A 114838-nucleotide genomic window follows, 5' to 3' on the forward strand; every position below is an offset into this window, starting at 1 on the left:
TATTGAAAGGCCTGTATTCTGTGGATGCGGAGAGGATTTTTCCTATAGTGGGGGAGTTTAGAACCAGAGGGCACAGTATCAGAATACAAGGATGTCTCCTTAGAACAGAAATGAGGGCACAGCCTCAAAATACGTCCCTTTGGAATAGAGACAAGGGAGAATTTCTTATCAGAAAGTGGTGAATCTGTGGAATTCATTGCTACAGATGGCTTTGGAAGCCAAATCAATGGGTATTTTTGAAGGAGAAGTTGATTGGTTCTTGATCAAATGTTATGGGGAGATGCACTCAAACCACAGTTCTGCACGGCAGCGTGCTTCCATGCTTGAAGCTTGCTGACCGGCTGCATTTCAATATGCCCTGGTTCGGCCTGGTCAAGTGCCTTCAGGGCTTTGCATAGCCCTGCGGAGATGAACTCTCACTGGTGTCATGAACTGAAGCATAACAGGAGCCAGAACATTGAAGAGAATCAGAGCAGCTGTCAGAGGGCTCTGCACTCGGTAATTAATCAATCGCTCCGTCTCTTGATGGTGAGGGAGAGTTTGCTGCCGATTCTTGAGTCAAAGAACTCAAAAAATAAAGCAATGCTTCAGGCAGAATGCGACATTGAAATCGCGACTGTTGTCTCCTCTCGCTGTGGAAGGAGTGATATCTGTCTCTCCCTTGTTCGTCAGAGAGGGTGCCTGTGGGATGTTGAAATGCTAAAGTGAACACATAGGTTTTGATAAACTGTACATCATGGTCTCTCCTTGGGGGCTTTGCCATTGCTTCCTTTGTGTGTGGAGGGGATTTATGCTAGAATAAGTGTGTACTTTATGCAAGAATGAGTGGTGGGATAGTTCTTGATACTGCTTCTGCGTGGCGGGGGGACAGGGCTTTGGTGTTCCTATGTTTTTTCTGTCATTCATTCTTTGGGAATTAGAGAATGTCTGCAGAGAGTAAGAATTTCCGGTTGTATATAGTATACGCTCCCTGATATTACAGTAAATGGAACCATTGAATGAGGACCAGAGGGACGGTAAATCAGCCATGATTGATTGGCAGAGCAGATTCATTGGGCTAAATAGCCTAATTGTGTCCCTATCCTCTAGGCTCACAAATGAAATCACTGACCACGTTGCCTTTCTCTTCAGTAAATACAGATGAGAACTATGTATTTCAGTCCACATCCCCTGGGCCCAAAGACTGGTTGACACTTTGGTACCTAATACTGGGTGTTTACAGGTCTGTTTGCTCACTGCACAGTGTGAAGGGTTTTATGGGTCTATGTCCTTGTGTTGAAGAACTTGGTGTTGTACATTCTTTACCCTTGTAGTGCACGACTGACTGTTTCTGTACAGTGTAGTGTGGAATGTTTTCATTGATTCCTGTCAATTGTTGCTTTGTATGGCATTCACACTTGTAACTGAAGTGTGGCCCAGGAAGGACAGACATGAGTCTATCCATTCTGAAACCAGGGTTGAATCGATCTTCATCTGGCATCTCGTCCAAAGACGTTCCAAGATGGGTAGCCCTGAGTTGGCATCACCTGATAGTCCTTGAAGCATGCCAGCCTCCACACATCAACATGTTGATCCAGGTCATGCAGGATTCCTGACATTACTAATGTTCAAAGATGCATTTATTATCAAAGTATACAACTCTGAAATTCTTCTTCTCCAGGGAGCATGAAACCACGAAGAAACGAAAGGCAGCACAATCACCAACCCCCCAAGTCCCCCCTTCCCAAACAAAAAAATGAACAAAAACAGAACAGGCACATGAACACCCAAATCCCTTCCCTGCACAAAAAAAAAAGAAAAAGATCAGGCGAGAAACACAGAATATAAAAAACTATAAGACGAAAGCAAAAATCTACTGTCAAAGTCCACATCCAGAACACAGAAAACCTGGGCAACACTCTCTGGCAGAGTGGCAGGCTCTCACCTCTCCAATCCAGCGTAATCAAAAGCCAGGCAGCCAGCGCTAACCCTTCACAATCACAAAGAATGGGCAAGAAAGTGGCAAATGAAATATAACATTTTAAAATGCATGGTCATTCACTTTGATAGTAGAAATAAATGTGCAAACTATTTTATAAATGGGGAAAAATCCCAAAATTCTGAGATGCAAAGGGACTTGGGAGGCCTTGTGCAGAACACCCTAAAGGTTAACTTGCAAGTTGAGTCAGTGGTGAGGAAGGCAAAGCCATGTTAGCTTTCATTTCAAGAGGTTTAGCATACAAGAGAAGGATGTGATGCTGAGGCTTTATAAGGCACTGGTGAAGCCTCACCTTGAGTATTGTGAACAGTTTTGGGCTCCTCATCTAAGAAAAGATGTGCTGTCATTGGAGAGGGTTCAGAGGAGGTTCACAAAGATGATTCTGGGAATGAAAGGGTTATCATACAAAGACTGCTTGATAGCTCTGGGTCTTTGTTCGCTGAAATTTAAAAGGATTCGGTGGGGATCTCATTGAAATCTTTCAAATGTTGAAAGGCCTAAATAGAGTAGATGTGGAAAGGGAGTTGTCCATGGTGAGGTGTTTAGGACAAGAGGGCACAGCCTTAGGACAGAGGAGTGTCCATCTAAAACAGAGATGCGGAGAAATTTCTTCAGCCAGAGGGTGGTGAATTTGTGGAATTTTACCATAGGCATCTATAGACCAGGTCATTTGTGTATTTAAAACAGATATTGATAGGTTCTTGATTGGAACTGGCATCAAAGGTTAGGGGAGAATGCCAAGCAGTGGCACTAAGGAGGGGAGAAAAGGATCAGCCATGATTGAATGGCATAGCAGACTCAATGGGCCAAATGGCCTAATTCTGCTCCTGTGTCTTATGGTCTAATATGCAAATACCCTGAGCTGAACCAGGAAAGAACACGTGACAATTTAAAAAAGAAATAATATTTGTTTACAGTTGTTTGTCACTTTGTAAAGCACAGTTCTGTGGGTGTGCAGGCGATTGTGTGACTGAAATAAAAACATGGAACAGTACAGCACAGGAATCAGCCATTCAGCCCACAATGTTGTGCCAAAAGCATATCAAAAAATACTCAATCCCTCTTACCTGCGCTAAATCCATATCCCTCTACCTTCCTTACCTCCGTGTGCCTATCCAAACAGCCTCTAATGTATTTGTCTGTACCACCATATCAGGCAGCACATGCCAGGCATCCCCAATTCTCTGAGTAAGTAACTTATCCCTCACATCCTCTTTGAACCTAGCCCCTCTCACCTTCAATGTGTGCCCTCTAGTATTAGACATTTCAGCTCTGAGGAACAGATACTCTCTGTCTGCTCTATCTATGCCTCGCATAATCTTGAAAACCTCCGTCAGATCTCCCTCGACCTACAGCGCTGCAAAGAAAACAACTGTTTATCCAGCCTCCTGTGATAACGCATTCCCTCTCAATCAGGCAGTGTCCTGGTAAACAACTTCTGCACCCTTTCCAAAGCCTTCTTATACTGTGGTGACCAGAACTGTATGCAATACTCCAGATGTGGTCTATAATGTTGCAACATAACTTCTTGCCTCCAGCTCGAATCAGACCCTTCAACCACTACTCTGTCTTCTATGGGCAAGTCATTTCTAAATCCAAACAGCCAATTCACTGCGGAATCCAATGCATCTTAATCTTCCAGATTAGCCTCCCATCAGGGATTTAGTCAAACGCCTTCCTAAAATCCATGTACACAACATCCACTGCTCTACCGTCATTAATCTCTCTCGTCACCTTGTTATAAAACTTATTCAAGTTGGTAAGGCAGGACCTGACATGCTCAAAGCCATGCTGGCTCTCCCAAATTAGGCCATGGGTTTCTAAATGCTCATATATCCCGTCAGTAAGAATTTTCCTACAACTGATAATAGACTCACCAATCTATAGGTCCCAGGATTTTCTTCTGTTCCCTTCTTAAATAAAGGTACATTAGCCATTTACAAAATCCCCTGGGACTTCAGCTGTGCCCTGACAGGACATGAAGGCAAATCCTGAAAATGCTGGAAATAATCACCAGACATAGCGTGTTCTGTGAGTGTTTCAGCTTTTTTAATTTTTGTTTTAGATTTCCAATATTTGTATTTTTTGATGTTCAGATTTCTACAACTGGTTGTAATAAAGATCTATGTCCTTACAGTACAGTGCTGATGATGTTTATTGCTCAGAGTTACAGTGTAATACTGGGATTATCCAGCTCTGGGCCATCATATATAACCATATAACAATTACAGCACGGAAACAGGCCATCTCAGCCCTTCTAGTCCGTGCTGAATACTTACTCTCACCTAGTCCCACTGACCCGCACTCAGGCCATAACCGTCCATTCCTTTCCTGTCCATATACCTATCCAATTTTACTTTAAATGACAATACTGAACCTGCCTCTATCACTTCTACTGGAAGCTCATTCCACACAGCTACCACTCTCTGAGTAAAGAAATTCCCCCTCGTGTTACCCTTAAACTTCTGCCCCCTAACTCTCAACTCATGTCCTTTTGTTTGAATCTCCCCACTCTCAATGGAAAAAGCATATCCACGTCAACTCTATCTATCCCCCTAATAATTTTAAATACCTCTATCAAGTCCCCCCTCAACCTTCAAAGAATAAAGACCTAACTTGTTCAATCTTTCTCTGTAACTTAGGTGCTGAAACCCAGGTAACATTCTAGTAAATCTTATCTGTACTCTCTCTATTTTGTTGACATCTTTCCTATAATTCAGTGACCAGAACTGTACACAATACTCCAAATTCGGCCTTACCAATGCCTTGTACAGTTTTAACATTACATCCCAACTCCTATACTCAATGCTCTGATTTATAAAGGCTAACATACCAAAAGCTTTCTTTACCACCCTACCCACATGAGATTCCACCTTCAGGGGACTATGCACCATTATTCCTAGATCACTCTGTTCTACTGCATTCTTCAATGCCCTACCATTTATCATGTATGTCTTATTTGGATTATTCCTACCAAAATGTAGCACCTCACACTTATCAGCATTAAACTCCATCTGACATCTTTCAGCCCACTCTTCTAACTGGCCTAAATCTCTCTGCAAACTTTGAAAACCTACTTCATTATCCACACGCCACCTATCTTAGTATCATCTGAATACTTACTAATTCAATTTACCACCCCATCATCCAGATCATTAATGTATATGACAAACAACATTGGACCCAGTAGAGATCCCTGAGGCACACCACTAGTCACCGGCCTCCAAACTGACAAACACTTATCCACCTCTACTCTCTGGCATCTCCCATCCAGCCACTGTTGAATCCATTTTACTACTTCAATATTAATACCTAATGATTGAACCTTCCTAACTAACCTTCCGTGCGGAACCTTGTCAAAGACCTTACTGGCCCATATAGACAACATCCACTGCTTTACCCTCATCAACTTTCCACAAAACCTCTTCAAAATATTCAATAAGATTTGTCAAACATGACCTTCCATGCACAAATCCATGTTGACTGTTCCTAATCAGACCCTGTCTATACAGGTAATTATATATACCATCTCTAAGAATACTTTCCATTAATTTACCCACCACTGACGTCAAACTGACAGGCCTATAATTGCTAGGTTTACTCTTAGCACCCTTTTTAAACAATGGAACCACATGAGTAATATGCCAATCCTCCGGCACCATCCCCGTTTCTAATGATATTTGAAATATTTCTGTCAGAGCCCCTTCTATTTCTACACTAACCTCCCTCAAAGTCCTAGGGAGTATCCTGTCAGGACCCGGAGATTTATCCACTTTTATATTCCTTAAAAGCACCAGTACTTCATCCTTTTTAATCGTCATAGTTTCCATAACTTTCCTACTCATTTCCCTTACCTTACACAATTCTCCCCCATCTCTTTCGGTTCCACACATAGCTGTCCACTCTGATTCTCTAAGGGACCAATTTTATCCCTCACTATCCTTTTGCTATTAATATAACCGTGGAAACCCTTCAGATTTATTTTCACCTTACTTGCCAAATCAACCTTATATCTTCTTTTAGCTTTTCTAATTTCTTTCTTAAGATTCTTCTTACATTCTTTATATTCCTCGAGTACCTCATTTACTCCATGCTGCCTATATTTATTGTAGATATCTCTCTTTTTCCTAACCAAGTTTCCAATATCCCTTGAAAACCATGGCTCTCTCAAACTTTTAACCTTTTCTTTCAACCTAACAGGAACATAAAGATTCTGTACCCTCAAAATTTCACCTTTAAACGACAGCCATTTCTCTATTACATCCTTCCCATAAAACAAATTGTCCCAATCCACTCCTTCTAAATAATTTTGCATTGCCTCAAAGTTAGCCTTTCTCCAATCAAAAATCTCAACCCTGGGTCCAGTCCTATCCTTCTCCATAATTATATTGAAACTAATGGCATTGTGATCACTGGACCCGAAGTGCTCCCCAACACATACCTCCGTCACCTGACCTATTTAATTTCCTAACGGAAGATCCAACACTGCCCCTTCTCTAGTTGGTTCCTCTATGTATTGCTGCAAAAAACTATCCTGCACACATTTTACAAACTCCAAACCATCCATCCCTTTTACAGTATGGGCTTCTCAGTCTATGTGTGGAAAATTAAAATCTCCCTCAATCACAACCTTGTGCTTACTACAAATATCTGCTATCTCCTTGCAAATTTGCTGCTCCAATTCTCGCTCCCCATTAGGTGGTCTATACTACATCCCTATAAGTGTTACTACACCTTTCCCATTCTGCAATTCCATCCAAATAGTCTCCCTAGACGAGCCCTCTAATCTATCCTGCCAGAGCACCGCTGTAATATTTTCTCTGACAAGCAACACAACACCTCCGCCTCTTGTTTCTCCAATTCTATCACACCTGAAGCAACGAAATCCAGGAATATTTAGTTGCCAATCACACCCCTCCTGCAACCATGTTTCACTAATAGCTACAACATCATATTTCCAGGTATCAATCCATGCTCTAAGCTCATCCACCTTTCTTACAATGCTCCTAGCATTAAAATAAATACATTTAAGAAATTCTCCACCTCTACCTCTCTGTTTATCTCTAACAGTACAAAGAACTTTACTGTCTTATTTTTCTTCCTTCTCCCATACATCTGTTCCTACACTCTGGTTCCCCTCCCCCTTCATATCTAGTTTAAATCCACTGGAGCCTCTCAAGCAAACCTAATCAGTGTTTTGTTTTCTTAAATGTCTGTCCTTGAATTAGAGAGTGGCATGTTGTACTGGTCTGTGTCCTCACTGGCCGGTGCTGTGCTTAGAATACAGTGCCAGTATTTTTACGGAAGTTTGTCCTTATTACACAAACAGAAATTGTCCATTCTGCACTTTAAACATGGGTGGGAGGTCATTTCAACATCTCCCTGACAACATGATTCAGGAAAGTCACTCCACTCTTTTCTAAACCCTAAAGGACTTGGATCTGATTTCTCTGGAATTTTATAATAGGACAACTCTCTCATCCCTGGAACTGTCCAGTTGAATCCATTTAAGTGATCTGTTCTTCAGTATGGGGACCAGAACTATCCCCTGTACTCCAGTGTGACCTCAACAATTCCCTGTAAAACACAACAATAATTCCCTATATCTAATCTCCAACCCACTTTCATAAAGACCAATATGCCATTTCCTGCTCAGTACACAAGATTAAATTCCATCTGCTATTCCTCTGCCTGGTAGTCCAGATGATAAAGATCATGTGTCTAAGACTATCCTCCTCACTGTCTTCACATCTGCAGATTTTTGTGTCATTTGTAAACTTGCTGATCACACCAACTATATTAACATCCAAGTTGTTGATGTCTACCACAAACAGAAAGGGTCTTAGCACCGATCCGTGGGACACACCACTGGCCACAGACTACCAACTCACCACCACTACCCTCTGCTTCCCATAAGCCAAGCTGATTTTAGATCCGGTTTGCCACCTCACCCCACTGATGGGCTCTGACTGTTTGGACCAGACTCCCATGCCTGAAATGCTAACGTCCTCATTGGAGTGTATGTAAACAACACTGCCCTCATCAATATACTTATTTTCCACTTCAAAACTTTAGTGTGTGGGGTACCAGATTCAGTGGGCACCACAGGAGAGCCGTAGGTCTGGTACAGACAGCTTGTCCAGTGTGACGAATACAGGCCTGTGGTGAAAGCCCATCAGTGTCAGTAACTCCCTTTAGAGGAGCGAATCTGCCGTCCTTTCGCCAGCCTCAGTGTGACTCCAGGTCACAGTGGCGTGACGGACTCTTCTGTCCTCTGAAAGTCACTCCAGGAGGACTGGAGATCGGGAGATGTTGGTATCCCTGCTGGCGATGCCCACACACTGGGAAAAGAATAAAACCATTCCCAGGAAGGTCTGGTGCAGAGTAAGGCCAGTCAGGCCACACGGGACAACACTGGTTATTCAGACCCATCCCCACCGTCGCCTCACAGCCATGTATATGTTCAGACTTGCCGTATGTGGATCAGAATGTGGTCTCTCGGCGGGTTGTGTTTGGCTTCAGCCAGCCACCGTGATTGCTCCCTTCAATCAATCAAAAATTTAGATGAAGGTAAAATTTCCTTATCTCCATGTTGTACATAGTTTGGTCATTTTACTTTGAACAGTACTTTGCACGCATGAAAAAGTATTCAGGGTTGCATGTGGTGAGACGGATGTGCTCTGATAATAAATTTTACTTTGAGCATTAACTATTTTATAAGTGGATCGGGATCATGTGATCCTATTCACAAACTTATAGATGTACATAAAATTTAGTTTCGTACTGTTATATAAAATTACTTTCATCTTGGCGGGCTTTACAAATTTCAGAATTTTTGTGGTCTGGCAGTTAGTTTTAGAGCTCGTCTTGTTGCCCGTTCATTGGTGAAAATGGGCGCTCTCTGATCGGGCATTTCCTTTTAGAATTAGGAAATCCCTAATCAGTTTAGGCAACTTACCGCCAATCAAGCACCGCTCTGCAGTCAACCAAGAGGGTAGGGCGACTGCGAAAAAAAAAATTCGGGACTGGGGCGGAGGCCGAGTTCAGAGAGAGCGGTCTACGTGCAGATAAATGTTCTAATTTTCAGGGGAGGAAAAGCGCTTTAGATTCAGAGTGTAAGACGCTACGACTGACGCAAATCGGAAACACCCGGAGTCACCCCAGTCTGTATCAGCCCTTTCCGCAGACATTATGAGTGGCTCTGAAAAGAGCCTTAGCTTTTTTTAAACAAACACTTCATCTCTTTATTTGCCCTTGGGGTTGGCGGGTCCGCCGGATTTCTTGGGCAAAAGCACGGCCTGGATATTGGGCAGTACCCCGCCCTGAGCGATGGTCACCCCTCCCAGCAGCTTGTTGAGCTCCTCGTCGTTGCGGACGGCCAGCTGCAGGTGTCTGGGGATGATGCGGGTCTTCTTGTTGTCTCGGGCCGCGTTGCCGGCCAGCTCCAGAACTTCAGCCGTCAGATACTCGAGTACAGCAGCCAGATAGACTGGGGCTCCGGCACCCACCCGTTCAGCATAATTACCCTTTCTCAGGAGCCTATGAACTCGGCCCACCGGGAACTGCAGTCCGGCCCGGGACGAGCGAGACTTGGGCTTGCTCTTAGCCTTACCACCGGTTTTCCCTCGTCCACTCATTTTCACACACTCGTAAACAGAAAATGAGAAAATCGTTCCGCATTCGCCGTTTTTATAGTTTCTGGGGGATTGCGGAAGGGCACTTACGATTGGTGCTGCAGCACTTTCTCCAATTGGTGATTTGGAAAAACCCAATCAGCAAGCTTTCTAATTCTCTAATGATCAGACGGCAGAGAGAGAAGCACGGAAAATAACCGTCACTAAACAAAAGGACCTGAGATTTGAAAAGCCCGCCAAGGGGGAAAAAAATTAAACTGTAGTCCAAAAAAAAGCAGTTAGCAATATCTGAGCGAGCATAGACTGCCCACATGACCAGTCCTGTTCTGTCCGCACGGAAAGTGAATTAATTATATCATAACTCTCTGGGAATGTATCCCCCTTTGTGAAAACACATCACATCATGGAAGGGTCTCTTCACAAACCATGGTGGAAGCACAGAAACAGCGATATGAGAGTTAATTTATTCTCATACAGATTCAGGGTACTTAGCAAACAGTATAGTGGAGTAATTGAGAGGCATTACTTCATAACTCGAATACAAACAACAGCAAACACAAAAATCCTATTCGACTTCATTCATTATCACCGAAAGTTTCACTGGGACAAGTGTTTGAAAATGGACACCAACTAATAGAGAGGAAATATCAGCAGGTTGTGGGACGACTAATTGTCATCAACAAAACTCTGATAAACGTAATCTCCTAAGACAGAAATATTGAAGCAGTTGCAGAAAAGTATTGTTGAAATATTAAGATAAATCTTTCTTTGAAAGATAGAGCCTTTTGGGGTTTCAGCATCCTTTGGCGATATACTTGGAGCTGGTGTATTGTTCACCTTCTTTGTCCCTTCAAACACGGTGCTGTAGTCTTTGCCAGTCTGCTACAGTATCCAGAACTCCAGAAATCTTGGTATCATCCACAAATTTACTAACCTGCCCTTCTACATTTCATGCAGGCCATTTATATACATCACAAACAGCCAAGGTTACAGCACAGATCCCTGCAGACCTCCACTAATTACAGACCTCCAGCTCGAATAGGTCCCTTCAACCATTACCCTCTGTCTTCTAGTGGCAAGCCAATTCTGATTCCAAACAGACAATTCGGAGCAGATCCCATGCATCTTAATCTTCTGGATTCATCTCCCATGAGGGAATTCGTCAACGCCAATGTCCGTGTAGATAGATAGATAGATAGATACTTTATTCATCCCCATGGGGAAATTCAACTTTTTTCCAATGTCCCATACACTTGTTGTAGCAAAACTAATTACATACAATACTTAACTCAGTAAAAAAAATATGATATGCATCTAAATCACTATCTCAAAAAGCATTAATAATAGCTTTTAAAAAGTTCTTAAGTCCTGGCGGTAGAATTGTAAAGCCTAATGGCATTGGGGAGTATTGACCTCTTCATCCTGTCTGAGGAGCATTGCATCGATAGTAACCTGTCGCGGAAACTGCTTCTCTGTCTCTGGATGGTGCTATGTAGAGGATGTTCAGAGTTATCCATAATTGACCGTAGCCTACTCAGCGCCCTTCGCTCAGCTACCGATGTTAAATTCTCCAGTACTTTGCCCACGACAGAGCCCGCCTTCCTTACCAGCTTATTAAGACGTGAGGCGTCCCTCTTCTTAATGCTTCCTCCCCAACACGCCACCACAAAGAAGAGGGCGCTCTCCACAACTGACCTATAGAACATCTTCAGCATCTCACTACAGACATTGAATGACGCCAACCTTCTTAGGAAGTACAGTCGACTCTGTGCCTTCCTGCACAAGGCATCTGTGTTGGCAGTCCAGTCTAGCTTCTCGTCTAACTGTACTCCCAGATACTTGTAGGTCTTAACCTGCTCCACACATTCTCCATTAATGATCACTGGCTCTATATGAGGCCTAGATCTCCTAAGGTCCACCACCATCTACCAATGCCCTACCAATGCCTTGTACAATTTTAATATTACATCCCAACTCCTATACTCAATGCTCTGATTTATAAAGGCCAGCATACCAAAAGCTTTCTTCACTACCCTACCCACTTGAGATTCCACCTTCAGGGAACTATGCACCATTATTCCTAGATCACTCTGTTCTACGGCATTCTTCAATGCCCTACCATTTACTATGTATGTCCTATTTTGATTATTCCTACCAAAATGTAACACCTCACACTTATCAGCATTAAACTCCATCCGCCATCTTTCAGCCCACTCTTCTAACTGGCCTAAATCTCTGCAAGCTTTGAAAACCTACTTCATGTACACCATGTACACAATATCTACTGCCTTACCCTCATCAATCTCTCTTGTTACCTAGTCAAACTCAGTCAAGTTGGTAAACCACGAACTGACATGCTCAGAGCAATGTTGGCTCTCCCCAACTAGACCATATAACCATATAACAATTACATCACAGAAACAAGCCATCTCAGCCCTTCTAGTCTGCGCTGAATTCTAACTCTCACCCAGTCCCACTGACCTGCACTCAGTCCATAACTCTCCATTCCTTTCCTGTCCATATACCTATCCAATTTTACTTTAAATGTTAATATCAAACCTGCCTCTACCACTTCTACTGGAAGCTCGTTCCACACAGCTACCACTCTCTAAGTAAAGAAATTCCCCCTCGTGTTACCCTTAAATTTTTGCCCCCTAACTCTCAACTCATGTCCTCTTGTTTGAATCTCCCCTACTCTCAATGTAAAAAGCATGTCCACGTCAACTCTATCTATGCCTGTCATAATTTTAAGTACCTCTATCAAGTCCACCCTCAACCTTCTATGCTCCAAAGAATAAAGATTTAATTTGTTCAACCTTTCTCTGTGACTGAGGTGCTGAAACCCAGGTAACATTCTAGTAAATCCTCTCTGTACTCTCTCCCTATTTTGTTGACATCTTTCCCATAATTCGGTGATCAGGACTGTACACAATACTCCAAATTTGGCCCTACCAATGCCTTATACAATTTTAATATTACATCCCAACTCCTATACTCAATGCTCTGATTTATAAAGGCCAGCATACCAAAAGCTTTCTTCACTACCCTACCCACATGAGATTCCACCTTCAGGGAACTATGCACCATTATTCCTAGATCACTCTGTTCTACTGCATTCTTCAATGCCCTACCATTTACCATGTATGTCCTATTTTGATTATTCCTACCAAAATGTAACACCTCACACTTATCAGCATTAAACTCCATCTGCCATCTTTCAGCCCACTCTTCTAACTGGCCTAAATCTCTCTGCAAGCTTTGAAAACCTACTTCATTATCCACAACACCACCTATCTTAGTATCATCTGAATACTTACTAATTCAATTTACCACCCCATCATCCAGATCATTAATGTATATGACAAACACTTATCCACCATTACTCTCTGGCATCTCCCATCCAGCCACTGTTGAATCCATTTTACTACTTCAATATTAATACCTAATAATTGAACCTTCCTAACTAACCTTCCATGCGGAAACTTGTCAAAGGCCTTACTGGTCCATATAGACAACATCCACTGATTTACCCTTGTCAACTTTCCTAGCCATGGGTTCCAAATGTTCATATATATCCTATCCCTAAGAGGTTTCTCCAGCAATTTTCCAACAACTGAAGTGAGACTCGTCAGTCTATAGTTCCCAGGATTTTCTCATTCCCTTCTTAAATGGAGGTATAACATTAGACCCTCACCAGTCCTTCAGGATCTCACCTGTGTCAAGACAAGACATGAAAATAATCCTGGAAATGCTGGAAATAATTACCAGATGTACTGTGTTATGTTAGTTTTTCAGAATTTTTAATTTTTGTTTTAGATTTTCAGTATTTGTCAATTTTTTTAAATGTTCACGTTTCTACAACTGGTTATAGTAAAGATCTATGTCCTTCAGTATGATGCTGATGATGTTTATCCAACACCAACTGCATTAAAATCCAAGTTGTTGATGTCTACCAGAAACCGAAAGGATCCTAGCCCCAATCGATGTGACACACCACACCACTGGTCACAAACGTAGGGTGAGAAGAACAACTCTCCACCACTACCCTGTGCCTCCCATAAGCCAAGCTGCTTTTAGATCCAGTTTGCACTTCACTTTGTATCTCATGGGTTCTGATCGTTTGGACCAGACTCACATGCCTGAAATGCAAAGGCCTCAAAGAAGTCTATGTAAACAACACTGCCCTCATCAGCACACTGTACTTACTTTCAACTTCAAAACATTTAGTGTGTGGGGTCCCAAATGCAGTCGGCACCACAGCGAGTACCTACATTGGAATAAACAATTAGTCCACTGTGGTCAGTACTACATGTGGTGTAAACCCATCCGAGTCAGTAATACACTCTAGGGGAGGAAATCTGCCGTCCTTTCGCCAGCCTCTGTGCAACTCCAGGCACAGTGGTGTGACAGACCCTTCTCTGCCCTCTGAACGTCTGGGGATTGGCAGACATTGGTATCCGTGCTGGCAATGCCCACACACCTTGAAAGAATTAAACCTATCCCAAGAAAGTCTGGCACAGAGTAAGGCCTTTCAGCCCACACGGGATAACACAGGTTGTTCAGATCATCGCCTCACACCCATGTAGGTTCAGACTTGCCGTGTGTAGATCAGAATTTAGTTGTAATTAACTCGGTCTGAGATCTACAATTCCAAGATCCTCAGTTCCAAGAAGAAATTAAATGATTCTCAGCGGCAGCTTATTTCGCCTTCGCTTCCACCGGCGGTGCCGGAGTCTGGGCGGGTTGAGACTGGCAACAGCCAGACACTGTAATTGCTCCTTTCATTCTTCTATTCAAAACGTTAGATAAATGTAATAATTTTCATACGTCCAAACAAACCAATGACAAACTTGTTATCCTGAATCCTTCATTAGCATAGGGTGGAGCCACATTGCCGATTTAATCCGCACTCCGAGTGAGTTCCGCATTTTCTGGGTCGGTAACTGAGTGAAGAAATGCCTGAAACCAAAGCTCCGAAGAAAGGCGCCAAGAAAGCCGTGTCCAAGGCCAAGGGCACCAAGAAGCGCAGGAGGTCGAGGAGGGAGACTTACTCCATCTACGTCTACAAGGTGATGAAGCAGGTTCACCCCGACACCGGCATCTCCTCCAAGGCCATGAGCGTCATGAACTCGTTCGTGAACGATATTTTCGAGCGCATCGCGCGCGAGGCTTCCCGCCTGGCCCATTACAACAAGCGGTCGACCATCACCTCTCGGGAGATCCAGACCGCCGTGCGCCTGCTGCTGCCCGGGGAGCTGGCCAAGCACGCCGTGTCGGAAGGGACAAAGGCGGTCACCAAGTACACCAGCTCCAAGTGAAGCTCTATCAACTACTGACTAAACAAACCGAAAACAACGGCTCTTTTAAGAGCCACTCACTCCATCGCTTAAAGAGTAGCTCCAATATTTCAGCAGTGATTACTAACTAACCTTTCCTTGCAGATTTTCAGTTTAGAAATAATTATTATTTATAGCAATCAAGGTTTGCGATCCGTATGTCCGTTTTAATCCTGGACTCGCTCTCACTACCCTGTGTACTGTCACCGAGCATTTTCCCCTTTTGTTATCGGCTTGTTTCCGTCTTCAGACACGCACACACACAACTACGGTATACATGAAGATTTTTGCTCTTACTGGTGCGGCTTATCACCAACAGTTCCCTGTGCTGGAACAGTCCTGAGTCTTATTTGTATTTGTGATTCAGTGTAAGGTTCACGGTTTTTTTTACATCGCAGTCTCGGCCTCGACGCAGTTTGTGAACAGCGAACCATCCATAACCTGATGCGTTTTAAATTAAAATAAAATCCTGTCATGTTCTATGATTCCATATTTGTACGGATCGATAATCTAAATGAAACTTGTCACTCTCGTATGGGAACACTGTACTAACTTTCGGCGACTCTGCGAATTCATTATTTGTGTATTTTTTTTGGTTATTTGCCCGATTTCTACTGTTTTGCACATTGGGTGTGGTCAGTCTTTGTTGGGTGGTTGATGTGCCTTTGTTTTGTGGGTTCCTGCGAGAAGAATTTCAAGGTTGTGTATAGTGGACATATTTTGATAATTTTACTTTGAAACATCTCTTTCCTGCGGCGAAGTTCAGGGTTGTAAGTGGTGACACGGGTGTGCTCTGATAATAAATTTTACTTTAAACAGTAAACTAAATTCACCCAGTCTGTATTGTAATTGGATCAGGATCGTGGGGTCCTTCTCACAAACATATGTACATAAAAATTAATGTTCGAACTGTTATATGCAGTTAGTTTCCTCCTGGCTGACTTCACAAATTTCACAATTTTAGTGGTCTGGCCTTTAGTTTTGGCGCTTCTCCTGTTGCCTGTTCATTGGCGATTAAGAACGCTCTCTAATCGGGCATTTCCTCTCAGAATTGGGAAATCCCTAATGAGATTAGGCAATTTACCGCCAATCAAGCACCGCTCTGCAGTCATCCAGAAGCAAAAAAAAAATTAATTTTCGGTAAAATACGGGACGAGGACGGAGGCCAGGTTCAGAGAGCGCGCTCTGTCTGAAGATTAATATTATTTTCAGGGGAGGAAAAGCGCTTCAGACTGAGAGTTTAATAAGCTACGATTGACGCGCAGATGGAAAACAGCCGGAATCTCCCCTGTCTGTATCAGCCCTTTTCGTAGACAATATGGATGGGTGGCTCTGAAAAGAGGCTTTGGGTCTTCTAACTGACGTTTCACTTGTTTATTTGCCCTTGGGGTTGGCGGGTCCGCCGGATTTCTTGGGCAAAAGCACGGCCTGGATATTGGGCAGTACCCCGCCCTGAGCGATGGTCACCCCTCCCAGCAGTTTGTTGAGCTCCTCGTCGTTGCGGACGGCCAGCTGCAGGTGTCTGGGGATGATGCGGGTCTTCTTGTTGTCTCGGGCCGCGTTGCCGGCCAACTCGAGGATTTCAGCCGTCAGATACTCGAGTACAGCAGCCAGATAGACTGGGGCTCCGGCACCCACCCGTTCAGCATAATTACCCTTTCTCAGGTGCCTGTGAACACGGCCCACCGGGAACTGCAGTCCGGCCCGGGACGAGCGAGACTTGGGCTTGTTCTTAGCCTTACCACCAGTTTTCCCTCGTCCACTCATTTTCACACACTCGTAAACAGAGAATGAAAAAATTGTTCCGATTTCGCCATTTTTATAGTTTCTGGGGGATTGTGGAAGGGCACTTACGATTGGTGCTGCAGCACTTTCTCCAATTGGTGATTTGGAAAAACCCAATCAGCGAGTTGTCCAATTCTCCAATGATCAGACGGCAGCGAGAAAAGTGTGGAAAATGACTGTCAGTACCTAAAAGGACCTGAAATTTGAAAAGCCCGCCAAGGGAAAAAAAATTAAACTGTAGTCCAAAAAAAAGCTGTCAGCAATATCTGAGCGAGCATAGACTGCCCACATGACCAGTCCTGTTCTGTCGGCATGGAAAGTGAATTAATTATATCATAACTGTCTCTGTTAATGTATCCTTTATGAAAACACATCACATCATCGAAGGGTCTCTTTACAAACTATGGTGGAAGCACAGAAACAGCGATATGACAGTTAATTTATTCTCATACAGATTCAGGGCACTTAGGAAACAGTATAGTGGAGTAATTGAGAGGCATTACTTCATAACTCGAATACAAACAACAGCAAACACAAAAATCCAAAAATCCCAAAAGTTTCACTGGGACAAGTGTTTGAAAATGGAGACCAACTAATGGAGAGGAAGGGGAAGTTCAGTGTTAGTCCAGTGTGCAGGAACACTAGAATTTCAGCAGGTAGTGGGACGACTAATTGTCATCATCAAAATTCTGATAAACGTTATCTCCTAAGACAGAAATATTGAAGCAGTTGCAGAAAAGTATTGTTGAAATATTAAGATAAATCTTTCTTGGAAAGATAGAGCCTTTTGGGGTTTCAGCATCCTTTGGCGATATACTTGGAGCTGGTGTACTTGTTCACCTTCTTTGTCCCTTCAAACACGGTGCTGTAGTCTTTGCCAGTCTGCTACAGTATCCAGAACTCCAGCAATCTTGGTATCATCCATAAATTTACGAACCCGCCCTTCTACATTTCACACAGACCATTTATATACATCACAAACAGCAGAGGTCACAGCACAGATCACTGCAGACCTCCACTATTTACAGACCTCCAGCTCGAATAGGTCCCTTCCACCATGACCTACTGTCTTCTAGTGGCAAGCCAATTCTGATTCCAAACAGACAATTTGCGGCAGATCCCATGCATCCTAATCTTCTAGATTCATCTCCCATGAGGGAATTCGTCAAATGCCAATGTCCGTGTACACAATATGAGCCTTACCCTCATCAATCTCTCCTGTTGCCTTGTCAAACTCAGTCAAGTCGGTAAAATACGAACTGACATGCTCAAAGCAATGTTGGCTCTCCCAACTAGGCCATGGGTTTCCAAATGATCATATATCCTATCCCTAAGAGACTTCTCCAGCAATTTTCCAAAAACTAAAGTGAGACTCATCAGTCTATAGTACCCAGGATTTTCTCTTGTTCCCTTCTTAAATGTTGGTACAACATTGGACACTCACCAGTCCTTCAGGGTCTCACCTGTTTCTAGAGAAGACATGAAGATAATCCTGGAAACGCTGGAAATAATTACCAGATGTAGCGTGTTCTGTTAGTGTTTCAGGATTTTCTATTTTTGTTTTAGATTTTCAGTATTTGTCGATGTTTTTAATGTTCACGTTTCTACAACTGGTTGTAGTAAAGATCTATGCCCTGCAGTACGATGCTGAAGATGTTTATCAGACAGAGTTACAGTGTAATACTGGGATTGCCCAGCTCTGGGCCATCAGTGGTCTTTTTTCTTAAATCCCCAACCTGGTATTAAAGGGTGGAGTGTTGTATTGATTTGTGTCCTCACTGGCCGGTCCTGTGTTCTGGCAGCTCAGTGTACTTGGAATACAGTGCCAGTGTCTTAACAGAAGTGTGTCCTTACTTAACAAACTAAGATTGTCCATTCTGAACTCTAAACGTGGGTGGGATGTGATACGAGGGAATATATGGCCACAAGAGACCATTTGACACATCTAGTAGGTGCTATCACCTTGTACAACACTCTCATCAGTCCTGTGCCCCACTCACTCCTAACCACTCTGCAGGTCATTTCCCCTGAAGGACCCCTGCAGACAGAGTCCCAATGAGAACCACACTCAGAGGAATTCAAGACAACAGGAGCAGGAGTTCCCACCTGGCACCTCACCCCTTTCCCACTACACAATGTGATCATGGATCTGCCCCAGGCCTCAGCTCCTCTTCTATGCCAGTTGCGCATCACCCTCATATCCCTGGTCTTTCCAAATTGTATCTCCCTCCTTGACCAAGGCTCCAAGAAGGTTCTATTCCGTGTCCAAGGTTCCGAGGAGGATCCAGTCCGTGACCAAGTCCAAGTCGTAGCCTAGGCCCTAAGTCCTGGTCTCGTCCAGGGCTAGTGTCCATGTCCAGCTATGCCTCTCCCCGCTTCTGCTTTGCTCTCCCTCGACCTAGGCTCTGTGTTCCTGCTCTCCCTCGATCAAGACCAAGTCTGAGCATCAAGTTCTTGACCAAGTCTGAGCTTCATGTCTTCGTCCAGCCCTGGAGTCCTGCGTCCTACCCCACGTCCAGTTCTGTTGCCTTGCCACGTCCAGTCCTCGCCTAGATCCGGAGTCTGAGCCCGTGTCAAGACCCAGGTTCCGGGTCCCTGTCCAGTCTCTGGCTCGGATTCCTTGCCCAGGTGCCCAGTTCCTAGTTCCTCGTCAAGGTCCCACTTTCCTGTCCATGTCAGGTCCTAGCCCATGCCCTGTCTCCTAGTCTTGTCCAGTGCCTGTGTCTTGTCCAGAGTCGTTTCTTCGCCACTTCCCTTGCTTTCTTGATACACCTAGTCCTCTCCCGAGCACTTCAGTGTCTGTGTCTTGCATTTGGGTCCATTCCCAACGTCCTCCTTATGACAATAATATGATTAGGAGTAGCCAGCATGGATTGGTCAAGGGCAGGTCGTGCCTTCAGAGCCTGATTGAATTTTTTCAGGATGTGTCTAAACACATTGATGAAGGAAGAGCAGTAGATGTAGTGTATATGGATTTCAGCAAGGCATTTGATAAGGTACCCCACTCAAAGCTTATTAAGGAAGTAAGGAGGCGTGGGATCCAAGGGGACATTGCTTTGTGGATCCAGAACTTTCTTGCCCACGAAAGGCAAAGAGTGGTTGTAGACGTGTCATATTCTGCCTGGAGTTTGGTCCCCAGTGGAGTGCCTCAGGGATCTGTTCTGGCACCCTTGCTCTTCGTGATTTTTATAAATGACCTGGACGAGTAAGTGGAGGGACGGGGTAGTGATTTTGCTGATGACACAAAGGTTGGAGGTGTTGTGGATAGTGTGGAGGGCTGTCAGAGATTACAGCGGGACATTGATAGGATGCAAAACTGGGCTGACAAGAGTCAGATGGAGCTCAACCCAGATGAGCGTGAAGTGGTTCATTTTGGTCGGACAAATATGATGGCAGAATATAGTATTAACGGTAAGACTCTTGATAGTGTGGGGGATTGGGGGGGGGGTCTTGGGGTCCGAGTCCATAGGACGCTCAAAGCAGCTGCGCAGATAGACACTCTGTTTAAGAATCGATACGGTTTATTGGCCTTCATCAATCGTGGAATTGAATTTAGGAGCCGAGAGGTAATGTTGCATCTATATGGGACCCTGGTCAGATCCCACTTGGAGTACTGTGCTCAGTTCTGGTCGCCTCACTACGGGAACGATGTGGAAGCCATAGCAAGGGTGCAGAGGAGATTTACAAGGATGTTGCCTGGATTGGGGAGCATGCCTTGTGAGAATAGGTTGAGTGAATTCGGCCTTTTCTCCTTGGAGTGAAGGAGGATGAGAGGTGACCTGATAGAGGTGTACAGGGTGATGAGAGGCATTGATCGTGTGGATAGTCAGAGACTTTTTCCCAGGGCTGAAATGGTTGCTGCCACAAGAGGACATAGGTTTAGGGTGCTGGGGAGAAGGTACAGAGGAGATGTCAGGGGCAAGTTTTTTTACTCAGAGTGGTGAGAGCGTGGAATGGGCTGCCGGTAACGGTGATGAGGCGGATACGATAGGGTCTTTTAAGAGGCTTTTAGATAGGTACATGGAGCTTAGTAAAATAGAGGTCTATATATTAACCTAGTAATTTCCGAGGTAGGGACATGTTCGACACAACTTTGTGGGCCGAAGGGCCTGTATTGTGCTGTACGTTTTCTATGTTTCTAATACCCTTTAGGGGAGGAAATCTGCCGTCCTTTCGACAGCCTCAGTGCAACTCCAGACACAGTGGTGTGACAGACCCTTCTCTGCCCTCTGAAATGGGTTAGAAAGTCACTCCAGAAGGACTGCGGATTGGGATACATTGCTGGCAATGCCCACACATCTTGAAAGAATTAAACCAATCCCAGGAAAGTCTGGCACAGAGTAAGGCCTTTCAGCCCACACGGGATAACACAGGTTGTTCAGATCATCGCCTCACACCCATGTAGGTTCAGACTTGCCGTGTGTAGATCAGAATTTAGTTGTAATTAACTCTGTCTGAGATCTACAATTCCAAGATCCTCAGTTCCAAGAAGAAATTAAATGATTCTCAGCGGCAGCTTATTTCGCCTTCGCTTCCACCGGCGGTGCCGGAGTCTGGGCGGGTTGAGACTGGCAACAGCCAGACACCGTAATTGCTCCCTTCATTCTTCTATTCAAAACGTTAGATAAATGTAATAATTTTCATACGTCCAAACAAACCAATGACAAACTTGTTATCCTGAATCCTTCATTAGCATAGGGTGGAGCCACATTGCCGATTTAATCCGCACTCCGAGTGAGTTCCGCATTTTCTGGGTCGGTAACTGAGTGAAGAAATGCCTGAAACCAAAGCTCCGAAGAAAGGCGCCAAGAAAGCCGTGTCCAAGGCCAAGGGCACCAAGAAGCGCAGGAGGTCGAGGAGGGAGACTTACTCCATCTACGTCTACAAAGTGATGAAGCAGGTTCATCCCGACACCGGCATCTCCGCCAAGGCCATGAGCGTCATGAACTCGTTCGTGAACGATATTTTCGAGCGCATCGCGCGCGAGGCTTCCCGCCTGGCCCATTACAACAAGCGGTCGACCATCACCTCTCGGGAGATCCAGACCGCCGTGCGCTTGCTGCTGCCCGGGGAGCTGGCCAAGCACGCCGTGTCGGAAGGGACAAAGGCGGTCACCAAGTACACCAGCTCCAAGTGAAGCTCTATCAACTACTGACTAAACAAACCGAAAACAACGGCTCTTTTAAGAGCCACTCACTCCATCGCTGAAAGAGTTGCTCCAATATTTCAGCAGTGATTACTAACTAACCTTTCCTTGCAGATTTTCAGTTTAGAAATAATTATTATTTATAGCGATCAAGGTTTGCGATCCGTATGTCCGTTTTAATCCCGGACTCGCTCTCACTACCCTGTGTACTGTCACCGAGCATTTTCCCCTTTTGTTATCGGCTTGTTTCCGTCTTCAGACATGCACACACACAACTACACACAAAGTGCATCGTTGTGAGGCAGAAACTTGCTGTTACTGATTCGCTTTATCACCAACAGTTCCCAGTGCTGGAACTGTCCTGCGTCTTATTTGTACTTGTGATTCAGTATAGGTTCACGGTTTTTTCACATTGCAGTCTCGCCCTCCATCGTAACTTATGAAATGCGAACCGTCCATAGCCGGATGCGTTTCAAATTAAAACAGAATCCTGTCATGTTCTGATTCCGTATTTGTACCGATCGGTGATTAAAATGAAAATTAAATTCACAGTCACTCTCATATCGGAATACTGACTTTCGGCGTTCCTGCTGCTGAATGTACTTGTAATTAATGTGAATTAATTGCTTGTTTGTGTTGTTTGGGGGTTATTAACCCGATTCGTCGTCTTTTGCGCATTGGTTGAAGTCAGTCTTTGTTGGGTAGTTTATGTGCCTTTGTTTTGTGGGTTCCTGAAAGAAGAATTTCAAGACTGTGTATAGTGTACATAATTTGGTAACTTTACTTTGAAACATTACTTTGCTCTCAGGAAAGTGAAGTTCCGGGTTGAAAGTTGTAACACGGGTGTACTCTGATAATAAATTTTACTTTGAACTGTAAACCGCATTCACACAGTATATTATAACTGGATCAGGATCATGGTGACTTTCTCACAGGCATATGTACATAACAGTCCGAACATAAACTTTTATATAAAGTTATTTTCCTCCTGACTGACTTAACAAATTTCACAATTTTATTTGTTTTTAAATTATTTGCGCGATTTATCCTCTTGCACATTGGTTGGTCATCCGTCTTTCAGTATGGTTTCTGGTGCATTCAATTGTCTTTGTTTTGCGGGTTTCTGCAAGAAGAATGTCAAGGCTGTACATTGTCTACACAGTTTGATCATTTTACTTTGATCATTAAACTTTATTCGCGCAGTCTATTATAAACAGATCAGGATCATGTGGCCCCATTCACAAACCGTATAATATAAATACACACAAACTTTCGGACGGTTCTATAAAATTATCTTTCTCTTCGCGGACGTTACAACTTTCACAATTTTAGTGGTCTGGCCGTTAGTTTTGGCGCTTCTCCTATTGCCTCTTCATTGGCGATTAAGAACGCTCTCTAATCGGGCATTTCCGGAAAACTGGGACAGAGAAATGAGATTAGGTAATTTACCGCCAATCAAGCACCGCTCTGCAGTCATCCAGAAGCAAAAAAATATTAATTTTCGGTAACATACGGGACGAGGGCGGAGGCCAGGTTCAGAGCGCCCGCTCTGTCTGCAGATTAATATTATTTTCAGGGGAGGATAAGCGCTTCAGACTGAGTGTGTAATAATCTAGGATTGACGCGCAGATGGAAAACAGTCGGAGTCACCCCAGTCTGTATCAGCCCTTTTCTTAGACAATATGGCTGGCTCTGAAAAGAGCCTTTGGGTCTTTTAACTGACATTTCACTTGTTTATTTGCCCTTGGGGTTGGTGGGTCCGCCGGATTTCTTGGGCAAAAGCACGGCCTGGATATTGGGCAGTACCCCGCCCTGAGCGATGGTCACCCCTCCCAGCAGTTTGTTGAGCTCCTCGTCGTTGCGGACGGCCAGCTGCAGGTGTCTGGGGATGATGCGGGTCTTCTTGTTGTCTCGGGCCGCGTTGCCGGCCAACTCCAGAACTTCAGCCGTCAGATACTCGAGTACAGCAGCCAGATAGACTGGGGCTCCGGCACCCACCCGTTCAGCATAATTACCCTTTCTCAGGTGCCTGTGAACACGGCCCACAGGGAACTGCAGTCCGGCCCGGGACGAGCGAGACTTGGGCTTGCTCTTAGCCTTACCACCGGTTTTCCCTCGTCCACTCATTTTCACACACTTGTAAACAGAGAATGAAAAAATTGTTCCGATTTCGTCGTTTTTATAGTTTCTGGGGGATTGTGGAAGGGCACTTACGATTGGTGCTGCAGCACTTTCTCCAATTGGTGATTTGGAAAAACCCAATCAGCGCGTTGTCCAATTCTCCAATGATCAGTCGGCAGCGAGAAAAGTGTGGAAAATGACTGTCAGTACCTAAAAGGACCTGAAATTTGAAAAGCCCGCCAAGGGAAAAAAAATTAAACTGTAGTCCAAAAAAAAGCTGTCAGCAATATCTGAGCGAGCATAGACTGCCCACATGACCAGTCCTGTTCTGTCCGCACGGAAAGTGAATTAATTATATCATAACTGTCTCTGTGAATGTATCCTTCTTTATGAAAACACATCACATCATCGAAGGGTCTCTTCACAAACTATGGTGGAATCACAGAAACAGAGACATGACAGTTAATTTGTTCTCATACAGATTCAGGGCACTTAGGAAACAGTATAGTGGAGTAATTGAGAGGCATTACTTCATAACTCGAATACAAACAACAGCAAACACAAAAATCCTATTCGACTTCATTCATTGTCACCGAAAAGTTTCACTGGGACAAGTGTTTGAAAATGTAGACCTTTCTTGGAATCTTTCTTGGAAAGATAGAGCCTTTTGGGGTTTCAGCATCCTTTGGCGATATACTTGGAGCTGGTGTATTGTTCACCTTCTTTGTCCCTTCAAACACGGTGCTGTAGTCTTTGCCAGACTGGTACAGTATCCAGAACTCCAGCAATCTTGGTATCATCCACAAATTTACTAACCCGCCCTTCTACATTTTACACAGGCCATTTATATACATCACAAGCAGCAGAGGTCACAGCACAGATCCCGGCAGACCTCCACTATTTACAGACCTCCAGCTCGAATAGGTCCCTTCAACTGTGACCCTCTGTCTTCTAGTGGCAAGCCAATTCTGATTCCAAACAGACGATTTGCGGCAGATCCCATGCATCTTAATCTTCTGGATTCATCTCCCATGAGGGAATTCGTCAAACATGGACTATGTCCATGTACACAATATCTACTGCCTTACCCTCATCAGTCTCTCTTGTGACCTAGTCAAACTCTGTTAGTTGGTAAAATACAGCCTGACATGCTCAAAGCAATGTTGGCTCTCCCCAACTAGACCATGAGTTTCCAAATGTTCATATATGCTATCCCTAAGAGGCTTCTCCAGCAATTTTCCAAAAACTGAAGTGAGACTTATCAGTTTATAGTTCCTAAGATTTTCTCCTGTTCCCTGCTTAAATGTTGGTACAACATTGGACACACACCAGTCCTTCAGGGTCTCACCTGTTTCTAGAGAAGACATGAAGATAATCCTAGAAACGTTGGAAATAATTGCCAGATGTAGCGTGTTCTGTTAGTGTTTCAGGATTTTCTATTTTTGTTTTAGATTTTCAGTATTTGTCGATTTTTTTAATGTTCACGTTTCTACAACTGGTTGTAGTAAAGATCTATGTCCTACAGTACGATGCTGAAGATGTTTATCAGACAGAGTTACAGTGTAATACTGGGATTGCCCAGCTCTGGGCCATCAGTGGTCTTTTTTCTTAAATCCCCAACCTGGTATTAAAGAGTGGAGTGTTGCATTGGTCTGTGTCCTCACTGACCGGTCCTGTGTTCTGGCAGCTCAGTGTACTTGGAATACAGTGCCAGTGTCTTAACAGAAGTGTGTCCTTACTTAACAAACTAAGATTGTCCATTCTGAACTCTAAACGTGGGTGGGATGTGATACGAGGGAATATATGGCCACAAGAGACCATTTGACTCATCCAGTAGGTGCTATCACCTTGTACAACACTCTCATCAATCCTGTGCCCCACTCACTCCGAACCACTCTGCAGGTCATTTCCCCTGAAGGACTCCTGCAGACAGAGTCCCACATGAGAACCACACTCAGAGGAATTCAAGACAACAGGAGCAGGAGTTCCCACCTGGCACCTCACCCCTTTCTCACTACCCAATGTGATCATGGATCTGCCCCAGGCCTCAGCTCCTCTTCTATGGCAGTTGCACATCGCCCTCATATCCCTGGTCTTTCCAAATTGTATCTCCCTCCTCTTTAAATTACTCCAGTGATCCATCCTCCATGTTTTCCTCACCCTTTGCAAGACATTCCTGCAGATCAACTTTAAATGACCACTCCAGCTTCTCCCACTGGTAGAAACGTCACAACATCTCCCTGTCAACACCCTAAGGGACCTTGTGAGGCTCAAGAAAGTCACTCCTCATGTTTCTAAACCCTGAAGGACTTGGATCTGATTTCTTTGGAATTTTGTAATAAAACAACTCTCTCATCCCTGGAATTGTCCTGTTGAATCCATTGAGTGATCTGTTCTTCAGTGAGGGGACCAGAACTGTCCCCAGTCCTCCAGTGTGACCTCAAAAACTCCCTGTTAAACGAAACAATAATTCCCTATTTCTAATCTCCAAACCACCTTTAATAAAGACCAATGTACTATTTCCCTCTCACTAGACAAGGTTAAATTCCATCGCTATTCCTCTGCCTGGTGTCCAGATGATGAAGACCATGTCATGTCTAAGACAATCAACATCACTATTTTCACATCAGCAGATTTTTTTGTATCGTGCTGATCTCACCAACTACATTAACATCCAAGTTGTTGAAGTCTACCAGAAATAGAAAGGATCCTAGCCCCAATCGATGTGACACACCACGCCACTGTTCACAAACGTAGAGTGAGAAGAACAACTACCCTGTGCCTCCCATATGCCAAGCTGCTTTTAGACCCAGTTTGCACTTCACTTTGTATCTCATGGGTTCTGATCGTTTGGACCAGACTCGCATGCCTGAAATGCAAAGGCCTCAAAGAAGTCTATGTAAACAACACTGCCCTTATCAGCATACTGTACTTACTTTCAACTTCAAAACATTTAGTGTGTGGCGTCCCAAATGCAGTCGGCACCACAGCAGACTACCTATGTTGGAATAAACAGTTAGTCCATTGTTGTCAGTACTGGCCTGAGGTGAAAACCCATCAGGATCAAGAAGGCCGAGGGTAAATTGCTAATTTTTCGGAGCAAAGTGAGATTTTTAACACTCGGGTTAGAGAGGGGCGGGACTGCACAGGCGCATGACGTCAGCCAGTAAAGCACGAAAGTTTTAAAATGAAGATCGTTGTATCCAGCGGGCAACGGAGTGAGAGGCAGCAGAGTGGTAGGGCTTTGACTCAACGGGTTTAGACGGTAACGGGACAAGGCAAGGTAGGAAGTATGTGAGCGAGGCCAGTTTTCTGTGCTCAGTGTCAAATGTGGGGGGTCCTGGAATCTCCCAGCCTCCCGGACGGCCATGTCTGCACCAGCTCTTGAGCTGCAGCTCCTGAGGGACCGGGTTAGGGAACTGGGGATGCAGGTCGTTGACCTTCGCCTGGTCAGGGTAGCAAGGAGGTGATAGAGAGGAGTTATAGGCCGGTGGTCACACCGGGGTCACAGGAGACAGACAAGTCGTTTACTGTCCGGAGGGGGAAGGGAAAGATTCAGGTACTAGAGAGTATCCCTGTGGCTGTACCCCTTGACAATAAGTACTCCTGTTTTACTGTTGGGGGACAGCCTACCTGGGGGAAGCGGCAGTGGCCGTGCCTCTGGCACGGAGTCCGGCCCTGTGGCTCAGAAGGGTAGGGAAGGGACGAGGAAGGCAGTAGTGATAGGCGACTCTATAGTTAAGGGGTTAGACAGGCGATTCTGTGGATGCAGGAATGAATCTCGGATGGTAGTTTGCCTCCCTGGTGCCAGGGTCCGGGATTTTCGGATCGCGTCCAAAATATCCTGCCGTGGGAGGGTGAACAGTCAGAGGTCGTGGTACAAATTGTTACCAATTACATAGGTAGGAAAAGGGAAGAGGTCCTGAAAAAAGACTACAGGGAGGTTGGAAGGAAGTTGAAAAGCAGGACGGCAAATGTAGTCATCTCGGGATTACTGCCTGTGCCACGCGGCAGTGAGAATAGGAATACAATGAGGTGGAGGATAAATGCATGGCTGAAGGATCTGAGCAGGCGGCAGGGATTCAGATTTCTGGATCATTGGGAGCTCTTTTGGAGCAGGTGTGACCTGTACAAAAAGATGGGTTGTACTTGAATCCCAGGGGGACCAATATCCTGGCAGGGAGGTTTGCTAAGGCTAGTGGGGACAGTTTAAACTAGAATTGTTGGTGGTTGGGAATCGAACTGAAGAGACTGGGGAAGAAGAGGTTAGCTCACAAATAGAGACAGCTTGTAGACAGTGCGAGAAGGAGGATCGGCAGCTGATAGAGATAGATAATCTCAGACTAGAGGCTTGAGATTTGTCCATTTTAATGCAAGGAGTGTTGTGAACAAAGTGGATAAGAGAGTGTGGATCAGTACTTGGAGATATAATGTGGTGGCCATTACAGAGACTTGGAGGCCTCAGGGACAGGATTGGTTACATCAAGTGCCGGGCTTTAGATGGTTCATAAAGGACAGGGAGGGAGGCAAAAGAGATGGGGGCATGGCACTGTTGATCAGAGATAGTGTCATGGCTGCAGAAAATATGGACGCTATGGAAGAATTGTCTACAGAGTCTCTGTGGGTGGAGCTTAGGAACATGAAGGGGTCAATAAGTTTACTGGGTGCTTTTTGTAGGCCGCCCAATAGCAAAGGAGATATCGAAGAGCAGATACAGAAACAGATCCTGGGAAGCTGTAATAATAACAGTTGTCATGATGTGAGATTTTAATTTCCCAAATATCGATAGGCATCTCCCTAGAGCAAGGGGTTCAGATGGGGTGGAGTTTGTTAGGTGTGTTCAGGATGGTGTCTTGACACAGTATGTAGATAAGCCAACAAGACGAGATGCTGTACTTGATTTGGTATTGGGAAATGAACCTGGTCAGATGTCAGATCTCTCAGTGGGAGAGCATTTTGGAGATAGTCATCATAATTCTAACTCCTTTATCACAGCATTGGAGAGAGATAGGAACAGACAAGTTAGAAAAGCGTTTAATTGGAGTAAGGGGAATTATGACGCTATCTGGCAGGAAATTGGAGGCTTACATTGGAAACAGATTTTCTCAGGGAAAAGTATGGAAGAAATGTGGCAAATATTCAGAGGATATTTGTATAGAGTTCTGTATAGGTACTTTCCAATGAGACAGGGAAGTTATTGTAGGGTACAGGAATCGTAGTGTACAAAGGCTGTAATAGATATAATCAAGAAGAAAAGAAAAGCTTACAAAAGGCTCAGAGCTAGGAAATGTTAGAGATCTAGAAGATTATAAGGCTACTAGGAACGAGCTTAAGAAAGAAATTAGTAGAGCCAGAAGGGGCCATGAGAAGGCCTTGGCGAGCAGGATTAAGGAAAACCCCAAGGCATTCTACAGGTATGTGAAGAGCAAGAGGATAAGATGTGAAAGAATAGGACCTATCAAGTGTGACAGTGGGAAAGTGTGTATGGAACCGAAGGAAATAGCAGTGGTACTGAATGAATACTTCAGTATTCACTATGGAAAAGGATCTTAGTGATTGTAGTGATGACTTGCAGCAGACTGAAAAGCTTGAGCATGTAGATATTAAGAAAGAGGATGTGCTGGAGCATCTGGAAAGCATCAAGTTGGATAAGTCGCCGGGACCAGACGAAATGTACCCGAGGCTACGGTGGGAGGCGAGGAAGGAGATTGCTGAGCCTCTGGTGATGATCTTTGCGTCATCAATAGGGACAGGAGATGTTCCAGAGGATTGGAGGGTTGTGAATGTTGTTCCTTTATTCAAGTAAGGGAGTAGAGATAGCCCAGGAAATTATAGATCAGTGAGACTTATCTCAGTGGTTGGTAATTGATGGAGAAGATCCTGGGAGGCAGCATTTCTGAACATTTGGAGAGGTATAGTTATCATGGTCCGGTCCATAAAGACCGAGTTCTGGTTTACCGTCCGGACTATGTACTCCAGACTCCGGGTCTTCTGGCTGTCCCTTGTTTCATTTGGGGTTAAGCATAGGCACCTGATTCTCGTCTCGGGATGGGAATATAAGTGGCCCTGGGTTCCAGTGTAGGTGCTGGTTCGTCTCGTCGGTATCCTGTCCTCGCCTCTGTGGGGTAAGTCAGGCCGTTTTTGCTGTTACCCTACGGTAAGATCTGTCCCTTCCTGTCCTTGCCTCTGTTGGGTAAGTCAGCTGTCTTTGCCGTTACTCTGAAGCTGGACTGTTCCCTTCCTTCTCTCTGAATCCTTGCCGGCTACCCACGCCAGAAGCCTTGCCGGTTACTTCACCTGCGTCCTCGCCTGTACCGCCATCAAGTTCAGCCACAAGAGTGAGACCGGAGCCTTGCTATGCCACCAGAAGGAACTACTTATTGTTAAGCTTGGAACTGTCTTTGTGTCCCTGAGTTTATTGTCCTTGTATGAGTCCCGGTCCTATGTCCTGTACCCCGGAGGGGACCCGACACTGTGTAAAGACCTGGCCCTACATCCTGTTCCCAAGAAAGGGTCCTGGCTCTGTGTTCTATGTTCCTGTGCTCCAATCCTAGTCTCGGTGTTCCTGTGCTCAAGTCCAAGGCTCCGAGGAGGATCCAGTCCGAGACCAAGTCCAAGTCGTAGCCTAGGCCCTAAGTCCTGGTCTCGTCCAGGGCTAGTGTCCATGTCCAGCTATGCCTCTCCCCGCTTCTGCTTTGCTCTCCCTCGACCGAGGCTCTGTGTTCCTACTCTCCGTCCATCAAGACCAAGTCTGAGCATCACGTTCTCGACCAAGTCTGAGCTTCATGACTTCGTCCAGCCCTGGAGTCCTGCGTCCTACCCCACGTCCAGTTCTGTTGCCTTGCCACGTCCAGTCCTCGCCTAGATCCGGAGTCTGAGCTCGAGTCAAGACCCAGGTTCCGGGTCCCTGTCCAGTCTCTGGCTCGGATTCCTTGCCCAGGTGCCCAGGTGCCCAGTTCCTAGTTCCTCGTCAAGGTCCCACTTTCCTGTCCATGTCAGGTCCTATCCCATGCCCTGTCTCCTAGTCTTGTCCAGTGTCGTTTCTTCGCCACTTCCCTTGCTTTCTTGATACACCTAGTCCTCTCCCTAGTACTTCAGTGTCTGTGTCTTGCATTTGGGTCCATTCCCAACGCCCTCCTTATGACAATAATATGATTCGGAGTAGCCAGCATGGATTGGTCAAGGGCAGGTCGTGCCTTACGAGCCTGATTGAATTTTTTCAGGGTGTGACTGAACACATTGATGAAGGAAGAGCAGTAGATGTAGTGTATATGGATTTCAGCAAGGCATTTGATAAGGTACCCCACGCAAAGCTTATTAAGGAAGTAAGGAAGCATGGGATCCAAGGGGATATTGCTTTGTGGATCCAGAACTGGCTTGCCCACAGAAGGCAAAGAGTGGTTGTAGACGTGTCATATTCTGCCTGGGGTTTGGTCGCCAGTGGAGTGCCTCAGGGATCTGTTCTGGGACCCTTGCTCTTCGTGATTTTTATAAATGACCTGGACGAGTAAGTGGAGGGATGGGGTAGTAATTTTGCTGATGACACAAAGGTTGGAGGTGTTGTGGATAGTGTGGAGGGCTGTCAGAGATTACAGCGGGACATTGATAGGATGCAAAACTGGGCTGACAAGTGGCACATGGAGTTCAACCCAGATGAGAGTGAAGTGGTTCATTTTGGTCGGACAAATATGATGGCAGAATATAGTATTAACGTTAAGACTCTTGACAGTGTGGAGGATCGGGGGGTCTTGGGGTCCGAGTCCATAGGACGCTCAAAGCAGCTGCGCAGATCGACACTCTGGTTAAGAATCGATACGGTTTATTGGCCTTCATCAATCGTGGAATTGAATTTAGGAGCCGAGAGGTAACGTTGCATCTATATGGGACCCTGGTCAGATCCCACTTGGAGTACTGTGCTCAGTTCTGGTCGCCTCACTACGGGAAGGATGTGGAAGCCATAGCAAGGGTGCAGAGGAGATTTACAAGGATGTTGCCTGGATTGGGGAGCATGCCTTGTGAGAATAGGTTGTGTGAACTTGGTCTTTTCTCCTTGGAGTGAAGGAGGATGAGAGGTGACCTGATAGAGATGTACAGGGTGATGAGAGGCATTGATCGTGTGGATAGTCAGAGGCTTTCTCCCAGGGCTGAAATGGTTGCTGCCACAAGAGGACATAGGTTTAGGGTGCTGGGGAGAAGGTACAGAGGAGATGTCAGGGGCAAGTTTTTTACTCAGAGTGGTGAGAGCGTGGAATGGGCTGCCGGTAACGGTGATGAGGCGGATACGATAGGGTCTTTTAAGAGGCTTTTAGATAGGTACATGGAGCTTAGTAAAATAGAGCTCTATATGTTAGCCTAGTAATTTCCGAGGTTGGGACATGTTCGACACAACTATGTGGGCCGAAGGGCCAGTATTGTGCTGTACGTTTTCTATGTTTCTAATACCCTTTAGGGGAGGAAATCTGCCGTCCTTTCGACAGCATCAGTGCAACTCCAGGCACAGTGGTGTGACAGACCCTTCTCTGCCCTCTGAAATGGGTTAGAAAGTCACTCCAGAAGGACTGGGGATTGGGAGACATTGCTGGCAATGCCCACACATCTTGAAAGAATTAAACCAATCCCAGGAAAGTCTGGCACAGAGTAAGACCTTTCAGCCCACACGGGATAACACAGGTTGTTCAGATCATCGCCTCACACCCATGTAGGTTCAGACTTGCCGTGTGTAGATCAGAATTTAGTTGTAATTAACTCTGTCTGAGATCTACAATTCCAAGATCCTCAGTTCCAAGAAGAAATTAAATGATTCTCAGCGGCAGCTTATTTCGCCTTCGCTTCCACCGGCGGTGCCGGAGTCTGGGCGGGTTGAGACTGGCAACAGCCAGCCACCGTAATTGCTCCCTTCATTCGTCTATTCAAAACGTTAGATAAATGTAACAATTTTCATACGTCCAAACAAACCAATGACAAACTTGTTATCCTGAATCCTTCATTAGCATAGGGTGGAGCCACATTGCCGATTTAATCCGCACTCCGAGTGAGTTCCGCATTTTCTGGGTCGGTAACTGAGTGAAGAAATGCCTGAAACCAAAGCTCCGAAGAAAGGCGCCAAGAAAGCCGTGTCCAAGGCCAAGGGCACCAAGAAGCGCAGGAGGTCGAGGAGGGAGACTTACTCCATCTACGTCTACAAGGTGATGAAGCAGGTTCACCCCGACACCGGCATCTCCTCCAAGGCCATGAGCGTCATGAACTCGTTCGTGAACGATATTTTCGAGCGCATCGCGCGCGAGGCTTCCCGCCTGGCCCATTACAACAAGCGGTCGACCATCACCTCTCGGGAGATCCAGACCGCTGTGCGCCTGCTGCTGCCCGGGGAGCTGGCCAAGCACGCCGTGTCGGAAGGGACAAAGGCGGTCACCAAGTACACCAGCTCCAAGTGAAGCTCTATCAACTACTGACTAAACAAACCGAAAACAACGGCTCTTTTAAGAGCCACTCACTCCATCGCTGAAAGAGTTGCTCCAGTATTTCAGCAGTGATTACTAACTAACCTTTCCTTGCAGATTTTCAGTTTAGAAATAATTATTATTTATAGCGATCAAGGTTTGCGATCCGTATATCCGTTTTAATCCCGGACTCGCTCTCACTACCCAGTGTACTGTCACGGAGCTTTTTCCCCTTCTGTTGTCAGCTTGTTTCCATCTTCAGACATGCACACACACAACTACACACAAAGTGCATCGTTGTGAGGCAGATACTTGCTGTTACTGATTCGCTTTATCACCAACAGTTCCCTGTGCTGGAACTGTCCTGCGTCTTATTTGTACTTGTGATTCAGTATAGGTTCACGGTTTTTTCACATTGCAGTCTCGCCCTCCATCGTAACTTATGAAATGCGAACCGTCCATAGCCGGATGCGTTTCAAATTAAAACAGAATCCTGTCATGTTCTGATTGCGTATTTGTACCAATCGGTGATTTAAATGAAAATTGGATTCACAGTCACTCTCATATCGGAATACTAACTTTCGGCGATCCTGCTGCTGAATGTAATTGTAATTAATGTGAATTAATTGCTTGTTTGTGTTTTTTTAGGGTTATTAACCCGATTCGTCGTCTTTTGCGCATTGGTTGCAGTCAGTCGTGTTGGGTAGTTTATGTGCCTTTGTTTTGTGGGTTCCTGAAAGAAGAATTTCAAGACTGTGTATAGTGTACATAATTTGGTAACTTTACTTTGAAACATTACTTTGCTCTCAGGAAAGTGAAGTTCCGGGTTGAAAGTGGTAACACGGGTGTACTCTGATAATAAATTTTACTTTGAACTGTAAACCGAATTCACACAGTATATTATAACTGGATCAGGATCATGGTGTCTTTCTCACAGGCATATGTACATAACAGTCCGAACATAAACTTTTATATAAAGTTATTTTCCTCCTGACTGACTTTACAAATTTCACAATTTTATTTGTTTTTAAATTATTTGCGCGATTTATCCTCTTGCACATTGGTTGGTCATCCGTCTTTCAGTATGGTTTCTGGTGCATTCAATTGTCTTTGTTTTGCGGGTTTCTGCAAGAAGAATTTCAAGGCTGTACATTGTCTACACAGTTTGATAATTTTACTTTGAACATTAAACTTAATTCGCGCAGTCTATTATAAACGGATCAGGATCATGTGGCCCCATTCACAAACCGTATAATATAAATACACACAAACTTTCGGACGGTTCTATAAAATTATCTTTCTCTTCGCGGACGTTACAACTTTCACAATTTTAGTGGTCTGGCCGTTAGTTTTGGCGCTTCTCCTATTGCCTGTTCATTGGCGATTAAGAACGCTCTCTAATCGGGCATTTCCGGAGAACTGGGACTGAGAAATGAGATAAGGCAATTTACCGCCGATCAAGCACCGCTCTGCAGTCATCCAGAAGCAAAAAAATATTAATTTTCGGTAACATACGGGACGAGGGCGGAGGCCAGGTTCAGAGCGCGCGCTCTGTCTGCAGATTAATATTATTTTCAGGGGAGGATAAGCGCTTCAGACTGAGTGTGTAATAATCTAGGATTGACGCGCAGATGGAAAACAGCCGGAGTCACCCCAGTCTGTATCAGCCCTTTTCTTAGACAATATGGGTGGCTCTGAAAAGAGCCTTTGGGTATTTTAACTGACATTTCACTTGTTTATTTGCCCTTGGGGTTGGCGGGTCCGCCGGATTTCTTGGGCAAAAGCACGGCCTGGATATTTGGCAGTACCCCGCCCTGAGCGATGGTCACCCCTCCCAGCAGCTTGTTGAGCTCCTCGTCGTTGCGGACGGCCAGCTGCAGGTGTCTGGGGATGATGCGGGTCTTCTTGTTGTCTCGGGCCGCGTTGCCGGCCAACTCCAGAACTTCAGCCGTCAGATACTCGAGTACAGCAGCCAGATAGACTGGGGCTCCGGCACCCACCCGCTCAGCATAATTACCCTTTCTCAGGTGCCTGTGAACACGGCCCACCGGGAACTGCAGTCCGGCCCGGGACGAGCGAGACTTGGGCTTGCTCTTAGCCTTACCACCGGTTTTCCCTCGTCCACTCATTTTCACACACTCGTAAACAGAGAATGAAAAAATTGTTCCGATTTCGCCATTTCTATAGTTTCTGGGGGATTGTGGAAGGGCACTTACGATTGGTGCTGCAGCACTTTCTCCAACTGGTGATTTGGAAAAATCCAATCAGCGAGTTGTCCAATTCTCCAATGATCAGTTGGCAGCGAGAAATGTGTGGAAAATGACTGTCAGTACCTAAAAGGACCTGAAATTTGAAAAGCCCGCCAAGGGAAAAAAAATTAAACTGTAGTCCAAAAAAAAGCTGTCAGCAATATCTGAGCGAGCATAGACTGCCCACATGACCAGTCCTGTTCTGTCCGCACGGAAAGTGAATTAATTATATCATAACTGTCTCTGTGAATGTATCCTTCTTTATGAAAACACATCACATCATCGAAGGGTCTCTTCACAAACTATGGTTGAAGCACAGAAAGAGCGATATGAGGGTTAATTTATTCTCATACAGATTCAGGGCACTTAGCAAACAGTATAGTGGAGTAATTGAGAGGCATTACTTCATAACTCGAATACAAACAACAGCAAACACAAAAATCCTATTCGACTTCATTCATTGTCACCGAAAAGTTTCACTGGGACAAGTGTTTGAAAATGTAGACCTTTCTTGGAATCTTTCTTGGAAAGATAGAGCCTTTTGGGGTTTCAGCATCCTTTGGCGATATACTTGGAGCTGGTATAGTTGTTCACCTTCTTTGTCCCTTCAAACACGGTGCTGTAGTCTTTGCCAGTCTGCTACAGTATCCAGAGCTCCAGCAATCTTGGTATCATCCACAAATTTACTAACCCGCCCTTCTACATTTTACATAGGCCATTTATATACATCACAAACAGCAGAGGTCACAGCACAGATCCCGGCAGACCTCCACTATTTGCAGACCTCCAGCTCGAATAGCTGTCGAACAGCCCTTCAACTGTGACCCTCTGTCTTCTAGTGGCAAGCCAATTCTGATTCCAAACAGACGATTTGCGGCAGATCCCATGCATCTTAATCTTCTGGATTCATCTCCCATGAGGGAATTCGTCAAACATGGACTATGTCCATGTACACAATATCTACTGCCTTACCCTCATCAGTCTCTCTTGTGACCTAGTCAAACTCTGTTAGTTGGTAAAATACAGCCTGACATGCTCAAAGCAATGTTAGCTCTCCCCAACTAGACCATGAGTTTCCAAATGTTCATATATGCTATCCCTAAGAGGCTTCTCCAGCAATTTTCCAACAACTGAAGTGAGACTTATCAGTTTATAGTTCCTAAGATTTTCTCCTGTTCCCTGCTTAAATGTTGGTACAACATTGGACACACACCAGTCCTTCAGGGTCTCACCTGTTTCTAGAGAAGACATGAAGATAATCCTAGAAACGTTGGAAATAATTGCCAGATGTAGCGTGTTCTGTTAGTGTTTCAGGATTTTCTATTTTTGTTTTAGATTTTCAGTATTTGTCGATTTTTTTAATGTTCACGTTTCTACAACTGGTTGTAGTAAAGATCTATGTCCTACAGTACGATGCTGAAGATGTTTATCAGACAGAGTTACAGTGTAATACTGGGATTACCCAGATCTGGGTCATCAGTGGTCTTTTTCCTTAAATCCCCAACCTGGTATTAAAGAGTGGAGTGTTGTATTGGTCTGTGTCCTCACTGACCGGTCCTGTGTTCTGGCAGCTCAGTGTACTTGGAATACAGTGCCAGTGTCTTAACAGAAGTGTGTCCTTACTTAACAAACTAAGATTGTCCATTCTGAACTCTAAACGTGGGTGGGATATGATACGAGGGAATATATGGCCACAAGAGACCATTTGACTCATCCATTAGGTGCTATCACCTTGTACAACACTCTCATCAGTCCTGTGCCCCACTCACTCCTAACCACTCTGCAGGTCATTTCCCCTGAAGGACTCCTGCAGACAGAGTCCCACATGAGAACCACACTCAGAGGAATTCAAGACAACAGGAGCAGGAGTTCCCACCTGGCACCTCACCCCTTTCCCACTACCCAATGTGATCATGGATCTGCCCCAGGCCTCAGCTCCTCTTCTATGCCAGTTGCACATCACCCTCATATCCCTGGTCTTTCCAAATTGTATCTCCCTCCTCTTTAAATTCCTCCAGTGATCCATCCTCCAAGTTTTCCTCACCCTTTGCAAGACATTCCTGCACATCATCTTTAAGTGACCACTCCCTCACCTATGTCCCACCATTCCAGCTTCTCCCACTGGTGGAAACATCACAACATCTTCCTGTTAACACCCCTAAGGGACCTTGTGAGGTTCAAGAAAGTCACTCCTCATGTTTCTAAACCCTGAAGGACTTGCATCTGATTTCTTTGGAATTTTGTAATAAAACAACTCTCTCATCCCTGGAATTGTCCTGTTGAATCCATTGAGTGATCTGTTCTTCAGTGAGGGGACCAGAACTGTCCCCAGTCCTCCAGTGTGACCTCAACAACTCCCTGTAAAACGAAAAAAATAATTCTCTATTTCTAATCTCCAACCCACCTTTAATAAAGACCAATGTACTATTTCCCTCCCACTGGACAAGATTAAATTCCATCTGCCATTCCTCTGCCTGGTGGTCCAGATGATGAAGACCATGTCATGTCTAACACAATCCTCCTCACTATCTTCACATCAGCAGATTTTTTTGTATCGTGCTGATCTCACCAACTACATTAACATCCAAGTTGTTGAAGTCTACCAGAAACAGAAAGGATCCTAGCCCCAATCGATGTGACACACCACACCACTGGTCACAAACGTGGAGTGAGAAGAACAACTCTCCACCACTACCCTGTGCCTCCCATAAGCCAAGCTGCTTTTAGACCCAGTTTGCACTTCACTTTGTATCTCATGGGTTCTGATCGTTTGGACCAGACTCGCATGCCTGAAATGCAAAGGCCTCAAAGAAGTCTATGTAAACAACACTGTGTCAGGGTCCGGTCCGGAACCGCGTTCCGGGTTTTGATCCGGTCCGAGGGCTCCGGACTCCTGGTCCTGCAGTTGTCCCTCCCGTCACCCGTGATCTAGTTAGGACCCTCCTGGTTCAAGAAGGCACACCTGTAACTCTTTGAGCTGCCGGTGTTAATAAGGGGCCTTGGGACTGGGACCAGGCGGGTGATCGTTTTGTTCTGTTTCCCCGCCTGCTCCGAACTCGTCTCTGCATTCTGTTATCCCGCACGGGCTCAGACCTATTCTTCATCATGCTTCTCTGCCCGTTCCAGTACTGCCAGGTTGGTCCGCTCCCTCACCTTTCTTCCCATGCTCTGGTCCCGCTTCTCCGTTCGGTTCTGTGTTTCGCGCGGTCGCGCTGTCTGCCGGCCGTTTCCGAATTTCCCGTTGTCATGGCTGTTGTGTTGATCGACCTGGACCTATGCCCGTTCGTACCCCTTGCCCCTGTCGGGCACGTCTGGCCGACCCGCCGTGGCCTGGCGGAGGTTCTGCCTGTTCTTATCCCTTGCCTCCGTCGGGTGGATCCAGCCGACCCGCCGTGGCCCGGTGGGGTTTCTGCCCCGTCCTCGTCTTCCGCCCGAACTCTGGGATAGTGCCCCGCACCCGCCTAGGGGTTCGCGTCGTGCCCAGGCCTCCGGTGTTTCCGCCTGGGAGGCGTACCTACCCGGGATACATGCGGCCTGCCCATGGTGGGCTCTCGGCTAGCCTATCGCCACCTAGACCTGTCTGCCTGCCTGCCTGACTGAACCCCGGGAGCCTGCCTGCCTGCCTGAACCCTTGGGAACCCGCTCCGCTCTACCTGCTGACACTCGGGGACCTGCCCGCCTGAACCCCGGGAGACTGTCTACCTGAACTCGAACTTCGGGAGCCCGCTCCGCCCCCCCCCCCCCCCACCCCGCCCGCCTGAACCCCGGGGGCCGGTCCGGCCCGGCCCGCCTGCCCGACACTATCTACCTGAAGCCCAGCTCTACCCTTAAATGCCATGGCATCCCCATCCTGTCCTCCCCCTAGTACTTCAGTGCCTGCGTCCTGCGTTTGGGTCCATTCGGCCCCTCCTGACACACTGCCCTCATCAGCATACTGTACTTACTTTCAACTTCAAAACATTTAGTGTGTGGCGTCCCAAATGCAGTCGGCACCACAGCAGACTACCTATGTTGGAATAAATAGTTAGTCCATTGTTGTCAGTACTGACCTGAGGTGAAAACCCATCAGGATCAAGAAGGCCGAGGGTAAACTGCTAATTTTTCGGAGTAAAGTGAGATTTTAAACACTCGGGTTAAAGAGGGGCGAGACTGCGCAGGCGCATGACATCAGCCAGTAAAGCACGGAAGTTTTAAAATGAAGATCGCTGTATCCAGCGGGCAACGGAGTGAGAGGCAGCAGAGTGGTAGGGCTTTGGCTCAACGGGCTTAGGCGGTAATCGGACAAGGCAAGGTAGGAAGTATGTGTGTGAGGCCAGTTTTCTGTGCTCAGTGTCAGATGTGGGGGGTCCTGGAGTCTCCCAGCCTCCCGGACGGCCATGTCTGCACCAGGTCTTGAGCTGCAGCTCCTGAGGGATCCGAGTTAGGGAACTGGAGATGCAGCTTGATGACCTTCGCCTGGTCAGGGAGAGCAAGGAGATGATAGAGAGGAGTTATAGGCAGGTGGTCACATCGGGGCCACAGGAGACAGACAAGTCAGTTACAGTCCTGAGGGGAAAGGGAAAGAGTCAGGTACTAGAGAGTATCGCTGTGGCTGTACCCCTTGACAATAAGTGCTCCTGTTTAAGTACTGTTGGGGGGGGGGGGGGAGAGACAACCTACCTGGAGGAAACAACAGTGGTTATGCCTCTGGCACGGAGTCCGGCCCTGTGGCTCAGAAGGGTAGGGAAGAGACGAGGAAGGCAGTAGTGATAGGCGACTCTATAGTTAAGGGGTTAGACAGGCGATTCTGTGGATGCAGGAATGAATCTCGGATGGTAGTTTGCCTCCCTGGTGCCAGGGTCCGGGATTCTCGGATCGCGTCCAAAATATCCTGCCGTGGGAGGGTGAACAGCCAAAGGTTGTAGTACAAATTGTTACCAATTACATAGGTAGGAAAAGGGAAGAGGTCCTGAAGAAAGACTACAGGGAGTTTGGAAGGAAGTTGAAAAGCAGGACTGCAAAGCTAGTAATCTCGGGATTACTGTCAGTGCCATGCAACAGTGAGAATAGGAATAGATTGAGGTTGAGGATAAATGTGTGGCTGAGGGATTTGAGCAGGCGGCAGGGATTCAGTTTTCTGGATCATTGGGACGTCATTTGGAGCAGGTGTGACCTGTACAAAAAGGACGAGTTGCACTTGAATCTCAGGGGGACCAATATCCTGGCAGGGAGGTTTGCTAAAACTACTGGGAAGAGGTTAAACTAGAATTGTATGGGATCCGGACTGTAGAGACTGGGGAAGAGCAGGTTACTCACAAATAGAGAAAGCTTGTAGACAGTGCGAGAAGGAGGATAGGCAGGTGATAGTGAAAGGATGCGCTCAGACCAGAGGCTTGAGATGTGTCTATTTTAATGTAAGGAGTTTTGTGAACAAAGCGGATAAGAGAGTGTGGATCAGTACTTGGAGATATAATGGCCATTACAGAGACTTGGATGCCTCAGGGACAGGATTGGTTACAGCAAGTGCTGGGCTTTAGATGGTTCATAAAGGACAGGGAGGGAAGCAAATGAGATGGGGGCATGGCACTGTTGATCAGAGATAGTGTCATTGCTGCAGAAAATATGGACGCCATGGAAGAATTGACTACGGATTCTCTGTGGGTGGAGCTTAGGAACAGGAAGGGGTCAATAAGTTTACTGGGTGCTTTTTGTAGGCCGCCCAATAGCAAAGGAGATATCGAAGAGCAGATACAGAAACAGATCCTGGGAAGGTGTAATAATAACAGTTGTCATGATGGGAGATTTTAATTTCCCAAATATCGATTGGCATCTCCCTAGAGCAAGGGGTTCAGATGGGGTGGAGCTTGTTAGGTGTGTTCAGGATGGTGTCTTGACACAGTATGTAGATAAGCCTTCAAGACGAGGTGCTGTACTTGATTTGGTATTGGGAAATGAACCTGGTCAGATGTCAGATCTCTCAGTGAGAGAGCATTTTGGAGATAGTCATCATAATTCTATCTCCTTTATCACAGCATTGGAGAGAGATAGGAACAGACAAGTTAGAAAAGCGTTTAATTGGAGTAAGGGGAATTATGAGGCTATCAGGCAGGAAATTGGAGGCTTACATTGGAAACAGATGTTCTCAGGGAAAAGTATGGAAGAAATGTGGCAAATATTCAGAGGGTATTTGTATAGAGTTCTATATAGGTACTTTCCAATGAGACAGGGAAGTTATTGTAGGGTACAGGAATCGTAGTGTACAAAGGCTGTAATAGATATAATCAAGAAGAAAAGAAAAGCTTACAAAAGGCTCAGAGCTAGGAAATGTTAGAGATCTAGAAGATTATAAGGCTACTAGGAACGAGCTTAAGAAGGAAATTAGTAGAGCCAGAAGGGGCCATGAGAAGGCCTTGGCGAGCAGGATTAAGGAAAACCCCAAGGCATTCTACAAGTATGTGAAGAGCAAGAGGATAAGACGTGAAAGAATAGGACCTATCATGTGTGACAGTGGCAAAGTGTTTATGCAACCAGAGGAAATAGCAGAGGTACTTAATGAATACTTTACTTCAGTATTCACTATGGAAAAGGATCTTAGTGATTGTAGTGATGACTTGCAGCAGACTGAAAAGCTTGAGCATGTAGACATTAAGAAAGAGGATGTGCTGGAGCATTTGGAAAGCATCAAGTTGGATAAGTTGCCGGTACCAGACGAAATGTACCCGAGGCTACGGTGGGAGGCGAGGGAGGAGATTGCTGAGCCTTTGGTGATGATCTTTGCGTCATCAATGGGGACAGGAGAGGTTCCAGAGGATTGGAGGGTTGTGAATGTTGTTCCTTTATTCAAGTAAGGGAGTAGAGATAGCCCAGGAAATTATAGATCAGTGAGACTTATCTCAGTGGTTGGTAATTGATGGAGAAGATCCTGGGAGGCAGCATTTCTGAACATTTGGAGAGGTATAGTTATCATGGTCCGGTCCATAAAGACCGCGTTCTGGTTTACCGTCCAGACTATGTACTCCAGACTCCGGGTCTTCTGGCTGTCCCTTGTTTCATTTGGGGTTAAGGATAGGCACCTGATTCTCGTCTCGGGATGGGAATATAAGTGACCGTTGGTTCCAGTGTAGGTGCTGGTTCGTCTCGTCGGTATCCTGTCCTCGCCTCTGTGGGGTAAGTCAGGCCGTTTTTGCTGTTACCCTACGGTAGGATCTGTCCCTTCCTGTCCTTGCCTCTGTTGGGTAAGTCAGCTGTCTTTGCCGTTACTCTGAAGCTGGACTGTTCCCTTCCTTCTCTCTGAATCCTTGCCGGGTACCCACGCCAGAAGCCTTGCCGGTTACTTCACCTGCGTCCTCGCCTGTATCGCCATCAAGTTCAGCCACAAGAGTGAGACCGGAGCTTTGCCATGCCAACAGAAGGAACTATCTATTGTTAAGCTTGGAACTGTCTTTGTGTCCCTGAGTTTATTGTCCTTGTATGAGTCCCGGTCCTATGTCCTGTACCCCGGAGGGGTCCCGACTCTGTGTAAAGCCCTGGCCCTACATCCTGTTCCCAAGAAAGGGTCCTGGCTCTGTGTTCTATGTTCCTGTTCTCCAATCCTAGTCTCGGTGTTCCTGTGCTCAAGTCCAAGGCTCCGAGGAGGATCCAGTCCGAGACCAAGTCCAAGTCGTAGCCTAGGCCCTAAGTCCTGGTCTCGTCCAGGGCTAGTGTCCATGTCCAGCTATGCCTCTCCCCGCTTCTGCTTTGCTCTCCCTCGACCGAGGCTCTGTGTTCCTGCTCTCCGTCGATCAAGACCAAGTCTGAGCATCACGTTCTCGATCAAGTCTGAGCATCACGTTCTCGACCAAGTCTGAGTTTCATGTCCTCGTCCAGGTCTGAGCTTCATGTCTTTGTCCAGCCCTGGAGTCCTGCGTCCTACCCCACGTCCAGTTCTGTTGCCTTGCCACGTCCAGTCCTCGCCTAGATCCGGAGTCCGAGCCCGAGTCAAGACCCAGGTTCCGGGTCCCTGTCCAGTCTCTGGCTCGGATTCCTTGCCCAGGTGCCCAGTTCCTAGTTCCTCATCAAGGTCCCACTTTCCTGTCCATGTCAGGTCCTAGCCCATGCCCTGTCTCCTAGTCTTGTCCAGTGCCTGTGTCTTGTCCAGTGTCGTTTCTTCGCCACTTCCCTTGCTTTCTTGATACACCTAGTGCTCTCCCTAGCACTTCAGTGTCTGTGTCTTGCATTTGGGTCCATTCCCAATGCCCTCCTTATGACAATAATATGATTAGGAGTAGCCAGCATGGATTGGTCAAGGGCAGGTCGTGCCTTACGAGCCTGATTGAATTTTTTCAGGATGTGACTAAACACATTGATGAAGGAAGAGCAGTAGATGTAGTGTATATGGATTTCAGCAAGGCATTTCATAAGGTACCCCACGCAAAGCTTATTAAGGAAGTAAGGAAGCATGGGATCCAAAGGGACATTGCTTTGTGGATCCAGAACTGGCTTGCCCACAGAAGGCAAAGAGTGGTTGTAGACGTGTCATATTCTGCCTGGAGTTTGGTCGCCAGTGGAGTGCCTCGGGGATCTGTTCTGGGACCCTTGCTCTTCGTGATTTTTATAAATGACCTGGACGAGTAAGTGGAGGGATGGGGTAGTAATTTTGCTGATGACACAAAGGTTGGAGGTGTTGTGGATAGTGTGGAGGGCTGTCAGAGATTACAGCGGGACATTGATAGGATGCAAAACTGGGCTGACAAGTGGCACATGGAGCGCAACCCAGATGAGAGTGAAGTGGTTCATTTTGGTCGGACAAATATGATGGCAGAATATAGTATTAACGTTAAGACTCTTGACAGTGTGGAGGATCGGGGGGTCTTGGGGTCCGAGTCCATAGGACGCTCAAAGCAGCTGCGCAGATCGACACTCTGGTTAAGAATCGATAGGGTTTATTGGCCTTCATCAATCGTGGAATTGAATTTAGGAGCCGAGAGGTAATGTTGCATCTATATGGGACCCTGGTCAGATCCCACTTGGAGTACTGTGCTCAGTTCTGGTCGCCTCACTACGGGAAGGATGTGGAAGCCATAGCAAGGGTGCAGAGGAGATTTACAAGGATGTTGCCTGGATTGGGGAGCATGCCTTGTGAGAATAGGTTGTGTGAACTTGGCCTTTTCTCCTTGGAGTGAAGGAGGATGAGAGGTGACCTGATAGATGTGTACAGGGTGATGAGAGGCAATGATCGTGTGGATAGTCAGAGGCTTTTTCCCAGGGCTGAAATGGTTGCTGCCACAAGAGGACACAGGTTTAGGGTGCTGGGGAGAAGGTACAGAGGAGATGTCAGGGGCAAGTTTTTTTACTCAGTGGTGAGAGCGTGGAATGGGCTGCCGGTAACGGTGATGAGCCGGATACGATAGGGTCTTTTAAGAGGCTTTTAGATAGGTACATGGAGCTTAGTAAAATTGAGGTCTATATGTTAGCCTAGTAATTTCCGAGGTTGGGACATGTTCGACACAACTTTGTGGGCCGAAGGGCCTGTATTGTGCTGTACGTTTTCTATGTTTCTAATACCCTTTAGGGGAGGAAATCTGCCGTCCTTTCGACAGCATCAGTGCAACTCCAGGCACAGTGGTGTGACAGACCCTTCTCTGCCCTCTGAAATGGGTTAGAAAGTCACTCCAGAAGGACTGCGGATTGGGATACATTGCTGGCAATGCCCACACATCTTGAAAGAATTAAACCAATCCCAGGAAAGTCTGGCACAGAGTAAGGCCTTTCAGCCCACACGGGATAACACAGGTTGTTCAGATCATCCCCTCACACCCATGTAGGTTCAGACTTGCCGTGTGTAGATCAGAATTTAGTTGTAATTAACTCGGTCTGAGATCTACAATTCCAAGATCCTCAGTTCCAAGAAGAAATTAAATGATTCTCAGCGGCACCTTATTTCGCCTTCGCTTCCACCGGCGGTGCCGGATTCTGGGCGGGTTGAGACTGGCAACAGCCAGACACCGTAATTGCTCCCTTCATTCTTCTATTCAAAACGTTAGATAAATGTAATAATTTTCATACGTCCAAACAAACCAATGACAAACTTGTTATCCTGAATCCTTCATTAGCATAGGGTGGAGACACATTGCCGATTTAATCCGCACTCCGAGTGAGTTCCGCATTTTCTGGGTCGGTAACTGAGTGAAGAAATGCCTGAAACCAAAGCTCCGAAGAAAGGCGCCAAGAAAGCCGTGTCCAAGGCCAAGGGCACCAAGAAGCGCAGGAGGTCGAGGAGGGAGACTTACTCCATCTACGTCTACAAGGTGATGAAGCAGGTTCACCCCGACACCGGCATCTCCTCCAAGGCCATGAGCGTCATGAACTCGTTCGTGAACGATATTTTCGAGCGCATCGCGCGCGAGGCTTCCCGCCTGGCCCATTACAACAAGCGGTCGACCATCACCTCTCGGGAGATCCAGACCGCCGTGCGCCTGCTGCTGCCCGGGGAGCTGGCCAAGCACGCCGTGTCGGAAGGGACAAAGGCGGTCACCAAGTACACCAGCTCCAAGTGAAGCTCTATCAACTACTGACTAAACAAACCGAAAACAACGGCTCTTTTAAGAGCCACTCACTCCATCGCTGAAAGAGTTGCTCCAATATTTCAGCAGTGATTACTAACTAACCTTTCCTTGCAGATTTTCAGTTTAGAAATAATTATTATTTATAGCGATCAAGGTTTGCGATCGTATGCCCGTTTTAATCCCGGACTCGCTCTCACTACCCTGTGTACTGTCACCGAGCATTTTCCCCTTCTGTTGTCAGCTTGTTTCCGTCTTCAGACATTCACACACACAACTACACACAAAGTGCATCGTTGTGAGGCAGAAACTTGCTGTTACTGATTCGCTTTATCACCAACAGTTCCCTGTGCTGGAACTGTCCTGCGTCTTATTTGTACTTGTGATTCAGTATAGGTTCACGGTTTTTTTACATTGCAGTCTCGCCCTCCATCGTAACTTATGAAATGCGAACCGTCCATAGCCGGATGCGTTTCAAATTAAAACAGAATCCTGTCATGTTCAATGTTTGTATTGAGATGCTGAAGATGTTCTATAGGTCTGTTGTGGAGAGCGCCCTCTTCTTTGTGGTGGCGTGTTGGGGAGGCAGCATTAAGAAGAGGGACGCCTCACGTCTTAATAAGCTGGTAAGGAAGGCGGACTCTGTCGTGGGCAAAGTACTCAGGAGTATAACATCGGTAGCAGAGCGAAGGGCGCTGAGTAGGCTACGGTCAATTATGGAAAACCCTGAACATCCTCTACATAGCACCATCCAGAGACAGAGAAGCAGTTTCAGCGACAGGTTGTATCGATGCAATGCTCCTCAGACAGGATGAAGAGATCATTACTCCCCAATGCCATTCGGCTTTACAATTCAACCGCCAGGAGTAAGATATGTTAAAGTGCCGGGATTAGGACTGAATGTATTTAAGTAAACTACTTAAGAAATTTTTAAAAGCTATTATTAATGCTTTTTGAGAGGGTGATTTTAGATGCATATCATATTTTTACTGAGTTAAGTATTGTATGTAATTAGTTTTGCTACAATAAGTGTATGGGACATTGGGAAAAAATGTTGAATTTCCCCATGGGGATGAATAAAGTATCTATATATCTATGTTCTGATTCCGTATTTGTACCGATCGGTGATTAAAATGAAAATTAAATTCACAGTCACTCTCATATCGGAATACTGACTTTCGGCGATCCTGCTGCTGAATGTAATTGTAATTAATGTGAATTAATTGCTTGTTTGTGTTGTTTTGGGGTTATTAACCGATTCGCCGTCTTTTGCGCATTGGTTGCAGTCAGTAGTGTTGGGTAGTTTATGTGCCTTTGTTTTGTGGGTTCCTGAAAGAAGAATTTCAAGACTGTGTATAGTGTACATAATTTGGTAACTTTACTTTGAAACATTACTTTGCTCTCAGGAAAGTGAAGTTCCGGGTTGAAAGTGGTAACACAGGTGTACTCTGATAATAAATATTACTTTGAACTGTAAACCGCATTCACACAGTATATTATAACTGGATCAGGATCATGGTGTCTTTCTCACAGGCATATGTACATAACAGTCCGAACATAAACTTTTATATAAAGTTATTTTCCTCCTGACTGACTTTACAAATTTCACAATTTTATTTGTTTTTAAATTATTTGCGCGATTTATCCTCTTGCACATTGGTTGGTCATCGATCTTTCAGTATGGTTTCTGGTGCATTCAATTGTCTTTGTTTTGCGGGTTTCTGCAAGAAGAATTTCAAGGCTGTACATTGTCTACACAGTTTGATAACTTTACTTTGAACATTAAACTTAATTCGCGCAGTCTATTATAAACGGATCAGGATCATGTGGCCCCATTCACAAACCGTAAAATATAAATACACACAAACTTTCGGACGGTTCTATAAAATTATCTTACTCTTCGCGGACGTTACAACTTTCACAATTTTAGTGGTCTGGCCGTTAGTTTTGGCGCTTCTCCTATTGCCTGTTCATTGGCGATTAAGAACGCTCTCTAATCGGGCATTTCCGGAGAACTGGGACTGAGAAATGAGATTAGGCAATTTACCGCCAATCAAGCACCGCTCTGCAGTCATCCAGAAGCAAAAAAATATTAATTTTCGGTAACATACGGGACGAGGACGGAGGCCAGGTTCAGAGCGCGCGCTCTGTCTGCAGATTAATATTATTTTCAGGGGAGGATAAGCGTTTCAGACTGAGTGTGTAATAATCTAGGATTGACGCGCAGATGGAAAACAGCCGGAGTCACCCCAGTCTGTATCAGCCCTTTTCTTAGACAATATGGGTGGCTCTGAAAAGAGCCTTTGGGTCTTTTAACTGACATTTCACTTGTTTATTTGCCCTTGGGGTTGGTGGGTCCGCCGGTTTTCTTGGGCAAAAGCACGGCCTGGATATTGGGCAGTACCCCGCCCTGAGCGATGGTCACCCCTCCCAGCAGTTTGTTGAGCTCCTCGTCGTTGCGGACGGCCAGCTGCAGGTGTCTGGGGATGATGCGGGTCTTCTTGTTGTCTCGGGCCGCGTTGCCGGCCAACTCCAGAACTTCAGCCGTCAGATACTCGAGTACAGCAGCCAGATAGACTGGGGCTCCGGCACCCACCCGTTCAGCATAATTACCCTTTCTCAGGTGCCTGTGAACACGGCCCACAGGGAACTGCAGTCCGGCCCGGGACGAGCGAGACTTGGGCTTGCTCTTAGCCTTACCACCGGTTTTCCCTCGTCCGCTCATTTTCACACACTCGTAAACAGAGAATGAAAAAATTGTTCCGATTTCGTCATTTCTATAGTTTCTGGGGGATTGTGGAAGGGCACTTACGATTGGTGCTGCAGCACTTTCTCCAATTGGTGATTTGGAAAAACCCAATCAGCGAGTTGTCCAATTCTCCAATGATCAGACGGCAGCGAGAAAAGTGTGGAAAATGACTGTCAGTAGCTAAAAGGACATGAAATTTGAAAAGCCCGCCAAGGGAAAAAAAATTAAACTGTAGTCCAAAAGAAAGCTGTCAGCAATATCTGAGCGAGCATAGACTGCCCACATGACCAGTCCTGTTCTGTCTGCATGGAAAGTGAATTAATTATATCATAACTGTCTCTGTGAATGTATCTTTCTTTATGAAAACACATCACATCATCGAAGGGTCTCTTCACAAACTATGGTGGAAGCACAGAAAGAGCGATATGAGGGTTAATTTATTCTCATACAGATTCAGTGCACTTAGGAAACAGTATAGTGGAGTAATTGAGAGGCATTACTTCATAACTCGAATACAAACAACAGTAAACACAAAAATCCTATTCGACTTCATTCATTGTCACCGAAAAGTTTCACTGGGACAAGTGTTTGAAAATGTAGACCTTTCTTGGAATCTTTCTTGGAAAGATAGAGCCTTTTGGGGTTTCAGCATCCTTTGGCGATATACTTGGACCTGGTGTATTGTTCACCTTCTTTGTCCCTTCAAACACGGTGCTGTAGTCTTTGCCAGTCTGCTGCAGTATCCAGAACTCCAGCAATCTTGGTATCATCCACAAATTTACTAACCCGCCCTTCTACATTTTACACAGGCCATTTATATACATCACAAGCAGCAGAGGTCACAGCACAGATCCCGGCAGACCTCCACTATTTACAGACCTCCAGCTCGAATAGGTCCCTTCAACCGTGACCCTCTGTCTTCTAGTGGCAAGCCAATTCTGATTCCAAACAGACGATTTGTGGCAGATCCCATGCATCTTAATCTTCTGGATTCATCTCCCATGAGGGAATTCGTCAAACGCCTATGTCCATGTACACAATATCTACTGCCTTACCCTCATCAGTCTCTCTTGTGACCTAGTCAAACTCTGTTTCTTGGTAAAATACAGCCTGACATGCTCAAAGCAATGTTGGCTCTCCCCAACTAGACCATGAGTTTCCAAATGTTCATATATGCTATCCCTAAGAGGCTTCTCCAGCAATTTTCCAACAACTGAAGTGAGACTCATCAGTTTATAGTTCCAAGGATTTTCTCCTGTTCCCTTCTTAAATGTTGGTACAACATTGGACACTCACCAGTCCTTCAGGGTCTCACCTGTTTCTAGAGAAGACATGAAGATAATCCTAGAAACGCTAGAAATAATTGCCAGATGTAGCGTGTTCTGTTAGTGTTTCAGCATTTTCTATTTTTGTTTTAGATTTTCAGTATTTGTCGATTTTTTTTAATGTTCACGTTTCTACAACTGGTTGTAGTAAAGATCTATGTCCTACAGTACGATGCTGAAGATGTTTATCAGACAGAGTTACAGTGTAATACTGGGATTGCCCAGCTCTGGGCCATCAGTGGTCTTTTTTCTTAAATCCCCAACCTGGTATTAAAGAGTGGAGTGTTGCATTGGTCTGTGTCCACACTGACCGGTCCTGTGTTCTGGCAGCTCAGTGTACTTGGAATTCAGTGCAAGTGTCTTAACAGAAGTGTGTCCTTACTTAACAAACTAAGATTGTCCATTCCGAACTCTAAACGTGGGTGCGATGTGATACGAGGGAATATATGGCCACAAGAGACCATTTGACTCATCCATTAGGTGCTATCACCTTGTACAACACTCTCATCAGTCCTGTGCCCCACTCACTCCTAACCACTCTGCAGGTCATTTCCCCTGAAGGACTCCTGCAGACAGAGTCCCAATGAGAACCACACTCAGAGGAATTCAAGACAACAGGAGCAGGAGTTCCCACCTGGCACCTCACCCCTTTCCCACTACCCAATGTGATCATGAATCTGCCCCAGGCCTCAGCTCCTCTTCTATGCCAGTTGCACATCGCCCTCATATCCCTGGTCTTTCCAAATTGTATCTCCCTCCTCTTTAAATTCCTCCAGTGATCCATCCTCCAAGTTTTCCTCACCCTTTGCAAGACATTCCTGCACGTCAACTTTAAATGACCACTCCCTCACCTGTGTACCACCATTCCAGCTTCTCCCACTGGTGGAAACATCACAACATCTCCCTGTCAACACCCCTAAGGGACCTTGTGAGGTTCAAGAAAGTTTCTAAATGTTTCTAAACCCTGAAGGACTTGGATCTGATTTCTTTGGAATTTTGTAATAAAACAACTCTCTCATCCCTGGAATTGTCCTGTTGAATCCATTGAGTGATCTGTTCTTCAGTGAGGGGACCAGAACTGTCCCCAGTCCTCCAGTGTGACCTCAACAACTCCCTGTAAAACGAAAAAATAATTCTCAATTTCTAATCTCCAACCCACCTTTAATAAAGACCAATGTACTATTTCCCTCTCACTAGACAAGATTAAATTCCATCTGACATTCCTCTGCCTGGTGGTCCAGATGATGAAGACCATGTCATGTCTAAGACAATCCTCCTCACTATCTTCACATCAGCAGATATTTTTGTATCGTGCTGATCTCACCAACTACATTAACATCCAAGTTGTTGAAGTCTACCAGAAACAGAAAGGATCCTAGCCCCAATCGATGTGACACACCACACCACTGGTCACAAACGTAGAGTGAGAAGAACAACTACCCTGTGCCTCCCATATGCCAAGCTGCTTTTAGACCCAGTTTGCACTTCACTTTGTATCTCATGGGTTCTGATCGTTTGGACCAGACTCGCATGCCTGAAATGCAAAGGCCTCAAAGAAGTCTATGTAAACAACACTGCCCTCATCAGCATACTGTACTTACTTTTAACTTCAAAACATTTAGTGTGTGGCGTCCCAAATGCAGTCGGCACCACAGCAGACTACCTATGTTGGAATAAACAGTTAGTCCATTGTTGTCAGTACTGGCCTGAGGTGAAAACCCATCAGGATCAAGAAGGCCGAGGGTAAATTGCTAATTTTTCGGAGCAAAGAGAGATTTTTAACACTCGGGTTACAGAGGGGCGGGACTGCGCAGGCGCATGACGTCAGCCAGTAAAGCACGAAAGTTTTAAAATGAAGATCGCTGTATCCAGCGGGCAACGGAGTGAGAGGCAGCAGAGTGGTAGGGCTTTGGCTCAACGGGCTTAGGCGGTAACGGGACAAGGCAAGGTAGGAAGTATGTGAGCGAGGCCAGTTTTTTGTGCTCAGTGTCAAATGTGGGGGGTCCTGGAGTCTCCCAGCCTCCCGGACGGCCATGTCTGCACCAGGTCTTGAGCTGCAGCTCCTGAGGGACCGGGTTAGGGAACTGGGGATGCAGGTCGTTGACCTTCGCCTGGTCAGGGAAGCAAGGAGGTGATAGAGAGGAGTTATAGGCCGGTGGTCACACCGGGGTCACAGGAGACAGACAAGTCGTTTACTGTCCGGAGGGGGAAGGGAAAGATTCAGGTACTAAAGAGTATCCCTGTGGCTGTACCCCTTGACAATAAGTACTCCTGTTTTACTGTTGGGGGACAGCCTACCTGGGGGAAGCGGCAGTGGCCGTGCCTCTGGCACGGAGTCCGGCCCTGTGGCTCAGAAGGGTAGGGAAGGGACGAGGAAGGCAGTAGTGATAGGCGACTCTATAGTTAACGGGTTAGACAGGCGATTCTGTGGATGCAGGAATGAAACTCGGATGGTAGTTTGCCTCCCTGGTGCCAGGGTCCGGGATTTTCGGATCACGTCCAAAATATCTTGCCGTGGGAGGGTGAACAGCCAGAGGTCGTGGTACAAATTGTTACCAATTACATAGGTAGGAAAAGGGAAGCGGTCCTGAAAAAAGACTACAGGGAGGTTGGAAGGAAGTTGAAAAGCAGGACGGCAAATGTAGTCATCTCGGGATTACTGCCTGTGCCACGCGGCAGTGAGAATAGGAATACAATGAGGTGGAGGATAAATGCGTGGCTGAGGGATCTGAGCAGGCGGCAGGGATTCAGATTTCTGGATCATTGGGAGCTCTTTTGGAGCAGGTGTGACCTGTACAAAAAGGATGGGTTGTACTTGAATCCCAGGGGGACCAATATCCTGGCAGGGAGGTTTGCTAAGGCTAGTGGGGACAGTTTAAACTAGAATTGTTGGGGGTTGGGAACCGAACTGAAGAGACTGGGGAAGAAGAGGTTAGCTCACAAATAGAGACAGCTTGTAGACAGTGCGAGAAGGAGGATAGGCAGGTGATAGAGATAGATAATCTCAGACTAGAGGCTTGAGATTTGTCCATTTTAACGCAAGGAGTGTTGTGAACAAAGCGAATGAGCTTAGAGCGTGGATCAGTACTTGGAGATATGATGTGGTGGCCATTACAGAGACTTGGATGCCTCAGGGACAGGATTGGTTACTTCAAGTGCCGAGTTTTGGGTATTTCATAAAGGACAGGGAGGGAGGCAAAAGAGGTAGGGGCGTGGCACTGCTGATCAGAGATAGTGCCATGGCTGCAGAAAATGTGGACGCCATGGAAGGATTGTCTACGGGGTCTCTGTGGGTGGACCTTAGGAACAGGAAGGGGTCAATAAGTTTACTGGGTGCTTTTTGGAGGCTGCCCAGTAGCAACAGAGATATTGAGGAGCAGATACGGAAACAGTTCCTGGGAAGGTGTAATAACAACAGAGTTGTCATGATGGGAGATTTTAATTTCCCAAATATCAATTGGCATCTCCCTAGAGCAAGGGGTTCAGATGGGGTGGAGCTTGTTAGGTGTGTTCAGGAAGGTTTCTTGACACACTATGTAGATAAGCCTACAAGAGGAGAGGCTGTACTTGATTTGGTATTGGGAAATTAACCTGGTCAGGAGTCAAATCTCTCAGTGGTAGAGCATTTTGGAGATAGTGATCATAATTCTATCTCCTTTATAACAGCATTAGAGAGAGATAGGAACAGACAAGTTAGAAAAGCGTTTAATTGGAGTAAGGAGTATTATGAGGCTATCAGGCTGGAAATTGGAGGCTTACATTGGAAACATGTTCTCAGGGAAAAGTACGGAAGAAATGTGACAAATATTCAGGGGATATTTGTGTAGAGTTCTGTATAGGTACTTTCCAATGAGACAGGGAAGTTATTGTAGGGTACAGGAACCGTGGTGTACAAAAGCTGTAATAGATATAATCAAGGAGAAATGAAAAGCTTACAAATAGTTCAGGGAGCTAGTTAATGTTAGAGATCTAGAAGATTATAAGGCTACTAGGAACGAGCTTAAAAAGGAAATTAGTAGAGCCAGAAGGGGCCATGAGAAGGCCTCGGTGGGCAGAATTAAAGAAAACCCCAAGGCATTCTACAAGTATGTGAAGAGCAAGAGGATAAGACGTGAAAGAATAGGACCTATCAAGTGTGACAGTGGGAAAGTGTGTATGGAACCAGAGGAAATAGCAGAGGTACTTAATGAATACTTTACTTCAGTATTCACTATGGAAAAGGATCTTAGTGATTGTAGTGATGACTTGCAGCAGACTGAAAAGCTTGAGCATGTAGACATTAAGAAAGAGGATGTGCTGGAGCATTTGGAAAGCATCAAGTTGGATAAGTTGCCGGGACCAGACGAAATGTACCCGAGGCTATGGTGGGAGGCGAGGGAGGAGATTGCTGAGCCTCTGGTGATGATCTTTGCGTCATCAATGGGGACAGGAGAGGTTCCAGAGGATTGGAGGGTTGTGAATGTTGTTCCTTTATTCAAGTAAGGGAGTAGAGATAGCCCAGGAAATTATAGAACAGTGAGTCTTACCTCAGTGGTTGGTAATTGATGGAGAAGATCCTGAGAGGCAGGATTTATGAACATCTGGAGAGGTCTAATTGTCATGGTCCAGTCCGTGAAGACTGTGTTCTGGTTCATGGTCCGGTCCATGGAGTCCAGACTCTGGGTCTTCCGGCTGTCCCATGTTTCATTCGGGCTTAATCATAGGCACCTGATTCTCGTATTGGGACCTGGAATATAAGTGGCCCTGGGTTCGAGTTCAGGTGCTGGTTTTTCTTGTAGGTATCCTGTTCTTGCCCCTGTGGGGTAAGTCAGGCTAGTCTTGCTGTTAACCTATGGTGGGCTCTGTCCCTTCCTGTCCTTGTCTCCGTTGGGTAAGTCATTGCCGTTACTCTGAAGCTGGACTGTTCCCTTCCTTCTCTCTGAATCCTTGCTGGCTACCCACGCCTGAAGCCTTGCCGGTTACCTCACCTGCGTCCTTGCCTGTATCGCCGTCAAGTTCAGCAGCCGGAGTGAGACCAGAGCCTTGCCATGCCAACAGAAGGAACTATCTATCGGTAAGCTTGGAACTGTCTCTTTGTGTCCCTGTGTTTAGTGTCCATGTATGAGTCCAGCGCTATGTCCTGTCCCCAGGAGGGGTCCTGACTCTGTATAAAGCCCCGGCCCTACGTCCTGTTCCCAAGGAAGGACCCTGGCTCTGTGTTCTGGGTTCCTGTGCTCTAGTCCTAGTCTCAGTGTTCCTGTGCTCAAGTCCAAGGTTCTGAGGAGGTTCCAGTCCATGTCCAAGGTTCCAAGGAAGTTCCATTCCATGTCCAAGGCTCCAAGGAGGTTCTAGTCCATGACCAAGTCCAAGTCGTAGCCTAGGCCCTGACTCCTGGTCTCGTCCGGGGCTAGTGTCCATGTCCAGCTATGCCTCTCCACGCTTCTGCTTTGCTCTCCCTCGACCTAGGCTCTGAGTTCTTGCTCTCCCTCGACCTAGGCTCTGTGTTCCTGCTGTCCGTCGATCAAGACCAAGTCTGAGTTTCATGTCCTCGTCCAGGTCTGAGGTTCATGTCTTTGTCCAGCCCTGGAGTCCTGCGTCCTACCCCACGTCCAGTTCTGTTGCCTTGCCACGTCCAGTCCTCACCTAGATCCGGAGTCCGAGCCCGAGTCAAGACCCAGGTTCCGGGTCCCTGTCCAGTCTCTGGCTCGGATTCCTTGCCCAGCTGCCCAGTTCCTAGTTCCTCGTCAAGGTCCCACTTTCCTGTCCATGTCAGGTCCTAGCCCATGCCCTGTCTCCTAGTCTTGTCCAGTGTCGTTTCTTCGCCACTTCCCTTGCTTTCTTGATACACCTAGTCCTCTCCCTAGTACTTCAGTGTCTGTGTCTTGCATTTGGGTCCATTCCCAATGCCCTCCTTATGACAATAATATGATTAGGAGTAGCCAGCATGGATTGGTCAAGGGCGGGTCGTGCCTTATGAGCCTGATTGAATTTTTTCAGGATGTGACTAAACACATTGATGAAGGAAGAGCAGTAGATGTAGTGGATTTCAGCAAGGCAAGGCATTTCATAAGGTACCCCACGCAAACCTTATTAAGGAAGTAAGGAAGCATGGGATCCAAGGGGACATTGCTTTGTGGATCCAGAACTGGCTTGCCCACAGAAGGCAAAGAGTGGTTGTAGATGTGTCATATACTGCCTGGAGTTTGGTCACCAGTGGAGTGCCTCAGGGATCTGTTCTGGGACCTTTGCTCTTACTGATTTTTATAAATGACCTGGACGAGTAAGTGGAGGGATGGGGTACTAATTTTGCTGATGACATAAAGGTTGGAGGTGTTGTGGATAGTGTGGAGGGCTGTCAGAGATTACAGCGGGACATTGATAGGATGCAAAACTGGGCTGACAAGTGGCAGATGGAGCTTAACCCAGATATGTGTGAAGTGGTTCATTTGGTCAGTCAAATATGATGGCAGAATATAGTATTAACGGTAAGTCTCTTGGCAGTGTGGAGGATCAGGGGGATCTTGGGCTCCGAGTCCATAGGACGCTCAAAGCAGCTGAGCAGATTGACTCTTTGGTTAAGAAGCCATCCGGTTTATTGGCCTTCATCAATCGTGGGATTGAGTTTAGGAGCCGAGAGGTAATGTTGCATCTATATAGGACCCAGGTCAGATCCCACTTGGAGTACTGTGCTCAGTTCTGGTCGCCTCACTACGGGAAGGATGTGGAAGCCATAGCAAGGGTGCAGAGGAGATTTACAAGGATGTTGCCTGGATTGGGGAGCATGCCTTGTGAGAATAGGTTGAGTGAACTTGGCCTTTTCTCCTTGGAGTGAAGGAGGATGAGAGGTGATCTGATAGAGGTGTATAAGATGATGAGAGGCATTGATCGTGTGGATAGTCAGAGGCTTTTTTCCCAGGGCTGAAATGATTGCTGCCACAAGAGGACACAGGTTTAGGGTGCTGGGGAGAAGGTACAGAGGAGATGTCAGGGTCAAGTTTTTTACTCAGTGGTGAGAGCGTGGAATGGGCTGCCGGTAACGGTGATGAGGCGGATACGATAGGGTCTTTTAAGAGGCTTTTAGATATATACATGGAGCTTAGTAAAATAGAGCTCTATATGTTAGCCTAGTAATTTCCGAGGGTGGGACATGTTCGACACAACTTTGTGGGCCGAAGGGCCTGTATTGTGCTGTACGTTTTCTATGTTTCTAATACCCTTTAGGGGAGGAAATCTGCCGTCCTTTCGACAGCCTCAGTGCAACTCCAGGCACAGTGGTGTGACAGACCCTTCTCTGCCCTCTGAAATGGGTTAGAAAGTCACTCCAGAAGGACTGCGGATTGGGATACATTGCTGGCAATGCCCACACATCTTGAAAGAATTAAACCAATCCCAGGAAAGTCTGGGGCAGAGTAAGGCCTTTCAGCCCACACGGAATAACACAGGTTGTTCAGATCATCGCCTCACACCCATGTAGGTTCAGACTTGCCGTGTATAGATCAGAATTTAGTTGTAATTAACTCGGTCTTAGATCTACAATTCCAAGATCCTCAGTTCCAATAAGAAATTAAATGATTCTCAGCGGCAGCTTATTTTGCCTTCGCTTCCACCGGCGGTGCCGGAGTCTGGGCGGGTTGAGACTGGCAACAGCCAGCCACTGTAATTGCTCGTTTCATTCTTCTATTCCAAACGTTAGATAAATGTAATAATTTTCATACGTCCAAACAAACCAATGACAAACCTGTTATCCTGAATCCTTCATTAGCATAGGGTGGAGCCACATTGCCGATTTAATCCGCACTCCGAGTGAGTTCCGCATTTGCTGGGTCGGTAACTGAGTGAAGAAATGCCTGAAACCAAAGCTCCGAAGAAAGGCGCCAAGAAAGCCGTGTCCAAGGCCAAGGGCACCAAGAAGCGCAGGAGGTCGAGGAGGGAGACTTACTCCATCTATGTCTACAAGGTGATGAAGCAGGTTCACCCCGACACCGGCATCTCCTCCAAGGCCATGAGCGTCATGAACTCGTTCGTGAACGATATTTTCGAGCGCATCGCGCGCGAGGCTTCCCGCCTGGCCCATTACAACAAGCGGTCGACCATCACCTCTCGGGAGATCCAGACCGCCGTGCGCCTGCTGCTGCCCGGGGAGCTGGCCAAGCACGCTGTGTCGGAAGGGACAAAGGCGGTCACCAAGTACACCAGCTCCAAGTGAAGCCCTATCAACTACTGACTAAACAAACCGAAAACAACGGCTCTTTTAAGAGCCACTCACTCCATCGCTGAAAGAGTTGCTCCAATATTTCAGCAGTGATTACTAACTAACCTTTCCTTGCAGATTTTCAGTTTAGAAATAATTATTATTTATACCAATCAAGGTTTGCGATCCGTATATCCGTTTTAACCCCGGACTCGCTCTCACTACCCTGTGTACTGTCACCGAGCATTTTCCCCTTCTGTTGTCAGCTTGTTTCCGTCTTCAGACATGCACACACACAACTACACACAAAGTGCATCGTTGTGAGGCAGATACTTGCTGTTACTGATTCGCTTTATCACCAACAGTTCCCAGTGCTGGAACTGTCCTGCGTCTTATTTGTACTTGTGATTCAGTATAGGTTCACGGTTTTTTCACATTGCAGTCTCGCCCTCCATCGTAACTTATGAAATGCGAACCGTCCATAGCCGGATGCGTTTCAAATTAAAACAGAATCCTGTTATGTTCTGATTCCGTATTTGTACTGATCGATGATTAAAATGAAAATTAAATTCACAGTCACTCTCATATCGGAATACTAACTTTCGGCGATCCTGCTGGTGAGTGTAATTGTAATTAATGTGAATTAATTGCTTGTTTGTGGGTTCTTTTGGGGGATTATTAACCCGATTTGTCGTCTTTTGCGCATTGGTTGTGCTCAGTCTTTATTGGGTGGTTTATGTGCTTTTTTGTGAGTTCCTGAAAGAAGAATTTCAAGATTGTGTGTAGTGTACATAATTTGGTAATTTTACTTTGAAACATTACTTTGCTCTCAGGAAAGTGAAGTTCCGGGTTGAAAGTGGTGACACGGGTGTACTCTGATAATAAATTTTACTTTGAACTGTAAACCGAATTCACACAGTATATTATAAGTGGATCAGGATCATGGTGTCTTTCTCACAGGCATATGCACATAAAAGTTTATGTTCGGACTGTTATATAAAGTTATTTTCCTCCTGGCTGACTTGACAAATTTCAATATTATTTGTTTTTTTAATTATTTGTGCCATTTTCCTCTTGCACATTGGTTGGTCTCTGTTAAGTGTGTTTTTTCCTGGATTCAATTGTCTTTGTTTTGCGGGTTTCTGCAAGAAGAATTTCAAGGCTGTACATTGTCTACACAGTTTGATAATTTTACTTTGAACATTAAACTTAATTCGCGCAGTCTATTATAAACGGATCAGGATCATGTGGCCCCATTCACAAACCGTATAATATAAATACACACACAAACTTTCGGACGGTTCTATAAAATTATCTTTCTCTTCGCGGACGTTACAACTTTCACAATTTTAGTGGTCTGGCCGTTAGTTTTGGCGCTTCTCCTGATGCCTGTTCATTGGCGATTAAGAACGTTCTCTAATCGGGCATTTCCTCTCAGAACTGGGAAATCCCTAATGAGATTAGGCAATTTACCGCTAATCAAGCACCGCTCTGCAGTCATCCAAGAGGTAGAAAAACATTAATTCTCAGTAAAATACGTGACTAGAACGGATGCCAGGTTCAGAGAGAGCGATGTATGCAGATTAATACTATTTTCAGGGAAGGAAAAGCGCTTCAGAGTTTAATACGCTGCGAATGGCGCGCAGATCGAAAAAAGCCGGAGTCACCCTAGTCTGTATCAGCCCTTTCCGCAGACAATATGGGTGGCTCTGAAAAGAGCCTTTGGGTTTTATAAACTGACGATCCACTTGTTTATTTGCCCTTGGGGTTGGTGGGTCCGCCGGTTTTCTTGGGCAAAAGCACGGCCTGGATATTGGGCAGTACCCCGCCCTGAGCGATGGTCACCCCTCCCAGCAGTTTGTTGAGCTCCTCGTCGTTGCGGACGGCCAGCTGCAGGTGTCTGGGGATGATGCGGGTCTTCTTGTTGTCTCGGGCCGCGTTGCCGGCCAACTCGAGGATTTCAGCCGTCAGATACTCGAGTACAGCAGCCAGATAGACTGGGGCTCCGGCACCCACCCGTTCAGCATAATTACCCTTTCTCAGGTGCCTGTGAACACGGCCCACCGGGAACTGCAGTCCGGCCCGGGACGAGCGAGACTTGGGCTTGCTCTTAGCCTTACCACCGGTTTTCCCTCGTCCGCTCATTTTCACACACTCCTAACCAGAGAATGAGAAAACTGTTCCGCATTCGCTTTTTTTATAGTTTCTGGGGGATTGCGGAAGGGCACTTATGATTGGTGCTGCAGCACTTCCTCCAATTGGTGATTTGGAATTACCCAATCAGCGTTCTGTCTAATTCTCCAATGATCAGACGGCAGCAAGAGGAGCGCGAAAAATAACCGTCACTATCCAAAAGGACCTGAAATTTGAAAAGCCCGCCAAGGAAAAATATTGTCCAAAAAAATGCAATCGGCAATTTCTGTATGAGCATAGACTGCCCACATAGAACATAGAAAACCTACAGCACAATACAGGCACAAAGCTGTGCCGAACATTTCCTTACCTTAGAACTACCTAGGGTTCCCCTTAGCCCTCTATTTTCCTAAGCTCCATGTACCTATCCAGGAGTCTCTTCAAAGACCCAATCGTTTCCACCTCCGACACCGTCGCCGGCAGCCCATTACGTGCAGTCACCACTCTCTGCTTTAAAAAAAACTTACCCCTGATATCTCCTCTGTACCTACTTCCAAGCACCTTAAAACCGTGCCATCTTGCGTTAGCCATTTCAGCCCTGCAGTGTTCCCTGATCTTGCTGTCCCGATGCATCTAGCAGGGTGAACTTTAACCATCAAATAATTGTTTCCAAATAATTCAGAATCAGGCTTTATAGAAATACTTTATAACATGGCTTTATTTAGCTAAGGGCAGCTAATGGAACATATTCACTTCACAAAGGGAGAGGCAGAAGCTAAAAGAGGAAAATGGACAGGGGGAGCAGTTACCATAAGTTTGAGCCTACAGAGCAAAATGGACAGTTGTTACTTTGGATTGAGGGACGTACCCCGACCAGCTGTGTTTCTCTAGTGCTTTTGTGTGTTGCTTCAAATTTCCAGCATCTGGGGTCTCTTGGCCAGTCATTTACTGTCTGCACGGAATGTGAATTAATTCTATCATAACTATGTCTGGGAATGTGTCCCTCTTTGTGAAAACATCATGGAAGGGTCACTTCACAAACTCTGGTAGAAGCAGTGTTATGAGTTAATTTATTCTCATACAGATTCAGGGCACTTAGGAAGCAGTACAGAGAGGCATTACTTCGTAACTTGAGCAAGCACACAGAAAATCCTACTCAGCCATCCATTGTCAATGGAAGGTTCAGTGAAACAAGGGTTTGAAGATGATGACAAACTAATGGGGAATGAGAAGGGGAAGTTCCATGTTAGTGCAGTGTACAGGCACACTAAAATTTCAGCAGGCAGAGGGACAGCTAATTGTCATCAACATATCCTGATAAATATTATCTCCTAAAACAGAAATATTGAAGCAGTTGTGAAAAATATTGTTGAAATATTAGGACAAATCTTTCTTGAAAACTTGAAAACGAAGGGGAAAGACACTAAAATAACAAGGTGGGGGTAGGGGAAGGAGGACTAGTTAGAAGGTGATAAGACGGCATTTCAGTTTGTTTAGTCAGCATCCTGTAGAAGTACACTTGAAGCTGATGTACTTGGTCACCAACTTTGTCCCTTCAAACGCAGTGTGTCTGGCAAGTTCCCCAAGGAGCAGCATCAGGCATGTGGCAGTCTGGATCTCCCAGGATATAACAATGAACCACTTCTTGAATGGTCTTTTGGAAGCCTTACAACTGCTGCGCTCAAAAATCTCTTTCACAAATTAGTTCATGATGCTGATAACCCAGAGAACATGGCAGTCTCTCCAAAGCCCAAACATCTTTCCTAAAATGGTGGGACCAGAACTGTATGCAATACTCCAGATGTGGCCTAACTACAGTTTTATAAAGATGCAACATAACTTCCTGATATTTGAACTCATTGCCTCGGCTAATGAGGGCAAGCATGCCCTATGCCTTCTTAACCACCCTATCAACCTGTTCAGCCACTTTCAGGGAACTGTGAACTTCAACTCCCAAGATCCATCTATTTATGAATACCATTAAGGGTTTTGCTCTTAACAGTGCGCTGTCTGTTTATATTCAATCTACCAAGGTGAAACACCTCACATTTTGCTGGGTTAAACTCCATCTGCTATTTCTCTACCCTATCTGCAACTGATCTGTATCTCATTGTATTCCCTGCCAGTCTTCTATGCTATCCACAACACCACCAATCTTCACATCATCTGCAAACTCACTACCCCAACCATCTACATTTTCAGAGCAACAGACACACATACACATTACTGGAGGAAGTCAAAACATCAGGCAGCATCTATGCAGGGGAAGAAACAGTCAGCATTTTGGGTTGAGAAACTTTGTCAAGACTGGAAAGGAAGGGTGAGGACACCAGAATAAAAAGGTGTGGGGTGGAGAGGAAGGAGGTACTAGCTAGAAGGTGATAGGTTAAGCCAGATGGGTGGGTGCTGAAGGAATCTGATAGGAGAGGGGAGTGGACCATGTGAGAAAGAAGGAAGGACAGCTGCATGAGGTGATGTAGGTGGAGAGAAGAGAATAGAGGCCAGAGTAGGGGATAGAGAGAGGAAAGGGAGAAAGAAAACTTTTTTTTTTAACTGGAAATTGATGCTCATGCCATTAAGTTGTAGGCTACTCAAGCAGAATGTGAGGTGTTGCTCTTCCAACTTGAGGGTGGCCTCATCGTGGCACAAGTGGAGGCTATGAAATGACTTGTCAGAGTGGGAATGGGGATAGGAATCAAAATTTTTGGCTGTCCAGAAAATCCTGCTTTTGGTAGTTTGGAGCAGAGGTGCTCGCCAAAGTGGTCTCCCAATCTCTGGCAGGACTCACCAACTTAGAGGAAAATGCATCAGGAGCACCCAACACAATAGACAACCCCTGCAGATTTACTTTGATGTGTTGCCTCACCTGGAAGGATTGTTTGAGGAGGTGAGGGAGGGGGTACCTGGGCAGCTGTAGCATTTTGGTCACTTGTAGAGGTACGTACCAGGAGGGAGATTAGTTGGAAGGGACAAATGGACAAGGGAGCAATCCACATGGAAAGCAGGGAGTTGGGGGGGGGGTTGTTACGCCTGTAGCCCCCTCCTTTTTGAGAATCGCAAGATCGCTATTAATTCAGGTCAGGAGAACCAGGAAATGAGAGAGAGACACGCAGATTCCTCAATGTTTGGAATGTGTCCTGGGCCTCCGAGAGACAAAGCCACGGATAACGGCCATTATTTCTTGGAGACGGAATTGTGTATTGAGTACTGTACGATTCATCGAAGCCCCCAGGCAATGAACCGAGGGGGGTTGGAGGAGGGCTGGCATCATTCCACCCTGATTGACATCTGAGACCCTGTGAGTCAGGATAAAAGAGGGTCTGTGGGAACAGACCCTCAGACGCACCAGAAGAAACGCTCGAAATCCTGTAACAGCATAATAGCGAAAGCCGGTGGAAAGCCACGAGCATCCTTTTCCATTTGCCTCGGAATTGGTGGGCCTTGCCACAGAAGAACAGCTTTAGCTAACAACAAAGGGGAAATCAGCCCCCAACGACTCTCGAAGGATTGACATCATAAAAGGAATGGGCAAGTTAAACCTCCATCTCTCTCTCCAACCAAAAGCTGCAGCTTGAATGAACTTGAGTGACTTTTATATTTCCATCGGACAATACATTATCCCCTAGACAACGATAGAGCTATTTCTTATTGATTATTATTATACCCGCTCTTTTAGATTTAGTATTGACGACGTATATTATCTGTATGTTTGCATCGATGTTATTTTTGTGTATTTTTATCAATAAATACTGTTAAAAATAGTACCATCAGACTTCAATGGACCTCTCTATCTTTGCTGGTAAGTGACCCAGTTACGGGGTACGTAACAGGGTAAATATGTGTTTGGTGGTATGAGCCCTTTAGAGATTGCAGATGTTGCAGAGAATGATGTGTTGGATGTTGTGGCTCATGGGGTGGTAGGTGAAGACAAAAGGAAGTCTCTCACAGCAACATGGGGTAAGCACAGATATCTGGGAAATGGAGGAGATGCAGTTGAGGGCAGCATCAATGGTGAAGGAAGGGAAACTCTGTTCTTTGAAGAAGGAAGTCAACTCGGATGTCGTAGAAAGGAAAGCCACATCCTGGGAGCAGGTGCAGCAGACGTAAAGGACTTGAGAACAGGAAATAGCAATTTTACAGGAGACAGCGTTGGATGAGATATAGTCAAGATAGTTGCTGGAATCAGTGGGTTTATTAACTATGTAGTTAGACAGTTTGTCTCCAGAGATGAAGGCAGAGAGATTGGGAAGGGAGAGGGAGTTCTCAGAAATGGTTCAAGTGAATTTCAAAGCAGGGTGGAAGTTAGAGGCAAAGTTGATGAAATTAACAAGCTCAGCATGACTGCATGTAGCAAAGAAGGAGTTGCGGGACATTACCATGGAAGACTTGGAACACAGACTGTCCTGTGGAGCCAATTAACAGGCAGTCAGCTGGGGCCCCAAGTCTGTGCCGATAGCTACCACTTGAGTCTGCAGAAAGCTGGGGAAATCAAAATAAATTGAGGGTGAGGACCAGTCCTGCCAGACAGAGGAGGTTGGCAGTGGAGGGTATCTGCTTGTTCTTTTTTTGTTGAGAAGGAAGTGGAGAGCCCTAAATCCTTCTTGATATAGGATATAAGTATATAGGGACTAGACATCCATAGTGAAAATGAGGCATTCAGGGCCAGGAAATTGAAAGCTGTTGAGAGATCAAGAGCATGTGTGAAGAGTCACAAATGTAGATGGGAAGGGACTGAGGCAAGGGGGGTAGAATGGAGTGGAGATACATGTTGTAAATACATTGTTTGATTTAAGCATTATTAGTTCTCTGTCATTATGCCACATCATATGTGAGTGTCTCACTAAAGAAACTAAATAGATACATATCTCCCAGCTTCCATGATTTTCTTTCAATTACTTTTTGGAGTTACAAAATATAACAGAGGCAACGAAGAAGTTTTAAAATTAACCCAAGGTATCTACCTACCTGTTGAAGAGCAGCACTTTTTTTTCCCCCTTCGCAAGGGGAGAAAAACATTTGAGTTTAAAAAAGAGCAGCATGAGTTGCTTTGAAAGGAGAGAGATGGTTAAGAGAAAAAAGCAGAAACCTGATAAAATTCATGGGGTCATAAACAGTAATAATAATTATAAATTTTAAAAGTAGCAGGAACAGCTGGCTGCATTGGAAAAATAGATGTGTTCCGTTCCACACTAATAATTGATTGGGTATACTGAATGAATTGAGCAGTATTTTGAAGCAAATGAAATCATCAATACAAAGCTAAAGCCAGTTCTGCTGAGAGATGCAGGGGTGGAAAGGCATAAAGTTTGCTTAGAAGTTTAACTGCTCCAAATAAACCAGCCAGAATGAGCTTTGCTGGTATTATAAACATAATACAGGAACATTTAGAACCAAAACCATGGTTGCTTGCATAATGTTTCAGATTTCATGTGGAATCAAAAGGAAGGGAAGCCCATTTTAGTTAATTGGATTGAATTTTAAAAATTGTCCAAGCTTTGTCAGTTGAGTGATGGGCTTAATGATGCACTGAGAGATTATTTCATTTGTGGAATCTTACAAGAAAGCATTCAGAAGCAGCTCCTAAGTGAGGCACAATTCACATTTAAAAGAGCAGTTGAAATCACCGTATCAATGAAGATAGCGGACAGCGACACAAGTGAGTTGCAGTCAGGAATGAACGTGAGTGTGAACAAAATTGCAACATCCAAACAGAAAGCTTTCAGGCTGAACAATCTGTTACTGTTGTGGCAGGGGCTCACATACACCAGACCAATGCAAGTTTAAAGGCAAAACCTGCAGAAAATGCAACAAAGTAGAGCACATATAAAGAGCATGTGGCAGACAAAAATAAATGGACTGCATGGTAAAGATAAAAAGTGGCAGTTTCAAAATTAGCAGCAAAATGGAAAGAGTGATCTCAGATTAACCTTTTCATATAAATGGAAGGTGTAATAATTTGATCTAAAACCACTGTATTATGCCCAAACAAGGGAGACTACAATGGGATGAGAGATGCATTGGATAAGGAAGACTGGGAACATAAGCTATATGATGGGATGGTTGAGGAACAGCGGAAGACTTTCTGAGAGATTTTCTGGTGTTCAACAAAAGTATATTCCAGTTAAAAGCAAGGATAGTAAAGATGGGGAGAGCCAGCCATGGATAACTAAGAAATAATGGAAGGCATCAAACTAAAAGCTCATGCATACAAAGTAGCCAAGGGTAGTGGGAAACTGGAAGATTGGGAGACCTTTAAAAAGCAACAAAGAACCACTAAGCCAGCAAGAAAGAAAGGGAAGATGGATTATGAAAATAAACCAGTACAACATATAAAATAGATAATAAAAGTTTTTATAATTATATAAAGCGGAAAAGGGTGGCCTTGTAGTTCAGCATCTGTAGCTGAGAAATTGCTTGAAGCTATCAATAAAGAAGAAATAGTGAGGCATCCAGAAAGAAATGGATCTATCAGACACAAGCAGCATAGATTTAGCAAAGGCAAGTCCTGTTTGACAAACACTGGAGTTCTTTGAAGATATAACAAACGTAGTGGATAGAGGGCAACCGATGGATTTTATTTACTTGGATTTCCAGAAGGTATTCAATAAGGTGCCACATAAAACACTTATGCATAAGATAAGGTTGCATAGAGTTGGGGGTGATGTATTAACATGGATAGAGGATTGGTTAACTAATAGAAAGCAGAGAGTTGGGATACATGGGATCCAAGGGGACTTTGCTTAGTGGATCCAGAACTGGCCTGCCCACAGAAGGGAAAGAGTGGTTGTAGACAGGTCATATTCTATATGGAAGCCGGTGACCAGTGGTGTGCCTCAGGGATCTGTTCAGGACCCCTACTCTTCATGATTTTTATTAATGACCTGGATGAAGAAGTGGAGGGAAGGGTTAGTAAATTTGATGATCACACAAAGGTTGGAGGTGTTGTGGATAGTGTGGAGGGCTGTCAGAGGTTACAGCAGGACACTGATAGGATACAAAACTAGGCTGAGAAGAGGCAGATGGAGTTCAACCCAGAAAATTGTGAGGTGGTTATTTTGGTAGGTAAAATATGATGACAGAATATAGTATTAATGGCAAGACTGTTGGCAGTGTGGAGGATCAGAGGGATCTTGGGGTCCAAGTCCTTAGGAAACTAAAAGCTGCTGTGCAGGTTGACTCTGTGGTTAAGAAAGCATACTGTGCATTGGCCTTCTTCAATCATGGGGTAATGTTGCAGCTGTATAGGACCCTGGTCAGACTCCACTTGGAATACTGTGATCAACTCTGGTCACCTCACTACGGGAAGGATGTGGAAACTATAGAAAGGGTGCAGAGGAGATTTACAAGGATGTTGCTTGGATTGGGGAGCATGCCTTATCAGAATGGGTTAAGTGAACTCGGCCTTTCTTCCTTGGAGCAACTGAGGATGAGAGGTGACCTGATAGAGGTATATACGATGATGAGAGTCATTGATCATGTGGATAGTCAGAGGCTTTTTCCCAGGGCTAAAATGGCTAACACAAAGGGCACAGTTTTAAGGTGCTGGGGAGTAGGTACAGAGGAGATGTCAGAGGCAAGGTTTTTTTTTCTTTACGCAGACAGTGGTAAGTGTGTGGAATGGGCTGCCCTCCACAGTGGTGAAGGCAGATACTATAGGGTCTGTTAAGAGACTCCTGGAGCTCAGAAAAATAGTGGGCAATGGGTAATTTCTAAGGTAAGGACATGTTTGGCTCCGCTTAGTGGGCCAAAGGGTTGTGCTGTAGGTTTTCTATGTTTCTACCCTGGTTGGCAATCAGTGGTAAGTGGCGTGCCAAGGGGTTGGTGCTGGGTTCACAACTGTTCATGATGTACATCAACGACCTGGAAGAGGGGACTGAGTGTAGTGTATCTAAGGTTGCTGATTACACGAAATTGTGTGGAAAAGCAAATTGTGCAGAAGATACGGAGAGTCTGCAGAGAGATATAGACAGGTTAAGTAAGTGGGCAAATGGAGTGTAAGGTTGGTAAATGTGAGGTCATCCACTTTGGAAGAAAAAATGGAAGAGCAGATTTACCATTATTTAAATGATTGCAGCATGCTGCTGTTAAAGAACTTGCGACTCCAGCTCGCAGTGTGTAACGAACTCTTCTCAGCTAGAAAGTAAATCCAGAAGGACTGGGGATTGGGAAACATTGCTATCCCTGCTGGCGATGCCCACACACAGGAAAAGATTAAAAACATTCCCGGGGATGTCTAGAACAGAGTAAGAATATTCAGCCCACACGGGACAACACCGGTTGTTCAGACCAACCCCTTCGTCGGCTCACAACCATGTATGTTCAGACTTCCGAGTGTGGATCGTAATATGATCGTTTTCACATTGCTATTGTAAATAACGGTCAGATCTAACATCTGCAGCATCCTCTGTTCCAAGAACAGAAGCAAAGATTCTCAGCGGCAGCTCCTTCTGCCGCAGCTTCCACCAGCGGTACCAGTCTCTGGGCGGGTTGTGATTGCCTACAACCAAGTACAAAGATTGGTTATTTAATACTTCCATTCAAATAGCTAGAATGACGTAATAAATTCCATACTTCCAAACTAACCAATGACAAGCTTGTTATCCTGAATCCTTCATTAGCATAGGGTGGAGCCACATTGCCGATTTAATCCGCACTCCGAGTTAGTTCCGCATTTTCTGGGTCGGTAACTGACTGAAGAAATGCCTGAAACCAAAGCTCCGAAGAAAGGCGCCAAGAAAGCCGTGTCCAAGGCCAAGGGCACCAAGAAGCGCAGGAGGTCGAGGAGGGAGACTTACTCCATCTACGTCTACAAGGTGATGAAGCAGGTTCACCCCGACACCGGCATCTCCTCCAAGGCCATGAGCGTCATGAACTCGTTCGTGAACGATATTTTCGAGCGCATCGCGCGCGAGGCTTCCCGCCTGGCCCATTACAACAAGCGGTCGACCATCACCTCTCGGGAGATCCAGACCGCCGTGCGCCTGCTGCTGCCCGGGGAGCTGGCCAAGCACGCCGTGTCGGAAGGGACAAAGGCGGTCACCAAGTACACCAGCTCCAAGTGAAGCCCTATCAACTACTGACTAAACAAACCGAAAACAACGGCTCTTTTAAGAGCCACTCACTCCATCGCTGAAAGAGTTGATCCAATATTTCAGCAGTGATTACTAACTAACCTTTCCTTGCAGATTTTCAGTTTAAAAATAATTATTATTTATAGCGATCAATGTTTGCGATCCGTATGCCCGTTTTAATCCCGGACTCGCTCTCACTGCCCTGTGTACTGTCACCGAGCATTTTCCCCTTCTGTTGTCAGCTTGTTTCCATCTCCAGACATGCACACACACAACTACACACAAAGTGCATCGTTGTGAGGCAGATACTTGCTGTTACTGATTCGCTTTATCACCAACAGTTCCCTGTGCTGGAACTGTCCTGCGTCTTATTTGTACTTGTGATTCAGTATAGGTTCACGGTTTTTTCACATTGCAGTCTCGCCCTCCATCGTAACTTATGAAATGCGAACCGTCCATAGCCGGATGCGTTTCAAATTAAAACAGAATCCTGTCATGTTCTGATTGCGTATTTGTACCGATCGGTGATTAAAATGAAAATTTAATTCACAGTCACTCTCATTGGAGAGTAACTAGCTTAAGGTGACTCTGCGGGTCGTGTTCTACTAATTATTTGCGTCATCTGTCCTCTTGCATCGGTCTTTGTTAAGCGTGGTTTTTCGTGGATTCAATTGACTTTGTTTTGTGGGTTTCTGCAAGAAGGATTTCAAGGCTGTATATTTGTCTACACAGTTTGATAATTTTACTTTGAACATTAAATTTAATTCACGCAGTCTATTATAAATGGATCAGGATATCTGACCCCATTCACAAACCGTATAATATAAATATATATATATACATACACACACACACACACTGTTTCGGACTGTTCTATAATTATCTTTCTCTTGGCGGACTTTACAAATTTCATAGTTCTTGTGGTCTGGCCGTTAGTTTTGGCGCTTGCCCTGTTGCCTGTTCGTTGGTGAATAAGGACGCTCTCTAATCGGGCATTTCCTCTGAGAATTATGAAACCCCTAATGAGATTAGGCAATTTACCGCCAATCATGCTCCACTCTCCAGTCATCCAAAAGATAGAGGCGACAGCAGAAAATAAAATCACTGATTTTCGGTAAAATTGGGTACTGCGCAAATAAATGTAGTTATTTTCTGGGGGAGGAAAAGCACTTTAGCGTGAGACTTTAATACGGAAACACCCGGAGTCACCCCAGTCTGTATCAGCCCTTTCCGCAGACAATATGGGTGGCTCTGAAAAGAGCCTTTGGGTTTTTTTTAAACTGACACTTCAACTCTTTATTTTCCCTTGGGGTTGGTGGATCCGCCAGTTTTCTTGGGCAAAAGCACGGCCTGGATATTGGGCAGTACCCCGCCCTGAGCGATGGTCACCCCTCCCAGCAGTTTGTTGAGCTCCTCGTCGTTGCGGACGGCCAGCTGCAGGTGTCTGGGGATGATGCGGGTCTTCTTGTTGTCTCGGGCCGCGTTGCCGGCCAACTCGAGGATTTCAGCCGTCAGATACTCGAGTACAGCAGCCAGATAGACCGGGGCTCCGGCACCCACCCGTTCAGCATAATTACCCTTTCTCAGGTGCCTGTGAACACGGCCCACCGGGAACTGCAGTCCAGCCCGGGACGAGCGAGACTTGGGCTTGCTCTTAGCCTTACCACCGGTTTTCCCTCGTCCACTCATTTTCACACACTCCTACACAGAGAATGAGAAAACAGTTCCGCATTCGGCCTTTTAATAGCTTCCGGTGGATTGCGGAAGGGCACTTACGATTGGTGGTACAGCAAGCTCTCCAATTGGTGATTTGGAAAAACCCAATCAGCGAGCTGTCTAATTCTCCAATGATCAGACGGCAGGAAGAGAAGTGCGGAAAATAACCGTCACTGTCCAAAAGGACCTGACATTTGAAAAGCCCGCCAAGGAAAACATAATATTAAACAACTACTACTTCTTTTTGCGCCCTTAACTCCTAGTGGAGTCGTCGGGGTGCCGTCATGACAAGCTTTGCACCTTGCTTTTGGTGTGCTCATCACGCGGCGTGTCTCATCCAAAACAAAAGCAATTACCGGGTAACAATATCTGTGTGAACACAGACTGCCAGATGGCCAGTCTGAATTAATTATTCTTGGTAAAAACACATCACATCATGGAAGAGACTCTTCACAAATTGTGATGAAAGTACAGAAACAACAATGTGAGAGTTAATTTATTCTCGAATAGATTCAGGGCGCTTAGGAAACAGTATAGTGGAGTAATTGAGAGGCATTTTCTTCATAACTCAAACATGTACAACAGCAAGCTCACAAAGATCCTGTTCAACTTCATCCATTGTCAGTAGAAGGTTTAGTGGGAGATTTGTTTGAAGATGGAGGAAAATTAACTGGGAAGTGGAAGGGGAAGTTCTGTGTTAGTGCAGTGTGCAGGAACATTAGAATTTCACCTGGCAGGGGAATGGCTAATTGTTATCAACATAATCCTTGTAAACAGGACTTCTAAATATACTATAACAGATATCAACAAACTCAGCGGATCAAATTATAATAATGTTTATTACTTGCAAGGGAAGTCTACCTCCATATGTTAGGTCATAGGTAGGTAGTTTCAATCTTGCAACTCAAAACAGATTTTTATACATTTACAGAATCCTGTAATTCATCAACTTCATGTGTTTGAGGTCATTCCATCCCTTATTTGCATTCCTGCCCTATCTCATCTGTGTGTGTCAGTCTGGGATCATACAGGTGCCATTTTGTCACATTTACATTACGAAATTATAATTTCATAAAGACTTCAGGGTAACAGATATAATTCAACAACAGATCTTTACAGCAGTCAGCACTGTACTGGAAGGGCACAGAACTTCACAACAGCCAGCACCATACTGTAATGAAACACAGATGGCACTGTACAGTAAGGACACAGACTTCTACGACAGCACCGTACTGCAAGGACACAATCATATACAACCAGTTGTACAAAAAAGTGAAAATCTAAAATTAAATATGCAGACATTACAAGACAGGATGGTGGCGAATGTTGTATTCTTATCTAAGAGCTGCATCTACAAGGCTGGGAACTACAGGCCAGTGAATCTAACAACAGTGTTACAAAATATTCTTGCTGGAAGGAGAAAGAGGGTGGTAGTGGAAGCTTGTTATTCAGAATGGAACTAGTGGGTCATGGGGATCGGTGTCATCTGTCGTCTACATTATCAACTTGTCTGACAATGTTGCTATCATGGTTAGTGAGTTTGACAATGACAGCAACAGTGGTGAAGTGGTCAGTGAATATTATTTAAGTTTACAATGGGAGTGAGATGAACTGGGGGATGGCAGATGGATGTTAACGTGGACAAGTATGAGGTGTTGCGTGATGACAAGTTCAAACAGGGGAGGACTATGGAGAGTGATGCAGAACAGAAAACCCAAGGTGCATTGTTAACTGAAAGTGATGGCCCTGGTTATCAGAATGGTAAAGGCAGAGATCTGACCTGCTGGCATTGATTATGGTAGTTGGGACATCCTGTCGTAACTGTACAAGTTGAGGTGATACCGCAATATATTGTGCACAGCTCCGGTCACCCAGCTGCAGGAAGAATGTCATTAATTTGCAAAGGGTGCAGAGAAGATACGCGGAGATGTTATTGGCACTGGAGGGTTTGAATTATCAGCAGAAGCTTGGCCAGGCTGGGACACCTTTATTAACCCTAGAGAGTAGGAAGTATAGAGGTATATAAAATAATGAGGTGAATAGATTACATGGATAGTCACAGACTTTTTCCCAGAGTAGGGAATCTAAAACAACTTTAAGGTGAAGGGAAAAGATTTATAAGCAATGTTTTCACACAGAAGCTAAAGATGTATGCAACAAGGACGTTGTCAATGAGAGTACAATTATCACGTTTAAAAGATATTCGGCTTTCCTCAGGCACAACAAGTGATAGGAAGGAATGTAAAATAGTGGTGGGGGTGTGTTATACTGTTGCTTAAGGTGATAATTGTACTTTCATTGACAACGTCCTTGTTGCATATATCTTTAGCCTCTGTGTTTAAGGAAACCATCACAGCCATAATGAGGTGGGACTTTATGAGGTCATGTAGGTAGGGCTTAGAAATCAAACAAGGGACAATGATTTTGTTGGGATTATACTGCAGGACTTCCAACATTTGGTGGGAGATTGAGGAGCATGTATGTTGGTAAATCACATAGAGGTATAATGGGAACAGAGTTGCATTGGTTACACATTTCAACTTCCACAATATTAACCAAATCGTTTCCAACTGTTGCAAAGGTCTGTGTCCTTACAGTTTGGTGCTGGCTGTTTATTTATATTAATTTGGCAATACAGCTCAGTTACAGACCCTTCCGGCCCAATGAGCCCACATCACCCAATTACACCTTTGTGACCAATTAACCTACTCACCTGGCTTTATGTCTTTGCAATTTGGGAGAAAACTGGAGCCCTGGAGGGACAGTGGTAGGAATTGAACCCAGGTCGCTGCTGCTGTATTAACCACTATGCTACAGTGCTGCCATTGTGGAGGGTATCATATGGTATTTGAAAGGATCTGGCAAGTGTTGATTGGGATAGGTTGTTTTCCGGCAAAGGGATGCTTGGTAAGTGGGAGGCCTTCAAAAGTGAAATTTTGAGAGTGCAGACAAACAGCAAGGCTGACATGTTTTGGGAACAAGACAGAGGACCTGGTTAAGAAGAAGCAGATGCAAAGCAAGTACAGGCAGGCAGAAACAATTAGGGTTGTTCGCTTGGCATTCAAGATGAATTGGATTCGACACTGGATTGTGTGAGAAGCCAGAGAGTGGTAGTAGATGGTTGCCTCTCTGACTGGAGGCCTGGGACTAGTAGTGCTGGGTCCATCGTTTTTCATCTGTATCAACAATCCAGATGATAATGTGGTAAACTGGATCAACAAAATTGCAGGTGAAACCAATGTTGGAGTGTAATGGACAGAAAGGAAGCCCATTAAAGCTTGCAGCAGGATCTGGACAAGTTAGAAAAATGGGCTGAATAATGGCAGATAGAACTTAATGCAGACAAGTGAGAGGTGTTGCACTTTAGGAGGACAAACCAAGGTAGGACTTACACGAAGAATTATAGGGCATTGAGGAATTTGGTAGAAGAGGGATCTGGGAATATAGATCCATAATTCCTCGAAAGTGGAGTCACAGGTAGATGGAATTGTAAAGTGAGCTTTTGACATATAGGCCTTCATAAAGCAAAGTACTGAGTACAAAATATGGGATGTTATTTTGAAGTTATATAAGATGTTACAGAGGTCTGAATCTAGAGTATTGTGTACACTTCTGGTACCTACCTACAGGAAAAATACCACTAAGATTGCACGAGTACACAGGGATGCTGCCAAAACTCGAGGACTTAAGTTATAGAGAAAAGGTGAATAGGTTAGCACTTTATTTCCAGGAACATGGGAGAATGAGAGGAAATTTGATAGAGGTATGTAAAACTATGAGGCGTATAGATGGGGTAAGTGCAAGCAGGCATTTCCGCTGAGTTTGCATGAAACTAGAGATAGAGGTCATAGGTTAAGAGTGAAAGATGAAATATTTAAGGGTAACACGAGGTGGAACTTATTCCATCAAAGAGTGGCAAGAGTGTGGAAAGAGCTGCCAGTGGAAGTGGTAGGTGAAGGTTCAATTTAAACATTTGGGAGTAAGTTGGATAAGTACATAAATGGGGAGGGGTATGGAAGCTATGGTCTGGGGGCAGGTTGATGGGACTAGACAGTATAATAGTTTACTACTGACTCCATTGGACAAGGAGCCTGTTTTTGTGCTGCAGTGCTATATGATTCTATTTGCCACTCCTTGCCCCACTTCTCCAACTGATCAAGATCCCCTGTCATCTATGATAACCTTCTTCACTATCAACAAAACCTCATTTTGTGTTGTCCACAAAATGATCACACCTTGAGCATTTACACCTGAATCATTTATATAAGTAATAAATAACAAAGGTCCCAACATCGACCCCTGTGGCATACCACTAGTCACCCACCTCCACTCCAACAAACATGGTTAGTAAAACTGTAGATTACATCAAAATTTGTGGCATTTTGTAACAACGTGGACCATGGCTTCTGGCTGCTCAGCATCCCACCCCCTTAAGGATGATCTAAGATACGATTGGGAAGTCTTGTTTTCACCCACAGAATCTCCTGTCTGTTTCTGTAATCAGAGAATTCCCTATCACTACCACTCCTTTTTTCCCTTCTCCCTCTGAACCAGAGACAGTCCCAGGGCCAAAGATCCACTGACCCACTTCCCTAGAACCATTTCCGATGCACTTTTCCAAATACCTTTCAAATGTTGTTCTTGTGTCTGCCTTAACATTGAGTCAAAACGTAGCTCCTTAGGTCCCACTTAAATCTTGCCCGTCACCTTAAACTTCTAGTTTTTCTATCCACCACCCAGAAAAAAAAAAGACCGTGCTAACACCCTCTAGGTGCTCCTTGTGATTTTATGCACCTCAATAAGACTCCCTCAGTCTCCTATGCTCCAAGCAATGAAGTCCACACCTGCCCAACCTCTCCCTAGGAGTCCTAGTGAAATTCTGATCAATCTTCTTTGCACTCCTTCCAGCTTAATAACATCTTTTTTACAATAGGGCAACACAATACTCGAGGTGTACAACTGCAGTGTATTGTACTCATACAAAGTCCTGCGAGTATGAGGATTATTGTGCAGGGTTGCTTATGACCAGTGATATACCACCGGATCTGTGATATATCCCTTGTTAATTGTCATCTAAATGAACAGTTCAGATGTGAATGGGGGGCATGTTCTGAAAGTTTGCAGATGACACAAAATTGGTGATGGTGTTGCTGGTGAGGAGCGTGGTGACACAATGATATAAATCAGTTGGTAAATTGGGCACAGAGTTTAATCCAGATAAGTGTGAGGTGATGCATTATGGAGAGTTAAAGGGATTATAGACAATGAGGTCAGTGGGACACCAGCCTTCATTAGCAGGGGCATAGGAAAGAAGCTTGGAGGAACTTTTTAAAGGATTAGTTAGGCCAGTGCTAGAGTCGTGTTCAGACTTCTGATGCCACGTTGCAGGATGGATGTGATTGCATGGGAGAGAGTTACTGTGGAGGAGGGCATGGATTATAAATAGAGATTGGACAAATTGGACATATTATACCTGGACCATAGGGAATGAGGGCTTGGATTACAAGTAGACATGGGACAAATTAGGATCTTTAGCCCTGGACCATAGGGGACTGATGGATGAACTTCAAGATATATATAAAATTCTGAGGGTATAGATAGGTAAACAATCAAGGCCTTTTGTTAGCCACAGAGCAGGTGTGTATAATACTATGGGGAATAGGGTTAAGGTGAGATGGGAAATATTTAAAGGGCATCTGGGGGGCAATTCTTTTACACAGAGTAACAGATATGTGGAACAGGCTGCAAGGAAGCAGTTGAGATGGGGACAAATAGAATAATTTTAAAGGTATTTAGATTGGTACAGGGATAAGAAAATATCAGTCCAATATGGGTTACATGCAGGCAAATGGGACCAGCTCATGTCGGCAATGGCGATCTAGGTTAAATGACTTGTTTCTGTGCTGTAGAACTCTGACTGTAGGAAGAAGCATGTCAGACAAGAGATAGAGGTTTTAAGAGAGGATTAAGAGGTTTAGAGGGGATGTGTTGAAGAATTTGTTCTTCACCCAGAGGTATGTTATAACCTGGAACTTATTTCCTGAAGGGGTAGTGTAGGCACCTGTTTAAGGACCATCTTGAGCCAAGGAACCAAGACATGATAGATGAAAGACCAAGTGCTGAACTAGTGAAGTCAGATACTCAATGGTTGCTATAGACATGGTGGGCCCAAGTTCCTACTACACAAACCTCTGTGAACGTGCAGTGGGTACCTGGTCAATCAGGGTTCAGGAAAGATTCACAAAGATTCTGCCTGGATTACGGGACTTGAGTTAAAATGAGGAATTGGACAGGCGGGTCAGTTTTCTCAAGATCAGGAGTGGAGAGGACTGAGAGGTGACATGGTAGAGCTGTATAAATTTATGAGAGGCAAAGAAAGGAATGCCAGAGTCCGTTTCCCATGGTGTGGGTGTGTAAAGCTACACATTTCAGTGTTAAGGTGACAGATGGGGTGGTTAAAGGGGATCTAATGAGTAAATATTTCACCCAGAGAACAGTTGGTACCTGGACTGAGCTGCCAGAGGAGGAGGTGGAGGCAGGGACCAAGAAAGTCTGTGTTCAACATCACTCCACAGGACTCTCCCATTCACTGTTCTGGTCTAACTGACTAAAATGCAACATTTTGCATCCGCCTAACTTAAACATCACCTCCCATTTCTTTGCCCACCTTCCTGGTTGATCAATATGGTATTTGTGACCTTCCTACCAAGTTTCATGTCACCTGTAAACTTGTCAATCATGCTTCCCACATCCTTATCCACATCGTTAACGGAAATGACAAAATAAGAGGGGATCAGTGTCAATTCCTGTGGTCACCACTGGTCACAGGCCTGCAGACAAACAAGTCAGGGACATGAGAACACAAGCAGGACCACAAACAGAGGAGAGCAGAATTGATGGGGAGCCAAGATAGGAGGAGGTTACAGAGAGAGCGAGGGGTGAGGACCAAGGAAGATGTGAGCTCAAGGATGAGAATTGGACACCTGAAGCAGGGAGGCATTGCAGTAAGGCACTGACAGACACTGTTCCCAGAGTGGCAGGCAGGAAGAGAAGAGACCAACGTCCACATTAGAGGAGCGACCAGGCCTACCAGACTCCACCAGTCCGTTCCTACATCCAAAGGTCAATGGCAGAGAGCAAGGAGCAGCTCATCTGATCCAATCTGTGCCTTCTCCATCTCTCCACATCAACCTGCAAATCACAGGAGAAGCCCATTAATTCACCTCTCACTCTTCAAAACCACAGCAAGTATTGACCAACCCCACTTAAGTCCCTGCCTCACCTCCATCCCCGGCCATACCACTCCCCACTCCATGGTCCTTCCCTCTGCCCCATGCCCCCACTGGGCCCCCTTCTTCTGGTAATGTATAAAGGCAGATGCATTAGCATCACTGAGCATCAGTCAAGCATCCCAAACACTTTTCTTTCAGAAAATCTTCCACCACCATCCCATTCATATTTATACCACTACAACCCAGATAGTACTATCAGCATTGACATCTCCACACCATTTAACCCAGGCATGGGCAAACTACGGCCCGGGGGCCATATGCGGCCCATTAAGCTTTTTAATCCGGCCCGCAGAACTTGATGAAATTATATTAATAAACCTTGTTAACGTTTTTTTCCCCGCAATTCTGGTGTTTTCGCCACAACAAAACTAAATCCAGACTTTGATGCGCTGGCTAAAAAGGGAGACCAACAACACTGTTCCCACTGAAATTAAAAATAAGTTTCTTCGTTGTGTTATGTAAAAAAATGCATTTGAAAATATTTTTTTCAATAAGCCTTACATGTTACATGTCATTTCTGTTAAGTGATGGACATGAGTAGTGCGCAGGTGCACGTACGTTCTCAAAATAAAAAATGCGCTCCAGATCAAATAACGCGCTCCGCATACTGGCACGCTGTCACTGTTCTGTCCTTGTGCTGGTCGTTGTTGAGTTTTGGCACAGGGGACAATTGAATAAGAAGGAGCAGGACAAGTAGACCTGCATCTCCTACCGTTTTTGAAATAAAGACAGTCAGGAGGAGAGTGATGATGATAATATCTTGAAGGATAACAGAATTTTCAGTGCTTTAAAATAATAACTGTTACTATTAAAAAAGCTGTATTTTATTCATTTAATTTTCAGTGTTTTAAAAGTCATTTCAATAAATAGCTAAATACCATGGGACTTCAAAGACAGATATTTTGTTGTAATGCATTTGTTCATTTTCAATTGAAATTAAAGCACGTTTTCTACATATCCCATGATATTTTATTTTCTCTTATGAGGTGTATTACCAAAACACTCCGTCCATCTGCTCCTGGTCCGGCCCCCCTGTCAAATTTTAGAACCCTTTGTGGCCCACAAGTCAAAACGTTTGCCCACCCCTGATTTAACCTATTTAAGACCATGACATATATGAGCAGAATTAGGCTATTTGGCCCATCGAGTCAGCTCTGCCATTTCATCATGGCTGATCCATTTCCCTCTCAGCCCCAGTCTCCTGCCTTCTCCCCGTATCCCTTCCTGCCCTGACTAATCAAAGATTTATCAACCTCTTCCTTAAATATAACCAAGGACTTGGCATCCGCAGACACCTCTGATTCACCGTACTCTGGCTAAAGAAATTTCTCATCTCTGTTCTAAAAGGACATCTCTCTATTCCGAGGCTGTGACTTCTGGTCTCAGACTCCTCCCTATCAAGGCCTTTCAATATTCGATAGGTTCCAATGAGATTACCTCCCCTCATTCTTCTGAATTCCAGTGAGTAAAGGCCCAGGGCTATTAAACTCTCTTTATATGACTGGCCTTTCAATCCCAAAATAATTTTCGTGTACCTCCTTTGAAACTTCTCCAATGTCAGCACATCCATTCTTATATAAGGGGCCCGAACCCACTCACAATACTCCAGATGAGGCCTCACCAGCCCTTATAAAGCCTCAAGATTACATCCTTGGTTTTATATTCTAATCCTCTCAAAATTAATACTAACATTGCATTTACCTTCTTCATCACTGACTCAATCTGCAAATTAACCTTTAGGGAATCCTGCACAAGGACTCCCAAGCCTTAGATTTTTGAATTTTTTTCTCCATTTAGGAAATAGTCTACTCTTTTATCTCTTCTACCAAAGTGTATGATCATACATTTCACGACACTGTATTCCATCCCCCACTCTTTGCACATTCTCCAAATCTTTTTCAGTCCTTCTGTAGCCTCTCTGCTTTCTCAGCACTACCTACCCCTCCACCTACCTTCGTATCCTCTACAAACTTGACTACAAAGCTATCAATTCCTTCATCCAAATCATTAGCATATAATGTAAAAAAAGTGGTCCAAACACAGACACCCGTGGAACACCACTACTCACCAGCAGCCAATCAGAAAAGAATCCCTTTGTTCTATTTGTCTACTGCCAATCATTCAATGCTCTATCCATGCTACTATCTTTCTTGTAATACCAGGGGTTCTTATCCGGTTAAGCAGCCTCATATGTGGCACTGTGTCAAAGGCCATTTTAAATTGCAAGTAAACAATATCAACCAATTCTGCCTCAACAATCCTTGTTATTTTTTTCCAACAAATTCCAACAGATTTGTCGCCCTTAAGGAAACCATGCTGACTATGGCATATTTTATCATCTGCCTCCATGTACCCCAAAACCACATGCTTACCAATCAACTCCAACATCTTCCCAACCACTGAGGTCAGACCAACTGATTTCCTTTCTTCTGCCCCCTCCCTTCTTGAAGAGTGGAGTGACATTTCCAATTTTCCATTCCACTGATTTTTGAAATATCATTACAAGTCCCTCCACAATCTCTTCTGCCACCTTTTTCAGAACCCTAGGATGTAGACCATCTGGTTCAGGTGAATTATCTACCTTCTGACCTTTTAGCTTCTCAAGCACCTTCTCCCTAGTCAGGGCAACTTCACTCACTCCCGACACTCTCAAACTTGCGGCGTACTGCTAGCGTCCTCCACAGTGAAAAGTGATGCAAAATACTTATTCAGTTCACCCATCACTTTCTCATCCCCCATTACTACCTCTCCAGCAGCATTTTCCAGCAGTCCAATATCTATTCTCGCCACTGTTACACTTTATATATCTGAAGAAACTTATTGTATCCTCTTTTATATTATTGACTAACTTACCTTCATATTGCCTCGTTTCCTTCTTTATGCCTTTTTTAAATTGCCTTCTGTTAGTTTTTAAAAACTTCCCAATCCTTTAAATTTCACGCTGATTTTTGCTCTATTATATGCCCTCTCTTTAGCTTTTATGTTGGCTTTGAGTTCTCGTTAGCCACGGTTGCGTCATCTTGCCTTTAGAAAACTACTTCTTCTCTGGGATGTATACATCCTGCACCTTCCAAAATGCTCCCAGAAACTCCATCCATTGCTGTTCCACTGTCATCCCTGCTTGTGTTCCCTTTCAATCAATTTTGGACAGTTGCTCTCTCATACTGTAATACTGATACGTCTGACTTTAGCTTCTCCTTCTCAATTTTCAGGACAAGTTCTATCATATTATGATCACTCACTCCTAAGAGTTCCTTTTCCTTAGGCTCACTAATTCCGATTTTTTTTTTTTGCACAACACCTCATACAGAACAGTCGATTGAGTAGTATGCTGTACCGTGAGGTGCTCTAAAAAGCCCTCTCATACACATTCTACAAATTCCCACTCTTGGGATCCAACACCAACCTGATTTTCCCCAATCTACCTGCATATTGAAACCCCCTTTACTATTGAACCTTTGCCCTTTTGATATGCATTTTTATCTCCAGTTGTAAGACCACTTCTTCGCTACTATTTGGATGTCTATATATAACTCCCATCAGGGTCTTTTTACCTTTGCAGTTTCTTAGCTTGACCCAGAACAATTCTACACCTTACGATCCTATGTCAGTTCTTTCTAATGATTTGATCTCTTTTTTTTAAAAAAAAAGGACACCACAAAGCCATACATTCCTTCTGCCTATCTGTCCATCTTTTTGATACAATGTGTATCCCTAGGACATTAAGCTGCCAGCTATAAACTTCTTTCAGTCACGATTCAGTGATGCCCATATCTACAGGACCCCCTACATAAGCAGAGCTATGTTCCCCTTCGCAATTACCATAAGATACAGAAGCAGAATTAGGCCATTTGGCCCATTAAGTCTGAATGGCCATTTCATCATGGCTGATTGATTTCCCCTCTCAGCCCCAATCTCCTGCCTTCTTTCCATATCCCTTCATGCTCTGGCCAATCAAGAATTTGTCAACCTGTGCCTTAAATATACGTGAAGATTTGACCACCACAGCCACCTGTGGCAACAAATTCCACATATTCTCCACTCTCTGGCTAAAGAAATTCCTTCTCTTCTTCATTCTAAAAGGACACCCTCTATTCTGAGGCTGTGTCTTCTGGTCCTAGACTCTCCCACCATAGGAAGCATCCATAGGTACCAACGATATAGGTAAAAAACGGGATGAGGTCCTACAAGGTGAATTTAGGGAGTTTGGAGATAAACTAAAAAGTAGGACCACAAAGGTAATAATCTCTGGATTACTACCAGTGCCACGTGCTAGTCAGAGTAGAAATAGGAGGATATTTCAGATGAATACGTGGCTTGAAAAATGGTGCAAGGGGAAGGGATTCAAATTTCTGGGGCATTGGAACCAGTTCTGGGGGAGGTGGGACCGGTATAAACAGGACGGTCTGCACCTGGGCTGGACGAGAACCAATGTCCTAGCGGGAGCGTTTGCTACTGCTGTTCAGGAGGCTTTAAACTAATGTGGCAGGGGGATGGGAACAAGTGCAGAGAGACAGAGGGGTGTAAAATGAGGGTAGAAGCAAAAAATAGTAAGGTGAAAAGTAAAGGTGGCAGGCAGGCAAATCCAGGGCAAAAAGCAAAAAGAACCACTTTTCAACATAATTGTATAAGGGCTAAGAGTGTTGTAAAAACAAGCCTGAAGGCTTTGTGTGTCAATGCGAGGAGCATTTATAACAAGGTGGATGAATTGAATGTGCAGATAGGTATTAATGAATATGATATAGTTGGTATCACAGAGACATGGCTCCAGGGTGACCAAGGATGGGAGCTCAACATCCAGGGATATTCAATATTCAGGAGGGATAGATAGGAAAGAAAAGGAGGTGGGGTAGCATTGCTGGTTAGAGAGGAGATTAACGCAATAGAAAGGAAGGACATTAGCCTGGAGGATGTGTAATCGATATGGGTAGAGCTGCATAACACTAAGGGTCAGAAAGCACTGGTGGGAGTTGTGTACAGGCCACCTAACAGTAGTAGTGAGGTTGGGGATGGCATTAAACAGGAAATTAGAAATGCGTGCAATAAAGGAACAGTAGTTATAATGGGTGACTTCAAAATACATATAGATTGGGTGAACGAAATTGGTAAGGGTGCTGAGGAAGAGGATTTCTTGGAATGTATGCGGGATGGTTTTCTGAACCAACATGTCGAGGAAGCAACTAGAGAGCAGGCCATTCTAGATTGGGTATTGAGCAATGAGGAAGGGTTAGTTAGCAATCTTGTCGTGCGAGGCCCCTTGGGTAAGAGTGACCATAATATGGTGGAATTCTTCATTAAGATAGAGAGTGACATAGTTAATTCAGAAACAAAGGTTCTGAACTTAAAGAAGGGTAACTTTGAAGGTATGAGACGTGAATTAGCTAAGATAGACTGGCAAATGATACTTAAAGGGTTGACGGTGGATATGCAATGGTAAGCATTTAAAGATCGCATGGATGAACTACAACAATTGTTCATCCCAGTTTGGCAAAAGAATAAACCAGGGAAGGTAGTGCACCCGCGGCTGACAAGGGAAATTAGGGATAGTATCAAGTCCAAAGAAGAAACATATAAATTAGCAAAAAAAAGCGGCACACCTGAGGACTGGGAGAAATTCAGAGACCAGCAGAGGAGGACAAAGGGCATAATTAGGAAAGGGAAAAAAAGATTATGAGAGAAAGCTGGCAGGGAACATAAAAACTGACTGTAAAAGCTTTTATAGATACGTGAAAAGAAAAAGATTAGTCAAGACAAATGTAGGTCCTTTACAGTCAGAAACAGGTGAATTGATCATAGACATGGCAGACCAATTGAATAATACCTTTGGTTCTGTCTTCACTAAGGAGGACATAAATAATCTTCCGGAAATAGTAAGGGACTGAAGGTCTAGTGAGATGGAGGAACTGAGGGAAATACATGTTGGTAGGGAAGTGGTGTTAGGTAAATTGAAGGGATTAAAGGCAGATAAATCCCCAGGGCCAGATGGTCTGCATCCCAGAGTGCTTAAGGAAGTAGCCCAAGAAATAGTGGATGCATTAGTGATAATTTTTCAAAACTCCTTAGATTCTGGATTAGTTCCTGAGGATTGGAGGGTGGCTAATGTAACCCCACTTTTTAAAAAAGGAGGGAGAGAGAAACCGGGGAATTATAGACCAGTTAGTCTGACATCGGTGGTGGGGAAAATGCTAGAGTCGGTTATCAAAGAGGTAATAACAGGACATTTGGAAAGAGGCGAAATCATCGGACAGAGTCAGCATGGATTTGTGAAAGGAAAATCATGTCTGACGAATCTTATAGAATTTTTTGAAGATGTAACTAGTAGAGTGGATAGGGGAGAGCCAGTGGATGTGGTATATTTAGATTTTCAAAACGCTTTTGACAAGGTCCCACACAGGAGATTAGTGTGCAAACTTAAGGCACACGGTATTGGGGGTAGGGTATTGATGTGGATAGAGAATTGGTTGGCAGACAGGAAGCAAAGAGTGGGAGGTAACGGGACCTTTTCGGAATGGCAGGCAGTGACTAGTGGGGTACCGCAAGGCTCAGTGCTGGGACCCCAGTTGTTTACAATATATATTAATGATTTAGACGAGGGAATTAAATGCAGCATCTCCAAGTTTGCGGATGACACGAAGCTGGGCGGCGGTGTTAGCTGTGAGGAGGATGCAGGGTGACTTGGATAGGTTAGGTGAGTGGGCAAATTCATGGCAGATGCAATTTAATATGGATAAATGTGAGGTTATCCACTTTGGTTGCAAGAACAGGAAAACAGATTATTATCTGAATGGTGGCCGATTAGGAAAAGGGGAGGAGCAACGAGACCTGGGTGTCATTGTACACCAGTCATTGAAGGTGGGCATGCAGGTACAGCAGGCGGTGAAAAAGGCAAATGGTATGTTGGCATTCATAGCAAAAGGATTTGAGTACAGGAGCAGGGAGGTTCTACTGCAGTTGTGCAAGGTCTTGGTGAGACTGCGCCTGGAATATTGTGTGCAGTTTTGGTCCCCTAATCTGAGGAAAGACATTCTTGCCATAGAGGGAGTACAGAGAACGTTCACCAGATTGATTCCTGGGATGGCAGGACTTTCATATGAAGAAAGACTGGATCGACTAGGCTTATACTCACTGGAATTTAGAAGATTGAGGGGGGATCTTATTGAAACATATAAAATTCTAAAGGGATTGGACAGGCTAGATGCAGGAAGATTGTTTCCAATGTTGGGGAAGTCCAGAACGAGGAGTCACAGTTTAAGGATAAAGGGGAAGCCTTTTAGGACCGAGATGAGGAAAAACTTCTTCACACAGAGGGTGGTGAATCTGTGGAATTCTCTGCCACAGGAAACAGTTGAGGCCGGTTCATTGGCTATATTTAAGAGGAAGTTAGATATGGCCCTTGTGGCTAAAGGGATTGGGGGTATGGAGAGAAAGCAGGTACAGGGTTGAGTTGGATGATCAGCCATGATCATACTGAATGGCAGTGCAGGCTCGAAGGGCCGAATGGCCTACTCCTGCACCTATTTTCTATGTTTCTATGTTTCTACATTCACTCTATCAAGGCCTTTCAACATTTGAAGGGCTTCAATTACATCACCCCTCATTCTTCTGAAATCCAGTGACTGCAGGCCCAGAGCCATCAAACGCTCTTCATATGACAAGCTGTTCAATCCAGGAGTAATTTTCATGAACCTCCTTTGAACCCTCTCCAGTGTCTTAGATAAGGGGTCCAAAACAGCTCATAATTCTCCAAATGAGGCCTAACCACTGCTTTACAAAGCCTCAACATTACATCCTTGCTTTTATATTCCAAGCCTCTTGAAATGAATTGTAACATCGCATTTGTCTTCCTCACCATAGGCTCAGACTGCAAATTAACCTTTAGGGAATCCAGCACAAGGGCTCCCAAGTCCCTTTGCACCTCAGAGTTTTTGAATTTTCTCTCCATTTAGAAAATAGTCTACCCTTTTATTTCTTCTTCCAAAGTACATGACCATACACCTCCCGACACTGTATTCCATCTGCCACTTCTTTACCCATTCCCCTAACCTGTCTAAGTCCTTCTGCAGCCTCTCTACTGCCTCAAAACTACCTGCCCCTTCACTTATTTTCATCTCATCTGCAAACTTTGCAACAAATCCATAAATTCCATCATCCAAGTCATTGACATATAATGTAAAAAGAAGCAGTCCCAACACAGACCCCTGTGGAACACCACTGCTCACTGACAGCCAATCAGAAAAGGCTCCCTTCGTTCCTACTCATTGCCCTCTGCCAATCAGCCACTGCTTTATCAATGCTAGTATCTTCCCTGCAATACCAAGGGCTCTTAACTTGTTAAGCAGCTTCATGTGTGGCACCTTATCAAAGGCCTTCTAAAAATCCAAGTACACAACATCCACGGTTTCTCCTTTTGTCTTAGGTATCTTATGGATAGGGGAATCAAGGGATATGGGGACAAGGCAGGAACCGGATATTGATAGTAGATGATCAGCCATGATCTCAAAATGGCGGTGCAGGCTCGAAGGGCCGAATGATCTACTTCTGCACCTATTGTCTATTGTCTATCCTGCTTGTTATTTCTTCAAAGAATTCCAACAGACTTTTGCTTGAGAAAAACATACTATGGCCTATTTTATCATGTGTCTCCATGTCCCCCGAAACCACATCCTTAACAATCAACTCCATCATCTTCCCAACCACTGAGGTCATTCCAACTGGCCTATAATTTCCCTTCTTTTTCCAGTGGTTTGATATCCACTCTCGCCTCTCTTTTACACTTGATATATCTGGGAAAAACTTTTGATATCCTCTTTAATATTATTGGCTAACTTATTTTGTATTCCATCTTTTTCTTCTTTATGACCTTTTTTTTTATTGGTTTTTCAAAGCTTTCCAATCCGCTACCTTCCCCCTAATTTTTCCTCTTCTTAAATGTTCTCTTATTAGCCATGGTTGTGTCATCTTGGCGTTAGAATACTTCTTTGTCTTTGGGATATCTGTATCCTGTGCTTTCCGAATGCCTCACGTCTTCTCCACCATTACCATAATCATGTTCTCCACCACGTCCACTACACTGCATTTTACCCCTACACACAGCTGCAACATGGGCTGTAGGGGTAATGCAGAGGTTAGCACAATGTTTTACAGTACCATGATCCAGGTTCAATTGCAGTTACTGTCTGTAACAAGTCTCCCCATACATAGTTGATCAGCACATTCTCCCCATGTCCGAGTGGGTTTGCCCTGAGTGTTTCAGTTTCCTCCCACAGTCCAAACGCCTACCAGTTGGTCATTTTAAATTGTCCTGTGGTTAGGTTCGGGTTAAAGCAGGGAGTTGCTGGGTAGCACAGCTTGAAGTGCCAGAAGAGCCTATTCTGCATTGTAAATTAACAAATAAAATCTACCACAGAACATTGCACCCATACACACAGCTGCTGCATGATCAAACTTCTGACGCTGAACACATCTCAGAGCAGCAGCACATAGACTTGAACCATAAAACTCATATAACCTAAATTAACCTGATTCAGCATCTTTTCTTCCATCAAAGTTAACCAATAAAGCCACCGATAACTACCCATTCTAACCCCACCAAGATACACCTTTAAGCATTTAGCAACCAGAACTTTTCCCCAAACTAAATTCCATGAATACATCCAAAGGCACTCCTGGAATCACTCTCCAAAGCCACTATCATTCAATGGAATTACTTGGTATTATTTTGCTTCCTCCCACAGCTTTTAACCCCAGTGCTTTCTCACATTGCTTGCTATCTTTACAAAACACTAAGAGTATCCTGTCTCTTAAAGGTTTTGCAACCATAATATCTCCTAACACTTTTTTCAAATCTTTAGTCTATCTAATTGCATTAATATCAGAAACAGGTCCATATTCAAAGCTCAGCATACATCCTCTTTGGTGCCCCAACTCCCATTGTCCACTTTCCTCTGCCATTAGATTCCTTCTTCTCCAGCCCTTTACCTTTTCCACCTATCATCTCCCGGTTTCTAACTTCATCCACCCACCTGGTCTCACTTCTATCTTGTAATCATTCCCCTCCTTTTTAATCGTTCCCCCTCCTTTCCAGTCCTAATGAAGCTTCTCAACCTGGAACATTGGCTGTTTATTCATTTCTACAGATGCTGCCTGACCTGCCGAGTTCCTCCAGCACTTTGTGTATGTTGCTCTGGATGCCCAACATCTGCAGAATCCCTTATGTTTTTAATCTCTTCCTTCCTTCTTTTATTTATATCCGGTCGACTGCCTTCAACGCTTCCTTCTTTTTTTACAGTTTATCGTTATTTGTCACATGTACATTGAAACATACAGAGAAATGTCTCATTTATTTTTGTTGTTTAAAACCTGTCTACTTACCTTCATCACTAGATGATAAACTACTACAATCCTCAATCGCCCGCTGACTTATTATTTCCATTTACCACAAACCTGCCATTCGCCTTCCTCCAGATAACTCTTATCACTAAACACCACCTCCATCTTAGCCATTTGCTACCAACGACTCTGCTTCCGGTATCAAGATCCGCCGCCTCTCCGCGCGTTGCCGGGGAAACGACGTTAGGTCGCTCTGTGACGTCAACACACGTGGTTGGGCAAATCGCAGCCGCCCGGGAGGAGGGGCAGAGTGAGCTGTCAATCAGAGGAGCCGCCGGGAAACCTAAAATTGTAATTAAATTACTGAAGCTTTCTTGCAAAATACGCCCTACACACGGAGATTTCCATGCAAAATCCTTAAATGTGAAAGGAAATCGAAATTTTAACCGAGCGTGAAGATGATTTCGATTTTATTTCTAATTGTGTTTTCTTGTACAGTATATGTTATATTATTTACGTTTACTACATTCTGCTGCGAAGTATTTTTTAATGCGCCTGCATGTACTTGTGCGCATGACAATACGCTCGACTTTGACTTTATAATATAAACAAGAGATAAGAAGGAGACCGAAAATTAGAATGGAAGATGCAGCTGGTCAGAAAGTTGAAAAATAAAGAGGAAGAGTTTCCAGTGAGAATTCCTTAGGGTGGGGGTGGGGGGAATAAAATAAACTCTGCAAGTGAGTTTGAAGGGTTAATGATGGGGTAAAAAACATTTCGTGAGGCATAACTGGAGCTTTGGTCGCCACACAGTAGGGAAGGCGTGAACACACGGGAGAAAATGCAGAGGAAACTGACTTGGATTTTTTAATGAGATGGAAAGTTTCAGGTATCCAGCGAGACAGGCCATTAGGACATTTTCCTTAGGGTGGGTGGGGGAGAGGAAATGGAGGAGAAGATTGAGAGGAGCATCAGAATTGAGAAACATTACCCCATGAAGGACGGGTATACCTGGGGATATGAATGGACAATAAACTAGACTGTTCAAAGAACACTGAGGCTGTCTACAAGAAGGGTCAGAGTCGTCTCTATTTCCTGACGAGACTGAGGTCCTTTAACATCTGCTGGACGATGCTGAGGATGTTCTACGAGGCTGTGGTGGCCAGTGCTATCATGTTTGCTGTTGTGTGCTGGGGCAGCAGGTTGAGACAGGTAGAAGACACCAACAGAATCAACAAACTTATTTGTAAGGCCAGTGATGTTGTGGGGGTGGAACTGGACTCTCGGTGACAGTGGTGTCTGAAAAGAGGATGCTGTCCAAGTTGCATGCCATCTTGGACAATGACTCCCATCCACTCCATAATGTACTGGTTAGTGTCGTGGTTTCTTGAAATAACTAGGAGGTGCAGAAGGTTCTTCGAGAAGTTTAAGCCTTTACTTGCAAACAAAAGCTGAGACAATTAATGAGCGTGTCACTAATTGTCCGCCGAGCCCTAGTTCACAGTATTCTTTATAGTAATTTCTTATCTTAGTTACATTAGCATATACTTGTTCTAGTGCCTTGACTGGTCCCCATACCATTACACCACTCCATAGCCCATACTTGCTCTAGTCTGCTCCCTGGAACACGTGTCCCCCCTTCCCGGCCTTGACTGGTTTTCATATCATCACACCACTCCATAGCCCATCTAGATAGGTAGATAGATAGATAGATACTTTATTCATCCCCATGGGGAAATTCAACATTTTTTCCAATGTCCCATACACTTGTTGTAGCAAAACTAATTACATACAATACTTAACTCAGTAAAAATATGATATGCATCTAAATCACTCTCTCAAAAAGCATTAATAATAGCTTTTAAAAAGTTCTTAAGTAGTTTACTTAAATACATTAAATACAATCAACCCCGGCACTTTAACATATCTTACTCCTGGCGGTTGAATTGTAAAGCCTAATGGCATTGGGGAGTATTGACCTCTTCATCCTGTCTGAGGAGCATTGCATCGATAGCAACCTGTCGCTGAAACTGCTTCTCTGTCTCTGGATGGTGCTATGTAGAGGATGTTCAGGGTTTTCCATAATTGACCGTAGCCTACTCAGCGCCCTTCGCTCAGCTACCGATGTTATACTCTCCAGTACTTTGCCCACGACAGAGCCCGCCTTCCTTACCAGCTTATTAAGACGTGAGGCGTCCCTCTTCTTAATGCTGCCTCCCCAACACGCCACCACAAAGAAGAGGGCGCTCTCCACAACTGACCCATAGAACATCTTCAGCATCTCACTACAGACATTGAATGACGCCAACCTTCTAAGGAAGTACAGTCGACTCTGTGCCTTCCTGCACAAGGCATCTGTGTTGGCAGTCCAGTCTAGCTTCTCGTCTAACTGTACTCCCAGATACTTGTAGGTCTTAACCTGCTCCACACATTCTCCATTAATGATCACTGGCTCCATATGAGGCCTAGATCTCCTAAAGTCCACCACCATCTCCTTGGTTTTGGTGATATTGAGACGCAGGTAGTTTGAGTTGCACCATATCACAAAGTCCTGTATCAGTTTCCTATACTCCTCCTCCTGTCCATTCCTGACACACCCCACTATGGCCGTGTCGTCAGCGAACTTCTGCACATGGCAGGACTCCGAGTTATATTGGAAGTCTGATGTGTACAGGGTGAACAGGACCGGAGAGAGCACGGTCCCCTGCGGCGCTCCTGTGCTGCTGACCACCGTGTCAGACCTACAGTCTCCCAACCGCACATACTGAGGTCTATCTGTCAAGTAGTCCACTATCCAATCCACCATGTGAGAGTCTACTCCCATCTCCGTTAGTTTGTGCCTTAAGATCTTGGGCTGGATGGTGTTAAAGGCACTAGAGAAGTCCAGGAATGTAATCCTCACAGCACCACTGACCCCATCTAGGTGAGAGAGTGATTTGTGCAGCAAATACGTGATAGCATCCTCCACTCCCACCTTATCTCTACATGCTTACTTTCACTGTTAGCTACATTCTTAAGGCACTGATGCATTCAATAGTACAGAGACAATACAGAGATTACATTCTGGCCAATAAATTGGATACATAGCAAATAGCAAACACAAGGCTGGTCACATAGCTCTGGCCACACAGCAAATGTTGCAACTTTATTCTCCAATATTAGGCACAGGAGTACATTCAGCCAGAGACTCATTCCACCGAGATGCAACACTGAGCGTCATAGGAAGTCATTCCTGCCTGTGGCCATCAAACTTTACAACTCCTCCCTCGGAGTGTCAGACACCCTGTGCCAATAGGCTGATCCTGGACTTATTTCCACTTGGCATGATTAACTTATTATTTAATTATTTATGGTTTTATATTGATATATTTCTTCACTATTCTTGGTTGGTGCTGCTGTAACGAAACCCAGTTTCCCTCGGGATCAATAAAGTATGTCTGTCTGTCTGTCTATAAAAGTGAATGTCAGAGTTTTCAGGTGATGAGTCAGAGGGTTAGAAGAGAAATGATTACAATCTGTAATGGTTACATTCCGTGTGTGGTGGAGCCAAGTATTCTCACACTTTTCAGAAATATCACAATCTGAGACTTGAAACACATCCAAACTAACAGAACAAGAGCTGAGGAACTGCATTCAGAATGCAAGATGCAAAATTTGAGATTGTTTATTGTCAGTCTTCAGTACGTAAGTGTAAAGGAGAACAAAATGATTGTTACTCCTAGTCCGATGCAGCATAAAAAACACAACAAGCCTAAAAGCTTGTTTTTCCAAGAGATTGTCTGCCTGGCATCAGTAGTTGCATAACCAGGACATATGATTTGCACCATCTGCTTCTATGGCTTCACATGACCATGATCGGGGGTGGGGTGGGGGGGGGCTAAGTGGGTGCTATTCCTTGCCCAAGGGTGACCTGCTGGCTGGCACCTTCTTTGGCAGTGGTGTTGGGCGGGTTAATGGATGGAGGAGTTGATCAACCTGGCATAGAGGGAAGAAACTGCTTTTGAGTCAGGTGGTCCTGGTGTGGATGCTGCATAGCCTCTTCCCTGATTGGAGTGAACAATCAGTCCATAAACAGGATGGGTGGGATCCTTCACAATATTGTTGGCCTTTTTCTGGCACCTTTCTGCATGTACGTCTTTGATGGTGGGTAGGCTGGTGCCAGTGATGCATTGAACAGTTTTAGATAACCATTGTACCGTCCTCTTGTCTGATGCAGTGCGGCTTCTGTACCACACGGTAATGCAGCTTGTTAGGATGCTCTCAGCTGCAACTGTAGAATGCTACGAGTATTGATATGCATTGACCAGCTCTCTTCAGCCTCCTCACAAAGCGGGGCATTGATAAGCTTCCTAGATTGTGGAAGCTCTGTTCTGCGTTTGAAGCTGCGTACGGTCTCCACTGCTGTGCCGCCAGTGTAAAAAGGGCTGTGAGAGATGCAAGTTCTTCTGAAGTCGATAACCATCTCCTTTGTCTTGTTGACATTGAGGAAAAGGTTGTTTCGACCTTTTCCACCTCCTCTCTCTATGCTGTCTCATCATTGTTGGTGACGAGCCCCATGACTGTCCTGTCATCGACAATCCTGACAATGTGATTACTGTACTCAGGTGTTTGAGAATGCAGTCGTATGTGTAATGGTAGTTAATAGTGTTAATCCTATGCCACTCCCACATGGGAGGAGTTCACAAGCAGGGTTATCAATAAAGTTCAGTTGAGTATCCTGCAGGTTGGTGTCCCGGTGGGCTCTGCATGTTCCCTCAATAACACACACAACACGGTGTCAGTAGTGGTTGATTGTCAATGAATTGGTAATGCAGACCAAATAAGATCCTCAGCAAGAAAGAATTAACAGCAAGGCTGCTTTTGTTCGCATATAACAATGAAAAATGGCCAGAGACTTACCAACCTAATCTGCCCATGCTAGTTTGCTAAGTGAATGCACCATGAGCTGAGAGCGGGCCAGAGTTGCTAGGCAACGTCTTCAAGCTACACCCAAACTGCATATATTGTAATAATCTGTGGGCCACTAGCCTGGGGAACTGCATAGAGACACGGACACAGCAGAGGAGACAATCAAACTCTCAGGGAGAGACGAGAAGACTTTTGCAATTGAAATAAATAAAGTAATAAGTAGACAAACAGGAAAATGGAGCAAATACCTCCAGTACTAACATCTACTTACCTAATAAAGCTACCCCCGCCCCCTGATACATTTGCTTTCTCTGAACCAGGGGACTTTGAGCGATGTCTCAGACGTTTTGAGAGATTTAGAGTTGCAAGCAATCTCACTCAGGCTTCAGAAGAGCATCAGGTAATCACACTGATATACTGCATGGGTGGCAAAGTGGATGGAATCATGGGTGGATTAGGACTGACAGATGCTCAGAAAAAGGAGTACAAAACAGTGCAGGACAAATTCAAAGAGTATTTCACAGAAAAGCAAAATGTGATAGAGGAGAGGGCAAAGTTCAACTCCAGAAAACAGGAGGCAGATGAAAGTGTAAATGACTTCATCACAGCATTGTGTGCCCTGTCAGATAACTGAAGATGAGATGAGACACTCTCTAATCATAGCTAGGCATATACCAGACCCATCGATGAACAAAGTCAGAGCTGAACTTGAGCGAATGGAGGCACTTGACATCATAACTAAAGTGAACGGACCCACAGATTGGCATGTGGGCATTGCTCCTGCTCCCAAGCCAGATGGAACAGTGAGAATCTGTGTTGGTCAAACATAATTGAATAATGCAGTGAGGTGGGAGTTTACTCTGCACTCTGCTGAGCACACGTTGGGTATGCTGGGTGCAGCAAAGTTCTTCATCAAACTAGATGCAAACTCAGGGTTCTGGCAGATCTGTTTAGGTCCTGAGCCACAGAAGCCCACAAACTTTATTACACCATATGGATGTTATGCTTTCAGGAGGTTCTCTTTTGATATCTCATCAGCCCCTGAACTCTCTCAGAAGAGGATGAATTAAATTAGGGAGGGACCAGAAGGAGTAGTCTGCCACATGGATAATATTCTCATCTTCAAGCACTGGGGATTTAGCCCTGCTAATTTCACATTTGAAAGCCTCCCTCTTACCAAGTACACTTTTGCCAGAAAACAGCCTGGCTCAATTCACATTTGCCAGATTCTTTCTGATACAATCAAATTTGGACTTTCTCCCACCTTCAGACCAGACCCATCTTTTTCCATAGTTACTTTGAAACTAATTTGATGCAAAGAGTTCCCCTACATAAACTTCTGTCACCCGCCCTGTCTCATTCCCTAATAGTAGGCGAAGTATTACACACTCTCTAATTGGGACTTCTATGTACTGATTAATGTCCTCAACACATTTGACAAACTCTATCCAATCTCGTCCTTTTACAGTACAAGAGTTGTTATCAACATGTGGAAAGTTAAAATCACCCATTATCACAGCCTTCTGTTTTTTGAAACAGTGTACGATCTCTCTATAAATACATTCCTTTAAATCCCTCGGACTGTTTGGTTGTCTATAACATTGCCCAATTAATGTGGTCATACATTTCTTATTCCTCTGTTCCACCCATAATGCCTCACTAGATGAGTTCTCTAGTATGTCCTGATGGAGTACTACTGTGACGTTTTCCCTGACTAGTAATGCCCCCCCCCCCCCTCTAATCCCTCCTGCTCTGTCACGTCTAAAACAACCAAAACCCTGGAATATTCGACTGCCAGTCCTGCCACCTCTTGCAACCAAATCTCACTAATGGCTACAATATCATAATTCAGGGTGTTGATCCATGTCCTGAGCTCATCTGCCTTTCCTACAATCCTTCTTGGACTGAAATATATGCAGCTGAGGACATTACTTGCACTGTGCTCAATCTTTTGATTCCCAATTTTGTCTGTGGACTTACCAAGACCTGTCTCCACTATCTGTTCTGGTACTCTGGTTCCAATCCACTTGCAGCTCTAGTTTAAACCCCATTGTTGCAGCACTGGAAAACCTTCCCGCTATGATATTATTCTCCCTCCAGTTCAGGTGAAAACATTCTCTTCTGTACATTCCCTGTAAGAGAAACCAAAGATCCAAAAATCTGATGCCCTCTCTCTTACACCAACTCTTTAGCCGTGTCTTTTCATGCTTCAGATCTCCAGTTGGCCATGCTCTTATTCATTGGGATCTCTTCTGGGGAAGGTATGACCTGTACAAAAAGCATGGGTTACACTTGAACCTGAAGGGGATCTTACAGGCAAGTTTGCTAGAGTAGTTGGGGAGGGTCTAAACTAATTTGTCAAGAGGATGAGAGCCTGAGTGATAGGACTGAGGATGGGGCAGTTGTTATACAGGTAGATGTGAGGAAGAACAGGCAGATGATCGGGCAAAATTGCAGTCAATGGGATGAGTTGAAGTGTAATATGGAGGAAAATTGAAAGTAGTGATGAATACAGGATTAAAGGTGTTATATTTGAATGCACACAGTATCCAGAATAAGATAGATAGTTTGTGGTGCAGTTAGAGATTGTCAGTTATCATGTTGTGGGTACTGCTGAGTCGTGGCTAAAAGAAGATCATAGTTGGGTGCTTAAAATCCAAGGATACACATTGTATAAAAAGGATGGGCAGTTAAGTAGAGGGGTTGGGGTGGCTCTATTGGTAATAAATGAAATTAAATCCTTAGAAAGAGGTCATATAGAATTGGAAGTTGTAGAGTCCTCGTGGGCAGAATTAAGAAACTACATGGGTAAAATTACCCTGATGGGAGTTTTATACAGACCTCTGAATGGTAGTCAGGATGTGGGACACAAATTACATTGGGAGATAGAAAAGGCATGTAATAAGGGCAATGTTACAATAGTCATGTGGAATTCCAATATGCAGAGAGATTGGGAAAATTAGGTTGGTGGTCGATCCCAAAAGATGAGAGAGGATATTGTCAATGGGAAAAAGACACAGGAGAGGTAGTAATGGATGACAAAGTAATGGTAGATGAACTTAATAAATATTTCCACAGATACACCTGTGCTGTGCCTCCAGCTAAAGAGTTTTCTGTCACTGTTGCTCACCCAGAGCACAGAACAGTACAGCACAAGAACGGGCCCTTCATCCCACAATGTCTGTGCTGAACACAATGCCACAGGAAACTGAATCTCTTCTGTCTGCTTGTGATTCATATCTTTCCATTTCCCATCTAAAAGTCTCTGCAATGTCATAATCAAATCTGCTCTCACCACTCCCCATGTCAGGCTGTACCACCATGTAAATAAAACTAAACTATTACTTATCCTGCACACCTCCTTTAACTTCTTGCCCTGTGATCTTAAAGCAATGTCTTCTCATGTTTGATATTTCCACCCTGGGAAAATAATTCTGACTGGCTGCCTTATCAAGACCTCTCATAGTTTTATATACTTCCATCAGATTTCTCTTCAGCCTCTTTCACTCCAGGGAAAATAGTCCCAGTCCTTCCAATCTTTCCTTGTAACTCAAGCCCTCCAGCACAGACAACATTTCTGTGAACCTTTTCTGCATCTTTCCAGTTTAATCACATCCTTCCTATAGTGTGGTGTTGGAACTGCACTATTACAAGGACGTGACAGTGGAACAAACCCAAGTGCTAAACACGGGCACGAAGGCCGAGTAGGGAGGCGTTACAGTCATAGCAAGTGCAGAATTGGTGCCAAGGGAGTCTTTACCCAGAGTCTTGGTTTTAGTAGAGAATTCAGGAATGGTGCTAAACTAGAACTGATAATCCTAAGAACTATGGTACAAGGTTACTCATACACAAGTCAACCAACAAACTGGCAGCTCCTAGTTGTGGTCACAGGATTTTTATACTGCATTTGCTTATGGAAAGCAGGTGTTTGTAGTTAGTGAAACCTGGGAATGATTGGAAACTAAACGAAGTGGTTGAGGCCCAATTCCTGAGGAAAATTGCTGGGTAGGCGATTGCCAGAAGGGACCGTGACATGCACAGGGAACTCTGGGTGCAGCCTAATGAATGATTTGTACAATATGACGTCCCAACTCCTCTCGCTGCCTTTGCCAATGAAGGTAAACCTTTGTCACTACCTTGTCTACCGATGCTGCTACTTTCAGTGAACCAGGTACAATATCAGTATCCAAAGATCTCGCTGTTCATTCACACTCCGCAGGACCCTGACATTCGCTGTGTATGCCCTGGCCTGTTTTAACTTTCCAAAATCCATCGCTTCATTTGTCTGACACTGTAACAACAGTTCTCTGTTTCCGTGCACCAACCACCCAAGAATAAACATCAATGCAACATTCACCACTGGCCACTCGCTGTACCTGTCTGCTGTTTGTGTGTAACTCAATACCCGGATCCCTCTATACTTCACCCATGTGCAGTTTCTCTCCACATAAATCATAGTCTCTCTTTTGATTCCTCCTACACGGTGCATTACCTCACATTTTCCCACATTAAACTCAATTTACCAAGTGTCCTCCCACTCACCCACCTCTGTTGTGGAGACACTTGCTTCATCATTAACCACTGGTGAAGCTGCTGAAGCTAGGATGTGTTATTGTCAATCAATTGTTTAAAAAGTGCAGCAAGGATAAGCCAGGGAACTACAGACCACTGAGCCTGTCATCAGGTGAGGGAATTTACTGGAGGCGATTGTGAAGGACAGAATCTACCAGTACTTGGACAGATGGAGTCTGACAGGGAGGAGTTGGCATGGCTTTGTGTATGTGAGGAATCCAGGCTGGGAACTCGTGATGTGCCACGGGTGTTGGTGCTGGCACCCTTGTTGTCCTTTTTTAATGTAAACGCTGTATCACAAACAAACAAGGTTTTACCAATAAGTTTGTGGAGGACACAAAATAAGGAGGTATTTTTGATAGTGAAGACGATTACAGGGAGATCTTGCTGAGTTACTAAAGTGTAACTGAGGATTGACACATGGATTACAATTCAGATGAAGTATTTTGGAAAGTCAATCCAAGGTAGGGCTTATACAGGGAATGGTGGGGAACTAGGGAGTGTCGCAGGAGACAGGGATTGAGGAGGACAAGAGCAATGTTCATTGAAAGTGGCATCACTGGCAGGCCGGGCAGTGAAAGACGTGTTTAGCATCAGTCAGTCAGGGCATTTAATCTGGGAGTTGCGAGGTTGTGTCGACATGGTATCTGCGCTGTGTTGCTCTATGACTCTACCACCTAGCTTAGTGTCATCTTCAAACTGACTATCCATGTCATGTACACTGTCATCCGATTTCTTTATATGAATGATGAAAAGCACCGATCCCTGTAACACGTCACTGCTCACTGCTCTCCAGTCCCGTAAACAACCTTCGACCATCACCCCCTGTCTCCAAACATGAAGCCGATTATATATCCACTTCTACCTCTCCCTGGATCCCATGTCATCTAGCCTTCCAGACTGCAGTTCCATGGGAACTTTGTCTAATTTATGTTTCATTGATACTTTTCTTGTGAATGATATAATACAATGTGTCTATGATGCCCTCATCAAATCTCTGGGTTACCTCTTCAAGGAACTCGAACAGATTTCTGAGATTAATTGAGAAATTGAACAGAAAAGTAGGGCGGTTTGATGTCAATTCTATCAAATACACTATTGTTATAGAGGACAGGAAATTTTTTAATTGGGGAAGGGCAAATTATGAGGCTATAAGGCTGGAACTTGCAGGTGTGAATTGGGATGATGTTTTCGCGGGAAAATGTACTATGGACATGTGGTCGATGTTTAAGGATCTTTTGCAGGATGTTAGGGATAAATTTCTCCCGGTGAGGAAGATAAAGAATGGTAGGATGAAGGAACCATGGTTGACAAGTGAAGTGGAAAATCTAGTCAGGTGGAAGAAGGCAGCATACATGAGGTTTAGGAAGCAAGGATCAGATGGGTCTATTGAGGAATATAAGGTAGCAAGAAAGGAGCTTAAGAAGGTAGGCTGAGAAGAGCAAGAAGGGGGCATGAGAAGGCCTTGGCAAGTAGTATAAAGGAAAACCCCAAGGCATTCTTCAATTATGTGAAGAACAAAAGGATGACAGGAGTAAAGGTAGAACCGATTAAAGATAAAAGTGGGAAGATGTGCCTGGAGGCTGTGGAAGTGAGCGAGGTCCTCAATGAATACTTCTCTTCGGTATTCACCAATGAGAGGGAACTTGATGACGGTGAGGACAATATGAGTGAGGTTGATGTTCTGGAGCATGTTGATATTAAGGGAGAGGAGGTGTTGGAGTTGTTAAAATACATTAGGACGGATAAGTCCCCGGGGCCTGACGGAATATTCCCCAGGGTGCTCCACGAGGCGAGGGAAGAGATTGCTGAGCCTCTGGCTAGGATCTTTATGCCCTCATTGTCCACAGGAATGGTACCGGAGGATTGGAGGGAGGCGAATGTTGTCCCCTTGTTCAAAAAAGGTAGTAGGGATAGTCCGGGTAATTATAGCCTTATGTCTGTGGTGGGAAAGCTGTTGGAAAAGATTCTTAGAGATAGGATCTAAAGGCATTTAGAGAATCATGGTCTGATCAGGGGCAGTCAGCATGGCTTTGTGAAGGGCAGATCGTGCCTAACAAGCCTGATAGAGTTATTTGAGGAGGTGACCAGGCATATAGATGAGGGTAGTGCAGTGGATGTGATCTACATGGATTTTAGTAAGGCATTTGACAAGGTTCCACATGGTAGGCTTATTCAGAAAGTCAGAAGGCATGGGATCCAGGGAAGTTTGGCCAAGTGGATTCAGAATTGGCTTGCCTGCAGAAGGCAGAGGGTCACGGTGGAGGGAATACATTCAGATTGGAGGGTTGTGACTAGTGGTGTCCCACAAGGATCTGTTCTGGGACCTCTACTTTTCGTGATTTTTATTAACGACCTGGATGTGGGGGTAGAACGGTGGGTTGGCAAGTTTGCAGATGACACAAAGGTTGGTGGTGTTGTAGATAGTGTAGAGGATTGTCGAAGATTGCAGAGAGACATTGATAGGATGCAGAAGTGGGCTGAGCAGTGGCAGATGGAGTTCAACCCGGAGAAGTGTGAGGTGGTACACTTTAGAAGGACAAACTCCAAGGCAGAGTACAAAGTAAATGGCAGGATACTTGGTAGTGTGGAGGAGCAGAGGGATCTGGGGGTACATGTCCACAGATCCCTGAAAGTTGCCTCACAGGTAGATAGGGTAGTTAAGAAAGCTTATGGGGTGTTAGCTTTCATAAGTCGAGGGATAGAGTTTAAGAGATACAATGTAATGATGCAGTTCTATAAAACTCTAGTTAGGCCACACTTGGAGTACTGTGTCCAGTTCTGGTCTTCTCACTATAGGAAGGATGTGGAAGCACTGGAAAGGGTACAGAGGAGATTTACCAGGATGCTGCCTGGTTTAGAGAGTATGGATTATGATCAGAGATTAAGGGAGCTAGGACTTTACTCTTTGAAGAGAAGGAGGATGAGAAGAGACATGATAGAGGTGTACAAGATATTGAGAGGAATAGACAGAGTGGACAGCCAGCGCCTCTTCCCCAGGGCAACACTGCTCAGTACAAGAGGACATGGCTTTAAGTTAAGGGGAGGGAAGTTCAAGGGGGATATTAGAGGAAGGTTTTTCACTCAGAGAGTAGTCGGTGCGTGGAATGCACTGCCTGAGTCAGTGGTGGAGGCAGACACACTAGTGAAGTTTAAGAGACTACTAGACAGGTATACGGAGGAATTTAAGGTGGGGGGTTATATGTGAGACAGGGTTTGAGGGTCAGCACAACATTGTGGGCCGAAGGGCCTGTAATGTGCTGTACTATTCTATGTTCTATTGTTGATCAAACAGCAGGACACTGCAAACGGTCTTCATCTGCTATTTAAACTGAACATGCAGCACACGTAAAGAGGAGAGGAATCCAACCCTAGCCGGGGATCAGGGCAGTGAGGAGCGCCGGCCTCGGGGCGTCGGCCTTGGGGCGCCGGCCTCGGGGCGTTACTCAGCTGGAAATCTACAAATAACACGCGATAATCCGGAGAGCAGGTCGAGCGGAGAGGAAAACCTGTGCTGGGAACTGAGCACCGGGCCAACAGTTGGTGCTGTGGATGTACAGATCTGAACGCGAGTCAGGGAGAGTGAAAGAGGCCTGACGGCTTAGACTGGTATCACTGTGTTTGTGAGTCCGGTCACATCGCTGGATTTTTCATCCCCACCTATAGAAAATAAAACAATTTGCCTGCTAAGGGATGGCACAGCTTCCCAGCTCAGCCCTGAAGTGGGAATTAACCGCGAGTTTTTAGCTGATTTCAAGATTTCAGTCGGAAAACGGAGAAAATGTCGCGATCGCGAGGAAGAATGAGATCAGTGCAGCAGTGAAAGGGGTTGATATAGAAACTGCTGTGTTTGATTTGTACCAAACTTCCATTACAGCAGAGAATCCGACCTCGGGCACAGACAGAGAGCGGTCTGGGTCTTGGGGATGTCCTAGTTTGATTGGAATCGGAGAGTTTTTGAGCAGAGAGAAACACAGGGAGACGGAATGGCCAGGAGAGGACTGCAGGATGTCTCCGCCCCGTCCGCTCGCTGCCTTTAAATTGCTCTGTACCGCCGCCTCTCGCTTCATTTCTCACTCACTTCGAGAGAGTTTGTGCAGAGTTTCCGACCATGACCGAGACCGCAGAAGTGGCTCCACCGGCGGCACCCGCCGCCACACCCAAGGCTGCCAAGAAGAAGAAGACGGCCGTCCGGAAAAAGTCAGCCGGTCCCAAACTGGGAGAACAGATCGACAAGATTGTGGCCGATTGCCACAGCCAGCGAGGGATGTCCGTAACCGCGATAAAGAAGAGTTTGGCGGCCAGCGGCGTCGATGTGCAAAAGCTGAGAAGTCAGATCAAGTTGACCATTAAAAGGAAAGTGGATCGCGGCTTCCTGGTTCACACTAAGGGCAAAGGTGCCTCCGGCTCCTTGAAGGTCCCTAAAAAAGAAGGCGCCGGGAAAGTCGTGAAAAAAGTGAAGAAACCAGCGACCAAGGTATCTAAGACCAGGAAGACGGTGACCAAGAAACCTGCAGCCAAGAAAACAGGTGCCAAGAAATCTCCCGCCAAAAGCAAAGTGGTTAAGAGAACTGCGGTTAAAAAAGCGGCAGTTAAGAAAACAGCGACCAAGAAGACTACGCAGAAGTCCAAGAGCCCGAAGAAGGCCGCAGCCCCCAAGGTGGCCAAGAAATCGGCAAAACCCAAGCCGAAGGCAAAATCTGTGAAATCCAAGAAGACAGCGGGCAAAAAGTAAATACATTAAAGACCCGAACCCAAAGGCTCTTTTAAGAGCCACCCACATCTGCCAGAAAAGAGCTGATCCTGAATCGCGCGATTCCAGATACTGGTCGGTTTAGATGCCAGTACGAACTGTTTCCAGAAAACCCGCGATCCCCGGTGCCCCGCTGACATTCGGCGTTACCGTTCCTTCCCTAGTAACTGAAATAAAACACAGTATGGGATATTCGGACCGAGGCTCAATCGGACATGGATGTGTTCCGCTTCAGTCTCCGTTCAAAGGCCGTTTCTTTCTCACTTGATGCCGGGAGATGGTGGCACTGCTAGTGAATCCCTGTCTCACAGCTCAAAGCCCAACACGGAAGTTTCCCAATTCATGGTTAATATGACTAAACTGCTGAACTATCGGTGAGGAGAGATTTAGGGAGAGGGATCCAGTTCTGAGAATGGACTGGAGGGGGATGAAACACAGAAATTACCCGGTAACATGCTATGACTGTTTTTACACTATTTGTACTTTAACTATTTAATATGCACAAATATACTTACTGTAATTGATTACTTATTTACTTTTTCCTGTATTATCATGTATTGCATTGTACTGCTGCCGCTAAGTTAATAAATTTCACGATATATGCCGGTGATATTAAACCTGATTCTGATTCAGTGAAGGATTCGCGCTGCTGGAGAATTGCGCGGAGCGCTGTATTTCCATTCTATATTCGGATTAAGTTTTGGAAATTAGCGGTTGGGACGGAGCTGGAAGATGAGAGGCCACTCTCTGCTCTATACCTCCGACACTGTCTCTCTGCTCCGTCTCTCTGTGGCAGGTCAGGTCGCATGTTTGCAGAGACTTGGTGCGGGACGGGATAAAGAATGTTTGCATTTATCTATATGTTACTTCAATGTGGGTTCATGCAACCCTTTTGCGGCTTTGTTTTCTCCGAAAACTATTTAGTAAATGCAGTAAATAATATTGATCTCAATCCTCTACCTGTCTTCCCGTTTCCGGCAGAACCGAATGCACTCACCTCGAGAAGCTATTCGCTGAATATGCAAACATTCATTTCAGCTAATTGAGAGAAGTAAAAACGATTCTTTCAATGAAAGTTAAATTTGCTATTTCATGATTTCTATTAATTGTAAGAAACTAGCTCCGGCTGCTTTAGAAATTGGCGGGCGATTTGAAATTGATCGGGGATCCAGTCTGCAGTCAGATTGGCTGGATTCTGACCCTCAGTCACCAGTTCCCATTTTTGGTCACAAATAATATTCCACACCCCCACCGCCGGCCGGCTTCAAACTGATTAAGGAAAGGCAGCCAATCACACCGCTGGGACCCTATGATAGATATCTTCATTCCAACCAACCAGAGGGAGCGGGGCGGCCCTTCATCAACTCTTTAAAAGCCAGACCCAGCGTCCGCTCCGACACTGCAATCCTGATATTTCAGGCTGTAATCGAACTGCTGAAGGAGAATGGCTCGCACCAAGCAAACAGCGCGAAAATCGACCGGTGGGAAAGCTCCCCGCAAACAACTGGCGACCAAAGCGGCGCGCAAGAGCGCCCCAGCCACGGGCGGAGTGAAGAAGCCCCATCGCTACCGGCCCGGCACCGTGGCTCTGAGGGAGATCCGGCGCTACCAGAAATCCACCGAGCTGCTCATCCGCAAACTGCCCTTCCAGCGCCTGGTCCGGGAGATCGCTCAGGACTTCAAAACCGATCTGCGCTTCCAGAGCTCGGCCGTCATGGCCCTGCAGGAGGCCAGCGAAGCTTACCTGGTGGGGCTCTTTGAGGACACCAACCTGTGCGCCATCCACGCCAAGCGAGTCACCATCATGCCCAAAGACATCCAGCTGGCCCGGCGTATCCGCGGGGAGCGCGCCTAAACCCGACCTCGGCACCAAGCACAACAAAAGGCTCTTTTCAGAGCCACCAATCCGGCAGGAAAAGGGCTGTCAATTCCTGTTCACTAACCTTTTGTTAATCACGCCATTCCCTTCCGTCCTTTCCCTGTGGGAATTTTGTTCAATAAGACATTACAGTTTCTCACAAACGCCCACCCCCGCAACACGGACGACTGCCCTCAACACAGAATCAGCAGTTGTGTGCCGCTGGGTTAACGGGAGTCTTAGCTGTTAGTGTGTCCCTGTCCCACACCCCAACCGTGTACAGTTAGGTTATTGTGGGCAAGTTTTCTAGGTGTTTGCGGCTGAAAAATGGGTTTTAATAAATGCAGTTCTTCCATTTGGTAACCAGTCCCATTTCTGGTCGAGTCCGTAATAGGTTCACGGGGACGCAAGTCTGCAGACGCTGAAATTCTGGAGGGGGGGGGGGGGTGGGTTCACATAACGAAAAAAGTTGTTGGAAGCTCGCCTTAGACCGCAGTTTGAGAAGAGACCGATATACATAGACCGACCGCGAATATAAACTGTGGATCGACTTTTCGAAGCTCAATAACTAGAAATTGATAAGTTAAATAACGCCCGGGTTGATATTGCGAAATATATCTTCACCGAATTAGTGATTCGATGCATACTTTTTGCAGACTACAGATCAATAAATAACTTTCGGCGGGATTTTCAAATTTCCGGGGAACTGGCAGTTACTTTCGGCGCTTTTCTTTCATTGGTGAATAAGGCAGCTCTCTGATTGGCTTACTGGGCTCATCAGAAATGAATCGGAATTTCATCTGCAGACCCTTCATGTATCCGTTCTCATGGCCCAAAAGCCCCCAGCCATTCACGAGCTTCAAACTACCCCGAAACCACCTCCTTAACAATCGACCCTCAACTACTGAGGTCAAACTAACTGGCCTATAATTTCCTTTCTTCATTTCTCCCTTCTTGAAGAGTGGCGTGACATTTGCAATTTTCCAGTCCTCCAGAACCATGGCAGAATCTTGATTCCTAACAGATCATTACTAATGCCAGCTGGTCCTATCTATCCCCATTCCTGATGAAGGGTCTCGGCCCGAAACGTTGGCTACTCTTTTCTCACAGATGCTGCCTGACCTGCCGAGTTCTTCCAGCGTCGTGTACGTATTCTTCGATCCACAGCATCTGCAGTTGTATTTTTGTGTTTTGGTCCTATCTACCTTCTCCTCTTTCAGTTCCCAAGTATCTCTTCTGTAGTAATAGCAATTGCACGCACAGTACTTCTGCTCCTTGACACTCTCGAATTTAAGGCATACTGCATGTCTTCCACATGCAGAAAATTGAAGAGAAGCCACTTCACCCACAGAATGGTGTCTGTTTGGACCCCACCACGGAGAGCAAGAAGGGAACAGCAGGGATGGATTTTAAAGGACTCGTGGAACAGAAACGGTGGCAAGGACCAAATGGGCTGATTTTTTTTTTAAATATATATATATATATGTCCTGAGTGCAGACAAGGTGTGTTGTAAATTCACTTGGAACCTGAGACAGAGTTTGAAATAGAACTGATTTATTTGTCAGAGATCCAGAACATTAAACTCCAGTCCCATTAAAGGTGAACATTAGAAGAAGCACCTCCCAGTCCCAGTGGCCAGGGTGCAGAACTGGGTGTGGTGACCAGCAGCAGTAATTGCAGACTGTGACGAGATTGTAAGGTTTATTCGATATGGATTGTTCCTTTAAAAAGAGAGAGTGTGTGCTAATTCACAGAGAGAGAGAGAGAGAGAGCAACGAACAGCCCGTGGATTGCCATGGTTACAGCAAGGCGGAGCCATATGATGGACAGCTGGTATTCAGCAGCTGTGGAAAATACAAGGTCAACTGGCTTTGCAGTCAGACGCACAGTAGATACAGACAGAAATAGACACTGAATGAGCTTTGTGTGCCCACCAAAGGGTGGGTTTTGCTCGCAGTGTAGAAACGGGGTGACCGGTGGGAAGCTATCGGTGTGTTTAACCCTTCCCTGGGTTGATAGCTCCATCTTGTGAAAACGGTCCCGTTTCTGGGGTCACAGTCGGTGACTTTAACAGGACTTTGGAGGACGATGTGGAAGATTCGATGGCATCGGCTTACTGGGAAAACAAATCGTCTCTCTCTCTCGATCTGTACACTGATTGTTCTCAGTCTCTCCCTCCCTCCCCCTCCCCAATATCACAAACTGAACTGACTTTATACCTATACCATCGTAAGACCGTATCATTTACCACCTGAGCTTTGAAGAAGTTTGGGGTTTTCTATTTAAACACTTATATATGCATAAACTCCGCTAACCTGTTTGCTTTATCTTGTTTTATATTACTTTATTGCATAGTTACTAATAAAATAGTGTTTGTTAACAGAAAACTCAGACTCCAGGTGTGTTCCATTTCTGCTGGTCCTTTTAACCCATTACGGGACACGTAACAAGAGTTCGACACCAACACCAGCTGTGATGCAGCATGCAGCTTATTTAAACACCTTCCCCAGTGTGAGCTTGCTAGTGCGTCACAAGGTTGGATGACAGAGTGGATCGGTTCCCGCAGTCTGGCCAGGTGAATGGCCTCTCCTCGGTGTGAACTGACTGGTGTCCATGTAGTGTGCGTAACAGAGTGAGTACCTTCCCACAGTCTGAGCATGTGATTGTTCTCTCCTCAGTGTGTTGGTAAGTGGGATCAGTACCCCTTCCCCCACAGTCTGAGCTGCTAAATAGGGGCCCTCTCATTTCACATGGAGATGTGTGGAATTCTATGTCTGAGTGTACAATCTCTGGGATTCTCTGCCCCTGAGGGTGAGGAGGCCACATGACTGGGTATATTTCAGGTAGAGATAGGTAACTATTTAAGGAATCGAGGAACTGAGGGTTATAGGAACAGGTGCAGGAGCTGGGATCAGTGACAATTGTGTGAATAACCACAAGACCATCAGGTACAGGAGCAGAATTAGGCCATTCAGCCCATTGACCCTGTTCTGCCAATCCATCATGGCTGATTTGGTATCCTTCTTGACACCATTCTCCTGTCTTCTCCCCGTAACCTTTGACACCCTTCCTGATCAAGAACCTATCAACCTCCACTTTAAATATACCCAATGACATGGCCTCCACAGCCACCTGTAGCAAAGGATATCACAGATTCACCACCCACTGGCTAAAGAAATTCCACATCTCAGTTCCAAAGGCTGTGCCCTCTGGTCCTGGGCTCTCACCTGTACGGAAACATCCATTTCTATCGAGGTTTTCCAATATTCAAGATCCTTCTCATTCTTCTGAGCTCCAGTGGCTACAGGCCCACGGCTATCAAGCACTCCTTGTACATTGACCCTCTCAGTCCCAGAATCATTCTCATTACGTTCCCCTGGACCCTCAAACAACCCATCACCACCACAAATCTGGAATAATCCATCAACCCCACCCCCAAGTCTGCTATGCCATTCCCCCCCCCCACCGAAACCGCAATAATGGACTATAACTGAGCTATATTTTCCTTTCTTTTGCCTTCTTAAAAAGTGGAGTAAAATTTACAGTTTTCCAGTCCTCCAGAATCATACCAGAATGCAGTGATTTTTAAGAGATTATTACTAATGCCTCCACAATCTCTTAAACTTGTTTCAGTACCCTGCATGGTAGTCCATCTGGTCCAGGTGGCTTGTTTACTTCTGCCCCCAACACTCTTGAGTTTCTGGTATACTTCCACAGTGAACACTGACACAAAATACTTAAGTTCACCCACCATTTCCTTGTCCCATTGCTACCTCTGCAGCGTCATTTTCAGCAGTCTGATATAAACTCTTGCTTCTTATTTACTCTTGATATTTCTTGGGGGGAGGGGCTTTTGGTGTGCTTTCTTCATATTATTGGCTACTTTATCATCATATTCCATCTTTTCTGTCATTATTGCTCTTTAGTTGCCTTCTGTTGCTTTTTAATAGCTTCTCAGTCCTTTTCTTTCCTACAAATATTGCTCCATTACATGCCCTCTCTTTTGCTTTTATCATCCTTGACTTCCCTTGCCAGCCAAGGTTGCCTCATCCTCCCTTTAGGATACTATTTCTTCAGATGAAGCTATTCTGCACTTTCTGAATTGTTCAGAGAAATTCCAGCTATTGCTGCTCTGCCATAGTCTAGTTGGTTGGAATGGGAAAGCAACTTTGGCCAGCTCCTCTCTCATGCCCCGTCATTCCCTTTGCTCCACTGTAATACTGATTTTAGCTTCTGAAACTGCAGGGTGAACTCTGTCATATTTTGATCATTGGCTCCTGAGAGATCCTTGTGTTAAGTTCCCTTATCAAATCTGCCTCATTGGACAAAACCCAATCCAGAATAGCTGATCCCCGAGAAAAATCAACCACAAGCTGCTCTAAAAGGCCATCTCACAGGCATTCTAGAAATTCCCATCTTGTGATCCAGCACCAACCTGATTTTCCCAGTCTGCATGCATATTGAAATCGTCCATGACCTTTTCATGTCTTCTCTATATCATATCTTAATTTGTAATCCACATCCAGGCTATATGTTTAGCAGCCTATATGTAACTCCCACCAGGGTCTTCTATTATCCTTCTAGTTTCTTAGCTCTACCCACAATGATTCTACATCTTCCAATCCTATGTCACCTCTTTCTAAGAATTTGATATCATCTTTTTACCATAGAGCCATGCCACCCTCTCTGTCCAACTGACTCTCCTTTCGATACAATATGTATCCCTGGATGTGAAGCTCCCCGCTATGATCTTCTTTCAGCCACAACTCAGTAATGCCCATAATGTCATACTTGCCAATCTCTAACTGCTCTACAAGATCATCTATCTTATTCTGTATGCTGTGTGCATTCAAATATAATAACTTCAGTCCTGTATTCATCACCATTTTTGATTTTGCCCCCATATTACATTTCAACTCATCCCACTGACTTCCAATTTACCCCATCATTAACTCACTACACGCTGCGTCTAGTTTAATACCAACCTCCCCATCCTCAGCCATATCACTCCAGTTTCCAACCCCTGCTAAATTAGTTTAAACCCTACCCAAGAGCTTTAGCAATCTGCCTGCAAGGATATTGGTCTCATTTAGGTTCCGGTGTGACCTGTCCTTATTTTGGCTCAGGTCATACCTTCCCCAGAAGAGATCGCAATGATCCAGAAACCTGAAACCTTGCCCCCTCAACAAAAACTTGCGATATTTATGCTACAAATAAAATATTTTTTTAATTGTTTTATGAAATATCAAAGTGTATATATGCTTCAAAGTAGCCATAGGATTATGCCATAGTTAGGCAAATTAGTAGGCACACCTGAGTTTGAACTACTCTGTTAATAATTGCCTTTAAGCAAATAATAAAGATGTAAATTATGAAAAGATATATTACTGTAAATAATACAACTTGTAATATTGAGTGACCCCAGCATCCAAGACTTAAAAATGAATCCAAACAAAGAAATCCCATCCATCACTTCAAAATTCAAAGTTAACTTATTGTCGAAGTACATTTTTGTCACCATAGACAACTCCGATTCATTTTCTTTCGGGCATACTAAATAAGTCCAATAACCAGAATAGAATCAAGGAAGGGCAACACCAGCAAGGCAGACAACCTATGTGCAAAAGAAAACTGTGCAAACAGATGTATTTTCATCTGATTCTTTACGAACATGTTCAGCAAATTATCTACGGTACCTCTTCAGACTCATCAGGTATAGTACTGTGCAAAAGTCTTAAGCACATATATAAACGAGAGAAAATCTGAAGGTGCTGTAAATCTGAGCAACACAACAAAATGCTGCAGGAACTCAGCAGGCCGGGCAGCATCCATGGAAAAGAGTACAGTTGACGTTTTGGGCCGAAACGCTTTATATAGCTAGGGTGCCTAAGACGATTGCACAGTACTGATATGTCAATGTGGAGCAGGAGCTAGGGATGTCGGGAATGGGAAGGGTGGAGTGCTGCAGGAGGGGCGTGGGACAGGTGGCAGAGAAGGAGTGCCAGGGACGAAGCATGGCATTGGATGCAAACTCACTAGGTTCCTGAGACTCCAGGTAAGATAATTTCATTCCAATAGAGACCTATATCAGAACCAATTTTATCATCACTAGTATATGCCATGAAATTTTTTTTTTTGCAGCAGCAATGCAGTGCCATATATAAAATAACTACAGTACTGGGCGAAAGTCTTAGGCCTCCATGCTCTATAGATATATATATATTTAAGACTTTTGCACAATCCTGTATGTAAATACACTTCTTCCCCATACAGTAACTGCTCACGTTCCTCCTTGACTGCTAAGAGAAGGTCTAATCCCATACAATTTTGGGGAATCCTCTTACGCCTGCTGAACATTTCTGTTGTTACCTTTCCCAAGGCTTCAGCAGTGTCATCGCTTTCTCTTCCTAAGGCTGCAGCAACATCTTTAATTTTGTGTATACTCCTTGTGGACACCATAAAATAGGAATAAAATTGATACTAAACAATCTCCTTCTGAAATGTGTCATTCTAGACTTGGGAGGTAAAGCTGAGGTCCCTCTCCCCCTTCTCTCTCTCTCCCTAAATAACAACATCCTAACCAATTATGTGGAAGAGAGGTGAAGGCTCCATTCCCTCACAAAGTAGGTATTGTTCCATGAACTTAGACCATTTCATATTACTTGACAGGAGCTTTATTGAATTGTAATATTTTACTGATTTTCCATAAAAATTCCAGAATTACTACCCCATTTAGGACATTGTGGAGTGTAAATGCACAAACTGGAATGGTAGCTTCTGAACTCAAGCTAAATGTCGCTTAAATAGTAAACAAATGAAAAGATTTAACATGAGGAAATCTGCAGATGCTGGAAATTCAAACAACAACACACACAAAATGCTGGCCACACAGCAGGCCAGGCAGCATCTATAGGGAGAAGCGCTGTTGACGTATCGGGCCGAGACCCTTCATCAGGACTAACCGAAAGGAAAGATAGTAAGAGATTTGAAAGTAGTGGGGGGAGGGGGAAATGCAAAATGATAGGAGAAGACCGGAGGGGGTGGGATGAAGCTAAGAGCTGGAAAGGTGATTGGCGAAAGTGATACAGAGCTGGAGGAGGGAAAGGATCATGGGACGGGAGGCCTCAGGAGAAAGAAAGGAGGAGGGGAGGAGCACCAGAGGGAAATGGAGAACAGGCAAACAACTAAATATGTCAGGGATGGGGTAAGAAGGGGAGGAGGGGCATTAACAGAAGTTAGAGAAGTCAATGTTCATGCCATCAGGTTGGAGGCTACCCAGCCGGTATATAAGCTGTCGTTCCTCCAAACTGAGTGTGGCTTCATCTTGACAGTAGAGGAGGCCATGGATAGACATATCAGAATGGGAATGGGACGTGGAATTAAAATGTGTGGCCACTGGGAAATCCTGCTTTCTCTGGCAGACAGAGTGTAGGTGTTCAGAGAAACGGTCTCCCAGTCTGCGTCGGGTCTCACCAATATATAAAAGGCCACACCGGGAGCACCGGACGCAGTATACCACACCAGCCGACTCACAGGTGAAGTGTCGCCTCACCTGGATGGACTGTCTGGGGCCCTGAATGGTGGTGAGGGAGGAAGTGTAATGGCAGGTGTAGCACTTGTTCTGTTTACAAGGATAAGTACCAGGAGGGAGATCGGTGGGAAGGGATGGGGGGGACGAGTGGACAAGGGAGTCACGTAGGGAGCGATCCCTGCGAAAAGCAGAAAGGGGGGGGAGGGAAAAATGTGTTTGGTAGTGGGATCCTGTTGGAGGTGGCGGAAGTTACGGAGAATTATACGTTGGACCTGGAGGCTGGTGGGGTGGCGGGTAAGGACAAGGGAAACCCTATCCCGAGTGGGGTGGTGGGTGGATGGGGTGAGGGCAGATGTGCGGGAAATGGGAGAGATGCATTTGAGAGCAGAGTTGATGGTGGTGAAGGGAAGCCCCTTTGTTTAAAAAAGGAAGACATCTCCTTCATCCTGGAATGAAAAGCCTCATCCTGAGAGCAGATGCGGCGGAGACGGAGGAATTGTGAGAAGGGGATAGCCTTTTTGCAAGAGACAGGGTGGGAAGAGGAATAGTCCAGATAGCTGTGAGGGTCTGTAGGCTTATAGTAGATATCAGTAGATAGGCCGTCTCCAGAGATGGAGACACAAAGATCAAGAAAGGGGAGGGAGGTGTCGGAAATGGACCAGGTAAATTTGAGGGCAGGGTAAAAGTTGGAGGCAAAGTTAATGAAGTCAACGAGCTCAACACACGTGCAAGAGGCAGCGCCAATGCAGTCATCGATGTAGCGAAGGAAAAGAGGAACATGGACTGTTCCACAAAGCCAACAAAAAGGCAGGCATAACTGGGACCCATACGGGTCTATACCCTTGGTTTGGAGGAAGTGGGAGGAGCCAAAGGAGAAATTATTGAGAGTAAGAACTAATTCTGCTAGACAGAGGAGAGTGGTGGTAGAGGAGAATTGGTTAGGTCTGGAATCCAAAAAAAAGCGAAGAGCTTCGAGACCATCTCGGTGGGGGATGGAGGTATATAGGGACTGGACGTCCATGGTGAAAATAAGATGGTGGGGGCCAGGGAACTTAAAATCATTGAAAAAAATTCAAAGCATGAGAAGTGTCATGAACATAGGTGGGAAGAGATTGAACAAGGGGGGATAAGACAGTGTCAAGGTATGCAAAAATGAGGTCAGTGGGGCAGGAGCAAGCTGAGACAATAGGTCTACCTGGGCAGGCAGGTTAGTGGATCTTGGGTAGGAGGTAGAAACGGGAAGTGCAGGCGGTGTGGGAACTATGAGGTTGGTGGCAGTGGATGGGAGATCCCCAGAGCTGATAAGGTCGGTGATGGTATAGGAGACAATGGCCTGGTGCTCCTTAGTGGGGTCATGATCAAGGGGTAAATAAGAGGAGGTATCAGAGAGTTGTCGCTGTACCTCGGCCAGGTAGAGGTCAGTACACCAGACAACAACAGCTCCCCCCTTATCAGCAGGTTTTATAGTGAGGTTGGGATTGGTGCGAAGGGAGCGGAGAGCAGAGCGTTCGGAAGGAATGAGGTTGAAATTGGAACAGGGTGTGGTGAGGTCAAGACAGTTGATGTCCGGTCAGCAATTAGCAATAAAGAGATCCAGAGCAGGCAGAAGACCAGAGAGGGGTGTCCATGAAGAGGAGGAGGGTTGAAGACGGGAGAAGGGGTCATCGGTGGGGGTAGGAGAGTCCTTGTCAAAGAAAAGATATGAAAAGATTTAACAACTTTGTCATGAACATTAGATGTGGCATATCACAGGGTAAGGCATGAATAGGGTCAGATATGATATTCCCTCAATCACGTGATTATATTTACATAAATGATCCTGTTTAATACGATATGAGGGGGCGTGATCATTGTATATTTACAAACAGAAGAAATTCTGCAGTTGCTGAAAATCCAAAGCAACACACTGGCGATCAGACAGCATCTATGGAAATTAATAAACAGTGAATCATATGTATAATGTTTACATTACCATTGCTGGAATGTCTAATAAAGGGGGCGCATGTTTGTTCTGGATCGTCAGGAAGACCACACATTAAAGGCCCAACATGAATGGATACTGATGTATGCGGTATATTATTTCATCATTGTCGTCCTCACTTGAGACACGAGAGGTCGCTGCAGAGTCTATGCACGTACCTGCTGCAATTCTCCGGAGTTGTGGTGTCTGTCTCGGACAGTCCAATTAGGCTGTAATTCTTTGGAACAACACCCAATTCAA

General features: G+C 45.1%; 11 protein-coding genes and 1 pseudogene across 11 annotated transcripts; 8 read left to right on the forward strand and 4 right to left on the reverse strand.

Moving 5' to 3' along the window:
• Nucleotides 1-9221: 9221 nt before the first annotated feature.
• On the reverse strand, nucleotides 9222-9615 carry LOC140719114 (histone H2A-like). Its single transcript, XM_073033498.1, has one exon. It carries the CDS (start codon nucleotides 9613-9615, stop codon nucleotides 9223-9225), a length of 393 nt encoding a protein of 130 aa, XP_072889599.1. The 3' UTR covers nucleotide 9222.
• A 4919-nt stretch (nucleotides 9616-14534) lies between these two features.
• On the forward strand, nucleotides 14535-15436 carry LOC140719115 (histone H2B 7-like). The gene has a single exon (XM_073033499.1). It carries the CDS (start codon nucleotides 14568-14570, stop codon nucleotides 14928-14930), a length of 363 nt encoding a protein of 120 aa, XP_072889600.1. The 5' UTR covers nucleotides 14535-14567; the 3' UTR covers nucleotides 14931-15436.
• An 882-nt stretch (nucleotides 15437-16318) lies between these two features.
• Nucleotides 16319-24025, reverse strand: LOC140719212 (uncharacterized). Its single transcript, XM_073033651.1, has 3 exons — nucleotides 23617-24025; nucleotides 21604-21888; nucleotides 16319-16724 (listed from the first exon to the last, which is right to left on the reverse strand). The coding sequence occupies exons 1-3, from the start codon at nucleotides 24004-24006 to the stop codon at nucleotides 16323-16325; spliced, it is 1077 nt and encodes a 358-aa protein (XP_072889752.1). The 5' UTR covers nucleotides 24007-24025; the 3' UTR covers nucleotides 16319-16322.
• LOC140719116 (histone H2B 7-like) lies at nucleotides 21485-22759 on the forward strand. Its single transcript, XM_073033500.1, has one exon. The coding sequence runs from the start codon at nucleotides 21508-21510 to the stop codon at nucleotides 21868-21870; it is 363 nt and encodes a 120-aa protein (XP_072889601.1). The 5' UTR covers nucleotides 21485-21507; the 3' UTR covers nucleotides 21871-22759.
• A 9023-nt stretch (nucleotides 24026-33048) lies between the features above and the next one.
• On the forward strand, nucleotides 33049-34280 carry LOC140719499 (histone H2B 7-like). Its single transcript, XM_073034220.1, has one exon. It carries the CDS (start codon nucleotides 33072-33074, stop codon nucleotides 33432-33434), a length of 363 nt encoding a protein of 120 aa, XP_072890321.1. The 5' UTR covers nucleotides 33049-33071; the 3' UTR covers nucleotides 33435-34280.
• Nucleotides 34281-35172: 892 nt separating this feature from the next.
• On the reverse strand, nucleotides 35173-48946 carry LOC140719407 (uncharacterized). The gene is made up of 3 exons (XM_073034039.1): nucleotides 48571-48946; nucleotides 37639-37667; nucleotides 35173-35578 (listed from the first exon to the last, which is right to left on the reverse strand). Exons 1-3 carry the CDS (start codon nucleotides 48932-48934, stop codon nucleotides 35177-35179), a joined length of 795 nt encoding a protein of 264 aa, XP_072890140.1. The 5' UTR covers nucleotides 48935-48946; the 3' UTR covers nucleotides 35173-35176.
• On the forward strand, nucleotides 45818-46323 carry LOC140719481 (histone H2B 7-like). The gene has a single exon (XM_073034184.1). It carries the CDS (start codon nucleotides 45841-45843, stop codon nucleotides 46201-46203), a length of 363 nt encoding a protein of 120 aa, XP_072890285.1. The 5' UTR covers nucleotides 45818-45840; the 3' UTR covers nucleotides 46204-46323.
• A 9145-nt stretch (nucleotides 48947-58091) lies between the features above and the next one.
• LOC140719477 (histone H2B 7-like) lies at nucleotides 58092-59928 on the forward strand. The gene has a single exon (XM_073034180.1). The coding sequence runs from the start codon at nucleotides 58106-58108 to the stop codon at nucleotides 58466-58468; it is 363 nt and encodes a 120-aa protein (XP_072890281.1). The 5' UTR covers nucleotides 58092-58105; the 3' UTR covers nucleotides 58469-59928.
• Nucleotides 59929-60195: 267 nt separating this feature from the next.
• On the reverse strand, nucleotides 60196-71365 carry LOC140719102 (uncharacterized; annotated as a pseudogene).
• On the forward strand, nucleotides 69263-70490 carry LOC140719466 (histone H2B 7-like). The gene has a single exon (XM_073034166.1). The coding sequence runs from the start codon at nucleotides 69286-69288 to the stop codon at nucleotides 69646-69648; it is 363 nt and encodes a 120-aa protein (XP_072890267.1). The 5' UTR covers nucleotides 69263-69285; the 3' UTR covers nucleotides 69649-70490.
• A 31155-nt stretch (nucleotides 71366-102520) lies between the features above and the next one.
• On the forward strand, nucleotides 102521-103844 carry LOC140719108 (histone H1-like). The gene has a single exon (XM_073033491.1). It carries the CDS (start codon nucleotides 102586-102588, stop codon nucleotides 103207-103209), a length of 624 nt encoding a protein of 207 aa, XP_072889592.1. The 5' UTR covers nucleotides 102521-102585; the 3' UTR covers nucleotides 103210-103844.
• A 784-nt stretch (nucleotides 103845-104628) lies between these two features.
• Nucleotides 104629-105111, forward strand: LOC140719112 (histone H3). Its single transcript, XM_073033496.1, has one exon. It carries the CDS (start codon nucleotides 104672-104674, stop codon nucleotides 105080-105082), a length of 411 nt encoding a protein of 136 aa, XP_072889597.1. The 5' UTR covers nucleotides 104629-104671; the 3' UTR covers nucleotides 105083-105111.
• Nucleotides 105112-114838: the final 9727 nt, after the last annotated feature.

Source organism: Hemitrygon akajei, chromosome 31 (assembly GCF_048418815.1).
Source record: "Hemitrygon akajei chromosome 31, sHemAka1.3, whole genome shotgun sequence".
NCBI lineage: Eukaryota > Metazoa > Chordata > Chondrichthyes > Myliobatiformes > Dasyatidae > Hemitrygon > Hemitrygon akajei.

What these genes read in the sequence shown, in the direction of transcription:
- LOC140719114 (XM_073033498.1), bottom strand. Translation starts at nt 9,615, where the DNA reads ATGAGTGGACGAGGGAAAACCGGTGGTAAGGCTAAGAGCAAGCCCAAG.
- LOC140719115 (XM_073033499.1), top strand. Translation starts at nt 14,568, where the DNA reads ATGCCTGAAACCAAAGCTCCGAAGAAAGGCGCCAAGAAAGCCGTGTCC.
- LOC140719116 (XM_073033500.1), top strand. Translation starts at nt 21,508, where the DNA reads ATGCCTGAAACCAAAGCTCCGAAGAAAGGCGCCAAGAAAGCCGTGTCC.
- LOC140719212 (XM_073033651.1), bottom strand. Translation starts at nt 24,006, where the DNA reads ATGAGTGGACGAGGGAAAACCGGTGGTAAGGCTAAGAGCAAGCCCAAG. An exon ending in CCACCAACCCCAAGGGCAAA is followed by an intron (nt 21,889 to 23,616) that starts TAAACAAGTGAA and finishes CGGTTTGTTTAG; the next exon opens with TCAGTAGTTGATAGAGCTTC. An exon ending in ACTTTGTAGACGTAGATGGA is followed by an intron (nt 16,725 to 21,603) that starts GTAAGTCTCCCT and finishes TCTGTTTACGAG; the next exon opens with TGTGTGAAAATGAGTGGACG.
- LOC140719499 (XM_073034220.1), top strand. Translation starts at nt 33,072, where the DNA reads ATGCCTGAAACCAAAGCTCCGAAGAAAGGCGCCAAGAAAGCCGTGTCC.
- LOC140719481 (XM_073034184.1), top strand. Translation starts at nt 45,841, where the DNA reads ATGCCTGAAACCAAAGCTCCGAAGAAAGGCGCCAAGAAAGCCGTGTCC.
- LOC140719407 (XM_073034039.1), bottom strand. Translation starts at nt 48,934, where the DNA reads ATGAGCGGACGAGGGAAAACCGGTGGTAAGGCTAAGAGCAAGCCCAAG. An exon ending in GCTTTTGCCCAAGAAAACCG is followed by an intron (nt 37,668 to 48,570) that starts GCGGACCCACCA and finishes CAATTTGGAAAG; the next exon opens with ACCAGGGATATGAGGGTGAT. An exon ending in ATGAGGGTGATGTGCAACTG is followed by an intron (nt 35,579 to 37,638) that starts GCATAGAAGAGG and finishes TCTGTTTACGAG; the next exon opens with TGTGTGAAAATGAGTGGACG.
- LOC140719477 (XM_073034180.1), top strand. Translation starts at nt 58,106, where the DNA reads ATGCCTGAAACCAAAGCTCCGAAGAAAGGCGCCAAGAAAGCCGTGTCC.
- LOC140719466 (XM_073034166.1), top strand. Translation starts at nt 69,286, where the DNA reads ATGCCTGAAACCAAAGCTCCGAAGAAAGGCGCCAAGAAAGCCGTGTCC.
- LOC140719108 (XM_073033491.1), top strand. Translation starts at nt 102,586, where the DNA reads ATGACCGAGACCGCAGAAGTGGCTCCACCGGCGGCACCCGCCGCCACA.
- LOC140719112 (XM_073033496.1), top strand. Translation starts at nt 104,672, where the DNA reads ATGGCTCGCACCAAGCAAACAGCGCGAAAATCGACCGGTGGGAAAGCT.